General features: G+C 40.4%; 5 protein-coding genes and 1 long non-coding RNA gene across 6 annotated transcripts; 2 read left to right on the top strand and 4 right to left on the bottom strand.

Moving 5' to 3' along the window:
- Positions 1 to 2,342: 2,342 nt before the first annotated feature.
- Positions 2,343 to 47,111, bottom strand: LOC307251516 (integrin alpha-L-like). Its single transcript, XM_080028884.1, has 37 exons — positions 47,064 to 47,111; positions 32,894 to 33,011; positions 32,678 to 32,738; positions 32,438 to 32,552; positions 31,643 to 31,773; positions 31,394 to 31,536; positions 30,997 to 31,147; positions 30,506 to 30,641; positions 30,342 to 30,415; positions 29,557 to 29,674; positions 29,077 to 29,219; positions 28,196 to 28,342; positions 25,125 to 25,322; positions 24,336 to 24,466; positions 23,900 to 24,057; positions 23,634 to 23,803; positions 22,912 to 23,028; positions 16,176 to 16,246; positions 15,953 to 16,094; positions 14,742 to 14,840; positions 13,737 to 13,816; positions 11,081 to 11,156; positions 8,774 to 8,881; positions 8,648 to 8,689; positions 8,426 to 8,551; positions 8,173 to 8,286; positions 8,028 to 8,084; positions 7,664 to 7,743; positions 7,481 to 7,561; positions 6,821 to 6,896; positions 4,623 to 4,730; positions 4,497 to 4,538; positions 4,275 to 4,400; positions 3,968 to 4,081; positions 3,832 to 3,879; positions 3,613 to 3,726; positions 2,343 to 2,664 (listed from the first exon to the last, which is right to left on the bottom strand). Exons 1-37 carry the CDS (start codon positions 47,074 to 47,076, stop codon positions 2,566 to 2,568), a joined length of 3,927 nt encoding a protein of 1,308 aa, XP_079885010.1. The 5' UTR covers positions 47,077 to 47,111; the 3' UTR covers positions 2,343 to 2,565.
- Positions 47,112 to 47,507: 396 nt separating this feature from the next.
- LOC307252107 lies at positions 47,508 to 50,547 on the top strand. The gene is made up of 3 exons (XR_013844920.1): positions 47,508 to 47,608; positions 47,734 to 47,757; positions 50,091 to 50,547. It is a non-coding gene; the product is annotated as an uncharacterized lncRNA (long non-coding RNA).
- A 6,007-nt stretch (positions 50,548 to 56,554) lies between these two features.
- LOC307251515 (nicotinate-nucleotide pyrophosphorylase [carboxylating]-like) lies at positions 56,555 to 62,687 on the bottom strand (the record flags this gene model as incomplete). Its single annotated transcript, XM_080028883.1, has 5 exons — positions 62,585 to 62,687; positions 58,963 to 59,190; positions 58,024 to 58,334; positions 57,243 to 57,374; positions 56,555 to 56,764 (listed from the first exon to the last, which is right to left on the bottom strand). The coding sequence occupies exons 1-5, from the start codon at positions 62,619 to 62,621 to the stop codon at positions 56,555 to 56,557; spliced, it is 918 nt and encodes a 305-aa protein (XP_079885009.1). The 5' UTR covers positions 62,622 to 62,687.
- A 430-nt stretch (positions 62,688 to 63,117) lies between these two features.
- Positions 63,118 to 78,663, top strand: ppp1r12c (protein phosphatase 1, regulatory subunit 12C). Its single transcript, XM_080030155.1, has 20 exons — positions 63,118 to 63,473; positions 64,995 to 65,169; positions 66,062 to 66,192; positions 66,881 to 66,999; positions 67,478 to 67,637; positions 67,816 to 67,960; positions 68,235 to 68,309; positions 68,416 to 68,480; positions 68,745 to 68,857; positions 68,961 to 69,028; positions 69,772 to 69,902; positions 70,029 to 70,116; positions 71,233 to 71,320; positions 73,065 to 73,180; positions 73,476 to 73,528; positions 73,975 to 74,014; positions 74,389 to 74,493; positions 75,290 to 75,340; positions 75,664 to 75,714; positions 76,953 to 78,663. The coding sequence occupies exons 1-20, from the start codon at positions 63,268 to 63,270 to the stop codon at positions 77,037 to 77,039; spliced, it is 2,067 nt and encodes a 688-aa protein (XP_079886281.1). The 5' UTR covers positions 63,118 to 63,267; the 3' UTR covers positions 77,040 to 78,663.
- Positions 78,664 to 82,739: 4,076 nt separating this feature from the next.
- Positions 82,740 to 93,622, bottom strand: LOC307251916 (rho GDP-dissociation inhibitor 1-like). The gene is made up of 6 exons (XM_080029370.1): positions 93,555 to 93,622; positions 88,799 to 88,987; positions 86,178 to 86,261; positions 84,486 to 84,562; positions 83,795 to 83,858; positions 82,740 to 82,966 (listed from the first exon to the last, which is right to left on the bottom strand). The coding sequence occupies exons 2-6, from the start codon at positions 88,983 to 88,985 to the stop codon at positions 82,767 to 82,769; spliced, it is 612 nt and encodes a 203-aa protein (XP_079885496.1). The 5' UTR covers positions 88,986 to 88,987; positions 93,555 to 93,622; the 3' UTR covers positions 82,740 to 82,766.
- An 851-nt stretch (positions 93,623 to 94,473) lies between these two features.
- Positions 94,474 to 100,752, bottom strand: LOC307251666 (THO complex subunit 4-like). Its single transcript, XM_080029050.1, has 6 exons — positions 100,457 to 100,752; positions 99,489 to 99,662; positions 99,253 to 99,400; positions 99,070 to 99,136; positions 95,016 to 95,268; positions 94,474 to 94,904 (listed from the first exon to the last, which is right to left on the bottom strand). The coding sequence occupies exons 1-6, from the start codon at positions 100,652 to 100,654 to the stop codon at positions 94,890 to 94,892; spliced, it is 855 nt and encodes a 284-aa protein (XP_079885176.1). The 5' UTR covers positions 100,655 to 100,752; the 3' UTR covers positions 94,474 to 94,889.
- Positions 100,753 to 116,549: the final 15,797 nt, after the last annotated feature.

Below are 116,549 nucleotides of genomic sequence, written 5' to 3'. Positions count from 1 at the left end.
AATAAAGTTTGATTGATTGATTGAACCCACTGCTGTGCATTGTAAAAAAAAAAAAAATAATAATTTAAAAGGAAAGAAACAAAAACACCTCCCATTGTTTTAATGGCGGTCTGGTCAAAAAGCTGAACATTTTCGGTAGGCTAATAGAACGATCCAGCTTCACTGTAGGTTGTCCTTCCAAACAGTGCTCTCTGGTTCAGGACAGCTATTTCCACCTCAGTACTTTTTACTTTATTTAACACATTATGTATATACAGTATGTACAGCTAAATCTTTTCCACTTATTTAAGCATTGTGTTGTTTTTGGTCTTTTGGTCATAAAATAATTTTCACACTTTGTTTTTTTGTACTGATTGAACAAACGAGATATAACGTGATATAGATCTATAGAGGTGCTGGTATGGATTTCTAGGCTTTCCCAGAGAACAATTCATATTTCTATAAACTACACTCAAAAAAAATATAAACGCCACACTTTTGTTTTTGCTCCCATTTTTCATGAGATGGACTTAAAGATCTAAAATTCATTCCAGATACACAATATTACCATTTCTCTCAAACATTGTTCACAAATCTGTCTAAATGTGTGATAGTGAGCACTTCTGCTTTGCTGAGATAATCCATCCCACCTCACAGGTGTGCCACATCAAGATGCTGATCTGACATCATGATTAGTGCACAGGTGTGCCTTAGACTGTCCACAATAAAAGGCCACCCTGAAATGGGCAGTTTTGTCTCACAGCAAAATGCCACAGATGCCACAAGCGTTGAGGGAGCGTGCAATTGGCATGCTGACAGCAGGAATGTCAACCAGATCTGTTGCTCGTGCATTGAATGTTCATTTCTCCACCATAAGCCGTCTCCAAAGGCGTTTCAGAGAATATGGCAGTACATCCAACCGGCCTCACAACCGCAGACCACGTGTAACCACACCAGCCCAGGAACTCCACATCCAGCAGGTTCACCTCCAAGATCGTCTGAGACAGCTGCTGAAACAATTGGTTTGCATAACCAAACAATTTCTGCACAAACTGTTATGGGGCGGCAGTGGTGAAGTGGGTAGGGAGTTTGCCTCTGGTGTGCAGGGTCAGAGGTTCGATCCCCCGTCTCCCCGCCACATGTCGAAGTGTCCCTGGGCAAGACTCTGAACCCCGAATTGCTCCCGATAGTTAGCTTAGTTAGCTTAGCACCCTAGTGCTAAGCCTACCCTGCGTGGTAGCTGCTGCTATCGGTGTATGAATGTGTGTGTGACTGGGTGAATGTGTACAAAAACAATGTAAAGCGCTTTGGGTCTGTGATAAACGGAGATATAGCGCTATACAAGTCCATTTACCATACCATTACCAGAAACCGTCTCAGGGAAGCTCAACTGCATGCTCGTCGTCCTCATCGGGGTCTTGACCTGACTCCAGCTCGTCCCCGTAACAGTCTTGAGTGGGCAAATGCTCACATTCGATGGCGTCTGGCACGTTAGAGAGGTGTTCTCTTCACGGCTGAATCTCGGTTTACATTGTTCAGGGCAGATGGCAGACAGCGTGTGTGGCGTCGTGTGGGTGAGCGCTTTGCTGATGTCAATGTTGTGGATCGAGTGGCCCATGGTGGTGGTGGGGTTATGGGATGGGCAGGCATCTGTTATGGACGAAGAACACAGGTGCATTTTATTGATGGCATTTTGAATGCACAGAGATACTGTGATGAGATCCTGAGGCCCATTGTTGTGCCATACATCCATGAACATCACCTCACGTTTCAGCAAGATAATGCACGGCCCCATGTTGCAAGGATCTGTACACAATTCTTGGAAGCTGAAAATGTCCCAGTTCTTGCATGGCCAGCATACTCACCGGACATGTCACCCATTGAGCATGTCTGGGATGTGCTTGACCAGCGTATACGACAGCGTGCACCACTTCCCACTAATATCCAGCAACTTCGCACAGCCATTGAAGAGGAGTGGACCAACATTCCACAGGCCACAATTGACAATCTGATAAACTCTATGCGAAGAAGATGTGTTGCACTGCATGAGGCAAATGGTGGTCACACCAGATACTGACTGGTTCTGAGTCCCCAGACCCCCAATAAAGCAAAAAAATTCACATTTCAGAGTGGCCTTTTATTGTGGACAGTCTAAGGCACACCTGTGCACTAATCATGATGTCAGATCAGCATCTTGATGTGGCACACCTGTGAGGTGGGATGGATTATCTCAGCAAAGCAGAAGTGCTCACTATCACACATTTAGACAGATTTGTGAACAATGTTTGAGAGAAATGGTAATATTGTGTATCTGGAATGAATTTTAGATCTTTAAGTCCATCTCATGAAAAATGGGAGCAAAAACAAAAGTGCTGCGTTTATATTTTTGTTGAGTGTATGTTGCTCACTTATAATGGCCACCTGTGCAAGCTGCATGATTAACTTGAGTATCATATACAGTATGTCATGCCCACTAGGTTTTTGTGGTTTTAATCCAGTCCCTCCTTTGTATCAGCCGGCTCAGTGCTGCTGTTTGCACCACAGTCAAGAAGCGTTTTTTCCTCTGAAGGTTGGTCAGATTTGCCCTCAGTCTCTGGGGTTGGGTCTCCATGCGACGGCATGGAGAGCAGCTTCTTCCTCCTGTTCTTGATAATACTCAAGCGTTTTCCTCTTAAAGCAACCAGCCTGCAGACAGAAAAAAGGAATGTAAATAGACTTAACACTAATTTTACAGCAAAAAAATCATCACAACCTAAACGTTTTGATTTTCAATCACATTCAAGCAACACCCCGAATACACTGTGTAAAAATGAGAAAGTTGGTCAAACTCAAATTCAAGGCAACTGTCTGCACCAGATTTTTGAGTTTTGAGGCCAATTCAAACTCATAGGTTTTAGGTAAACTACCTACACTTCAGCCAACTATTTACATTTTGAAAGTCACTTCAAGTTTTGAGTTCCACAGATTAAGAATTCTGAAAAGTAAAAAGTTGTGCCAACTTGTTCGTTTTTCTTCAGAAAGTTTTCCAGACAGTTTTAACACGGTTTAATGTTTGAATCAACATTTTGAACAACCTGGTTTAAGTTTTTGATATGTTTTGAAATCCTAGAGTATTTAGAACTCCAAAATTCGACTTATCATTCATTACATATGAATGATAAGTTACCTCAACACAAGATTAGTTGGCTCATATGCAGGAGGTTTTCCTAAAAAAGAAAATGTAAGCCATGACATTTTTTGAGCTTTCCTTACTTTTTTATTTTTTCACAGCGAAAGACAACAGAAGTTTGTCTTTTAAATTGTGGTTCGAAATGAACTCTTCAAATATGAAAAAAACACACCTTGTGTTCCAATACCGATACTTCCATACTATCTAGTATGCCATAAATAGATTTAAGATGTCCCAATACATGCAGGTCAATTGTAGTATGCTAGAAATACCTAGATGCCCCAGTAACTCCAATAGCATGTTGGAGTATTCATCTTTATTCTTGCCATTTCTCGACCAAATGAAAAAAATATCTTCCTTATCTGATTTATTTTCTCTTCCATGGCCCTAAAACTCTTCTGTAATTTAGTATGTAGTGTTGTAAAAAGAAATATTATGTGATTTGGAACGCAGGGACAATTCACCATAATCATGATGACTACGAGTATGATCAGAAGCAAGAGTCCCATCCCAACTCCAGTTAAAATGATCAGCATTTGATCTGGAGGGATTATGAACTCAACCCGAACCTCAGACTCCTGGAAGAAAGGAAAAAAAAAAGTTTCAAAGTCACACCTCGGCTTATTGGAATGAGGAGCTCAGATTTATTATTAGATAAATGCTCATGTGGGAACTGAATTTACCCATTGCATTGTTGAATCACCCATTTCACCAGACTTCTCTTCTCTAGTCTGTGGTTAATAAGTATGATCAATTAAGCATATACTGAAAAGCAATAACTTTGAAGTATAGTATTACTGGGCACAAACTTCAACACACCTGTTTTCTGTGATGATCCAGCACATAGCGTTGATTGTCATAGCTCACACCCATGACGCTCTTAAACTTAACATCTGCACCGTCTCCAGTATATCGTTTCAGTAAAGCAATATTCTGCAAAGTAAGAGCATGTCAATTAATGATATATTCACCACTTTAAACAATATGTGCCGTGTGTGTGTGTGTGTGTGTGTGTGTGTGTGTGTGTGTGTGTGTGTGTGTGTGTGTGTGTGTGTGTGTGTGTGTGTGTGTGTGTGCGCATGCATGCGTGCGTGCGTGCATGTGTGTGTGTGCTGTTCCCACGTACCGCTGCATGCTGGTTTAGATTCCGAAATTGTACGTCTCCCGACAATATAAACTCCACGGCTGATTCTTTTTCCAAAGTGAAACTCTCACATGTTATCATTTTGCAGTTCTTTTCTGGCGAGCAGTACTGTAACACAGCAAGAGTTTTAGTGCATTAAAAATGATTTGTAGTTGCGTGACATGTCCAGTTAGAGTATGTTGATTCTAAATATGTTCTGCTTACTTCTGAGTTCTTGTCAGTGATACCTGTACATTGAGTTATGTTCTGTAGAAAGAAAATGTCATTGGTGAGCATTAAGGAAGTGTAATATCATACAGAGCAGCGTTATAACTAAGTAAAAGTAGTTACCTGTTGAACAACCACTTGGTAGTTCTTCATTTCAAAGTCGTGTTGCAGTTTAGTTGGGAAGAACAGAGACACATTGACAGGAAAGGCCTTCCATCCGGGATTGTCTATCTGCAAATAGTGAGAGAAAGTGGGTCAACTTTTAAAAAAAAAAGATAGTTAGGGGAAATACACTTTTTAATTTTCTTGTCAAGAGTAAGATGACAAGATTGATACAAATATGAAGCTGTAGTCAGACTTTACTTTGCAATAACATTTGCCCGGCCCAAGGGTAGCAGAATATGTCTACCAGCACCTAAAGCTCAGAAGGCAACAATTTATGACTCGGGGAACGCTTCAGTTTTTGTGCTGTAGGCCTAAACTACCCCACCAAACGGCAAAGGGCCAAATTAAGCGACTAAGTAGTAAACATAAAGGAGCATTTAGCATCTGAAGGCACAGTTATTTAACCCTGGAGTTGGTGAAGACCAAGAAAGAGCAAAAAGCAGAGCCACTCAGAATAGAAACACTTTCAATGCTGATGTCAATGCAGCGCCATGGGGCTAATCCTGGGCAAAGAGATTTGTTAATTATAAAAAAATGTAGTCCAAGTCTTGATATTAAAAAATACAATTATGAATTGAAAATAAGAGGACATTTTGGGGTAAGTCAAACTCAGAACCCTGAAAAACTATCTGTGAACCTGAAAAAAAACAGGATCTGAAAATTTAAACCAAAAAAATTTCATTTGAATGGGAAAAACGTCAAATCTGCAACAAAATGAGACCTCAAAAATCAAAATATATAGAGAAGCTAAAAATTAAAGCTAATCATTTATAATAATGAATTCCAGAGTTTAAATTAAATTATATTTAAACTGAATGTTCCCCCTACACCTCTTAATATTTTGATACCATTGTTGTGTTTTTCAAAGTTCAATATCAAAACTTTAACTTACAATTTTCAATTTACAGTGTTTTTCGAATGCTAAACCACAGTGGGCACAACTGTAGCTCAATGTGCAAAACTCTAACTACAGTCTGCACTACCAACAGTCATTGGAGCTGAACAGTTCACTTCACCTGCAAAACAGGTTCAGTGCAGCAAACACTATGAACCAGCCTCATTGAGATAACACACACTGTCACTCAGAACCTGCTCAGAGTACAAACACTAGCATCAAACCCCAATACACAAATTACAAACTTTTAATCTTTACAGTTTGAATAATTTGAGTTATTTCACACAAATTGCATAATATTTTCTTTGATGAAAGGGTGAAATTATTTCACATGAAATTGTTTATTTTATAACATACCAGTTTTTTTAGGAAAACAAAAAGAAATGAAAATCAGAAGTTTGCTTCAATAGATACACATTTTGTATATTTTATTGAAAACATTTCCAAATGTAGTATTTATCTGTGTAAATATTCTATAATTGTAATACAGAAATCAATTCCTGTAATGTTGTCATTTACTGTAAGGATGCAACTCTAAGCTGTTTGTTTGCTGGAAAATTCGTATTACAGATGCAACTTTAGATTTTTGCAGATTGGGTTGCACTCTCAACCCTGGCTCTCTCTATGCGAGACCATGATTCACAACAGGGTCTATCAGTGTTGCCCTTACTGTATTTCATCAGACATTACAGCTCTATGTCTTCTAGTTCTTCCTCCACACATCCACACTCTCACTGCCTCTCTTCTACCTCCAACAACCTGTCTTCCTTGGTCCATTTCCAAAAAAATATATATTTTTGAGCTTTCCCTTTATACTGTATATATGTTCACCAACAAGACTAAAACAAGACATCTTAGTGTTTTAGTTGAAATTGCGATCCGCAGTGTTTGAAAGGCATTCATTCTGTTTTGAATGTGTGGTTTACAGTTGTGGCAGCAGTGTGTTAGCATTTGAAAAAAGTGCTGGAAATCCACATTGTTGTGCAGGCTGTGGTGAAAATTGTATTTAATCAATGAAAAACGAGCTACAGTTTGGTCCGAATGAACCGCTGCTCTGCATACTGTTGTTAGAGTTGTGCACTTGTCATTCCAGTTGTGCCCACTGTGGTTTAGCAATCGTAAAAAACTGTAATTATTTTTCAAATGAACAAAACTTTTGGCCAAGAAATGTCTCCATACAGCTCTAACATTTAAGTTTTAACAGCACTTATTTGAGTGGTTGCTAAAGGCTTGCTTGGTGCATAATGATTTACTGCCTCACCTTATATACAGTAACCAATTTCTTAGGTGCAGCGTCCTCTGTTGTGAAGTCCAGGAAGGTGATGGAGTCTTCTCTCCTGGAAAGAACAGAGGATGATCACAATGTGGTTTAGGTAGCAGCAGAATATTATACCTACAGACTGGATGAGAACAAATATTTTTGAATAATTCAATTAATGCGAGAAACTGCAGGCAAAAACCTTGCTTTTTTAAGCACTGGTCAGTTTATAGATTTGAGTCCATTTTGCTTCCATAACATGTATTTTGTCCTACTAGTAGACTTCAATTACAATTTCCAAATGGAGGTGTTTATTTGACTAAACTGTCCATTTGTACATTTTTCATATACAACCATCTTTAACAGCCATTATCTTCAAGAGTTTTTTTTCAATACTCTGAAACAAATATTTCAACTTCTAAAGCACATACATAAACATTCTATAATCATTTGTAGCACTATTCTGAAGGTCATTACAGAAGGATTTGTTTATATGTCTGATTTATGATACATTTTGTTACTAAAAACATGCTGAAATGCATTTTACGACCTGGTTCAGTGATCAGTGAAACATTGAAACCTATTCACCTGCAGTGTCTCACCTTCTAAACATTTACTAGGCATAAGGACTGCAGTCACAAAATACTCTTCAGTACCACTTACACAGTTACTGCCATTTTGATTTCAAATTGTACTGGGATGGTTTTGCTGAGGGAACTGTTCCTTATGGAGTTTGCATTATCACTGAGGATGCAAAGAAGCATTTTCTTGTGAATATTAAACATGAAATAAACAAATCGTATTTGAACAATACAGCGATAGTGTTTGGCTTTTTTCAATGTGTACCTTTGTCCAGTTACGGTCATTAAAACAGTTTCATCCCACTCAAAATCAGTCATGATGTGGAAATCCATTTTAAATGTTGCCTTCACGGAAAAAAAGGAAAACAAAAAGACAATACATAAGATTTAATTCAAAGAGGAACTGAAATTGTATCCAAACGAGAGGTTTACCAAGGGTGTAGCCTACATTATCACATTATGGGCAATAGGTCACACTTAAAATTATCAGCATTTGATCTGGAGGGATTATGAACTCAACCCGAACCTCAGACTCCTGGAAGAAAGAAAAAAAACGTTTCAAAGTCACACCTCGGCTTATTGGAATGAGGAGCTCAGATTTATTATTAGATAAATGCTCATGTGGGAACTGAATTTACCCATTGCATTGTTGAATCACCCATTTCACCAGACTTCTCTTCTCTAGTCTGTGGTTAATAAGTATGATCAATTAAGCATATACTGAAAAGCAATAACTTTGAAGTATAGTATTACTGGGCACAAACTTCAACACACCTGTTTTCTGTGATGATCCAGCACATAGCGTTGATTGTCATAGCTCACACCCATGACGCTCTTAAACTTAACATCTGCACCGTCTCCAGTATATCGCTTCAGTAAAGCAATATTCTGCAAAGTAAGAGCATGTCAATTAATTATATATTCACCACTTTAAACAATATGTGCTCTGTGTGTGTGTGTGTGTGTGTGTGTGTGTGTGTGTGTGTGTGCGCGTGCGTGCATGTGTGTGTGTGCTGTTCCCACGTACCGCTGCATGCTGGTTTAGATTCCGAAATTGTACGTCTCCCGACAATATAAACTCCACGGCTGATTCTTTTTCCAAAGTGAAACTCTCACATGTTATCATCTTGCAGTTCTTTTCTGGCGAGCAGTACTGTAACACAGCAAGAGTTTTAGTGCATTAAAAATGATTTGTAGTTGCGTGACATGTCCAGTTAGAGTATGTTGATTCTAAATATGTTCTGCTTACTTCTGAGTTCTTGTCAGTGATACCTGTACATTGAGTTATGTTCTGTAGAAAGAAAATGTCATTGGTGAGCATTAAGGAAGTGTAATATCATACAGAGCAGCGTTATAACTAAGTAAAAGTAGTTACCTGTTGAACAACCACTTGGTAGTTCTTCATTTCAAAGTCGTGTTGCAGTTTAGTTGGGAAGAACAGAGACACATTGACAGGAAAGGCCTTCCATCCGGGATTGTCTATCTGCAAATAGTGAGAGAAAGTGGGTCAACTTTTTAAAAAAAAAAGATAGTTAGGGGAAATACACTTTTTAATTTTCTTGTCAAGAGTAAGATGACAAGATTGATAAAAATATGAAGCTGTAGTCAGACTTTACTTTGCAATAACATTTGCCCGGCCCAAGGGTAGCAGAATATGTCTACCAGCACCTAAAGCTCAGAAGGCAACAATTTATGACCCATTTTTATTTTGTATACAAATCCCCCATAAAAACTCGGGGAACGCTTCAGTTTTTGTGCTGTAGGCCTAAACTACCCCACCAAACGGCAAAGGGCCAAATTAAGCGACTAAGTAGTAAACATAAAGGAGCATTTAGCATCTGAAGGCACAGTTATTTAACCCTGGAGTTGGTGAAGACCAAGAAAGAGCAAAAAGCAGAGCCACTCAGAATAGAAACCCTTTCAATGCTGATGTCAATGCAGCGCCATGGGGCTAATCCTGGGCAAAGAGATTTGTTAATTATAAAAAAATGTAATCCAAGTCTTGATATTAAAAAATACAATTATGAATTGAAAATAAGAGGACATTTTGGGGTAAGTCAGACTCAGAACCCTGAAAAACTATCTGTGAACCTGAAAAAAAACAGGATCTGAAAATTTAAACCAAAAAAATTTCATCTGAATGGGAAAAACGTCAAATCTGCAACAAAATGAGACCTCAAAAATCAAAATATATAGAGAAGCTAAAAATTAAAGCTAATCATTTATAATAATGAATTCCAGAGTTTAAATTAAATTATATTTAAACTGAATGTTCCCCCTACACCTCTTAATATTTTGATACCATTGTTGTGTTTTTCAAAGTTCAATATCAAAACTTTAACTTACAATTTTCAATTTACAGTGTTTTTCGAATGCTAAACCACAGTGGGCACAACTGTAGCTCAATGTGCAAAACTCTAACTACAGTCTGCACTACCAACAGTCATTGGAGCTGAACAGTTCACTTCACCTGCAAAACAGGTTCAGTGCAGCAAACACTATGAACCAGCCTCATTGAGATAACACACACTGTCACTCAGAACCTGCTCAGAGTACAAACACTAGCATCAAACCCCAATACACAAATTACAAACTTTTAATCTTTACAGTTTGAATAATTTGAGTTATTTCACACAAATTGCATAATATTTTCTTTGATGAAAGGGTGAAATTATTTCACATGAAATTGTTTATTTTATAACATACCAGTTTTTTTAGGAAAACAAAAAGAAATTAAAATCAGAAGTTTGCTTCAATAGATACACATTTTGTATATTTTATTGAAAACATTTCCAAATGTAGTATTTATCTGTGTAAATATTCTATAATTGTAATACAGAAATCAATTCCTGTAATGTTGTCATTTACTGTAAGGATGCAACTCTAAGCTGTTTGTTTGCTGGAAAATTCGTATTACAGATGCAACTTTAGATTTTTGCAGATTGGGTTGCACTCTCAACCCTGGCTCTCTCTATGCGAGACCATGATTCACAACAGGGTCTATCAGTGTTGCCCTTACTGTATTTCATCAGACATTACTCGACGTCATTGTAAAAGAGGGTCACCCCTCAATTGATCTTTCGAGGTTAAATAAAGGTTACAAACAATTACAGCTCTATGTCTTCTAGTTCTTCCTCCACACATCCACACTCTCACTGCCACTCTTCTACCTCCAACAACCTGTCTTCCTTGGTCCATTTCCAAAAATAAATATATTTTTGAGCTTTCCCTTTATACTGTATATATGTTCACCAACAAGACTAAAACAAGACATCTTAGTGTTTTAGTTGAAATTGCGATCCGCAGTGTTTGAAAGGCATTCATTCTGTTTTGAATGTGTGGTTTACAGTTGTGGCAGCAGTGTGTTAGCATTTGAAAAAAGTGCTGGAAATCCACATTGTTGTGCAGGCTGTGGTGAAAATTGTGTTTAATCAATGAAAAACGAGCTATAGTTTGGTCCGAATGAACCGCTGCTCTGCATACTGTTGTTAGAGTTGTGCACTTGTCATTCCAGTTGTGCCCACTGTGGTTTAGCAATCGTAAAAAACTGTAATTATTTTTCAAATGAACAAAACTTTTGGCCAAGAAATGTCTCCATACAGCTCTAACATTTAAGTTTTAACAGCACTTATTTGAGTGGTTGCTAAAGGCTTGCTTGGTGCATAATGATTTACTGCCTCACCTTATATATAGTAACCAATTTCTTAGGTGCAGCGTCCTCTGTTGTGAAGTCCAGGAAGGTGATGGAGTCTTCTCTCCTGGAAAGAACAGAGGATGATCACAATGTGGTTTAGGTAGCAGCAGAATATTATACATACAGACTGGATGAGAACAAATATTTTTGAATAATTCAATTAATGCGAGAAACTGCAGGCAAAAACCTTGCTTTTTTAAGCACTGGTCAGTTTATAGATTTGAGTCCATTTTGCTTCCATAACATGTATTTTGTCCTACTAGTAGACTTCAAATACAATTTCCAAATGGAGGTGTTTATTTGACTAAACTGGCCATTTGTAAATTTTTCATATACAACCATCTTTAACAGCCATTATCTTCAAGAGTTTTTTTTCAATACTCTGAAACAAATATTTCAACTTCTAAAGCACATACATAAACATTCTATAATCATTTGTAGCACTATTCTGAAGGTCATTACAGAAGGATTTGTTTATATGTCTGATTTATGATACATTTTGTTACTAAAAACATGCTGAAAATGCATTTTACGACCTGGTTCAGTCAGGGGTGCCGCCAGAGATTGTGGGCCCCATGAAAAGATATCACTCTGGGCCCCCAACCAGGCCACGCCAAGCAAATGCAATGTTCTGTAACGGAACGTCCAGAACCCAACAGACCCATTGAAGCTTAAGATACCTAAACTACCTATAACTCTATTCATACAGAAGTCCAATACTAAAGGCCTACAATACACTGACACTGAGCTGTTAAAATACAACACTGTGCAAATGTTCAACATTCTGCAGACAATTCTCTATACGATGCAAGGCTAATATTCTGGAAAACAAATCTGCTACAGGCCATCTCTTATGGTGAAAATCACATTTTATTTTTTCAATTCTCAAATGAAAAACATCTCAACATCAATTGTGGTGTCAATGTACGTAATCTAACTCTTTAAATTAACAAATTGCGTCATCTACATGAATATCAAAAAGACATACTGTCGCCCTTTAATTCATCTATCTTTCTTTCTTTCCTCTCTTTTCGCTTTTGATATACTGACTTTTGTCGTTGAGACATGATTCAATCATCCCCCGTTAATCACTCTCAATAGTGGCACGGGATGCGGATAGGGTTGCCACCTTGGATTTAGGAAAAAAATGGACACTTGATGTTTGGGGCGGAGGGCTCGGCCATTATTAGGCTACCAGTTCAGTGTAATGACCTATAATAACCATAAACACCTACAGTGCTTTTTACAGTAGGATATATAAGGAGACTGAGGTGGGAACCCTGGACCTTGTAGGGGGTTCCGGGGGAATGATCCCCCGGAACGAAAAAATGCAACCTTTTAAAGTAAAATTCATCAATGTGGTGCACTTTGAGAAGGAAATTGCATGCAACCAGTCCCAGAAGCTCAGGGGGGCCCTATGCCAGAAATACTGATAATAACTTTAAATGTCGCATTGTCAAAGAGCTCAGTCATTCATGTCAAAAACCGGGTCTAAAAAAAGGAATCGCCTAAAATAAGGAAATAAATCATCATGGTCCCTCAACTAGTAGGTGAAAAATAGAAAAGCAAGTGCAAAACAAAAGCATTACGTATTAGCTCTGTCTTAGGGGCTTCATGAGGGGCCTTGAAGGCCCCCTCACACATGCAGCAATAAGCTTTCTATGTGTGAATTCTTTACTGTTCATAAAAAAGTAGCTATCCACCCTCTGGGCCCATTATCTCATAATCCGTCTATGAACCAAATGGTTTCCACAATATATATATATTTTTTTTTCGCGGGGAGCAAGCATTATTTATTAAAAAAAAAAAAAAAAAAGTGGGGGCCCCCCACACTGGGCCCCGAGATCGTTGAGACCGCCCCTGCCCGCTGCGCTTTCTCTCTGCCCGGCCCCGCTCGCCTCTCCATTGAGAATTAGTTGGCGCAACAAACGCCTCGGCCCGTGTGAAACGGCCTTAACTACTGAACGAAGGAAATCAAATGAGATTTTGGCATTTCCCCCCAAAAAACTGGACAAATTGTGCTGGTGAAAAAAGAGAACAATTCTGGGAAAAACGGGACGGGTGGCAACACTAGATGCGAAGCTGTTTGAAAAGCGGACCAAACCATTACTTCTAAATACAGGGGGGTGTACAGAGTTTTGAAATTGTTACTTTTTGTCAGAAAACTTTTAAATGAACCATTAATTTTATTTGTTTCACGTTAGATACAATGTTTTATTAATGGAGAGTATTGATTAAATATTAAGTATTGATTTTTTTTTTAAATCCTGAAGTTCTAATCTTTTTGGGCCCCTGCCAGTCACGGGCCCTTAGAATCGTCCTAACTTTTCACCCCATTACGGCGCCCCTGGGTTCAGTGATCAGTGAAACATTGAAACCTATTCACCTGCAGTGTCTCACCTTCTAAACATTTACTAGGCATAAGGACTGCAGTCACAAAATACTATTCAGTACCACTTACACAGTTACTGCCATTTTGATTTCAAATTGTACTGGGATGGTTTTGCTGAGGGAACTGTTCCTTGTGGAGTTTGCATTATCACTGAGGATGCAAAGAAGCATTTTCTTGTGAATATTAAACATGAAATAAACAAATCATATTTGAACAATACAGCGATAGTGTTTGGCTTTTTTCAATGTGTACCTTTGTCCAGTTACGGTCATTAAAATAGTTTCATCCCACTCAAAATCAGTCATGATGTGGAAATCCATTTTAAATGTTGCCTTCACGGAAAAAAAGGAAAACAAAAAGACAATACATAAGATTTAATTCAAAGAGGAACTGAAATTGTATCCAAACGAGAGGTTTACCAAGGGTGTACATTATCACATTATGGGCGATGGATCACACTTCTTGATTTGTGAACATTCACTTCCCATGTGTTAGGAGGGTGTGTGTGTCTGGGTGCAGTATTACTAGGGGTGGGGAAAAAAAATCGATTTTTCGATTAATATCGATTCTCTCTCGAACGATTCTGAATCGATTCAGAAAAGTTAATAATCGATTTATTTTTATTTTTATAATTTTTATTTTTTTTATAATTTTTTATTTTTTATTTTTGTAAATACTAATACTTCCTGCGCCATTGCGCATGCACACCACACATATGCGAGTTGTTTCCAAAGTGGCTTCAAAAGGGCTGAGAGCAGCAAACCCAAGACCTGCACCGGCTTTTGTATGAGACCTGAATTCCAAGCCATACTTTTTGTACAATGTGTTGAAATGACATAGAAAATAGATAATAGAATAGAAATCCTATAGAAACATGATTTACGAGATTAGAAATAAAATAAAACTGAATCGGTTTAGTTTTTACATACTTCCATAATGTGTTGAAAGCTGCATTGATTATTGCACTGTTCATAGAAAGTCATATTTGTGACAAGAAAAGCTTTTCTCTTAATACAATATTAGAGAAGGCAATTCATCTGTTGATTGTCTTTAATGATCATCAAAAGTAGGAAGTGATTAGCAAACTCTGAGTAGCAAACTCAGATGTGCATATAAATATATTTTTGAAATTCACACATGGGTATGTACATAAAAAAATGTTTGCATTGAGATGCATTGAAAATCGATTTTGAATCGAATCGTTGACCTCTGAATCGGAATCGAATCGTGAGGTTCCCACCCCTAAGTATTACTCACAGAGGATCTGCTGCGGTACACAGGAAGGCTGACACCGCAAACTGTTTTATTGAGCACTCCTTGAAGATCGTGACACGTGTGAAGCGTCGGTCTCGTGAACTGTTTCGAGAAAGAAAAGACACAAAAACATGTGCGAATAAAATCTTTTAGTTCCAATTCAGACATATATTATTGCATGAACATGACTTTACTTTGGTTCACTGCAGGTATGTTTTATTTGACACGTTCAATGTATAAAGATGAGAGATTTCAAACAATACTATTTCTCACTTACTCACATCCAAGCACATCCTGCTTGGTTTTCAAAACCAACACGGAATTTATGTTACAAAAGCTGTTAAGCCATTAAAATATATTTGGAAAATAATCTATTGTCAGTTTCCTTAATTGTAAAAAAAAGCACTACATATAATAAAAAAATCTCATCTACTGTATTTACATGCAGCTTCAATAAAAGGGGTTCAGAGACATGACATTTATTTCAGGAATTGCAGTGAGTTTAAAACACACAACAACAACAACTGTCAGGTAGTTTATTAAGCAGAAAGCTCAGGATTTTTCTTCAAATATTCTCTGATTGGATGATTTTGAGGGTATATATCTGGACAAAACACTTATATGTCCATTGTGGATCTAAAGTTAAAGAAGCTACTAGGAACTTTCAGTTTTTGTTGTTTCTAGTGCCCCCCTTTGCACAAAAGTGGTAGTGTTTTGGCGACACCAGCTCCGTCTGTCCCCCAAGATCTTGGATAGCACGTGGCAACGGCGCGTGCATTTGTTTAGGAGGCGAGTGAAAGAGAGTCAGCAGGATTAATCTGGATGAGATAATGTATTTATAGTGATATGCCAACATATTTATGGTAATATAACGATGGTGAGGCAAAGCAAAACTCTGATTTGGTATAATTCGGGAAACACAGGAAGTTCTGCTGTCACTGGTGGAAATCGTTTCGTCTGAGTTCCAGGGAAATCGTAACCATGCAAAGGCATTGATAAATAATATACCAATAATATTTAAAAATAGTGTTGTTTTCTTGTTTGCTGTTACAAGTCATTTATGATCATCAGAGGAAAAACTAGACTGTCATTTGAAAGTTCCTCGTAGGAGGTTTACAGTAACTGGGATCATATTTTACAAGCAGGTGTACGCCTGGATGAAATACATAGGCCGATGCGTGGGACATGACACAGGAACTTGATTTTATAGTCACCTCTGTCAGAATCATCCTAGAGAAGGAGAGGCCCTGGGGATAGTGCATTGTGAGGCTGGTGTTGTACGAGTCATCACCATGGTTGGACAGTTTAACAGACACGTTGAAGTAGTTATCTTCTGCCACCAATAACGTCGAGCTCCTAAGAGAAAGAGAGTTCATTCTTAAAATGTGGTCACATGATTGTTAATATTAGTTTCCTGTGCTTTTCAGATATACGTACAGGAAGTTGAGATCCACCTCAAGTTCAGCAATACAGGTGTCATTTTTTCTATATTTCTTTTCAAAGGGAATCTGTAAAAAAAAAAGAAAGAAAGAGTCATTTTATTTCATATCATGCTTGAAATAAACAGGGCAGGCCTGAAATAATTGTGTACACAAAACAGGATTCATTTCAAAATCAACTGACAAACAATATAGTGTAACCAGTAACTTCATATAGAACAGTGCTTTCAGTCAGTATGTTGGTCCCACTAGACCATGATGGTGATATCATATGACCTTAATAAATAGTCTATGGATATGACTTAAACATAAAAGCAATGATGAATGAGCTCATCTGCATTTTTCTACTTCCACCACAATAATTGTACAGCCTTTCAGCCCTGCCAGTAGCATGGCAAAGTTTAATGTTCAGTATACAGGTTAAACACCTTGGTCCAAACTAAAATATCTCAGTTAGGCCCTATATATTATTATGCCATGAACATTCAAAAAGATTTTAGAGGTAAAGAAATAAAGGGTGGGACTCATGATCACCAGCAGTTCTATTTCGTTCCTACTGACCGCCAGAGGCGGTGCTTACAGCACTGGATGTTCCATCGCGCGCATGCGCAGGTCGAGATCTTTATACCAACAAAGTCACCTGTGACACCTGGGTGACCCCGGGAATGTCTATATATTCCGGAAGTCACCAGAGGTTCTGTTCCTTCTATCTTCTCGCGGACTAGCAGGTCGCACACATTGTTGTATGATAATATACCATTAGCTTGTCGCAAGTAGCTCGTACCTAAGGGTTGGTGCTTCGATTTGACTTCGACCACCAAGGGCTGCGACTTGCAATTCGTTCGACTTGGCTGCGGCCGCTAAGGGGTGAGTAAAGTGTGAAGGCTACGCGTAGCCCGGCTACCGCGGAAGCTAATATCACCTTTCCACCTTGCTTTGATTAGATCAGGCGGCGGCTGGGTTCACAGTCGCCGTGTTATTCTTTCGTTCGCACCGTTGCTTGTGTGTTTTTCGCTAAGCCCGGTTGCTAATTGTATGCTCGAATGTATTGTCTTTCTAGCATTGTTGCACTGTTGATCGGGTGCTAAGTTCGCCTAGACTAGTTGCTTACTTTGATTTAATCGACAGCGAGTGGCTTGGGGTCCAAGCCGCCGCCACAGTATTCTGTAGCATTGTCGCACTGTGGCTCGGGTGCTGAGTTCGCCTAGAGCGGTTCTATAGGCTACTAATTTGCTCGTCAAGTGGGCGGCTTCGGGTCAGAAGTCGCTTCCACTGTTGTATTGAGCTGTGTCCCACCAGTCGTGGGCTCTCACCTAAGCCTTGCGTTGCATAGCTTACTTTATTGCTTGCCAGTGGATGAGCCGTGCCACACACTATGTGTATAGCCTACACTGTATGCTGCGCCGATGGGCGAATTAGTTTCCTAAATCACCTTCACCGTGTTATTTTAGCCGTGTCACACTGTTGCGCATGTGTAGGCTGCTGTAGTGTGTCGCCAGTTGGCAGCTTAGTTCACACCGCTGTATTTTTATAGCCGTGTTGCACCGTTGCACGGTAGCTCCCGCCTTAGCCTGACTGCATAGGCTACTTAATTTGCTCGCCAGTGAACGTTGTTGCCGTCACTGTGTTATTAAGGCGCATTATTGCTTGGGTGTGCTCTCGCCTAAGGCTCAATTGCCTATAGCCTTTGTTGATTTGCTCTCCAGTGGGCGGCTGGGGTTACCAAGAGCCGCTGACACTGCCAGGGGACTACAGATAGAGAATAGCATTTTGGCTAATTCTAGCATTTTTTAACCCATGTATGATCATGTGGTTTATTGATTTGCACTGTCCCCTGCTTAAGTAAACTGAATTCAATTGAACTGTGTTATTTAGGGGGTCGTGGGTGCGCTCTCGCAAAGCTCGATTGCCTAGCCTACTGTAACTTGCTCGCCAGTGGGCGGCATAGTTTTACACCGCCACTGTATTATTCTAGCGGTGTCGCACCGTGGTTCGGTTGCTCTCGCTTGAAGCCCGGTTGCATACCTTATTCGGATTACATATTTGAATTGGCTCGACAGGTCGCGTTGTTGCTTGGGTGTGCTCTCGCCTAGAGCTCGATTGCCTAGCCTACTGTAACTTGCTCGCCAGTGGGCGGCATGGTTACACTGCCAATGTACTATTCTAGCGGTGTCGCACCGTGGCTCGGTTGCTCTCGCCTGAGGCCCGGTTGCATGCCTTAGTCGGATGCATATTTTAGCTGGCTCGACTTTTGGCTAAATTCTAGCATGTTTTACTGTAACTTGCTCACCAGTGGGCGTAGTTTTACGCCACCACTGTATTATTATAGTGGTGTCGCCCTTCTTATATGTCCATGGGTGTCGCACCGAGGCTCGGTTGCTCTCGCCTAAAGCCCGGTTGCATACATTGGTTGCTCGCCAGGGAGCGCCTTGGGTTTCCAAGAGTCGCCTTCACTGTGTTATTTTAGCTGTCACACGGTTGTCGTGTCTGTGCAGGCTACTGTAATTTGCTCGCCAGTGGGCGCTATAGTTTTGCACCGCCGCTGTATTATTCTGGCGGTGTCGCGCCGTGGCTCGGTTGCTCTCGCCTGAAGCCCGGTTGCATACCTTAGTCAGATGCATATTTAGTTGGCTCGACAGTGGGCAGCTTACGCCTTCATGACCTCCATACAGTGGGGAATGGCCATGACAAGTGCCCTGCAGGTCTCAGGGTTGAGCACCTGAGGGAAGCGCTGTCAGATAACCCATGCATGAACTGTAGTTTCATGTCTCAGGCACTTAGGTTGCTAGGTAGAGGCTCTTCTACTAGCCTCCAACCAGCTCATGGTATCAGTGGCAGTGAGTAACCTTGCGGCTGGGCATCCTTCCTACTACAGGGGATGACATGCTGTCCACAGCTGCGTCCTGTAACCTCTTAGAGGTGGGCAGCTCGGCTAGAGGGTCAGTGTCCGTCCGTGACTCGCCAAGTATGGGGTTAGATGAAGCTCTGGTTTCATCTGCACCCACGAATGCCTTCTTTTCGGCAGGCCCTCAATCCTCCGTTTCTGTGTGCCTCCCTCTGAGCCTTATTCCGCAGAGCTCCGTAGATGCTGGCCAGATTTAAGGGCTCTCTCCCATCACACTAGTGACAGCAGAGCTCTGGCAGCCATGCACAATGCTGATAGTTAGGGCTTGGACTGGTTAGCTCCGATTGAGCCTGCTATAGCATCCCTGGTTGTCTCCCCAGACGAGGCTCTGAGAGCCGATGTGCGCTGCCCTCGGCCCCAGTGCCGGATTTCAGGCGACCTCCTTACTAGGAGTTACGACATTGCTGCCTGTGTGGGCCATCTGGGAATTTGCTTTCTCACACAGTCCTGGCTCGGTCGCAAACCATACAGGGGTCAGGTGCTGGTCACTCAGCATGGACCCTCAGTGATGCTTCACTGCAGACTTTGCATTATGACTTAGGGAGCCAGGCAGGTTGATGTCAACTGTGACGTGGCGCGCCACCAGGGTTGGCTGGCGCAGTCGTCCCAGTCGGAGGTGTGTCGACAGACCCTCCGTTCTCTTCCAGTGATCCCAGGCCAGACGTTCGGCCAGCTGCTCTTCAGGCCCGTTGCGAAGTGTTCAGGTTGACCAGGCTAGACAGTAGTTGCACGCTGCGACGTGCACCTCTGCCTGATTCCAGGCCGGGAACCTCTGTGGTACCCCGTGCCAATAGCTTCAACCACGTTCAGGTGGACAATCAAGGGGCCAGTGCTTCTCAGCACATTCTGTACAGCGCCGTAACACTGCGCTACAGCTGCATTTCAGGCGCCAGGAGGTCGGCGTCCAGCCTCTGCCCTCCCCCAGAGTCCTTGGGGGTGCTACTCGATGCTCGGTAGGTTCTACTCAACCGAAGTTCAGGTATCAGGAGGTGGGGCGGGGTCGCCCCGTTCTGGACTAAGACGGCGGAATCAGTGCCTCACGATTCTTCCTTTCCCCATGCTGCGTGTTCCAGGGGTCCTCCAGTCTATCGCTCAGGCGGACTGGGTTGTGTCATAGCCCTGAAAGATGCTACTTTCAAGTCCCTACTGTCCAATGTCACAGGTGGTCCTCCCCTTTGCATTTCTGGGCAAGGTGTACCAGTTCAGGGTTCTTCCGTTTGGGCCGTCCCTGGCTCTGCGTATATTAAACAGTGTGTGGCAGCATCCCTGCCACCATTACAGGTGCTCGACTCGGCGGCCATGCGAGCCTGCCTTTCTCCGTAGCGCGTAGCTACCGTTCAGCAGCTACTACAGCACTTCATGCAATGGAGGCTGCTGGAGTACAGCCTCTTCCTTCGACTGATAAGTATGCTGACCTCAGCATTATCTAATTATCATTATCTAAGCTGTCCAAGTTCCAGGTGTCCGGAACACAGCGATAGAAAAGGGCCACCCCCGGGGAGTGGAGACTCCATCCGGAGGTGGTGGGCATGATTGTGACAAGTATGGCAGGGCAGTGGCATATCTCTTTGCTTCCGAAGAGATGACCCACTGTCCCCCTGGGTTCTCCTAGATGGAGAGGACCAGTCCCCTAAGGCAGGAGGCTCTGGCTGATGCTTGGCCAGTCAGCCTGCTTTATGCATTTCCTCCAATTCTTTTGTTACTGGCAACACTGGACGGGGTCCAGCATTGCAGTTACAGCCTACGTTTGGTGGCTCCACATTGGCCAGAAAGGCCATGGATCCCAGCGTTACTAAACTCCTCAAGGAGAGCCTTGGTGCCTTCCAGGGAGACAGGACCTTCTGTCTCAGGTAGGCGGACACATGTGGCACCCGAACTCGGGGCGCCTGCAGCTGTGCGTGGGGCTCCTGGTAGCCAGGACCCACTGTTGACGTATTGCGACCAGTCAGAGGTCCATATCTTTTTAACTTCAGGGGCACTCTCCACTACATGGCGCTATGCAAACAGGTGGAAGTTGTTTTCACAGTGGTGCATGGCACATGGCGAAGTCCCATGGACTTTCTCAGTGATAGTGATACTACACTTTCTGCAGTCTGTGTTGGGCAGCAGGAGAGCTGCTTCCACCCTGTGCGTCTATGTGGCTGCGATATCGGCCGCACATGCAGGGATGGATAACCAGACGGTAGGGTCCCACTACCTAGTCAGGCAGTTTCTGAAGGGAGGCCAGAGGCTTCATTCAGCCACCATGACCCCTGAGGGCACCATCATGGGACTTGCAAGTAGTCCTGAGGGCCTTAGGTCTACCCCCATTTGGGCCGCTGAGTCAGGCAGACCTGACGCGGCTGTCTATGAAGACGGCATTCCTCCTTGCCATTGCGACTGCAATCGGTCGGTGAACTCCATGCCTCGTCAGTGAGCCAGGCGTGCTTGCTCTGGCATGCAGAAGGGTCAGGAGTGGTGCTCTCGCCAAATCCATCCTTCCTATCCAAACGATTGTCTCCCCACCATGTAAACCAATCGATCGAGTTGGCTGCTTTCAATCCCCTGGGCTCACCAGGGGGTGCAGAAAGAACGTCAGACCCACTGTGCCCGGTGCGGCCGCTTAGGGCATAGGTTGTGGCAACAACCAGCTTGCGTAAGACAAATACCTCTTTGTCTGCTATGGGAGCTGCAGGAAGGGGGCTGCCCTGTCCAAACAGAGACACTCCCACTGACTTGTGGATGTGGTCTTGAATGCATACAGAGCACAGGGGCTCCCCATGCCTTGGCCGTTGAGTGCCACTCTACCAGGAGTATGGCTACATCATGGGCTGCCTTGAAGCGGATTTCACGGCAGGACATTTGCGCCATGGCTACATGGTCTTCATCATGTACGTTGCGCGGCTCTACAGAGTAAATGTTGCTGCACCTCATCCGGTGGGATGACAGCTGTCTTGTTGATGGCTGCAAGCCCTTAATTGATAAGTACTCTTCGTGACCTTTTTGGTATAAGTCATCCAGTGCTGTAAGCACCGCCTCTGGCGGTCAGTAGGAACGAAATAGAACGATAGTTACGTATGTAACTACGGTTCTATGAGTTCCGGATGACCGCCAGAGTTCTCTGTCACTCAGACTTCTCAGACACCGCGAGAAGATCCAGTTGGAACAGAACCTCTGGTGACTTCCGGAATATATAGACATTCCCGGGGTCACCCAGGTGTCACAGGTGACTTTGTTGGTATAAAGATCTCGACCTGCGCATGCGCGCGATGGAACATCCAGTGCTGTAAGCACCGCCTCTGGCGGTCATCCGGAACTCATAGAACCGTAGTTACATACGTAACTATCGATTTACTGTAGGTGTTCCCAATACATGATGTCAAATGCAGAAAACTGAAAAATACCCGGATATCCTACTACTGTATATCAGTCTGCAAGCAAACTACATACTTTTTATGGACAGCTGCAGTATTAGGTCTAGTACACTAAAAATAGTATGCCTTTTGGAATGCAGGGACTATCTTATTTGTGTATTTGTATTCATTTGTGGCTATAGTCTTAAGGATACGAAAGCTTTCCGTTTTAAGTTTCTGGCTGTCCTGGTAAAAAGGTCACTGCTTCACTCATTCAGATTTTAACACATACAGGATGTCCTACATGCATATTTGCTATCAGGGTTAAAGGCAAATCCCCAGTTGGAAAGAGTGTTTTTTTCCATAAAGACTAACTAACAAAAGTCATCATCAAGTCCTTAAAACAGTGGTGTGCAGAACCATGATCCTTTTCTTTTTGTAAACACAAATGTCTTAGTGAATGAGATGACAATTCATGTTAATGCCACTGAGCATACCTCCACCACAGCCTGCCGTTGACTGTCCATGTTCAGGACGGCATTCGCGCTCTCACTGTCGTCTTGGGAGAAGGTCAACTTGATACCGATGGGTGATAGTGAGTCTTTAACACATTTCTGCATGAAAGAGGAAGAGGTATCTATTATTGATGAAGGCATTATTTTCCAAAAGAGCAGACAAAATCAGAAAGTTTTCATTTAAGAATGTGGTGTTTTATATTATGCTTAAATACTGATTATTGAAACAAATTGGGTTTACCTTTTTTCTACTAGTATTAGTATAACTGTTATTTTTTGGGTGCTGGATATACAGTCAGGAGTTTTGTTTTAAAGCTACGTTTTTGTGACTGAAGAGCAAAATCACTTTTTGTCTAAATCAGTGAATATCTCCTCATGATCCGCTTCCTGCATGTACTGTTAAAGCTCTGTAAATGGGCATGTTGCTAGCTAATGGTGTGCCCCTTTTGTTTACATACCAGTTTACAGAGCCTAGGCTGTGTATTAACACTGGATTGCTTTTCAGCGCGCACACACAGTATGGACAGGTGAGGATATATTCGCTGATTTTGACAAAGTGATTAGGAAAACAAGCATTCTAGTATAGTTATATAGTTGACCTGCTTTAAAACACTAGCTAAGGTATAGAGACAATAATATTAATAAATGTCCAGATAGGGTAAAGAGTCTGTGAGGGTATATATATTGTAATTGAATGTGCATACTGGCATGTAGATGGAGTAGTTGAAGCAGGTGTGTTTCTCAGTCAGCTCGTAGGTTGACGTAAAATTCCTCGCTTTCTTATCCGTTTGACTGAAGAAACCTCTGTGTGTTTGTCTCTTTGGGTCCACGTCTAGTGTGTACGAGATGTTTAGTCCGGGGCTCATTGTCCCTGCTAAAGGAATCCAGGAGCATTAGAATAAGGCACTGATAGAGCGTGCAGGTTCAGCAGCCGTTAATGAATCACCTCTGCTGGCTAAAGTGCCTATACCTGCTGTGCTCTTTGTGGATTCCACCATCTCAAAGCAGGCTGTCAGCGTTACCATGGGTAAACTTTCGTCTGTTTTGCCCACACAGTCTATTCTCTCAGTGCTGATCTCCTCGGGTTGAAACGACAGACGTGCCTTGACATTTAAGACGGTTCTAGACCTGGAAGACATTCATCAAACATGATTCAAATGGATTATTAGTCTATTACAAATTATTTTCCTCTGTAGAATGCAGAAAGACACCACTCAACTGTTTCACTTCCCTCTCTCATTTTGCTTCGGCAAAGCTGTGATTACATTTGTTGGAGTCAGAAGCCATTTTTGATTGGTCTGAAAGATTCTGAGGCAAGGCATTCCACTGTTTCATTATAACTGATCTAGTCTGGCTTTGTCAAGCTCTGGGTAAGTAACTGTACTTGATTTTGATGGTTTCCATACCTCAAAACAATAGCTGTGCCCTGTGATCCCACCACGATATCTGGGAGCCCGTCCTCTCCGAGGTCCATCTCCCCATCAATGGCCTGTCCAAAGAACCTGAGCCCAGGCATTAAATCCCGGGCTAGGATTCTCTAAAATGCCAGGGATTTTACAAATGAATCAGTGCATGATTGGTACACATACAGACAGACCCACACAGGGTGTCCTGATGCATTACTGATTGACAGTTTTGGGGGAAGCTACTTTGAAAGCATACCTTTGCAAACTACCAATGACTTCACAGTGAAAGAAGTTGAACTACAGTAAAGCTAGCCTATGGAGAAATCTAGTTTGGTTGACTAAAGCTTAGAAGACGTAGTTCAAAGTAGTTTGAACAAAAGTGGAAAGGAGTGTCACATTTTTGTTGGAAACTAATCTGAATTGTAATTAATCTGGGGCTTGTCAATGGGAGTTCAATGACAGAAGCAATGGTCAAATAAAACTAAGAAATTCTTTCATTTCCTTTTACGTCCTAAAAATATGTGGAGCTTGTAGTTTCACCAGTGGACGACTCAAAAAATGGCAAAAATGTACCTAACTACTTATATCAATTAACAGATATCATTCTACTAGTTACATTACATATGGTTAACTAATCACCAACCATGCTGCTTATTGATATTGACAATTATTTGTTAACCTGCTCTGTGCAAAGTGACCACTCCACCAATGTGTTGCTGTTTTTTTCATCACGTAGACGGCTAATTACCTGTTTTACCCCCTCAAAAGAAGAAGTTTTTTCTGTGTCACCTGGCTGAAAGTGCTGCGGACCCCTCTGTGTCTGTCACCGAGGTAGATGTACACGGCCCCCCTGTGATGGTCCTCAAGCGGGGCTCCGACAGCAACGTCCCGCAGTCCGTCTCCATTCAGATCTGCAACACTGGATATGGTGGAGCCAAATCTGCCCATGGACACTGCACTCACGTTCAGTACACTTTTCAGTTGCATCTGAAATGAGAACAGTTAGTTTATTGATCAAGAAAGATAAAGGCATTCATCACCTCTACCTCCATTCTTAAATATACATTATTATAGCTATTTTTTTATCATATATACTGACATGTTAATAACATAATACTAACTATCCAAGCTAAATTGATCTGTTAAAACCCTTATGCCCCGTTGGTGGAATTCTGTGTATCTGGGGTTGCATTTTTGAGATAATTTTGGCTGTGATTGTCCCCTATCCATAAAATTTGGTAAGGAGGTGTGTTTTACAATGAAGTTTTGATATTCTGAGTTTCATCCATTTCCACTTCATTTTGACTGTGTGAGATGTTTTTGTTACACTGGGACCGCTAACTACACGATTTGTACCATTGACTTCCATTATAACGACATTTTTTGACACCCCCCTTAAAATTAAAGTGAAAAATATTTTTGACTGTAATTTCCCATTTCTCTGTAGTAAACTTGATAAGGTTATGTAAAAATAAGGTCAATAAAAAAAATGCCCCGTTTTAGCCCCCCCCCCCTGACCTCTATGGTGACCCTTTACAACAAATTGGCATCCTTGTGTAATTCATGGCTGCAAACCAGTTAAAAAAATTAAAAAATACAATAAAATTGTTTTGATGTGTAGTTGGTGAACACATCTTTTAGTCAGAATGGTTGAAGTTAAAAAAAAAAATCCAGGAGTGTGTCTGTGTGTACTCAAATCAAATACACTGAAATCCTTGTCTAAAAAGATGCCATTTCGTAAACTCATAGAAAGCCATAAAACCAGTATTTTTGATTCCTTGGCCATGCCAAGATAAAATCAGAATTTATATAATGTTTTGCATTCATTTTGAAGGTAAGGCATCACATTTTAGGTTTTAACTATTATCTAGTTGATTTATGAATTTCATATGGTGTATTACTGGGGGAAAACTTGCCTCATGACACAAACCTGAAAAAAAATTGGATTTTTCATAATTTTAAAAAATTTCAGGAATACTGGCCACTGCAACAACAAATCTAAAGAAAAATGTCAAATGTGTTTGGATATGGATGGGGGGGACTGTTGTCTGCATGTCCATGACAAAATAAGATTGTGTGTGTATGTGTGTGTGTGTGGGGGGGTGTGTGTGTTTGCATGTGTCATACGATATTAGGGCTGCAAATCTGTACCCCTTGTAATTTCTCTCCTCTCATACACACACACAAGCACACTTTCACACACACACATGCACTTACACATGCACACACACACACAAACAGACACATACACACACACTCACACACTAAAAAAAAAAAAAAAAAGCTGTTATTTTGTAGTTTTAGTGAGTGGTTTTCATCATAAAAATTCATATTTTGATGATAAAAGAGGTGATAAAATGGGTAAATTTTACTATTCTCTTTCATTTTACCCAATTGCATTGTGTTTTCTGCAGTAATATGGGAAATCAGAGGCAAAAAAAATGTTTCACTTTAATTCAAAGGCGGGTTGCCAAAAAGTTTTCTTATAATGCAAGTCAATGGTAGAAATCTAACTTTTTTTATTCAATTTGACATTATTCAAAAAGTAATAATGCCCCAAATTCAATTTTCTCACCTATTGTTCAGATGGGTGAGCCGGTGATACTAATAATAATCAAAGTTAAAAAAAATATTTGAATATTGAATTTTAGTGTATTTTTCAAAAAAGCGGTTGGTGGTATATGATCGAAACTTGCATCTAAAGGGTTAATTTTTAATTGTGATTAATTAAATCATGACATAGATTGAACAACAACCCCTTCATGAAAAATATGGGAAAAAAAATGGTGAAAAAATATTGATCTTTCATCATTTTAATGCAGTTTAAAGGTCAAAATACACAAAATGTACGAAGCGGTCCCAGTGTAACTTTTTTATTAAATCTGACATTAAACAAAAAGTAATAATGCACCAAATATAATTTTCTCACCTATCATTCAGATGGGTGAGCCGGTGATACTAATAATAATCAAAGTTAAAAAAAATATTTGAATATTGAATTTTAGTGTATTTTTCAAAAAAGCGGTTGGTGGTATATGATCGAAACTGGCATCTAAAGGGTTAATTTTTAATTGTGATTAATTAAATCACAACATGAATTGAATAACAACCCCTTCATGAAAAAAATGGAAAAAAAAATTGTGAAAAAATATTGATCTTTCATCATTTTAATGCAGTTTAAAGGTCAAAATACACAAAATGTACGAAGCGGTCCCAGTGTAACTTTTTTATTCAATCTGACATTAAACAAAAAGTAATAATGCACCAAATATAATTTTCTCACCTATCATTCAGATGGGTGAGCCGGTGATACTAATAATAATCAAAGTTAAAAAAAAGATTTGAATATTGAATTTATGTGTATTTTTCAAAAAAGCGGTTAGTGGTATATGATCAAAAATGGCATCTAAAGGGTTAATTTTTATTTGTGATTTATTAAATCACAACATGAATTGAATAACAACCCCTTCATGAAAAAAATAGAAAAAAAAATTGTGAAAAAATATTGATCTTTCATCATTTTAATGCAGTTTAAAGGTCAAAATACACAAAATGTACGAAGCGGTCCCAGTGTAACTTTTTTTAACGGGGCATAAGGGTTAAGGGGTTGGACTAGATAAGTTTTTTTTACTCTCTCCTACCCCCTTCGAGCATGTAGGAAGTGTGTCTGTTGTATATTTTATTTTTGTTTTGCTTTTTTTATTTTTTATTCATCTATTAGTATTTAAACTTGTTTTTTTATTGCTTGCATGTTCGAGATAAAGACAATCAATCAATCAATCAATCAATCAATCAATCAATCAATCTATCTATCTATCTATCAATAAAACCTCCCTGTAACCTTATTAAAGCTGAATTACCTCGTTGGTGAGTGTGTAGACATAGATCTGGCCCTCTCTTTTCTCCTGAGGCTGGTAGAAGAGTGGAGCTCCCACCAGCAGAAAGTCAGTGTGGCCGTCTGAGTTGACATCTACTGAGCACAACTCTGAACCAAAGTAGGAACCAATCTGAAAAGTAAGGTTTGGATCATTCATGTAATGGTTCACTGACTCTCTTTGCCGTGTTTGAAAACTGTGCTATTCTTTGTCTTTTTGTCTTTTGGTATTTTTTCAGTTCTTCTGCAAGAAAACTGGATGCCATTGAAAGGAAGTTCTTGGTTTCCTCTCTGCAACCTCGGAAATACAGTGCCTTTGCACATTTGTATAGAGTTACAGCGAGCAGCCATTTGCTATATAAAAAAAGGTTTAAATGTATTTATGAAAGACAAATAGGCTTGATTTATTTCTTCATAAAAGCCATTATCTTAGTTTATCAGATTAACTTGCAAGTCATTTCACAGCGGATGTAAATGTGAGAGGTTCTCTCAGTTTAACTGTGCAAAGTTATCTCAAAGGTAAAAATGAACCTGCTTCTTGGACCTCTTGTTATTCAATGAGACATTTCCCCCCAAAATAATCCACACAAGCTCAACTGTTTGTATAACAATAAAGCTTCAATTAAGGGTGAAGTCAGCTATTCTGGAGAATGTTTGTTGTCAAAATTAATTATTTGTCGGAATCAGGGAATATCTCCTCACAATCAAACGGCCTACTGCGTATTTTTTCTGCCAGTCCACACAGTATTGACAGGTAGCAGATCTTTAGGAGATATTCACTGATTTTTACAAAAAGTAATTTTGACAAAAGCAATCTTGCTTCGCTGACTCCTCCTTGCAAGGGTAAATTGAGGAAGAATAACCAACCTGGTCTCCATTTAGCCTTTGAGCTACAGTCCAGTTCTTCCCAACGTGTATAAAAACGACAACCTGTCCTATGTGCTGAAATCTTGGGGCACCGGTGAAATATAGAGGGGCGTTATTCCTCTCCCCGACCGCAACAGAATATCCTGCAACAGTCAGACACAAATGACATGATCTACAATGTTCACTCACGTCAAATAGGTTATATAATGCAGTGTAGACAATTGTCATTTCATGTACAACTCCATTGTGTCCTACTAGTAGGTATTATAAATAGCCATTCTCATTTTAGTTTAAGATACTATCCAATCAGTTCGCTACAGTTACAGTTTAAAGCTATTTTAAACTGGAAACTGAAAGAGGTTATTCAGTGATGTGTTTGTTTATGTTTTTGCCCCAGAAATGAAATAGGCCATCCGCATTTCAAGCCAAATAAAATTAATTTTAACATACAGAAAATATGAATAATGTATTGTTCAGTACCGATGTAGGAATCCATCTCCATGTGTGGATCTTCAATCTGTGTTTCCATCTGTTGATTAAGCTCTTGGAGAGAACCACGCCAGCTGTTTGTTCCCACTGAACCCAGAATCAAGATGTCCTGTTGAGAGAAATGTGCAGGTCTGATCAGAGCAGAGAGAGGACTGAAGCTACCAGAAGCAGGGATAATGTTGGCAGTTGACTGTAACATGCATCAGGCACGCATGGTGACAATCAAATTATTAAGACTGTTAATGGTCTCACCCAGAAAAAGTAAACAAAACAATGACAAAATAAATGTTGTTTTGATTTTGTGGTTTTATTCCTACAGAAGTAATTGGTTTTCAACCAAACATACAGTTTTCTGATGCTAAAAGATTGTGATGTCTATAGAATAGATTTGAGATTTCTTTATCATTTTGTCATTTTTGTTCTCCACAAAAAAAGATAATTGTGTTTCACAAGTCAGCAGTCGATAAACATACTTCAGTGCAACATATAAATATTAAAAGTGACGGATTAAATAAAATAATAAAAAAGCTAAAAACCTGTCAGGAAAATCAGAATAATTTAAGGTGTAGTCACTAGTCAGTGATTCTGGAGAATGCTTGTCAAAATCACTTTTTGTCGAAATTTGTGAATATCTCCTCACAATCGGCTATCTGTCCTTACTGTGTGTGCGCTGAAAAAAAAATCCAGTGTTCATTCACAGCCTAGGCTCTGTAAAACTGGTATGTTGCCTGCTACGGTGGGCCCCCCTTTGTTTATTACCAGTTGACTTTACTCACCTTATGGAAGACGGCACTAAATCCACTCTGAGACATTTCATTGGTCATTTCCCCTGCCCGATCCACTTTGGAACCTGAATATGAGGACGTTTGCAGTTCTTGTTACATCATCATTAAAAAAACATCATAATTTAAAAAGAGAAGAGTGAAAAACTGAACATCACCTTCCATTTTAAAGATCTTTTTTTGGAAGTTTTCCAGTACTCCAGTGAGTCCGTCATAGTTCTCAATTTTGAAGGCATTTTTGTCCTTCGGCTCCGAGGCAATGGCCCTGAATTTATCCAGTCTAGCATCTTTGACCTGAAGCAGGAATGCTGCTTGAAATGATCTGATTTCAAGTCTGATTTCAGCAAGATGAACAACACACTTTTGGCCTCAAAACTAGAATAAGTTGCACTACTTTAGGCAGAATTTCTTTTTCCACAATTGATAGACTAAATATAATGTTCCTATGCTGGTAAAAACATGTTTGAATTATTGTTTTTGTCTGAGAAATGACCAGAATGATTCCAAGAATTGATCTGTGAGGAACACCACAAGTGATTACTTAAGCTGATTTAAAAAAGTGTATCATATGTATCATATATCTATCTACAGTATGTATTGGACCAATAAGACAGTATGTTAGGACATGTTACATCACATCACAGCTTACCCCGATGACAAAGCGAATGATGTTTCTGTCATCGTAACTTTTGACAACATTATATCTGTCTCTATCGCTTGGATTTCCATCTGTGATGAGCACCACCACTTTTATTGCATCAGGAGAGGCGCCTGCCTTTGGGTCCTCAAAGATGTTTTCCCTTAAAAAAACAGATTCATAAGTAACTTCTTTGAATGCTCACATTAAACAAAACTATCGATGAATAAATATGAATCAATGAATATTTACTTCAACAAATAAGATGCTCATAATCTTACGGTTGTACCATGCATGAGCTTGAGTATTTTTCCCCTAAACAACAGTAGTTACTTGAACTTCATTCGGTTTAAGAGTTTGAGATAGGTGTGTTATGTAACTGAACTTATATATAACATATATAACTTACAACACAAATTTAAGCGCTGTGTGTGTGTTGGTGAGATAATGCATATGTTCTTCTTTCTTCAGTTTATCAAGAGCACTGCCAGCTTCATAGTCATTGAAGTCAAAAACAGTTCTACCATCTGAGGAGAACTGTACTGCCGCAAACTGAAAAAAGTAGACATCATAATACAATATTAACTTAACAATATACAAAGTGTAGTAATTCAACAAAGACATGCTCTCAACACAGTGTGGAGAGTAGTGCAGTGACCTTGATTGATGTCCCGGCAAGGCTGTTCATTATTTCAATGATGAAGTCTTTACTTTTGTTGAACTCCACTTCGGTCATACTGCCAGATCCATCGAATAGGAAGACGAGGTCCACTGTCTTTTTTGTGCAGTCTAAAAACAGGGAAATTAAAATGAAAAAGAATATTTAGTCAGGACCAAAAAACAAAAATTTTAAAGCTCCCATATTATACACTTTTCGGTTCTATTATACACCATATTATATGGTCTTAGTGGTCCCTAATACGTTTTTCTTTAATTGTTTGCTGAAAAAAACTTTCAGGTAATTTATTGTACTATGCTGATGTTCAGCTAATCTCACAATGGCCTATTTTTTTAAAAGAGCTGCAGCTCCCCTCGTAAATATACAATCTTTGAGCTCCCCCCACCCCCTGTCTGGAAGCGAAGCCAGATACGCCTCGCCCTCTGTCAGGGCCGTGGACCAATAAGAAATAGGGGTGTGGGCTGCACAGTGGAAGCTTCTGGCTTTCCAGTTTTTGAGGTCAGAAACGAGGAGAATTCTGACTGGAGTATATTGGGGGGGAGGGGTGGGGGTTTCAGAAAGGGGGAGAGTGAGAAAAGGAGAGATTGTTATTTTTTAAAATATTTTGGCAGTCTCTAGGCACACCGTGGACCCATGGATATGTTAGAACACATTTAAAAAGTGCATTTAGCATAATATGTGACCTTTAAATAACATTTTAAGTGTATCTAAAAAAACAAGATGGTAAATCCTCAAAACAGAGGGAGAGGTTCCCACTCTCTAAATGCCTTTTACTTTGGAAAGCAGGTTTGAAAGAGGAGATCTGCCCCAGATGTTCTGACACTTTGAAGCACACGCTGTTCACGTAGGTGTTATCGTTGCATTCATGGACTACACTTGGACTGCAGACCTAGATCAGAACATATGAGAGAGAAGGAATTTCATTTTCAACTCATGTTCTGAAAGGAATGTCTCATACCGTGTGTTTTTTCCTCTCCATATTATTAAACTCATTCAGCTTTGTGATTGTCTTACAGTGAATTGGAACCCTGTCGCATCTTTGGCCATCGACAGTCGACAGATGTAAAAATGATCTCTGTGAAGCCACAGAAAAGATTAGTCACAGGATGTTACACCATGCAAAAAGGAAACATTGCATCACCAATGGAAACCAATTTAACTTCATAGTTAATAAGAGTTTTTACAATTGGGCTAATGCTAGATATGGCTGACTTTCAGATGCAAACTTACCCTTTATTTGTGCCCGACACGAATTGCAGCACTTTGTATCCGAAGTAATCTTTGGGATCACCACTGTAGACAACGGGTTCTGTCACATCGATGTTGAAAGCCACAGAGAAAGGGATGGCTGCAATTTGTGAAATTTTTTTTTTAAATGCTACGAGGAACTTTTAAATATATCTGAAACAGTCCAATCATTCCTCTGATGATCATAAATTACATGTAACAGAAAACGAGACCATCAGTGCAAAGAATGATATTTAAGGTAAGCTCACTTCTCACTTCTCTCTTTCCCCACACCCCACCCAACTTTGTATCATTTTGAAACCCTAGTGCTGACTCAAGTGACCCAACCTGAACTAGTTTACCAGACTCAGCTCCTTCTGTAAGCCACAACAGGCTTTATACAATGTTATATGCAGCAGTAGCCTATTCCACAACAGCTGTAAACAGACTGTGTTGAGTGAGTCGTATCAGTTCCATTTGAAAATTAAGGCAGAAAAAACTGGAATAAAAAATCTCAACTAACACTCAAAACTGTCACCTATTGAAGTTCACTTCAAGAACTGCTTAAAGATTTGCCATATTATTTTTTTTGCATGAGCAGCAGTAGTTCAGGTGACTATGTGTTATGTTAAAAAGTGTAAAGTGAGAATCCCACAGAGAGCTATATGCTGCATTACTGATACTGTCAGGTCTCTCATCGGTGTTGTTTCCTGCCACATTAGTCAGGGGGCCAAAGTCTCAAAAGCTCTTTAAAATGGGTTGGACCTGACATGGTCTGATATACTTTTTATTTGTGTTTTTTCTGTTAACTTTGGAGGGTCTGCTCTGCCGGAAATATCGCGAAAAAAAATTGTGGCTATTTTAGTGTATGTATCCGTCATTTTTTGATAGAAATATTGGGAAAATAAAAAAATTCCTCAAATCCTTAGTGGGTTGGGTAAGCTGTCAATAAATGCATTCCAGGTGTAAAAAACATATGTGGTGACAAAATATTATGAAATAATTACTTTTAAAACACATTCTTACATGATTTTGGCTCAATTTAATGCAAAGAAATTAGGCGTTTTCTCACTTTTTTCCAATATTTTCATCTTTACTTCATTGGCAATAAACTATTCCCTCAAGTTATGACATCAGTCAATATGCCATTCTCTTCCCTAATCAGTATACTCATTCCACAAAAATAAATTATAAAAATCCAACCAATATCAATGGATCTGTGATGATTTTACTTCGAGTTGGCAATCAACAGGCTCAGAACCTCAATATAATTTTTAGTCCAGCAGATAGGTGCAATATATGAAGGAATTTTGCTTTTTTCTATACAAACATGAGATTTTGCACAATGTTAGAGCATGTCCTAAGGAAGTTTTTTGGCTATAGGGCCATTGCCAATTTTTCCTATGGTTGCCATGGTGGCCATTTTAAAAAATGGCCGCCATTGGCTGTTATAGTATATGTAGCTTGGGTTCTAGAGCACCTAGGATCTTGATTATGGTGTCTAATCCTACATTTTCAAGGATGAAAAAGGCAGTGGTTCTATTTAAAACTAGGGCTGGCCCGAATACCATTTTTCAGGCTTCGAATATTCGTTGGTTTTTCCGAGCGAATATTCGAATATTCGTTCCAGAAAAACACACTATCAAAAACAACATTAAAAAAAAAAAAGAAAAATATTAAAACATTTTTTTTTTAATTTTTTTTTTTAAAAACGTTAATAATCCCTATATACTCCCTGGAACCGATTTTGACAGTATCTGCATATTTTGTTGAAGATTTACGCGCTCGGAGGTGAAGTAATGGATGCGCTATGACACTTAGTGATGTAATATCCTCCTAAATGAGCAATACTACTACTACTACTACTACTACTACTACAATATTTCTAACTTTTATATCCAAATATAAAATTATTTGATGACATTATATTGCAGTACTAGCTTCTTGCAAAAAAAAAATTTGAAAAAAAAAAAAAAAAAAAAAAAAAACGAAGCTCCGAATACTAATTTAAGCTCCGAATACTAATTTTCCGAACGAGTATTCGAATATTCGAATAATTCGGGCCAGCCCTATTTAAAACATGCTAGAAAGTACCCAACTTCATATATCTGGCATTCAGGGAACAAAATGATGGTAAAACCTTCAAATATTAGCGGTGTAATGCGTATTTTAATGAATTACATAATTAGTTCACGAGTTGTGTGCTGACCTTATATGCTTACAAGTGTAACAGGATCAATGATATACTGTGCAGGTTTTATAGACGGAGACACTCGTGTGGCTGGTCTAGTCTTGGGTACTTTATTACATGCTTGTTCACGTTACAGGTGTTCACCCCTAAACCTTCCCCAACCTCCTTACAGGTTCCTACGCATATCACTACATCTCCCCCTTTTAGTGAAGTACCAGTATTTCTTTTGTTTTCTTTGAGTATTAATAATTAACAATAAACATACTCTTCATTAACAATAAACATACTCTCCGGTATAACATTTAATTTATCTTCGACACTATAAACCTGAGACAAACCCACTTGTGTGACGTGTTATATCTTTTAACCAAAACCCAGAACACAGAACATATAATTATAATCATTCTGTCTAGGGGTCAGGGTGGACTACCTGATACCCCGGAGCCGTGCAGGGATTATTCTGCCCTGTGTAACCACGCTCTCTAACTGTATACGACTGGTGATTACAAGTCCATTCTAGTTGGGTTTCTTATGACCCGCCCTGATCTTGTCACGGTAGGAGTCTCTGGAACGACCCTGATGTGGAGTCTGTTTCTTCGTAGACTTCCAGAGGGTAGGTCAACGTTGTAAGATCTTGGTGTTGGAGCTGGGCCACTGACAGTTCCAGACTGGCTTGTGTTTTTCACCCAGACTCTTTGTCCTGGTCTGAGGTCTTGTCTTTCTTTTGTACAGTGTCTTTTATTGAACCAAAAGGCTTGTTTCTCCTTCATGTCTTGATCCTTCTTTTTGAAAGCCTGGAGGTCAGGCCACTTAGGCTGTAGTTTGTCCTGGCTGATAGGCAAAGGTGTTCTGATATGCCGACCCATCAACAGCTGTGCTGGGGATGATCCATGTGACAATGGGGTAGCCCTGTAAGCCATGAGGGCCTTGTGTGGATCCTCTCCCTTCCCCAGGAGAGATTTCACCGTCCGCACAGCTCTTTCAGCTTCCCCGTTGCTCTGCGGATAACGGGGGCTGCTGGTCACATGGCTGAAGTCATATTCTTTGGCGAAGTCCGTGAACTCAGTTGCTGAGAATTGGGGCCCGTTGTCTGTGACGACAGTCTCCGGGACTCCATGGCGTGCGAATATGGCCTTCAACTTCTCCTTTACATGGCCTGTGGTGGTGGAGGTGAGGTTGGCTACTTCAATGTAGCGTGAGAAATAGTCAATTACCACAAGGTACATTGCGCTCTTCCACTGAAAAAGATCTGCTGCAACGCGCTGCCATGGTCTAGCAGGTAATGGCGTCGTCAGCAGTGGTTCTGGTGCGTTGTGAACTTCTTTTGCACAGATCACACAGTTTTCCACTTTCTGCTTTATGTGTTTTGTCAGACCTGGCCACCATACAGACTGCTGTGCTCTTGCGATGCATTTTGTCATGCCCTGGTGACCTTCATGAATTTTGTCAAGCATCTCCTCTTGCATAGTAACTGGGATGACGAGTCTTTCGCCCTTCATTAGCAGTCCTTCTGCTACAAGCAGATCCTGGCGATACTGCCAGTACTGTTGAAGTTCTGGTGGGAGAGCCTTTCTGTTTGGCCATCCTGTCTGCACCATATTTTTGAGTCTTTTGCAGACATCATCTGTGTCTTGTGTGGCTCTGATCTGAACCAGTCTCCCCTCTGATGCAGGTAAGTGTTCCACTATGTGGTTGATGTACAACCTGACATCTGTCTCCAGCTGCTTTTCCTCCTCCGTAGGCGCGGTTTGGATTGAAGCCCTGGAAAGTGCGTCTGCTGTGACAAGATTTTTCCCCAGCACGTGTTCAATTCTGTATGTGAAGCGGAGTAGTCGCAGTCTGAATCTCAGAACGCGTGGGGGCAAATCATCAAGGCCTCTGCTGCTCAGTAGAGAGATGAGGGGTTTGTGGTCCGTCTGTATGAGAAAGTCCATCCCCACTAGATAAGACTGAAAGCGCTCACACGCCCATGTCAACGCCAGCGCCTCTTTTTCAATCTGGGCGTATCTCCGCTCTGCCTCTGTCATGCTGCGTGAGATGAAGGCAACTGGACGCCAGTCCCCTTCCGGTTGCTTCTGAGACAGAACCCCTCCGAGCCCAAATGAGGATGCATCTGCTGCAACTTTTGTGTCTCTGTTCGGGCAGTACTGTGCCAGGACAGCGGGTGAGCTCAGTTCTCGACGCAGCTCCTCGAATGCCCGCTGCTGCACGCTCCCCCAGGCCCAGTCATTGTCTGCCTTCAGCAGGTCTCTTATTGGCTGTGTGAGCTCAGCGATACGTGGTGAAAACTTCCCCACATAGTTAACCATGCCCAAAAATCTCCTGACGTCAGCAACATCTTTAGGTGTGGGCATTTCCGTAATTGCCTTGATTTTACCTGGGTCTGCTTCAATGCTCTGTGCGCTGATGACGTGACCCAGGAAAGTGACCCGATCCACAGCAAACTTGCATTTGTCGTTGTTGAGTGTCAACCCCTCCTTTTGGAGTCGCCTCAACACTTGGTGCAGCCTGTGGTCGTGTTGTTCTCGAGACGTCCCAAAGACAAGAATGTCATCTGCATGACAGACGGTCCCTTCCAGTCCTGCTAGCATCTGTGTCAGCCGCTTTTGGAAGTGCTCCGGTGCCGATGAGATTCCAAATGGCAATCTGTGGAAACAGTATCTTCCAAAAGGTGTGATGAATGTGGTCAGCGCAGCTGAGTCTGGGTGCAGGGGCACCTGCCAGAATCCTGCAGTAGCATCGAGTTTTGTGAACACTGTTGCACCTGAAAGCTTCGCCAAGGTTTCATCAACAGCAGGCAGGATGAGTCTCTCACGGCAGATGTACTCATTTAGGTGGGTTAGATCAACACAGATTCTGATTTTTTCGTTGGGCTTTGGTGCCATCACCATCCCTGCGCACCAGTCTGTGGGCTCGTTGATGGGTGCAATTACTCCCATTTTCTCCATTCTTTGGAGTTCCTTTTTAACTTTGTCCACCAACGGTAGTGGTACCCGACGTGGCAGTGACAAAGCATAAGGCTTGGCGTCCTCCTTCAGCTTAATTTTGTACTCCCCTTGCAGGCGTCCCAAGCCTGTAAAAACGTTGGGGTACTGGCTCTTGAAGTCTGCTGACAGCTCCTGAACGCAGTCAACTGGTCGCAGTAACTGCAGTGCTTTGATTGCTGGAAGGCCAAGCAGAGGTGTGGCCAACCTGTCTATTACATAAACAGGTTGAGTTGTGGTCCGGTCTTTGAATGTTATTGTGCCATTAAACTGACCTCTCACTTTAAGTGGGTTGTTGCTAGGTCCACATAGTGGCATCGCCGCTCTTGTTAGTATGCCATGCTGTTTTTCTGAGTAAACTGTAGGTGAAATGGCTGTCACTTCCGCACCAGTGTCCAGCTTAAAGGTGGTTTGTTGCCCATTTAACATCAGCGTCTTTTTCCATGATTGCTGCTCACCTGCCGACACTGCTCCCAGGAAAACAGCTTCCACATCTGGCTCATGAATTGCATCCACTCTGCCTGATCTGCATACAACTGCATAATGGCCTTTCTTATGGCATTTTCTGCACTCTGCCTCCCGTGCAGCACAGTTATTGAGGGAATGTGTAGGTGTTTTAACACACCGGCCACAGCTCTTCTCTCCTTTTTGAAACTCCTTTTGAGTCTTGCTGTATGTGCTTTTTCCTGTCTGACTTTGTCTGTGAAACTTTGATTTGAATTTCACCATGTCAACGTTTGCTTCTCTCTGGTCATTGTTAGTTGTATCACGTACCGTTGGTTGCTGTTTTTTTATTTCTTCATGTTGTCTGATTTTTAGGACAGTTTTTGCCAGTGTTAGTTCACTGTCCATCTGCAGCTTCTCTGACAGTCCATTGTGTCTCAAGCCTACCACTAATCTGTCCCGAATCATTTCTTCCTGTAGCGTGCCATATTGACAGTGTTCTGCTAGTTTATAAACTGCAGAGATGAAGGATTCGGCCGTTTCCCCCGGCTCTTGGCATCGTTTGTTAAACTGAGCCCGTTCGTATATTACATTGTGTTTGCAAATGAAGTATTTTTCAAAAGCATTTCTTACCACGATGTATTTCTTCTGGTCTGCTCCACTTAAACCCAGCGTGCACAAAATGTCATCTGCTTTCTCACCCATGGTGTAAACCAGTGAATTAACTTGATATTCTTCGTCCTTTTCATTCAGTCCTGCCGCGATCCGGAACCGTTCAAAACGCCGAATCCAGTTGGGCCAATTACCGAAGTCCGAGAAGTCAAAGTTATCCGGTGGGCTTATTGAGAACAGGGACTCCATGTTTCCGTTTGCAGGCTCGCACGACGCTGTCTCTCACCGTCTCGCTGGCTCTCCGCTCTGCTAGTTTCTAACTGCTAGCTTAGCCTAGCTTATCCCCGACGGCATTTACACTGCACAGAAGTCCGTTTTTATTTTCCAAAACCATCTTTCAGGAACTCCGACGTCGCTTGTGACGGGATTCAGCACTTCTGACACCATGTAACAGGATCAATGATATACTGTGCAGGTTTTATAGACGGAGACACTCGTGTGGCTGGTCTAGTCTTGGGTACTTTATTACATGCTTGTTCACGTTACAGGTGTTCACCCCTAAACCTTCCCCAACCTCCTTACAGGTTCCTACGCATATCACTACAACAAGTAACACCCAAAACACATATGCATATGCATCATTGGAAAATAAAAACATTGGGCATTTAAAATAAATTAGTGTTGTCAATAGTCCTTTTAGGGTGTATTCACACATGCCGTGTTTAGTTCGGTTGAAACGAACTCAGGTGCACTTCTGCCTTCGGTGCGCATCTTTCAGGCAGGTGTGAATACAGCAATCGCACTCGGGGGCGGACCAAACAAGCGGACCGAGACCCAGCTGAAGAGGTGGTCTCGATGCGCTTCAAAACGAACTCTGCTGCAGTTCGTTTGTGGTGTCAATTCGGCCGGACTCGATCCGACCCAATTGCAGGAAGTACTGCGCCTTTGATTTCTCTTGATTTTTCTTTTTTTTCTTTAATCGCCATCAGCTTCACATTATGGGAAAGTGTTGTTGTCGCTGTTGTTAGGAAGATTAGTTGTGGTTTGACCGGGAGCCCCGAGCGAATTTATTACAGTTGATAATGACGCGTACACATGCTGATATGTTCAGCGATCAGATGAAGGAGAGGGGAGCGTCTCCCGCACAGTGCCAACAGGTTCACGCTGCGCTTTGCATGAAGTGTGTGTTTTTATTTTTCTTCCCAACGTGACCGTCAATACTGTCCCTGTGTCAGTTTGGAACTGAACTGCGCCGAACTGACACCCAGCTGATACACTGCTTGAGTGTCAGCTTGAGCCTATTCTTCTCTCGAGCCGCGCGTCCAACAGCAAAAATACAGTAGGCTATACATTATGTTTCACATCGTAGGCTACAAGCCACATAACGTGGCATTGACATAGGGCTACATATTATAACCATATGAAACAACAATAATTAGATTTTCTTCTTTATTTATAGGCTAGATGTAGGCCTTTTTATTATTTTTAACCCCGTATTATATATCAATGATATATTTCGCAGTTTTTACTTCGTTCTTCCTGCTTCTCTCCACACCAGAATGTCTGTCCAATGAATGAATGACCTCAGATCACGTGTGGTTTTGCTTCGTAATGCTGGTTCACTTGCAAAAGGGGCAATATGAAAGTGGACCACACCAAACAAAAAAAATCTAAACTCTATTTGGTCTGGACCAAAGCAAGTGAACTAACGGACTTTCCATGTGTGAATACACCCTTAGTCTGTTCTGTATTCACTTCCGGATGATCAATCCACTGTCAGTGGTTCTCTGTTAAACTGTCTGTAACTGGTCCTGTGACAGTTCTTGGAAAGGATGTGTGTAGCAGTCCAATGGATGTGTATATCCTGGCGACTGGTACGGCCCTACCACATGTGGAGTATTTCATGAGTCGGTTCCTCGCCCTGGAAGGATCACACTGGGAGGCTCGCCAATCGCCATCAATGGAGAGGGATCTTCACAGTGGATCTCACTCTGTCTATAATACCTGTGGCAAAACAAATCCAGTGGACTTGGCCTTCAACTCATTGTGATGTTTGGTGGGTTCCACATTGAGATGGCAGCACTCAAAGTACTGGAGCCCTTGTGCAAGCTGGAGTTGCTACAACAGGGACAGCAGATTTCTTTCTGAAAGCCTGTCACATGACACACACCCGCCATGCTCATCAGGTCACAGCCAGCAGCCTATATCCTCTCCTACAGAGGGCTTTCACCGAGTACATAAATGACCTGGAGGAGGGAAATAATCCTATGTCCTTGGAAGACTGGTGTAGTGAAGAGCTTTGTCATGTCCCCAGTTCCACTTCTAGTCCATTTTCCTGCAGCTGGAAATAGAATTAATTAATTAATAGAATTAATGATGATATGTGCGATCAATAAGAGTCCAAATTCCCACTCTACACAGATGCCCTGACCAAGATCGTGCCTTGGTTCTTTGCTTTGGGACACACCCACTATGCCAGATGGATACCAGTCGACTTGCACAACATGATTTCACTGAAGGATACACATCCTGATGTCCATGAGCTGTTTCTGAAAGGAAACTTTGTTGTGAAGAGAACAACACGCTGCTTTTCAGCTATTGCCATTGACCAGGCCTATGAGCTGAATAATGCTTCTGTGAAAGGTGACGGTGGTGTTGTGGGACTTACAGAGAACCCTGCAGCTCTGCGACGCTTGATGGTGTCTGGCCCCGAGATGGCAAGTGTGGTTGGAGAGTTTGAGTTATCCACTGAGAAGAGAAGGGAGAATGACACCCGGCACCACGAGCAGACCAAACATGCACAATTGGCGTTTGCAAGATAAGTTAAAGCCCTAATTAGCACTAAAGAAGGGCAATCCATTCTGTGAAAAGAGCAATGTAGATCTTCTTGTACTGGATACTAGGGACGTTGCGGATGTAGCCATCATTTACACTGTCAACCAGGTTGAGAAACTTGGACGGGACCAGTAAGACACCTATATCAGTGAACGCCTGGTCAACCAGACAAAGCGAATCAAAGATCCCATCAAAAGGAACAAGCTCCCTTTATTCAGCCGGCCTCCAGTCCGAGAGATGTCCAGGACCCAACAACAGCTCTCATCCCTGAAGAGTGACTGCTCCGTGTTCTCTAGGCTCTATATTGTATCCCAGATACGTGATGGAAGTCTGGATGAGTTTTTTGAGCGCGAAATCCAGGCGTGTCCACCGGCATTGTCACAAATGGGCAAGCTAAGAACTGGAACCAAGTCAGACTTGGTGGGCTGTTTGGAGAACCTGATTCCAACACAAAAGAATGAATCCAACCCCATAGTACAGGTCAACATACTTGATGGGGCTGCTCTCATGAACATGCTACGACTTGGTGCTGCCAAAACGTTTTCTGAATATGCACAGAAGGTGTTCTCACCATACATCCTGTCTAAGCTGGAGCATGTCAGCAGAGTGGATGTTGTGTGGAATCAATATTTCCCTGACAGTCTAAAGGCCGAAACACACAGCAAGAGAGGAAGGGGAGTTTGTAGGAGAGTTGAGCCGTAAAGTGCCATTCCTGGAAACTGGCCAGAGTTTTTGCGCATTGACGACAACAAGGCTGAACTGTTCTCCTTCCTCGCATCAAGCCTAACAGCCCTCAACACTGAAAAACAAGTGATTAGCGACCATCATGCTGAGATCCTCTGCACTCGGCCTCGAGATGTAGAAGGTCTTGCACCATGCATACATGAGGAGGCTGATACCCGCATCCTACTGCACCTTGGAGATGCTGTAAAGTAAGGGTATAACAGTGTATCAATATGCACAGTTGACACAGATGTGTTAGTACTGGCAGTGACTGCAGCCCACTCTCTCAACATCAATGAGCTGTGGGTTGCCTTTGGAGCTGGAAAGAGTTTTCGGCATTTAGCAGCTCACGAGATGGCAAGACTAGAGCACTAGGTCCAGAACGATGTATCGCCTTGCCAGTGTTCCATGCCTTTAATGAATGTGACACAGTGTCATCTTTTGGTGGCAGGGGTAAAAAAAAACTGTGTGGGATACATGGAGGATCTTTGAAGATCACAAAAACCTTCTGTGCCTTGGCTGCCACACCTGACTCAATAGACAACTGGGTGGAGCCTCTGGAGCGATTTGTTGTATTGCTATATGACCGCACCAGCAGCCAGGGATCTGTCAATCAGGCATGAAGCAGCTCTTCACCCAGAAAGGTACATCAATTGAGGGACTCCCCCCAACACTAGCAGCACTGATTCAGCATACAAAGTGGGCTACCTACCAAGCTAGTCAATGCTTGAAACAGATGATGGTTGCAGCCCCTGAACTCCCATCACCAGGTGAATGGGGGTGGAAGTGGAAAGCCACAGGTGGATAGGAAGTTCACTGGACAATACTTCCAGAAGCGACCCAGGCCTGTCGCGAACTCCTCTGCTGTGGATGCAAATAGGGGTGCAGTTGACATTGCAAATGTTTCAAGGCAGTACTACAGTGCACTGCCCTTTGCCACTGTGGTGGACTGTGTTTTCAGAAATAATTATATATGTGTTGATGGTTTTATTGTGATTAGCATTCCTCATTCTTGTACAAGTAGAATTAGGCCAAATTTGTATGTTCAAATGATGTATATGCAATGCATATGTGTTTTGGGTGTTAACTACAACTTTATGTGAGTAAAAGTTACTGCTTGCAACTCACCTTGCCTGGTACTTTCCTTGTGGTAACTGTTTATATCACTTAGCTCCTTCGGAACCTAGAGCAATGTTGACTTACTCAGAGTGGGTTACACGGATAAAATAGCAATTTCACCACTCAAACAGGGTAAACCGATGTATTGGTCAGGCTTTGAAATAGATATTTACTTGTAAGCGTATAAGGTCAGCACACAACTCATGAACTAATTATGTAATTCATGAAAATACGCCGCTAATATTTGAAGGTTTTACCATCATTTTGTTCCCTGAATGCCAGATATATGAAGTTGGGTACTTTCTAGTATGTTTTAAATAGAACCATTGCCTTTTTCATCCTTGAAAATGTAGGATTAGACACCATAATCAAGATCCTAGGTGCTCTAGAACCGAAGCTGCCTATACTATAACAGCCAATGGCGGCCATTTTAGAAAATGGCCACCATGGCAACCATAGGAAAAATTGGCGATGGCCCTATAGCCAAAAATCTTCCTTAGGGCATGCTCTAACATTGTGCCAAATATCATGTTTGTATCATCAAAAGCACAATTCCTTCATATATTGCACCTATCTGCTGGACTAAAAATTCTATTGAGGTTCTGAGCCTGTTGATTGCCAACTCGTAGTAAAATCATCACAGATCCATTGATTTTGGTTGGATTTTTATAATTTCTTTTTGTGGAATGAGTATACTGATTAGGGAAGAGAATGGCATATTGACTGATGTCATAATTTGAGGGAATAGTTTATTGCCAATGAAGTAAAGATGAAAATATTGGAAAAAAGTGAGAAAACGTCTAATTTCTTTGCATTAAATTGAGCCAAAATCATGTAGGAATGAGTTTTTCACAGTATTTTGTCACCACATGTGTTCTTTACACCTGGAATGCATTTATTGACAGCTTACCCAACCCACTAAGGATTTGAGGACATTTTATATTTTCCCAATATTTCTATCAAAAGATTACGGATACATACACTAAAATAGCCACAATTTTTTTTCGCGATATTTCCGGCAGAGCAGACCCTCCAATTATTGTGTGTTAGGATCAAAGTTAACAGAAAAAACACAAATAAAAATATATCAGACCATGTCAGGTCCAACCCATTTTTGAGACTTTGGCCCCCCGACTACATCGGTTGGCGGTTTCCTCCAAACGCATACAGGACACTCTACAAAAATCTTCATCTTAACTACCATATCATCATCACACACAATGACAATTTTATATCACGTTAATTTTATTTGTAAAGCCGTGAGCTGGCTGCAGTAGGACGGAGGCAGTAGACAGAGGTGCCCTTGAGCAACGCACTGAACCCCCATATTAGCTTGGGATGCCATCCTACGAGGCAGCCCCTTTGCTCTGACATCTTTCAATACTTTCGTGCATGTGTGTAGATCCTTTCCTTACTCGTAGCAGCCCCAGTGTTCAGCTCTTTAATAAAACAAATGAATGACTGAATCACAAAAATAATTTCTCTTTTATCACTAGCTGTCTGACAGGCTGTATCTACCTCGGATTTTTTGGTAACACTTTACAATAAGGGTACACTAATTAACTGTTATTTAATGATTAGTTAGTGCTATTAATGGTTTGTTGATGCTAAGTTATGTTTATTTAACATTAAGTAACTGTTAATGCTAAGTTGTTAAGCATCGTTAGCATCGAGGCAGATGGAAGCTTTTGCTGCATGCTCAAATAAATGTAAACATTTACTGAATTTGAAGAGCTCTTAAGCAATGTGTTGCATTACAAATAAATGACCGCTTTACAGACCTTTCAGTTTCTATCGGCACAATATTTTCTGTAAAAAATAGTTTCACTGAAATCTCTGACTCTCTGATGTTCACTGTGTAAAAGTCTTAACATGAAACTGTGTCAATGATTCAAATTGTTTTCCAGCATGGATGGAACACTTGAGCTTTTACAGCAGGTTCAATATACATTCTTTCAAAGGTTTTTTTATTCATCAAAAGATTTGCAAAGCAAATACAGTACAACAATTTTTCTTCCCCCGAACACACCCCGCCCATATCCCACCCCCACACCCAACTACAAACAATCCTGCATCAAAAAAATCAGCACAAAAAAAAAAAACAATACACAATGTTAAAAAAATTACATAAACGAAATACACGCTACAAGAAACAAAAATAAACAATCGATATGAAAAAAAAACAAAAAAAACACACATAAAGAAATAAAATTAAATCAAATAAAAGAGGGGGGAGGTAGCTACTCTTCTATTGTTGTTGTTGGTTTTTTTAAATAATTTAGGAAGGGGCGCCAAATTCTGTTAAATGTATTCTTGGATCCCTGGGTAGTATAACGTATTTTCTCTAAATTCATACATGACATAATGTCTCTAATCCAATGTGAGTGGGAAGGAGGAGCAGGATCTTTCCACTTGAGTAAGATAACCCTACGAGCAAGTAAAGAGGTGAAGGCCAGTACCTTCAGCTTCACTTTAGGCAAGCCCGGATTTGGAGCAATGCCAAAAATTGCAATGAAAGGGTTCGTCTCAATTTGATGCTGAAGTCATTCAGAAATTGTTTGAAAAACTGATGTCCAGAACTCAGTCAAGGTGGGACACAACCAGTACATGTGAAAAAGTGATGCCGGTGCGCTCTTACAACTATCACAGGTCGGGTCTACATCGGGGAACATACGAGCTAATTTAGTTTTAGATATGTGGATACGATGTACTGCTTTAAATTGCACAAGAGCATGTCAGGCGCACATGGAGGTAGAGTGTATCCGATCCAGGACTGAATCCCACATGTGATCTGTGAAGGCAGAACCTAGGTCCTGCTCCCACAGGGTTCTTATAGCTGCTAAAGAGGGGCTATGCAACTTTGAAATAAGGTTGAAAAACACAGAAATTTAGCCTTTTAATGTGGGGTTTACAGAAAGAAACAAATCGACATGATTGGCTGGCGGTTTATAAGGGAATTGGGGAATTAACTTCTGCGTAAAATGCCTGATTTGCAGAAATCGGAAAAAATTAGTCTTTTCGATACCAAAATGTTTTGTCAATTGAGAAAAACTAGCAAATAGATCATTAATAAATAAATCACCGATGCATTTTAAGCCTTTTTTATGCCAGATCTTGATGTTCTATATACATTCAACTGGGGGTTGAAACCTCCAAGACAGAACATAGGATATCAAATAAAATATTCTACTACTTCTATTGATAACAATTATCCTTAACTTCCCTTTTTTTAAGATTAATAATGTATTTAAAAAAAAAGTCTTACCAACAGCCACCATGTAGGTGAGCAGGGGGATGCGACGCTGCTCATGCATCTTTCACACCATTTCTTCTCACTGCTAAACTCCAGACGTGTGTCTGTTAGCCAGACTTCCTGCACTGTAAAAAAAAATATTTTCCATTGTTGGGCTGACACATACACACTTCCATGAAGGAGAGCAAAGGAGAACATTCCACAACAGCAAAAGAGCCGGGCGGGCACGAACATCCTAAGGAAACAACACTCACTTCCTTTGCGAATTAAGCCAAGCCGACGGACAGGCTGCTGGGGATGATAACCGCCTCTGCCTGGCTGACCAGTGAGTGGCCGAGGTAGAGCACCACCTTAGTGTCCCTCTCCCCACGCCCACCACAATCAGATCTGGTCCCCCCCAAAGACCAGCCGTTATACAGCCAGACTATAGTCACAAGCCTGGTGAGCGCCAAGACAGCCAGCCACATTGGGAGCCTTCACGGTGTGTCCCCTCTCAGACAGGATGGGCCTCCTACCACCACTACCGCTACTGCTCACCTTCACACTCCTGTCCAGCTGTAAGACTGGAGGCCTTTTATATCGCCTTTTTGTAGGAACTATTTGGATTTATTTTTGTGGAAGTGCTTGATTAGATTTGTGTCTATAACATGCTGATTTATTTTCTTTTTCTTGCTCCATCCAGGGAGAGTGGTGGACGCACAGCGATGTAAGTATGATCTAAATAAAAGGTTTAAGAGACACTTAAAAGGTGGAATCAGCCATTCTGGAATAATGCTTGTAGTTTTTGTGAAATTCTGAGCCTAGGCTATGTAAACTGGTATGTTGCTAGCCATGGAGGGGGGGGGGGGGGCTCTTTGTTAACATGACCTTTGTTTACATACCAGTTAACAGAGCCTACGCTTTGCATTAACACCAGATTTCTTTTCATTTCACACACTACTGATAGCGGATTGTGAGGAGATACTCGATCATTTTGAAAAAAGTTATTTTGATAACAAGCGAATCGCCTTTAACCAGAATTTGATTTTTCTTTACATACTGAATATCCTAGAATCTTCATTGGTTGCAGCAAAAGGTGGAGTTTGAGAAAAATGGCCCGGTGTTCAGGGAGGAATAATTGCTTTACTTGGCATGTTGTTGTGGACCTTGTTCTAGAGTTATTTGGGCTCTGAGTTGGACTTTTTTAAACTAGTTTTCAGGCACTAAAAAAGACAAGGTCAATCAATGGAAACTGTCCTGTTTGTTATCGAAGTTCTCTGATCATTGGTGTGTGTTATGGTGGAAAGCTGTGGTCGTAGGCGTTAGGAACATGTTGGAGAGCCGTGTCACATGCCTCTGTCACTAGGAGTGGGTCAGGGATGGAAGGCATGAGTCAGTGTGGATGAGTATTGGTAGAGATAGAGGCATCATCTGATTGGGTTGCTTATATTTGATGTTGGGTCTTAGATGAATGAGTTATCAATTGGACCTGTGTGATGTTGTTCATGTTTTTGGGGTCCTTAAGAGGTAAACTGCCCAGTATTTTACTTAAAAACAGCGAGGATTGAAGAAAATCAGAAAAATCTACTTAATCATTCTGTAATAATATTACCACAATATACATAATTTTTAAAAGTTGAAAAGAAAAGGCCTTGTTATGGGCATTTCAAGTGTTTTTTTATTATACGGTATATAAGCTTTTATTGAGTTATTGAGAACAAAATATATTTGGTTTTGCTAAGATCCTGTAAGGCGCGAAACTGCAGTAGAATAGGGAAAGAAAATATGTTTTACTTATATCATCATGAAACTCTGCAACTTGATTACTCACAATAAAGTTATTCTTTTTTGAATTATATTTTTTTCAGAAATTTTTGAATAAATATCTAATTTATTGTGTAAATCGAGATGTTGGTTTAAGCCAAAGTTAATATCTTAATTTTAATTTTACAATAGTAAAATCCAACGTTCCAGCGTCTTTTGGATACAGGCTTTTTTTTTTTTTATAAATCAAAAAACACAAAGTACTGGTCTGCATTTTCCGCATGTTTTTATGAACAAAATGTATTAATCAGACAATTAACAACATATGAACATATCCTTCAGTAAAACCCTTCAGAATAGTGCTACAAATGGTTACAGAAGGTGAAGTTGAGGTAAGTGCTTTAGAAGTTGAGATTTTGGGGTTCAGAGAATTGAAAAAAAAAATTTGAGATAAAGGCAGTTAAATTAGTATGTACAGTAAAGTCATTCTAAAGTTGTTAATACAGATGCATGGATGGAAAAGTATCTTTCCTCTAGTGTAGCAGGTCGAGGTGGAGCTAGTTTTAATGACCTTGTAGACATTAGGTTGTGGTGTATTGTAGTTCAGTAGTTCCCAACCTATGGGTTGGGCCCCTCCCAGGGATACATCTGAGAGGCTCTGTGATGATTAATAGATGAGGAAAGTTTTAGAGGGAAAATCTCTCTTTATGGAACGGCTGTCTTATCAACACTGCTCTGTGTAAAGAGCCTCAAGCAGAAAACAAGTGATGAGATGTTTTTGAATGTGAAGTCCTAAAGGTGGAGTCAGGAACTCTGGTCAATGCTTGTTTCAATAATTAATTGTGAAAATCAGTGAATATCTCCACACGATTCGCCACCTGTCCGTACTGTGAGCTGCAAAAAAAAAGAAGGCATTTATACACATCCTATGCTCTGTAAACGACAATGTAAACGAAGAGTATGTAAACAAAGGGGGCCCACCGTAGGTAGCACCATGTCTGCTTACAGAGCCTAGGCCGTGTATTGACACAGGATATTTTTTTCAGGGCACACACAGGAGCGGAATGTAACGAATGGTGAGGTGATATTATATATATCACTGATTTTCACAAAAAAAGGATTTTAGGGATTTTGACAACAAGCATTCCCCGGAATTGCTGACTCCAAATGTAATCGGAGTAACTAATCACTGTTTCGGTCAAAGGTAAGAGGCGTTTTTTAAAGATTACAGTCATTTTTCAAAGCGTTGGACCAATCTGAGGGATTTTTCTTCACTGATTTTATTTCTCTCCTTAGAGCTTTCCATCACTCCAGTTCTAGAGATGTCCCCTCAATCCAAGATCTATGAAGGAGACCAGGGGCCTGTTTCAGGTAGCTGGTTTTACATACTCTGGGTTTAATCATACGCTCTGAGTTGGTTAACTCAGAGCGCAGGGTTGATAAGCAACTCTGGGTTTTCGGTTTCAGAACAGTGGATCAGCGTTGGGTTAATCAACTCTGAGCGTGTTCACTCTGGGTGGAGCGTGTGCATAAAAGCCATCGTCAATGGATCGCTGATAACATGATTCACCATGGAAACAGAAGAAACAAATGCGTGATCCTCCCACTTCTCCACTTCTCAAAAAAAGAAAAAAAAACTTCTCCGCTCCTCCCACTGGAGTTAGAAATATTAACGAATGAGTTTATGGTAGCCTATGGAGAAGAATTAACGGGTATATTGTCACATAACTCTGATCTAATCTCCTCGGCAATTCAGAAAAAATATATAGTACATAGGCCTAGTCCATTTTAAAAAGTTACGCATATCAGCAGTAAAGTAATAAAGCTGGCGCGGCACAGCATTTCTGACAGTGTTTTATATTCGCTGTATTTGGGAAGCTGTAGCCTAATAGCCAGTGGTGTAGTGGGGGGTATACGCAGGTATACGGCGTATACCCACTTATTTTTCAGGCGACATTGCGTATACCCACTTCTAACGGCCGCGACTGCGGGACTTGTTGCCACCCGTCCCGTTTTCCCCGAAATTGTTCTCTTTTTTTCACCAGCTGTCCCGGGAAAAGAAAAATCTCTCCCGGGACACAATTTGTCCCGTTTTTTGGGGAAAATGCCAGAACCTCATTTGATTTCCTTCGTTCAGCAGTTCAGGCCGTTTCACACGGGCCGAGGCGTTTGTTTCGCCCACTAATGCATTCTCAATAGAGAGGCGAGCGGGCAGAGAGAAGGCGGCAAGCGTGCAGGGGCGGTCTTAACGATCTCGGGGCCCGTTTCAAGACCCTGTGGGGGGCCCCCACATTTTTTTTTCTATGAATAATGCTTGTGCATGCTCCCCGCAAAAATAAAAAAGATTGTGGAAACCAGTTGGTTCATAGACGGATTATGAGATTTAAAGTAAAATGCATCAATCTGATGCACTTTCAGAGGAAAATTTAGATTTAAATCAAATCTTGAGCTGCAGAAGGAATATTATTTTTCTTAAACAGGCAGCACTCTTTACTCTGCAACTGTAAAAACATTTCAGTAGATTGGTCTGCAGATCCATGTTATATGATGGAGGGGCCCATTGCAACAGATACAGGATGGAAAGCTACTTTTTATGAACAGTATATAATTTACACGTATAAAGCTTATTCCTGTATGTGTGTGGGGGCCTTAGAGGCCCCTTATGAAGCCCATAAGACATAGCTAATAATGCTTTTGTTTTGCACTTGCTTTTCTATTTTTCACCTGCTAGGGGCCATGATGATTTATTTCCTATTCCTTTTTGGACCCTAGGCTGTTATTGACATGAGTGACTGAGCTCTTTGACAATGCGACATGTAAAGTTACTATCAGTATCTCTGGCTTAGGGCCCCCCTGAGCCCTTGGGCCCCTGGGCCTGGTTGCATGCAGTTTTCTTCTCAAAGTGCACCAGATTGATGAATTTTACTTTAAAAGGTTGCATTTTTTTCTTCCGGGGGAGCATTCCCCCGGACCCCCCTAGAAGGTCCAGGGTCCCCACCTCAGTCTCCCTATTTAGCCTACTGTGCAAACAGTGATGGTCCGGCAGACCGTAGCGGCAGTCAGCTGTCAGGACAGTGAACTCCCCCCCCCCCCCCCCCCCCACTCGCACTAATGGCTGTAAATGGAGCGGACACGGAGGCTAAACATATAGCCGTTCTGCCAGCTACGCTCTCTATATCTTATAGGCTATTCATGCATTAGGCCTGTGTTGGACCACTACTCGTGAGTGGCTGTGTGAGGCAGCGCAATTATGGGAAATATAGGACCGGCAAAAGCGGATGCGCGCGCAGTACAACTTAGAGTATACCCACTTCTCCAGGCACCACTACACCACTGCTAATAGCCCACTGTGCAGTAAACAGACTGTCGCTTCTTTTAAATGGGGAGTGAAAGACATTAACGTCTGACACATAAGGTGACAGTTTCCATTGAAGAGCCTGATTGATTTATTATCAGATCCATTTTCCTCAAGTGATCACAGTTTAAATTATTATATAATTATTTATGTAATTTTTATATTCATATTAGGCTATAATATGAATATAAAAGGGCTCGTCTGTGACTTTAGGATCGCACAAGTGAACAGTAACAATCGCGTGCAGCCGCAGCGTTACACGAATCCACCTGACATAAATCTGTTCAGTGGCACAGACGTTAAAAAGCATACAATACAAATAGGTTTATTAATCTGAATGTAGAGCATGTCACGATGTGTAAGGTGGCCGCCTATATGAACGGACCGAGGGCTGAGAACAAGGCTACTGATCAGATAAATGATCGGTCAAACGTAAAATCATCAGGAAATGATAAAAACATCCCGATGGAGATTTCTGTGGAGTGATTTTGCTTCAAACTGTACAGGGACGCGTGTGACAGTGACACTCCTTCTTCAGTCGGAGCTGCAGCGTAAAGTGAAAACAAACTCAGGGTAGGTCTAACCACCTCCCGAGCAGGTTAGTGCCACGGCATATGTTGCCGCAGTAACTGACTCTCGGTCGCGCTGAACCTGCTACCTGAAACGGGAAACCCAGAGTTTCCACTAACTCAGGGCGAACAAACTCTGGGTTGCCTCAAAACCAGCTACCTGAAACAGGCCCCAGCTGGTCATCTGGTGTACCATCGAAAACAATGTGCACACATCTGAAACAATGCACCTCTACCTGAGCCAAGGGGACAAGCTCCTCAGTGGAAGCACTAAAGTCAACCACACCATGGTGGCACTGGCACAGGACCCTGGGGAGTTTGAGTGCAGATTAGACATGAGAATGGGTAATATCGTCAAAGTCGCCACGAAGGCCGTTTCAGTAACTGGTAAGTGGACAGAGAAAAAGTATAACCTGCGTGTGCCCATTGTGTGTATATAAACCTGGCAGTTTTTCATTTATAAAATGTTGATGATTGTAGGCATTAACTATATTTGTATGGAGGCCCAAAATTGACGAAATATAAGAAGAGGTCGGAGCAGATATATGTCAAATATATAGCTGGAAAAAAAACCTATAAGGAATAGTGTTGGTTCAATAACTAAAATTGAGTGTAAAGAAGTGTAAACATTACATTTTGCGTCAACATTTACGAAGGCTTACAATGTGTTTTCAATCTATCCACAGAGCTGTTTTCAGTCCCCACTCTCACCATGACTCCAGACGAAGTCTTTCAAAGGGAAGACATGAGACTTACCTGCAAAAGTGACAGCTACGCCTCTGAAAGAATCAGAAGAGAAGAGATAACTTACACCCTTGAGCCGCTGACCCCCAGGGACACTGGAGTATTTCTTGGCAAGGCCCTGCCGTATGAATTCAACTATACCGGCGTAGCCCAAGCCAAAGGCATCGAGAAACACAGTAAAACCCTGACTGTACGTCCTAAAGGTAAACTTACTCAATGCCTCACTTCTGCCTCACTAGAATGTGTGGTGTTGTGTTTACCTGCACAGTTGGCACAGTGCTAATGCTATGATGAGCATACAGACATGGGCAGTATTGATTTTGTTTATGTAAATAGGATTGTTACCCTCCATGTTTTTTTTAAAAATCTCAAGTCAAAGTGGCTTAAAGTATTCATGTATAAGTGATGGATCACATGTCTGTGTAATGTGACAGGGGTCAGCCAGCTTCTCAACGTAACCAACTATGTTTAGTTAGTGGAGACCAAAGAAACAGAGCTTAAAGGCCTACTTCACCGGTTTGAATATGAAGGTGTATTGAATTCTGAGATCCTATGTAGTATAATTGTGCAAAAAAAATTAAAATCGGTTCATCCTAGCCTGAGAAAAGGCAGAAAGAGTGTTTTTTTAACCCTATATTTCTCTTTCTCGTGACATCACAGAAAGAGAAATATAGGGTTAAAAAAAACGTACTTTGTAAATATTACTGTGATGTCACAGTAAAAGACATCACAGTAATATTTACAAAGTAAGTTTTTTTTTAACCCTATATTTCTCTTTCTGTGATGTCACGAGAAAGAGGGTTAAAAAAAACACTCTTTCTGCCTTTTCTCAGGCTAGGATGAACCGATTTAAAAAAAAATCGCACATTTATACTACATAGGATCTCAGAATTCAATACACCTTCATATTCAAACCGGTGAAGTAGGCCTTTAAGTATGAGGGAACATTGGACTTTTCAGGTGCCCAAAAACCTCCAGTATTTAGTTTTTTCTTCCAGAACATCTTATATCAGAATATGCGCTAATATTTCACTAACATAAGCACCATGGCCTTGTGGTAAACTTGATTTTGCTGTCCATAGGGATTCAGTGTCTTCTTTTCTTTCTCTTTCTCTATAGTTTCTGTGTCCATTCCAAAGATCTCTGTGGTTGGCAGGGCAGTCCTGGGGCGTCCCTTCAAGATCCTCTGTCAGTCGGATACTGGCACCTTCCCCATACAGTACACCCTGTGGAAGGATTACCAATCTCAAAACACAACCCTGGTCAGACAATACAATCAACAAGCTCTCTTCACGGTCTCCATCAGCAACCCATCGGACATCAACAAGTTCATGTGCGAGGCAAACAATAGCAAGAGGGAAGTCCCACTCGGTAGGAAACTCAACGCTTCTGTCATAGGTAAATATCCAAACAAGTCTGTTCTACACTGTTAGTACGTTTTTTTAAAGGTATAGAGTCAGTGATTCCTAGCTATGGTGGGCCGGTCCGAGCCTAATGGTTTACATACAGGTTTATAGAGCCTAAACTATGTATTAACACCAGATTATTTTCAATGCACACACAGTAAAGACTGGAAGCAAGTTGTGAGGAAATATTCACTGATTTTGGCAAAAAGGGATTTTGACAATTTGCCTTTTTTCTGAATGGCTGACTCCACCTTAAATGTGCCTCATCAATACTGTTATCACTGTTGTCAATGGATCACCACATTCAAACTGTTTCTCCTTTGAGACCGTGGCTTCGATGTTGTACACACCAGAAACATGGGTTGAACTGCAATTCAAAACAATTAGTAGTAGTATTTAATTTCTTGGAACTAGCCAGGGACACCAAACCACAAACATTCTGGTTAACCCCCACATCATGTGATAATAAGAAGGATTTACACTTATCTATAAACTGGTAATGCACACATCAAGGTGTTGTTGTTAGAAAGTGAGAAACTTGTGAGAAACATGCGAGGACCCTAGTGCCTTGATGAGTACAATTAGAATTTATGCAATTTAGAATTAACGTTTATGCAAGTACTGAACTAGTTTTGCTTGAGTAAAAATAGCAATACCAAAATATACAAATAGTCCAATGAGTAGAAATCCTGCCTTTTTGCTTAAAGTAAAGTACATACTGGAAGTTAGCTATTAGCAGTGAAAGTACACATATAAGCCAAAATTAATAATCATTACAGATGCATTGACATGTGAGCAGAATTGTATTTTTGTCAAAGTGGAGCTACTTTCAACTCTCTAAATACAAAGTTATATAATATGTTACAATACATGATAATTCTAATATGGAGAAGTGTTTCTGATAAACTTGTTTCAATGTACCTCCTTTGAGATATTTTCTCAGCCAAATACCCCTTGAACGGGGTTATTCCGTTTATTTCTACATTACTGATAGAAATAAAAAAGCCTAAATAAATAATAACAATACAGTGATGTTCTATAAGTATCAGATTTAATAAAACAACATTGTAACTGAAAAAAATTGCAATAATGATCAATAAACTATGTTAAAACACTGCTAGGACACTATGAAGGCATTGCAGTTGCATTTAATTGCATAAATTAAAAAAACTAAACTTCCACTTCAGTAACCATACATACATAGACTTGTGCTTCACTGGCACAGTGACGTGCCATCAGTGTCTAATTGACAAAATTATAAGTGTAAAAACCCTTTTAATAATACAAATAGTAAACTATAATTATAGTTGCACTTTTTATTGAGTGCAATTTTTATTTAACTAATTCAAGTACGATGATATTAGTAACTATGCATGACACACACACACACACACACACACACACACACACACACACACACACACACACACACACACACACACACACACACACACACATTATAACAGAAGGTCACTTCAATTATATCGGCCCACTTTGTCTTCTATATAATTTTATTCTGTGTCTGTAAATAGTCTTTTAGCTTTGCACAACCGCTAAATAAAATTTGTTGAATTTCTATTCCCTTTCTCTCCTCATCAAATTGTTGAGGTCTCAATCTTACAGCTTTAACCTGTGTTCTGGGGAAATGGATAGTGTGTCATTCGTGAATACTATTTGTGCTGATTATTATTGGTTATGGCTTGAGTGAACGGCAGGTTTCTGAACCTTGAGAGAAAAGTCTACGACTGGGCAGCCCTGTGTTATGCAGCCCAGGGAAATGATGTCTACATGTGGGGAGAAATACAAGGCTAAGTTCTCTGGAGTCACTCCTCCACTGGCTTCTATCAGCAGGGTGGGGAACTCCTCCTTCAGTGCACCAGCTGCAACATGGAGCTCCTATAGGGGAGAGACAGGGGGGGGGGGGGGGTTAAGGCCAGACACTGAATAGGGTAAAATGTTTAATCATGAAACTTTGACAGTTGATTACTTTACAATAATGTGTTTGTAATACAGTTTTGATCATGTTTGAAAATATGTAACTAATCATGTGTAAGTTTGCATCTCTTTAAAAACCCAAAATCTAGATGTTGGATAAAGCCAGAGTTAAAATCTCTATTCAATTTTAACAACCAACATAAGTGTTGAAAGCTTTTACGGAACAGATTTTGGATTCAGACTTTTTTTCATTTTATATATAAAAAATGACAATGTAATGTACACTTTTGACCTTTGATTTATACTAGTGTAAAAGGAGACATGTTTTGGAAGCAAACTAGAGAAAAATCTCAAAATTGACCAGTGCTTAAAAGAACAATGTTTTTGCCTGCTATGTCTCAGTGAAAAATGAGAAATGACGTGGGCTTGAGTTCCCCACCTGAGTTTTAAAGTTGTCCAGCATAACGATGTCTGCTCCTGCTCTGGCTGCCTCTCTGCCCTCCTCTGCAGAGCGGCACTCCACCTCAATCTTACTGCTGAAGCCACACACTGAGCGCGCAGCTTTCACGGCCTATAGGGAATAGATAGGGGGTCTTTCTTATGTTTTAGGTTGAACGTGTTGTAAGCACACCTGAGCCTACCACAGTCACTCAGTCTCAGTCTCAGCTGTCAGACTTTGTTCAAGTCCTTCAGTAAAATTTCCTGCCTCTGTAGTTTGTCTGTTTTCAATATGTTTGCTGTCAAAATCTCTTTTTGTCAAAATTTGTGAATATCTACTCACAATCGGCTGCCTGTCCATACTGTGTGTTAAAAGAAAGCCTGGACTTTGTAAACTGGTACGTTGATAGCTACAGTCAGATAGGTGGTTTTCAAAGTAAGATACTCCAATGTTATAAATGATGTAATATGCTGGTGAACCTACAGAAGGAAAGAATGGACATACTAATTTGAATTCTATGAATGATTGAATATCTTATTGTTGAAATGTAAACTTGCTGTCGTTCATTGTGGCTCTAGGGATGGCAAGTGGTTGGATGGATTCTCATTTAGGTAAGGACATGCTTGGTACTGAATTTCTCATCAAATAGTGGATGGACCACCAGGAAATGTAGTATATATTTTTTTAATATATTTAAAAAATAAAAAGGGACTGCTAATGCATACATGGCCCATGCTTTATTTATTTTTTACTGGATTCGTGGTATATTGTTGCTGCCCACCTGTGTGATACTTCCTGATGCCCATACATGGTTGTCCTTGAGCATCACCATTCCACTCAGGTCCTGTCTGTGCATGGACACGCCTCCAACCAGCATGGCATACTTCTCCACCAGACGGAAGCCCGGGGTGGTCTTACGTGTGCCGGCCACTTCTCCGTGCCAGCCCCCCTCTGTGGCCATGGCCTGGAGCTGAGAGCAGCGGGTGGCGATACCAGAGGCCCGGGCCAGGCAGTTGAGAGCAGGCCTTTCCCCCAGAAGGAGGCTCCTCGCTGGGCCCCTCACTACGGCAGTCAGCGTGATGGCCCCCGGACCTGTACAAGTGAGCAAGATTACATTGGAGGATGGACATCAAATGGATCAAAATGGCCAGTGATCATAAAAAATTAATGCTTTTAAATAAGAAAGCCCAGTGAAAAGGAAGTATGGTTTGTGCTTCTATGGTGCGCTGTGGTTTTTTGTGGTTTGACTGGGAGGCCGCTCAAAATGTAAAAAGCTAAGTAGATTACCTTTCTATGGATGAAGATAAGGGCCACCTGTGCAAAGCTTACTTGAGTTCTGACTTCATGCTCAAAATTCTGAATTCTGACTATATTTTCACACAATTGGCCATAATCTTCTTCCATTATAGGCGACATAACAGCCCTATTACCACCAAATGTTTGAAAAATTAATGATGCATCGATTTACATATTTCATATCTCATATCCATTTGGAAACAGATGGTAACTCTGTCCTGATTGTGTGTTTGAACGTATGAAGTGAATGTATATTGAGAACATCAATCCTCATATTCTTGTATTCAGAAGCATGACTTTCTCACCCATTTTTTCTTTAATGCCTCAATGGACTCCTTTCACATGGTATAGCCTATTAGACCACTCTATCCAATCTAATATCTTGGTGTTATACAGTATAGAAGAATGTGTGCAATGTGTATACCGATGTCTGCTCCCTCCTGGTAGACCCAGTCCACTGTGCAGCCCACCTCAGAGAACACAGCAGTGAAGAAGGGTCTCCCTGCCAGGACGCTGTGTGGAGTTTTACACAGTAGCCTGGCCTCCACCTCCACTGAGCCCACACACACTCCAGCTGGGTCAAAGTTGGGTGTGTCCTCTGACAGCCACTCTCGGGCCAGCCGGGTCAGAGCGTGAGCCGGGAGGGAGTGGGCTGTTTGGAGCGAGGGAGGGGACATTCTGAAACGGGGGTCAAATAGAGGAAACAAGAGCGTGGTAGCTGACAATGTTAGGGGTGAACTTCTCTCACAATAACATTGCGATGCAGAAAATATAGTGGGCCATGATTTTGTGACGTAGTATATGGCAATTAAAATAAATGATTTAAAATAGATTCCCATTGTTCCTTTGCTAGTAGAGAGAGGGAGGAGCTGTAGCAAAGCAAAGGCTTCAAGATCACAAAAGCATATTACCAGGTGAAATACTTTATGCTTGAATGGCAGATACAAACACATCAAAAAGGGTTATATATTATAGAGCCTCACTACCATGATTCTTAAAGAAATCACAAGAGGACATAAAATCAATGAATAGAAAAAACGTAAAGGTGGAGTCAGCAATTCTGTAGAATGCTTGTTGTCAAAATCAGTGAGTATCTCTTCACAACCTGCTACCTGTACGGAACAGAAATTTGGTGATAATACAAGGCCTAGGCTCTGTAAATTGACATGGTAAGTTAACAATGGCTGTGTAAACAAAGGGGGCCCACGTTGCTAGCAACATTACCATGTATAAAAGCCTAGGCTTTGTATCAACCCTGTATTTTGTTCAGTGCACACACAGTACGGACAGGTAGCAGATAGAAGACGTAGCTCTCCACCACCATGATCAAATCAACTAATGAGGGAATATCTTTAGAAAGAATTATATTTATCCCTCCCACACTGACTTATATGATCTGTGACCAGGAACATTAAAGCTGTTCTCCTCAACACAACACATCAGGTCTTCCTTGATTTAATTTGACATCTATCTACTGTCTGTGTATGCTTCACTTTGATCATTCCTTCAGTCAAACCTGCACATAACAAAACACAAATGGGTTCATACTTGTCTAGTACAAGATGGGAACAGCACAAATAAATCATACTAAGAAATTCACTTACTTTCAAAAGTCTCTCCTTTTTTTCTGGCGTTCACCAGACGACAGAGTTTAGTAATGAGCACAGAGAGCCCCAGGAAAAATGTGGTGTGGAATTTGACCCTGTGTCCATGTTGTAATGTTGACATGCTACCTCAGAGTTGGCACCATAGGCCTAACATTGATTGTTTGAACCAAGGCTGATTCTCAGACCAGAGCAACAACCAATTGCTAACATACCTGACTTGCTGTAGACCTGCAAACCCACAGGCTGTGCATTAAAAACTACATTTTAGATCTCGCATTTGCGTTACAATTTTGCAATAAATGAGGTATGTTATGTGTAATAGTTTTAATCTGTGGCACGGTGCATACAAGCCTATACCTGCCTGCTTCCTAAAATTGGCCTTACACCAGTGATGCAGACACTTTTCATGGCCAGCAGCAGTGTGATAACTATGCACAGATGAAAGAAAATTGCAACACCCAACTATGGGGAAAAGACCAACTCATCGTGAAGCAAACGAGATAAACATCAGCAATTGCTTTAAATAACTTATTGGACATCCGTAGTGAATACTGGTTATCTCAGCATCAGGCTAGAAGCCATTGCAACATCCCATCAAGATCAGCAGTGCTAGCAGATGGAGACATGCCGAGAAAAGTGTAGGTTTGCGCCCCGCTTTCTAAAGGCCAAAAAGTTGCATATATGTCACCTTTTGAAATAAATCAATACAGTATTTGCTGCACATTTTTATCTCTGGCTGTTCTTGGCTGTCTCCATATGGGGAGGAGGAACACTTGCACATACATGCCTGGCTGCGCTTAATATATTAGAGCTTAAGGCTTCAAATTCGACAATCACACCCTTTTAATAGTAGGCCTAGTCCCTGTCTCCAATAGGGCACCATTTATAAACACTACACGCTGTAACTAATGGCTTGACTAATGCATGGGCTTTGTTAATTAATCATTAACTGCTCTGTAAATCAGCTTGAAAAAAGTCTGGGTTGCCAGGTTTTAAAAAGTCCCAAACTGGCTGATATTCATCCTTCTTCAGTAAAGACCCTCCAATGGATTGTTTGAGCTCTGACATTGAAACTATAGCTGCAGAGAATTTGGAATGACACCTCTTAATATTTACAACTACAGGCTTATGTGCTTTATTTAGAGTAAGCTTTAAGTTGTTACTTAACTTGTTAACTTTTGACTTATTAGATAGTGAGAAGCCTGGAGTCCCAAGACTTACTAGAAAGTGAACTTGTGGTCATTAATAACTTGACTTAACCCTTTCACGCATAGTGGTCACTACAGTGGACAGCTATTCAAAAGCTGTTTTCTTGAATATGCATGGGTGTAGATCACCTAGTTGCATATCAGCCACTACAGTGGACTCTTGTGTGTCATCCAATGCATTGCCAACCAGTGGCCAACCATTGTAAGAGCAGCCACAATTAGTCAAAACCAAGATGGCCGACAGGGAGCAGAAAAGTTGAGCAGCTCAGGAATATCCTGTAAATACTTCAAAAATAGCAGACTCTGGCAGGTAAAAAAAAATGTGGCAACATCAAGTAACATCTTAGGAGTCATATAGTTGTTAAAATGTCCAATTATTGATTTTACATTGGGAGGAAATTATGTTTAATCACCTGTCCACTAAATTGGACATCATGCATCATGGACTCCAATAAATGCTATGACTGCAGATGTGTTGTGCATGAAAAAGCTTACTTTGCTGTAACTTTTTGGTTTTAAATCAATTGATTTATGTTGATTTATTTTTTCCAGACTATTCCATTATGTGTAAAACAGTTGGTGTCACTATGATACCAATTTTCATATTAAAATACTTTGATGAAGTGATGTACAAGTCAGTAGAAAAAAAAGAAAAAGAGAAATTGGAAAACCAAGAAAAAAGTTATCTGTTATTTTTATAGAAAATTTTGATTGAAAAAATTATTCCACGCTTTTCCATTAGATTGAGGGATTGGAATATGTTAATATATGTGAACAGGCATTGAAAATATATATTATTTTATAGTTTTCAGATAATATATACTTTTTTTTACTGTTTTGTTAAATAAATAAGTGCAAAGTTGAGAAGTCAAAACCCGAGTGGACATGTGTAAAACTCTCTGAAAAATGTGTATTTTAAAAAAAATGAAGTTATATTTTTTCTTTTCATGCCTACAGAAGAATAAAATCACTTGAGAAAAAAATCCAGACTAAGGATATCATAATTCATGCATGAAAGGGTTAAAATAAATAAAGGCTTTTGACTTTATCATTTAAGTCAACAGCCAAAAAGGTTTTTCACAAGCTGGGAACCAAACAGTTTTTCTTTTCAATTACCTATTACTGATCAAAATATGTATTAATAAATGTTGTACTAAACATTAAAGGGTCTTTCCATAAATGTACAGACAAATGTGAGCCACACAGTTGCATTAAATAATCACCATCTTACCAAATAAGCAGCTGGCAATAGTCCCCAAGAAATCCATAATCCACAGTGCTCATCTATTTTAGGAAATTAAAGGTGCTGTCAGCGATTCTGGAGAACGCTTGTTGTCAAAATTAGGAAATATCTCCACACGATTCACTACCTGTCCGTACTGTGTGTGTGTGTGTGTGTGTGTGTGTGTGTGTGTGTGTGTGCTGTAAGAATCTTGTGTCAATACACAGCCTAGGCTCTGTAAACTGGCATGTTGGCAGCTAGGTGCTATAAAAGGTGCCAGAAAATGTTTCCAACCGTCCTAGTGGTCCTATAAATTTCTGAATAAGTATTGGAAGATATATTTGACTTGATTGTGGTCCATATTTAAACACAAAGCTTGCCATAGACTCAGAAGAAGCACAATAACAGGAAGTGTGTGTGAACAAAAGCCAGGCGTTGGGCCAGTGGAGTGTTTCCCCTCTGGGCTCTACTACTGAACAGCGCCACACCGCTGACGTCACACAAACAAGCCTGAGCAGCTTTGCGCGCGCGCCCGTCGCCAACACGAACACAGGCTGAGGGCTTCCTCCTCCACATCCAAGAGCCACAGCAAAGAACCAGGAAGTGAAAGTGTACACATGGAGGGTGTGTCTTTCCCTGCCTGCCCCATTGAATTTTCCATTTTTAAAAACACAGTCCACCTCGGATAAAGAATGGGGGACTCGGCGAGGACCAGGCGGCGGGAGCAGTTGAAGCGCTGGGCCGAGTCCTGCACCAACAAAGCGTCGGCCGTGCCCCGGCGGAGGTGGCGGGGCGACGCCGAAAACGGAGCGAGGAAGCCGGAGGCCGAGCACTGCGACCCGCCGAGCGAGCAGCTAAGCTCTGAAGGAAGATATGAAAGCCCTCTATTCAAACGACGGTAAGGAGACGTCTCCAGTCATACGGGTTTGTACAATAAACAAGCTAACAGCTACAGCTCAGCCTCAACATCTGAAGGTATGCCAAAAGAGGAATGTAGTGCGTGGGCTTGAACAGAGGGGTGGACAACATCTCAGAAACATCTTCGCATAATACATTACACTGACCTTCGAGCTGTTGAATAACGTTTACCTTTGAATGAAGTTCAAACGGTTCCGTTTTTGGCTGAAACTGTCATTAGTCAATTGTCATTTCTTAGGCCACAACTTTGTTATGTTTGTGTTAGCTAGCTAGCACACCTACTATCAGTCTTGGTGAGGGTCTACTTGTCCACTAGCCCTGAGACTGTATTTGTATCTGGTTCTATTTGCTAATTCACTGTCCACCTATTGTCATCATATCATGGTTCTTCTGGGACTGACATAGTACAACGTGTTGCAGTGACCATATTTGTTCCATATTTGTACCCACAGTAGGTGCTATCAATTGCAGGTCTTCTTAACACAAATGCTATGCTAATGTTAATAGTATAAATGCTGGTGGAAAAAACATCCAACATTACACACATTAGCAAAGATTTGTCACGAGTAGACCCTCACTGACACTGAGGAACATTAGTGTGACAACATAAAAGGCTTCAGTTTGGCTTCAGAAAATACCATGTTAGAAAACTTACAAGAGTTTGTTATTTGCAATAAATCAATCACGAAGACCAAAAATAAAAAAAACACATCCATGAACTGATCCTACAGCAAGTAGAGCCTGTGAATTCAAAGCCTGGTCCACCTGACTGTATGTCTTTCCGTAGATGTACAAACACATCAGAGAGCCACACTGTTGCTCTTGGTGACATGTTTCTTTAGTAACATGACCAGTGAGGTTTATTTTGAGTTGCTCCCACATACACTGTCCTGCTGCGTTAAACAATCACCAGCATACCAAATCCGCTTCTGGCGTTAGTTCCCAAGAGATACATCATTCATACCTGTGTGGGTATTATTTGCAAAAATCCACAGTGCCCACTGCTATTTGAGGAAATTAAAGGTGGAGTCAGTGATTCTGGAGAACGCTTGTTGTAACAATCAGGGAATATCGTCTCCTCACGTTCCAATACCTGTCCATACTGTGTGTTCTCTAAAAATCTAGTGTAAATAAATACACAGCCTAGGCACTGTATACTGGTATATAAACAAAGGGTTTGTAAGCAAAGGGAGGGACCCACCGTAGCTAGCAACATGCCTGTTTACGGAGCCAAGGCTGTGTATTAACACTACACCATATTATTTTTCAGAGCACACACACAGTACGGACAGGCAGGAGATATTCACTGATTTTGACAAAAAGTAGCCTTACTGGCTAACAACCTCTGTGTGGTAAAGATGTTTTATTTTTTTTTATTTTTTGGGATTGAAACAAACTAGTGATACAAGGCAGTGGCACGTTCTATCTTTTTAAATTGTCAAAGCAACTGTACCAGCTAAGCAGTGAAGTCATCCAGCTGCCTGTATTTGTCTGTCTTAAGGAAGCGGGTGAGGTTTGACCGAGCCGCAGAGTTCCTGGCGGCCTGTGCCAGCGGGGACACGGAGGAGGCCAGGATGATGCTGAAGGAGGCCAGAGAACTCAAGATGAGCAAAGGGGACGACGTGGAAGAGATAGTCAACTGTTCCAATGCAGACGGGATCACTGCTCTCCACCAGGTGAGGCACTTCTCCTTCATACACTTTGAATTAAGTTAGCAGTTGATGCCAAGTAAGTAGGGCTGGGTATCGTTATAAAATGTCCAATATAGACAAAAATACGGATACCTTGACTTAGATACCAGTTCCTGAACGCTACCTTTTTGGTCTTATGCTTGAGCTCCTTTGCATTTTACATAATATCTATAAATTAAACTTTAAATAAGGTGAAATTGAACTAACAGCCTTCAGATTGCCACAAATGCCTGAACTCCCGAGCCACTGTCTGCAGCTCTAACAAAATATACCAGCATAAAGTAAACATGACTATGAATCAATGTAAATAGTTTGCTGTGCAAAATGAAAAGGTCTAAGTCGTAATGAATTATTATTATGAATTGTTTATTTGTGTGTCAAAATGGTACAAATATACAAGTAACAAATCAACACAAGTGAGGCTCACTAATACTGTGTAACCCAGGTTGTGACCTAATGTACATTTTTCCTGGATGCTCCGGCAGAGCCAATCAACAGCACTTTTACATCCTGGGACATCGAGCATGCTGCATGCCTATTGGCTCACTGACGTTTATGAGATATATTATATAACCTCTAAGGTATTGACGTTTGGTATTATACTAGAAGGCATTTTGGTCAGTGCCAAAAACATATCGAAAGCTGATACCCAACCCTAGTGCCAAGTTGAATGAGGAACATTGCATGTGCTAAATGACTTGTGTATTCTTCTATACGTTCAACGTTATTGGGCCCCCTCCCTTCATTTGGGGTTCGCCATTTCACGAATCCTGCATTGACATTAAGTGTATCATAAAATGATTCCTCAATGATAAGATGATGACGTGTGAATGAAGCTAAACTAAAACATTATTTTGTTTTCCTTTGTTCTTCCCAGGCCTGCATAGACGGCAGCATGGAGATGGTGTCCTTCCTGGTGGAGCACGGCACCGACGTCAACCAGGTGGACAGTGAGGGATGGACGCCGCTGCACGTGGCCGCCTCCTGTGGCTACCCTGACATAGCAGAGTGGGTAGAATATAGATGTCTCTACGGTTAACAGAATAAAGCAGTGTAACAGCTGTGTTGTACAGTACTCTTTTGCCACTGTGGAGACTTCAGAATGCATGCCTGCCAGAGTATTTCTGAATTTCGACAATACTAACATTGTTGTCGTGGTTGGCAGGACAACAAGTCGGCCAAAGCACGAGTGGGCTTGCTGGCACTCAAACGATTTAACAATTGATGCTTTTTTTCCCCTTGTCTAAGAATAGTGGCATTTTTGTTTGTGCATTAAACATTGACTGTATTGGCATCCCAAACACGGAAAAATATGTTAAGATTAATTTTGCTCTGTCCTAGTGTAGACTTAAAAGGTGCACTTTGCAGTTTCAAGGGACGTGGATTTGTTTACATTTGCAGAGCCCACAGTTATTCAACAAAACATATTTACTCTACATGTAATTCTTAGTATTCAATAATCTATCATTATAAATCAAAATTCATTATTTTGAGGTACCTGGAACCTCAAACCGTAGGGCTAGAATATGTTCATAAACATAACTGTGGTCCCTGCTGCTCTAAACGATGTCATGAGAATATAACTTAGAAAAAATCTTCACTTCCCTGACACAAAGTTACAGAGTGCGCCTTTAATAAACCTTTTCTGCATTTAAATCTATTCTCACTCCAGTCCATGTGTTTTTTTTTTCTTCAGTTTCCTTTTGCAGCAAGGCGCGTCTCTCTCTGCTGTGAACTGTGATGGGGACGTTCCCCTGGACATTGCTCTAGATGAAACCACTGAGTCTCTTCTTCTGGAATACACTGTGAGACTGGGTGAGTGCTGTTCTTTCACTAAACAGCCCTTTCAGTAGGGAATTGCATCATTTTTTTGGGCTAAATGATGGGCAAATGTGTGTGAGTTTATTTCCAGAGCATGTACTGTTTGCCCCCTAAAGTCTAGTTGGTTTGACCAGTGTGAATGCTCCGTTCTGTACTCAAACACGGTACATTTCCTCTGCTCCGACACAGTTGGTAGAGGTGTGCCTGGGCACGGGACAGATGCTAATGAGCCGACACAAGCATGTGCATAGACGGCTATTCTGACGTCAAATTATATGAGACTGTTCCCCAGTGATCCAGTACGTCCATACAGACATTTAAAAAAACAAATCGGGGGCAGTCGTGCTCAGGCATGGTATGGGGCAACTTGGCTTATGTTAGTGCGAGTGTGCCCTGACTGGCTTTAGTGGAATGGACCCTGGATGTGTGTGCCTTATGTGTGCATGGATTTCACATATTTATTTGTGTCCAGGCGTGGACTTGGAAGCAGCAAAGTCACTGGAGGAGGAGCAGATGATGACAGACGCCCGGAGCTGGCTCAATGAGGGTCCACCTCCTGATGTACGACACCCCAGGACCGGGGCCAGCCCACTGCATGTGGCTGCTGCCAAGGGTTACCTAGAGGCCCTCAAGTAAGCCTTGCTTGATTGTATACTTTTTTTTTCTATTTTCTTATTCAAGATTCTCTATAATTAGTCTTATGCATGTCTGATGCAGTTGTGCTGTTGTCACCTTGCTGTTGCGGTCTGAGTGAGAGAAGAGCGCTATATAAATAAAATGTATTATTATTATTATTATTGTGTTGTTCAGGATACTGTGTCAGTGTGGACTGGATGTGTCGGCTATAGACTTTGATGGCTGGACGCCTCTCCACGCAGCAGCACACTGGGGTCAGGGGGAGGCCTGTCGCATTTTGGCCGATCAGCTGTGCAATATGGAGCTCCGAAGCAACGCGGTGAGGCTCACAAACACTCCCTTCTTATTACATCATACTTCTGACAATTAGATATACTATTATGATTAACATGTTCTTTCATTTAAAGGATAAACAATTTATTCTTGCGGTTCTGGGTTTTGTACCTTTATGGTTGAATGCACGCATTGGAAGTCGCTTTGGATAAATTATGTAATTTAAGATTTAGACAGAATATGTTTTGTAAACACCCTGTTTTGAATCTTAGTTTTCAATTTTCATACTTAATTGTAGTCTTGTTGTGTCCTCTTGGTAGGGTCAGACCCCGTTTGATGTCGCTGATGAAAGTGTTGAGGAGCTCCTGGAGGAGTTAGCACAGAAGCAGAAAAATGTAAGAACTGGTTTGGGTTTACCTGCTACTGTAGTCATTTACTTTATGTGATTTAGAGGATGACTGATTGCTCTCCTTCTCTCCCCCGTGGTGTTATGATGAACAGTCAATATTGGACAAGCAAAACCAACCAGGCGTCATCGCTGCAACGGCACAAAGCAAAAAGCGGAGGTTAGTATCCATCTCCAACTAACCCTGAATTACACATTACATTCTTCCAATAAAATGTGTATTATTCCTTCCAGGTTTCTCTGAAATTGGAAGATACCTTACTCCAATTAACACCTCTATATACAGTTTAACCGAAAAAGAACCGATTCTGGACAGATTTTCATACTACCTTCTTTCATTGTGACAAATAGCAAGAAGAGAGGTGCCATGTCATCAGGTTTAAAATGTTACAAACGTCCGTCTCTTTTTTTCCATGTCTTCCAGGACCTCAGTGTGCAGGATGAGCAGCAAAGAAAAGATGAACGTCCAGGACCAGTCTAAAGAGAGAGGGGTTTCAGGAGGCCTGGACCTGAGTGAAGAGAAAGAGAGTAGTCCCGGTAAACGCCTCAGTGTTGACAGTTTGACTGGAACTACTACATACTATTCAAATCTGTGTCATTGTGCTAATCCAAAAGATGCCGGTTCTTTTTTTCCCCACAGAAAGCTCCACTGTGTCCAGTCCAGACGCTGACAGTGGGACCACGCCCTCAGTTAGCCCAGCAGACAAGGTATATATGGATGGAAAAATCTAAATTTGATAAAACATCTTTGACATTAAACCAAAAAAAGCATTAATGCTCACCTGATATACACGAGTCAATGTGACTAATGAAAGCTAACTTGATAATTAAGGCAATCATTTATCTTTTGCTAATTGTAGAAAATTGCAAATATTGAATTGATGTTCATCATAACAGTGCATTACTGGCTCTGAACATTTACGACATTGTACATGACCTGATCTGATTTGCTCCAGCAAAGATGATGTCCTTACAACTCAATTAAAGTGGTAAAGACATTTTTTTAAAGAATAAATCATTCATTGCTGTTGCGTATGTACTCAGTTGTTGTTTGGGATGAGATTAAGAGTTTTCTTTATAATTTATTTTTTTAATTTACATATTTTCTTTAAATCCAATAGTTTTCTTACACATATGATTCTAAGAATGATCAAGAACAACACTATACATATCAGGAATTATGGAAAAAAAATGCCAGAATGACTAGTGTGAGTGCAATTCCAAAACCAACAATTACAAACAATTCGGAAGTCTGTGTATGTATTTCTATTGGAATGCTCTCATCAGTTTACACATGCACACACAACCTGCATTTAAATTGACATGTAAGACACACCACTGACATATGTTGAAACTCCAGGTGCAAAGGCCTTTGGAACGGATTAAAGCATGTCAACTAAAAAGCCTTATGTCTATACTTCTAAATGACATATTCCCCCCACATGGTTCAGACACCGGAGGAGAAAGATGAGGAGGAAAAGGAGCAGGACAAGGCCAACCGCACAGCCAGAGTCCAACCCACTCCACAGACCAGGGAGGCCACCGCCGAGAGCCCCAACACTCCTAATGCTGACCGCCGCAAGTAAGACACAAACGCTGGTTTAAAACAGGAGCGCAACAAGTATTTGAATTCAGCACCAGTTCATGTTTGAGTCTTTGCTGTATGTGTTATACCGTATTTAGTTTGTGTGGATGTCGATGTGTTCAGGTTCCAGGCTCCAGTCAGAGACGAAGAGTCTGAGTCTCAGAGGAAAGCTCGCTCTCGGCTGATGAGACAGTCCCGCCGCTCCACACAGGTACTGCTGATGGGGATGGTTTTTTTTTCATTTTACAATACTACTGGTCCTATCCATTCCCTTATTGCCTTTTTTTATTACTGTAAACAAAACGAAAGTAGAACCGGAGTTTTGTTTCTACAGCAGCAATGTTTATGTTGTATACACAGCATTCCTCTGAAGAAAATCTAAAAAGAATGTATACCAAAACATTGTGTCAATTGTAGTTGCTGCAGCCTCTCGGCTTTTGCCCCCACCCCATTGAGTTTTTGAGATTGAGAGAGTGTATCTATTACTTATTTATTATTTAGTTGCGTTTCCACGGTTAAATGTTGGAAAGGGTACCAAAATATGTGAACCATGTTGTACCTATTTGTGTCACCCTTTCGTTGTGGTACCAAGCCGTCCCAAAAAGATGGAGCTACACACTGCAGTCCGTTGATTGGTCGACAGAATAGAGATAAACCTCCGTGTGTAATCGCCTTGGCACGAGTGAATCTTTGGTTGAGAGAAAAATATGGGCGTGCAGCTATTTGTTCAATCTCTGGTGTTCTTCCTCTTCATTGTATTTATTGGCAGGCCTTGAAAAAACAATGCACCCAAAGTAAGATACGATATTTTGTATTTTTTTGGTTTCCCCTTTTGCATTTAATCAACATAAAAAATCGTTCCCTGTATCAAAATTCACACCATGAGACCACAACATTACGATGCCTGACCAGTCATTTACATAGATATTCAAACATATGACTTCTTAAAAAAAAAAGAAAAAAAAAACATGTCACCTTTTCTTGACTGGTTTGACAAGCTCTCTAATGTGTGTTAGCACTGCAGGCGCTGTTTTTTTTCCCCCCCAAACATTTGAGCAAACAGATTAGCATGTGATAATACAGGAGGACCGCTTACCTGCCTGAACACAGTTAGGAATGGAGTGAATCATTTTCTTTGAGTAACGATGTTGTTAACCGGATTTAAATTCTGCACCCAGACTTAAGGAACAGATCAAGTGCTTCATCAATTGCATTGTTCACTCACAATGGAGAAGTGGCACATTTTCACCCAGAAACTGTTGTTCTGAATGCATGGTAACGAAAGACTCTGATTGGTTCTTGTGTTTCCCCCTCTTTGCTGATACAGGGTGTCACTCTGACCGACCTGAAAGAAGCAGAGAATCGAAACATCCAGCCCGTCAGCCCCATTGTAACTGTGACGCCTGCTGAAAGGGGTGAGTGAGCGGGGGAGGAAGGGCTACAAAAGTCACCACTCTTTCCTCTGTTGATGGAGCGGCTGTATAGGACAAGTGTCTAAACAATTCCTTGTAATAAGTTTAGGTGGAAAACAAAACCATGTTTCCTTACGAAGCATTGTCACTGTGCTATTCATACTACTAATTTTTTTTTTTTTTATGTTTCGCTTAGTACATACCTGACTTAGAATTCTTGGTTGCCACATGTAAGGGATCCTTATCAAAAATGATAAAAAAAAAAGATTACAGGGGCCTGTTTTCCAGTCACACCATGTAGGTGGAGTCTCACTTCTGTTTACTGTAATACAAGATCTACAAATAAGAAAATGATGTAGATATTGGGTGGCGTGCTCTTCAGGAAATGAGGTTTTTTCACACTTGGGCTACTTCTGCATGTGCTCGTTTTGTGGTGGGGTTTTATACGTCTTGAAAGGACACAACTCCCTCACTCCACCCTTGTTTTCTGTGCTGGTAAACATATCTGACTGACACCATCATGTTTAGATAAATCGGCCTGTTGAACCCAATAATTCCATCAGGCCAGTTATTAAACTGGAACAAGCTGAAAAAAGGTAAATGCCCAAAACAGCTTTTTGTTAGTGTTAAAAGGTGGAGTCAGCAATTCTGGAGAATGCTTGTTGTCACACTCACCTTCTGTGAGAATCAGTGAATATCTCCTCACGATCCGCTACCTGTCAATCCTGTGAGTAAGCTGAAAACAAAATACTTAGCCGAGGCTCTGTAAACTGTTATGTAAACAAAGGCTATGTAACCATCGGACCCACCATAGCCAGCAACATGCCCGTTTACAGGCTGTGTATTATCGCTGGATTTTTTTTCTTCAGTGCCCACACAGTACGCACAGGAGCTGGATCGTGAGGAGATATTCACAGATTTTTACGAAAATAAATAAATAAAATAGCTGACTGAATCGTTGATGCTGCAACTTACACTAGAGGACTTTTAAAAGACTTTGAAAAGACTGAAGACTAAAACCCTCTTACATCTAAAGACAATCAACTCACACCTGAAGACAACTAGTCATTAGTTTTCAGTCACAAACTGAGATTTTGAAAAGAAAGGGGGTCTCATATTGCAAGACTACAACTAGATTCCTTTTGAGATTAATATTATTTCCACAAACGCGATAGTGATTATTTAATTAAAAAAAGGTTCATTCAATATTCTGAGCGGGGGACTTCCTTTAGTTATTTGACCATCTTTATTTGCTGATCTCGTCCCCCAATAACTTTAACTCCTAACCCTGTATTTGACGGTAAAGTGTTAAGGTTGATCGGCTGTCAGCCTGGTTCTCCAGCCGAGGCTTCAAGGAAAAAGTGTCCGAAATAAGTCCCTGCACAGGCGGACACAGGTTGCGACTAATGCCGCTCCTCCTGCGTCGTGCTTGGTGCATGCGAGAGTGTGACAGTGTTTACGTCATTTCGCTTGAGCCAACCCCTTAAGACTAACGATAATATCAAACATGTTTGATAATGTCGGAACGTCAAGACGGGGAGAAGACTGGCTGAAATCGGGTCGGAAGACCACCTTACAGATTATGTGCGTGCGCCACAACTCCAGCACGACTTCTGTGATTTCAGTCCGACATTTGAAGATGGTCTGCGACTGTCAAATCGCGTGAAAAGTCGTGTAGTGTAAGCCCAGCATTAGATGTTTTTCTCAATCCAAAGCCCTTCAGACGTGTTTTTCCTGTGTGTTGTAGATACAGACCCGGTGAAGTTGGTGGAGGTGGATGGAGAGAAGCGTCTGGGAGTGAAGGAGAGGAGGAGAGGGAGGAAGGAGAGACGCTCCACTGGGATCGTTCAGCCCGGTGCAGAGGTAAAAAACATTGGCCCTGAATTGAACTACCGGGTTGAATCTAACTGCCAGTTGGATTCAGGGGGATCTGGGGTTGTGCTTATCACAGGTGGAGGTAGTGCTAAGTTAATGGTAATGAGGGGGCATGGTTAAGAAATCTGACTAGTTTTTGAATACAGGTTTTCAGAAAGAACATGACTCGTATTGAAAAAACAGAGAAATCGCATTTTGGGCACACCGCCAAGTTTTTCAAAAGACGATCATTTTGCGGACTGGAAGCTGTGATGACAACTGACCATGCTCTTCTGTGTTTCAGAATGAAGACGAGGATGCGGATTTGGACGACTCGTACAGTAACAGCACATCCAGGTGTGTTTGGTTTCAAGCCTTCACTTTTTTTCTTCAGTTTTTTTTCTGTAATTTTACACATTGCACGACGAGCAGCCACATCCAAACAGTATCTCTTGGTTTTGAACTTGTTTTGGATGTGAATGTGTTTCTATCTTTCTGTTCTGTCCTTTCAAAAAAAAAGAGAAATTAATTTGGATTTAATGGGTATGGATATGTTGAGACTTGTTATTTTTTCGAGGGCTAATATAATGGCTGCAGGGTGAGAAAATATTTTTTTCTCTGTGTGTGTGTGTGTGTGTGTGTGTGTGTGTGTGTGTGCACCTGCTGCTTTGTCCGTTGTAGGCACCATAATGTTAGTTTTATTTACATGACCAAAATGTACCTTTCCCGCTTTGTAAATGTATAGCACTGTGTTGGTGTGGAGGATTGTCTTTTAACTCTCTCTCCCTCTTGTGTCTCTACAGTGAGAGTCCACATGAAGATTCATCAGCTGATTACAGAACGGTACGTGTCCAAACCTCATTGAAGTCATTGACGATTTAAAAGCTCTCGCATTCGTGAAAAACCCGCCTGAGGTCTGAAAGATAGTTTTATGTAATATCTAGAATCTAGACCAGACAAACCAGGACAGGAATGACACCCAACGGGCTAGAGAGAAAAGGAACAAAACCTGTAGCAGCAACCCAACTATTTCCACCCACACATATGAAGCTATTGTCTTCAGGGTTTTGTATTCTGAAGCTCGTTTGTGTCTGTGTGTGTGTGTCTGTGTGTGTGTGTGTGTGTGTGTGTGTGTGTGTGTGTGTGTGTGTGTGTGTGTGTGTGTGTGTGTGTGTGTGTGTGTGTGTGTGTGTGTGTGTGTGTGTGTGTTCATCTAGCTGTACTTCAAGGAGCTGCAGGACAACATGTCTCTGAAGGAGAAGCTGCAGGAGATGGAGCTGATGCTCAGTCAAAACAAAGTGGAGCTGGAGCGGCTCAAACAGGTTGGGCAGGTTTTACTCCTTTGTTTGTGTGTGTGTACGTGTTTGTGTGTTACATGATCAACAGACGGATGCTGTGTGGGTGCTGACGTTTCTCTGACTCAGACATAAATACTATAGAAGACCGTGTGAAACTAGAACATCCCAAAGCAACTTTTGATGAACTTTTAAATGTTTATAAAACAGTCTCATTATCCTCTGATGAGTGATTATAAGCAAGACCATTAGAAAAAGCAATGCTATTTGTATATAGTTATTATTAATACCTTTGGAAGGGTCCGGTCTCCTAGGAACTTTTATAAATGGTTTCACAGCAGGCAGACAGGATCCTCCTGTGTTTATGAACTGTACTAAATCAACCTTTACTTTTCTTCCCCATCATGATATTACCATCATTAATCTGACATAGTCACATATAAATAAATGTTCTCATTATGATGCATCATGCCGTCTCTTTCACTCGCTTCAAAAACAAATGCACACGAAGCCGGCGCACGCTAGCAAAAATCTTTAGAACAGAAGGCGCTGGTGTTGTAAAAACCCTACCATGTTTGGCCACAAGGGGGTGCTAGAATGAACAAAAACTGAAAGTTCCTCAGCCACTTAAACAAACACTGCAAGTTTGTAAACCAGAGCATCCAAAGGAAATATGATTACTCTATGTTTTTTAGCAGAGTGTGGTGGATATGTTAGTTTTCAAATAACAACAATAACTTCTGTTTCAGTTGTCCTTCACTGCAGCAGTTCAGCTCTTCTGTATGCAATGTGTCAATCAAAAACTGTGTTGTCTCTTTGGCAGAGTCAGGAGAGCAGCATACTCAGGCCGGCCCTGCTGGAACTGGAGAGATTTGTGAGTCTGCTTTTGATCTGTGTCTGTTCTTCCAGAAGCATATTTCCTCTTCTGCCTACAACAACACTAATATATACAGTACACATTATTCTGTGACAGACAAATGAAACACAACATTTATTTTCCATCCAAGAACACAAGATGTTTGTTTGAAAACTGATTAAGTGTGAAGAATGATGTTTCCGCTACATATACTTTCCATTTTCTAAGGCGTGATAAGATGTAAGACTTCAGAAGGACTACATGTAAACAGCTCTACTGTGTAGTCCAGTATGAATCCAAGGTGTCTGAAACATTCAAATATCTTCAACCTTCATTCACAGGAGAAGTTGTCCCTCCAGAGGAAAGCAGCTGAACTGGAGGATGAGCTGAAGGTACACATGTTCACTTCAACACTGATGACTTATTGTCCTGGTTTAACTTTACTGTAAACATGTGACGCTCTATTCACAAAGGTTATTGTGAGTGTAACAGTTGCACACAAAATGCTGCTTTGAGGTGGAGAAATAATTCGTATTGGATTTAATAGTATCAACTTACTGTCTATAAGGAAATATGAGCAAACAATTGATATTTAGTTCGAAAGCAGATTTTGATACACACCTGGAGCCAAAGCTATTGCTGACTCCGACACTGTTCAATAGTTCCATCACCTCCCCAAAATGTACTGTGGCCTATCTATGTTCGCCACCTTGATTATACATGTACACTTCAGCTAATACCTAATACCTTAAACAGGTTTTTAGCCTGATAAGTGCTCAGGTTTAATGTAGCCTACAGGGCGTTGCTGGTAATTTGCCTAGCTGTGGTTTAGAGGTTAAGATGGATTTAAACCTGTGTTGTTGTCTGGAGAAAAATTGTTACATGTTTCTCAACCCTACAACCTTCTTCAGGCTTATATTTAGCCTGTGGTTTACCCTAAACCTGTTTCCTGTGCCCGACGGCAATCACAATAATGCCACTAAAGGTCATTGTATGAAAGAGCTGCAGACGCTGCTGTACCAGGTTTTCACACAATTCAGACAAATACAATAATAATCTCCCATATTTCACCATGTGTGGTCAGACAAAGGCAACATTGACACATCTAATGTCATGGTATTACATCTAAAATGTTTCATAATAGACTGATTATGACAAACATCTTAATAATGCCTTCCTCTGTTCTTCTGAATCACCATAGTGAGGCAAACCTTTAAGATAACTTCATCATGTATCACACCTGTTCAGTGCTGCAGTCATTGAAGCCATTCTAAAAAAAAAAAGCTACCAAGCTAGTGAGATGCTAAGTGCAACAGCCCATTGAGTTTGGATAAATAGATGAGCTGCAGAGGACTGTAACTGTGTTGAAGGTGGAGTATGTGATTTGTGAGAGCGCGTGTTGTCAAAATCACTTTCTGTGAAAATAAATGAATATCCCTTAACGATCCACTACCTGTCCGTACTGTTCGGCTGAAAAGAAAATCCAATGCTCTGTAAACTCCGGTAGGCCCTCTTCGTTTACATACCTGTTTACAGAGCCTGTTATTAACACTGTACGTTTTTTTTAAGCGGAATGGCTGACTCCACTTTTAAAGCTACATACTCAAATATTTCCTGATTTTCTTCGTAGGTTCTTGGGGACCTCAGATCTGACAACCAGAGGCTGAAGGATGAGAACGCCGCCCTCATTCGAGTCATCAGCAAACTGTCTAGATGAACCTTCATAAAAACCTCCACGGGATCATACAAAAGTATTACATTCTTCATTTGCCCAACTCAGACGCCACAAACCAGGAGGGGAGACGACAGCATCCACAACCTGCACAGCACATTCAGCGCTAACTGGACCAGTGTATAGATTTCAGGGTTATAAGCCTGTGTTTGGGGCCTTTTTATGTTTTGGCAGATCTACTGTATAACAAGCTGAACTGCACCTCCTGTGGACTGTGCGGGACATTCCTGTTCACATCCACTTTTATATTGAGTTTTTATTGTATTTTTTGAACTGGAATATTTTAAAATGTGCTTTGCTCCTCGGATACTTTGTATACAATCTGTATCGGGAGACTTAAAGCCATGCACAGTGTGAGCTCACAGTAACGTTTTAGATATAGCTTTGTTGATCTCTGAAGAGGTCGACATAAGAAAAATGCCAGTCAGGTGTAGGGGATGGTTACTAGATAAAAGCATTTAAAAAAAAAAAGATTTCAATGTGCCAAAAACCAACCCTTCAATTTTTGCATGTTCTTTTGTGGTCAGTGTTGTTTCTCAGGACGAGTCTTGGGTCGATGCTTTCTGTTCTGGCTGACCGCTGTAAAAGGTGGACCAAAATGTGCATGCTCGCTTCTCCCTGCTCCTCTGAATGTATATTTAATATGTATATTTATGTACAGGGGCCGTCTGATGTTAAGGTGTAGCCGTGGTGCACCGTCTGCTGTAAAGAAAACAAGATGGAGAGTTGTGGGTGCTAATCATGGATGTTGGGTGCAGACCATGTTCAGAGGGATTTTTACAGAAAAAAAGTTTGTTACAAACGCCAGATCTTTCAAGAGGTTTAGGAGAACGCATGCTCTAGCCTTAGTACTGTGTTAGTCAGTAGCAATTTGACTCTGCCATTGTGATTGGACGCTCCTGAAAGCAACGACCCCCTAAGCTTAAGTATTTCACCCTGTGACGGACAGCTGTTCTTTTTAAAACAGACAGGCCAGATGGGTCAGCTCTTGAATGTTTACTCCAATTTTAAAGAAATAAATGTGCATGTCAAAATGTATTTTGATGATGTGCCTTTCGATATACATTTCTAAGTCCTATTTCTATTTTGCTTTGGTAAACATCCACTGTTAAGAATAAAATACAGTACGGGCATAAAGTATAAAGGCTCTGTTTGTATGTTTTACTGAATACTTTTTTATACATTATCTTTTGAGTTGCAAAACTGTATTTTTAACAGTACAACTATTATAGAAATTATTACAGCTACTATTATAGCTTATTATACATATGGGTGGATGACATACAGTGGAGGAATTAAGTATTTTATCCCTCACTGATTTTGTAAGTTTGCCCACTTACAGAGAAATGAACGGTCTATGATTCTAAAGTTAGGTTTATTTTAACACAGAATATCAAAAAGAAAATCCAGAAAATCACATAAAAAAAAATATATATATTTTGCATTTCATTGAGTGAAAAAAGTATTTGATCCCCTACAATTATAAAGAATTCTGGCTGCCACAGATTAGTCCTTGTGCTTTAAAAAAGTATTCTAATCTCAACTAGTTTCCTCTATAAAACACACCTGTCTCAACTTGTTACCTGTATAAAAGACACCTGTCCACAGAATCAATAAATAAAACTCCAACTCCATCATGGGCAAGACCAAAAAGCTGTCTTAGGACATCAGGGACAAGATTGTAGATCAAATATGCTGGTTTAATCACAATTCTTCATCTTATCTTTATTGAGATTCAGCATTTCCTTGTACAAAAACATTACATTTTGCATTATTTTTCTTAATCATCGCCCAATGTAAGACATTTGTCATACATTTTTGGTGTAATTTAGATTATTCCAATTCCATTATATCCTGTTATAAATCTAACAAAACTACTCGTCAGTATAGCTTATAGTATTTTCTATGTGTTCCAGTGAGATTTTATAATTAATCACTGAATAAATAAATTATAAAGCCTTTTTATCTTCATCATTTCTCAAAGTCACACCAAATGATATAGTCCCATCATTGAATGAACCACACCACATTTCAATAGATTTTCTATTAATAATTTGATATTTTGACACCATTCAAGTAGGTAGGTATTGGGGTTGAGTGAGTATCCAGTACTCAGAAGAACAACAGTAGTAATGTACAAGTAGTCGCCTTTTTTCATGTGATTATGGACCAAAAAAGTTAAAAAAAAATAAAAAGCATACATTTATATGAGTTGTAAGCTATAACATACAAGAATAACGTGTTAACTCAGGTGAATAATCATTGTACGTGTAAGAAAATACACTTTATATCATATAGTGTGACAAATGGAGCATATGGTGTGAGAGGAAAAGCCTGTCACAGTATATGATTTAGCGTCACACTATGATTTAGCGTCACACCAGATATGGAGTCACACCATATGCGGTTTCATGCATTTTCAGACCATTTTTTGCTATGTCATTTTATGATAGCATGCTATCAGCATTCCAACTGTAATCTGACAACATAGGCCTAGATATAAATGTAGTAATGACAAAAAAGGTATTTATCTTTGTCATTTATATGTAAAAAGTGTCACACTAAAAGACACTGAGAATTGGTACGGAATTGGGATTGCAGAAAATATTTGATTAATGCAAAAAATTACAACAGCCAGCATGCCTTGGGACCCTTCCTTGGTCCTTCTGAGATGTTTTCTGTACTTCCTGATCAAACAGGGAACTCTCCACCCAAAGATGTCCGAGCAATTACACATTTAAATATCACAATTTGGTGTCACACCATATGACATTGATTTCTCAGACAAAATCTAATTTATCATCATGGCTAATTCAAAATATTGTACCTGGACTTTGAAAAGAACTACCTCTCAAATAGACATCTGTAAGATCATTCTGTACTTTTGAGAAGATTTGCATTTGTTTTTCTTAGTTTTATTCAAGTTTAAAATGTGTGAAATGTGGTAGGGACAGTCACACCATATGAGCTTTTTCTAGTTTGGTTGAAAACTGTGAAAATGTGAGTGATGTAGCCTATAACATTAATGTTCAGTGTGTCTATGTAAAGCAACATGGTCTGAACCACGTAAGAATTTTTTTTGATACATTTTATTTTTTTAAATGTGTTGGACGCTTGGACACAAACAATGCCACATCACGTCATCCACCCATATCTCTTTATAGTCCGACAAGTAACGCAAAACGTAATTCAGCAAGGACACACACTGCCCACTAGAGGGCTCTGTAGTGCCGCTGTGTATGTTTAAACTGTAATGGTCCCACTCATTACATATCTGGGTTACAATTTAAGCTATTCGATAGCATTACACGTTTAAACAAAGTTAAGCAGAGTGATATCCTCACTTTCAGTCTAATGAGTCAAGCTCCCAACACTTCATTTCCCGTACCACAAGAGCATCTTTTTCACACAACTCCATCGTTAAGAGTAAATATTTTGATTTTTAATTTTTTTAAGGAAAGGGGTAGGATTAAATAAGTGTATACTTCTTCCTGCTCCTTTTCAGGCATATCTCAACAACACAGATCATTTTTTTTTTTTTGGTTTTTTTGTGAAAACATAATTTTTGTTTATTGTATTTCCATGCTTTTCATTTTGTTTTGTATGTGGATATGTCTGAAATAAACTAAATCAAATCAAGTCCCAAGTTGAGCAAAACCCTTTATTGACTGAGAAGAGCAATCACAAATGATGATAGAATATACAACCCCACCAGCATGCCAGCGTTTTCATAGAAACTGTACAATGTGAAGGGAGGAATGTATGGAGCGGGGGAAATACATGGTTATCATCAGATGAAACAAAACAAAACAAAACAAAGCTTTACATCCATTATGTTCTTGTACAGTACGAGTTGATTTCAGTTGTGTGGAAGTGGTGAGTTTTGTTACGAATCCTTCCCTCTGTCTCATGTAAATACTGAGCATGTTAGTGTCACTTGAGCCTCTGCTTTCACTGCTTTGAGTCGTAGTGAGTCAGTGAATGAATAGGCTTAAAGGCATGGTCAGTTAGCTCTGTCCACTACTAGCGTCTGTCTGTGTGTGTGTGTGTGTGTGTGTGAGACCAGACACCGTCGAGGTCTCCATCGGCAGCAGCAGCAGACTGTGCCTGGCCCAGCCCCCTCCTGTGCTTTCCATGGTTAATTCTCCTGACTGCAGGCTACGAGTTATGAAGCAGTCTGAATGAGCGAGGGGCGTGTGTGTGTGTGTGTAGGTGTGTGTGTGTGTGTGTGTGTGTAGGGGGGAATGATGTACATTAAGGCAGAAGGGGAAACAACACATGGAAACAAAACAGAGAAAAAAAAGGCTGAATTAGATTTTTTTTTCTCCACATAATCATAGATATAGGTGCTAAGGCCTCATGGCTAAGGGGATCAATAAGTGCCAAGATTCATCAATAGGGATTTTAACTGCGTTTGGTTATCATTTCTCAAATTCTTAACATTCAGTGGGACGACAGCGCATTAGGTCCACGTCGCGGCAATTTACGAACACTTTTTTTATGATTTTCCAAAAGATTAAACTTGTCCTTATTGGGGAAAGAAGTGGCCTAGAACTTCACAAGATGCTCCATGTTCCTCATTTGTATGCCGGGGAAAAGACTACATTACTTTTCTTAAATAACAGCCTTAAAACTACCACTTCATTCTCATAATATGGCTCTTTTCTCGTTTCTTATATATTTATTTTTCCCTCAAAGTGGCCCTAACACTCTGTCGGACATTTCTCTTCAATTACAAGGTAGTGGGCGTGTGCAGAGCTGCATCTGAGTAACCAGTGTATAAACTGTCTCTACTACGACAGGGCTACAGACAGTTATGAGTTGGTAGCGAGAGGAAGCCCTTGATTAGCCCTACTGATATAAAGCACTGCCTGTGAACACAAAGGCATGTTAAATAAGACATTAATAAGTTTAGACATGAGTCGATAAATAAGGCGGCGTCTTTTTTTTTACCCTTGTACTTTTTTTGTTGACTTTGGCCACAGTCCCTATTTGGAGGGGAGTGGGTGAAGGGAGGGGGCAGATCTGAATGAATTGTTTTATCCAAAAGGCAGTTATTGGTAATTATATCAAAAGACAGCAAGCAAAGGAATGATGTAGCAGGGGGGTTTGGGGGGCGCACGTGGATGTGGTGGGGGCCCGCTATGAACACAACAGTGATAGGAATACAGTCACATTAACCATAACCATTGATACAATTATATATATATATAAAAAAGGCAAACTAAAAAGTTGATTGTACAGTTGCTTTTCCACATGTACTTCATACAGAGAGAAGGAAGACACCATTCTGGAGAGGTGGGCGCGGGGGGGGGCGTTTAATCTCTTCAAGCAGCAAAAGTCAGTAATAAAATCAAATAAAGGAAGGTGCTACATGACACAGGTCAGTGTGGGGGTGGAGTGACAGGAGATATCAGGTTGGTGAGCGGAAGGATGCAACGTTGGGCAGGTGATTGATGGATGGATGGATGGATGGATGGATGGATGGATGGATGGGACACTGCTACTGCTGCTGCTGACAGCGTTATGAAGGATGCCAGGGTGTTAAGACAGAGGCGTGAACTAAGGCATGATGAGAGCATGAGAAAAAAATGCACGTCAAATTCAAAAGCAAAGAAAGGCAGAGATGGTGGACACAGGGCTGGGGGGAGATGGGGAGCACGTGGCCCCTGAACACAAAGGCCCCTTTTCTTTTCTTTTCTTTTCTTTTCTTCAGTCTTTCCAGTCTTTCTTGATGTTGAGGTTCCACTCCCAGGACAAGTGGTCGTGCTGGTCGTCGTCGGTGAACTTGGACTTCATGACGTAGTTGCCGCGGGTGATCAAGCCTTTGGGAGCCTCCTCCACCGTGGTGAGGAAGTCAAACTCAGCCAGACGAGGCCCGTAGCTGCCCACCATGTAGTCCGATTTATCAACTGTTCACAAAGGGAGAGAGAGAGAGGATGTTAGGGACTGTTTGAGTGTGGACAGCAGCAAGGTAACAGGGATTGCGGGGAGAGTTTGAGGAATGAATGAATCCTGGTTCAAGATGCTCGCACACATTCTTTTTCTTCAAATTTTTTTGTACAACAGCATTTTTTTTTTTTTTACAAAGTCGGCTTAGCACAAGCTGTTTTGAGAACTTTTCCAGTAGCCTACTTTAAAGCATTTCCACTGTCCCCTGTGAAGTCAGACACCTCTGGTCTATTCATTGGGATCCAGATAAGATGTCTGGCAGCAGAGCTAACATTAGCATCCTCGTCCGCAATTCACAAAACGGAGCAGAGGAGAGAGCAGCAAAGCAACGCAGTAGTAGACACTAAGTTTACATTAATTAGCCTACATAAATAACAAAAGTGTTTATTTTTATTTAATAAAATAGCACCTGATATATATGAAAAGAGACTGTGGATAGATGACGCCTGTTGTTATTTCGCGCAAAAAATTCAGAGGGGGCAGGAGGTGCCATTGAAGACAATGGTAGGGGAACCACTGGACATATAATTTACATTTTTTGACTGCCTAAACATTCCTTACAAAGAAAGCACAGGACATACATTGTTGACAAAAAGCAGATGTGTTTGCTGAATCAATCAATCTCATTTCAGTTGGACTTTTGCGTTATTTGCAGATGGTTGAACCGTCACTCCACATTTAATTGTCCATCGCCAAAAATGAAGGTAATTACTTTATAAACAGTGAGTGCTTGGAGGCAGAACTGGTGTGTTTGTGGACATCAGTTCAAACAGAAAATGCTCACTCACTCTTTATTCCTTTCCTGTATGTCTGCTGCACGTACTTCAGCCCCGAAACAATCTCCTTGTTCACCTGAGGAGAGACACACAAATCTGGATGAAGACAACACATGAGTTCTGCCTGGCTCACAATCACCAGGCGCTGACATCACTTGTTGATAATGAGAACACACACACACACACAGACACACACACACACGTACGCAGTAACACTTACCCCTCTTTTATAACATAGTAGTACAAGTTTTTTTATAGAAGAAGAACTTCAATTAATATCTATTCTTGTATAAAATATAGAAATGGCAGCACTGCCAATGACCATGTATATATATATATATATATATATATATATATATATATATATATATATCCATGTGTATATATATATACACACATGGATTTCAAGGACAACACAGTGTCATTCAAAGGTCCAAAGTTTGTTAAAAAAAATGCCCAACATTTTTGGTTAGTTTTTTCAAATTAGTTTGTTTAGTTTAGTTTTATGCCGGCCTAGAAATCTTGAAAATTGTTGAAGTTGTCCTTGAAATCAGAATGAATATGGGACATCTTTTCATTTAACCAAATATCAAAGTTTGGAAAATGTTAGCAGTTTTCCATCATATCATTTACTTTGATAGATGTGCAGGAGCACTATGGCTATGTGTGTTGGTTGTAGTGGGAAGTATAGCAGCTCTCTCACCTTAAAACTGATCTTTATTTTGTATTCGACTCCCTCCTTCAGAACAAAGGCCTGCTTCTTAAAGGCTTCCAGGTCTCCTGTTTAGAAAACAGAGAGAGAAAACAGCACAATGTTATGTTCATTATGGTCACAGTCACCATGAGGGGACTTTAGGACCAAAACAAACTACGTAGAGTCAATAATCCTTATGAAGTATGACATCATATCTTTACTAGACATTCAAAAGGTTACACTTCATTTTCCCTTGGTTTTTCACAGAAAGAAGAAGCCCCACCATCACTACTGCTGTTCAATCATGCATTAACAATGTATGATGTGACAGCTACTGATAGAGAAACGTTGACTTGTCACTGCTTTTAGTTATATGCTTTTATTCAGACTACTTTTTTTTTTTTTAGATAATTTTTTTGGCATTTTAAAGCTTTATTTGGTAGTACAAAGTTGAGATGGGGAGACAGAGAGATAGGGGGGATGACCTGCAGTAAAGGTCCACGGGTCAGATTCGAACCCGCGACCACTGCAACGAAGGCCGGAGACAATATGGTACGGGCTCTATCCAATACGCCACCGGAGCGCCCCAAGACTACATCTTTTGTTGGGTTTGTTGTGATGTAATACATTTCCTCCTTTGTCTGTGTTGTCTGGAGATGTGTAACAGTTGCTGCTGCCCGTCTGTCTTGGTCAGGTCTCCCTTGAAGAAGAGATTCTTAATCTCAATGGGACTTAAAACCCTGATAAATAAAGGTTATATAAACAAAAAATAAATAAAAATACTGGCTGACAAATTGAGGCGGGGCTGGATCACCATAGAGACCGTGACAAATCTGGATCTCTTCAACTTTATGGCACAGATAGAAGAGTGTGCTTAGAATCAACGCTTCTGTAATATTAAACCTTCAATTGACACAAACTGTGTCAATCTGTTAAGGGATCCATTTGTTTCCAGTTTGTAACATCTGCTATATTAATTACAGCCTTGGTACCGGACGTGCCTATACCGCCATCTTCAGGCCGAACTGGTGTAGTTTAGTCACTACCTAACTCATATCCCTTTCTTCTTTTGGGAACTTTCAAAAAAAATTGCATCACATTAAGATGTAAACCCAGTTACAGTATGAAACCCTATGCGTTTACTGGTAGTGAACTAATACACCGACTAAGTGTGTATGAGTCATCAGGTGTCAGCAGGTGTCAATGGTGAGGCTATAATGTTTGACAGAGACTAAAGGCCTTTGCACACCGGGCGCGTTTTATTTGTGCGATTAATCCGTTAATTAACGAACGTATACAGAGTCAATACGAACTTCCACACCGCTGTCATTTCGCACTGCAAATTTGCGTTTTTGAATTTTTCCGAACTGAGTTCGATTTTTCTAGGACGTCGCTTCTGAAAGTGAGACGCGACAAAATTCACATTTCAAAACATTCGCTTTTACGTTGCGTTCATTCGCGTCGCGCCCGGTGTGCAAAGGCCTTTATACTGTATAGTTACTAGGACAAATAGAAAGCAAGTCTGTGTTGAGAATGTGGTAGGGTAGGAATTCGAAATGTAGATTTGACTCATTTAAAATGTTCGGATCAACAAGAGCTCCATATGACCGCTATTGAATTTGACCTACAAGGAAAAACTTCAGGTTAACCACTGAGTGTTGTCCATTTCTTCTTGATGAAGCAGCTGGACCAGAGACTCACCTGTCAGGTCCAGGACCAGCGGTTCTGGGGCGCTTTCACACATCAGGGACATCCGGGTGACTTGGACATTGGGAACAGTGGAATCTGTGATAGAGACAAGAGGGCTCAGTCAAGACACCACACACCTTTTTTTAACTGGACTTTTCCCCAGATGTGAAATTTGAGACACTGTGTATTTAACAGCTCCTTATTTAAAACACCTTTGACTGTGTAGTATTATTCATCAGCCACAAGATACAGTATAGGTCCCAGGGTGCTATGAAAGCATGCATAGTGAACACACACCACTCCCTCCGACAGTCGGATTTAGCTCACAGGGTGTGAACATCTGGAAAGACAACCAATATTTCACCTTAGGCCTCCGTCATTCTACATTTCAGTTCATATTCAAAAACTTCTGACCTCTAAGTCTTATCAAAGTATACCATCAAACTTTGCTCTCTGTTATTTCTAACCCTAGTTATGTTATGTCACTAACAAATTCCATGACACAAGTAAGCTTGACCTGTTTTACCTCACAAACTTCACCTAAAACTCGACAAACTATCCATTGTTTTCATATCAGATTGCAGCTTGAAAGAGAAGAGGCAAACTTTGCTACTGTGAATTCACGTATGACTTCCATGTTTAACAATATAGCAACAGAAAGTGTAGAAAGTGAAAGGTTAAGATGGTAACCCGTTGACGTAGTTGTAGCTAATTAATGTTTATTCTTTTACAATTAAGAAAATCTGGGCGGGTAGTTTTTGAATAGGAAACAGCACAAAAATAAGGATTGGGAAGTCTTTTTGCTATGCAGAAAAAAATCAACGTAGAGGGCGGGTCTGTCTTCATCTACATACATGATTTAAATGATGGCGGCACGTCAACTTTGCAGTTGTTGTATGAGTAAATAACGGACAGCTGGGATCTTGCAGTTAAAGCACATCAGTTCTAAGCACATGATTGGGTTTTCACTGTTTTTCTTATACTTTTATAGGCGTTTCACAGGCTGAGGAACGCCTTACAAAAAACACACAAAAAACGTACAATAACCTGCATATTTTCTGGCTTTAATTCTATTTTCCTACAGTTTAACGTACGTAACTAAAAATCACATTGATAGCGTTTTGGGCTCTCAACGCTGCCAAAGCACATTTGACCTACACTACACTACTGTGCCTGGACTAGGGCTGGGCACCAAGCTTTAACGAGTACCAACTCAACTATACGTAGCGATTACAAACTCATGTAAAGTCAATCAGTGTAAAATGTCAGTACCTGGGAGCGCATCTGGGTCAGAGAGAGAGAGAGAGACAGAGGGAGAGAGAAAGAAAGAGAGAGAGAGAGAGTACAGCTTGTTTAATTAAACAGTCAGTTAATCAGTCCCAAGTGATGTTATACACCTCGTAGAAATAACATATTAAGCTGCTATTTTGTTTAAAGAGGACCTATGATGCTTTTTGACTTTTATGACCTATAAACGTTGTTATGATGATTCATAGTCATGCTTAACCATAACCAATCAAATAATGACTTACATGCATTTCGACGTATTCCCTGCTGACCGTCTGGGGTGTCTGTGCCGAGCACTAAACACTATTCTAGCCAGTCGAGAAGTCACGTGTTCAAAGCGGTCTACCCTTTGTAACTTTGTGACGTCGCATGTAACTTTGTGAAGTCACCACGCGGATGTTTCCATGTATGGTAATGCTGTCACTTCCCTGTTCGCGTCTGCCTCGCGCCCTTATAGGTCCATGCTCGCGCTTCCCGCCACTGAAAGTGTTCCGGAAGGAAGGTAACCAATCACAACGGAGTGGGGTTTGCAGGAGGGGGGAGGGTAGCGGAGATGGCCGATGCACAGGCGGAGGGAGCGGAGATTGCCGAAGCACACACACTCAAGTGTTGACAGGACGTGCTGGATCGCCAAAATAAGAGAAAGAGCTTCCCAAAAATCTACATAGTTTTTTGTGATGTGATTCGTGTCAGGTTGCTCTATAGCAGTGTAAAACAAGAAATTAAGACCAGAAAAGTAGTATAATAGGTCCTCTTTAATGTAAATAAATAATCATGCATCAGGCCCCCAGACTAACGTTTTCATTGGTTGTACCGGCATCTATTTGGTGTGAACCCAATTAGAGCTGCACGATTTGGAGAAATTGTGCGATTGCGATTATAGTGGCCAATATTGCCATTTGAAATAAATAGTATTATGATTCCTGATGGATACCTGCTCGATTTTAGCAATGCAGCTCAGGGTTCACAAACTTTTGCACAAACAAAAGTTGGCAAATCATTTGTTTTATCTGTTTTAACAATTGATTTCCGGAAAATAATTTTTTTAAATTGATAAACAAACTGTTTAAACTGCTGTTATTTCATATAAAAATACTGGTATTGATAAAAATGTATGATTAATGGTAAAACTGAATACAATTCCAAAATGCTCAAGGGGTTCACTTACTTTCAAGCAGCACTGTATTTAACCTATTTAGTTGACTCTGAACAAATTGTACTGCATATGAAACAGTTTTATGTGGGTTGTCCTTAAAAACACATTTCTAAATCGGAATATAAGTGTCCATGTACATGCAGCTAATGATCAGTTCTGTAGAAAACAAGTCATGAAGACAGTGCATTACCAGCCTCTACAGCCCCGCTGCCCAGCAGGGTTTCCTTGTATTTGCGTAGGCTCTCATCGTCCTTGTCCAGCTCCTGGATCTCTTTGACTGACTTGTGGGCCGGTGGCTTGTAGTTGACCGGCTCTGGCTGCTCGTTCTCTGCTGCGATGGCTGCTAGCTGCTCGGCAGTCACCTCATCCTCAGCCATGTCTGCACACAGGGGGGGAGGGGGGAGGGGGGAGGGGAGGAAGTAAGTTACACCTTTATCCCTGGACCTACATGCAGGTTTGAGTTTTTCACTGATTGAGGCAGATGTTAATTCCTCTATTTAAACTTCACAAGAAGTAGTACTAGGATGATTTACTAATTAATAAAGTTGAATCTATAACTGTGAAATACAAACACCGGTTCAACTGTTCTCAGTCTGATTGCACAGAAATAAAGTATTTGTATCAGTAACTGTGTAGACAGTAGACACTAGAGAGTTTTTCTAAAAATAGGCTATTTAATATAACGCAATATATTGCCTTGCTCGTAGGTTGCAATATATCGCATTGTCAACCCTGTATTGTCAAAACACACAGTCCTATTGTGTATAAAGGTGGTAAAGTTTCAGCAGAACTGATAGAATGAGGGAGATGGTTCCACAGAGTTTGGGCTAAAACGGCAAAGGCTCGATCACCTTTGGTTTTGTAATTGGAGCAAGGAACGGATAAAAGACCAAGATTTGAAGATCTTAGTGGGCGAGAAGTGGAGTGAGAATCAAAGAGCTTCGATAATTAAACAGGGGGAAAGGGCATGTAATGCTTTGTATGCAATCTTGTAGGGAATTCTGAATTTCACTGGAAGCCTATGGAGAGATGCAAGGACTGGTGTCATACGAGACCCAGGACTTGTGTTTGGTGTTGTAGACGACAGAGCAGCTTGACTGCAGCATGTGTACAGGAGTTACAGTAATCAATACGGGAGGAGAAACAGTGGGCCATCAATGGCACCAGAGGAGGAAAATAAAGCGCATAGGCAAGCAAGACTCTTACCTCTAAAGGTAGGAGGTTGTAAATTGTTGGACAAACAGATGACCAAACCAATAATGCCAGTGGGAATGCTGTAGCTGCTCTGGCTGATAAGGCAGCTTTACACTACTGCTCATGACATCATCTTCATCCAAACACACTTCTGTGAAATACCGTCGTCACTACTGAGACTCATGAATGAGGCGGAATATTGCATCACATGATACAGAGCCTCTCCCTGCAGGCCTGTGGGTATTTACAAGTCCACACATTATTTACAGAACAGGAAAAGGACTGGTTTCCTTTGGTAGGATAATATCAACTTCCATGGATGTTTAGGGAAAAATGGCCGAACAAGCCAACAGGGGCTCTCACTGCTTATGCTCTTTCCATGAAGTAATCGCAGCAATGAACAACAAATAGCCTTTAAAAAGTATTTAGCCTCATCTAGTGGTGAGATTCTAGATGTCAACGAACTCTTCGCTTTTGGAGAATTTACAGGAGCTACGGTGGCCTTCAAGGACAAGAAGCTATAGTTACTCAATATGGCATCATCATACACTACTGCCTCAAGTGGTAATGCCTTAACAGGGTAAGTCAGCGATTCTGGAGAACGCTTGTGGTCAAAATCACTTTGTGACAATCAATGAATATCTCCTCATGGTCCGCTAACCGTCTGTACTGTGTGTGTGCACTGAAGAAAAATCTGTTGCCAATAAAAGCCAAGGCTCTGTAAACAATGTATTTCAACAAAGGGGGCTAAGACCGACCGCTCCACCTTTAAGTTTGTCCCTTTTTTGCTAAAACCTCTAAAAAAGGTTATACTTTTTTTCCCCAGGGGATTATACACAAATTAAAACATACCTGTGAAATATTATTTTCCATATTCTACCAAGTCTGTTCTAAAAAATGACAATAAATCCTACACAATGTACCTTTAAAGCAGTCACAGTGTATCCCTTTCCTTTTCTGTGTTTTTTTTACAGCTACATGGCTGACTTCATTTCTGCAATGACAACACCTTTTTGTGAGGAACGATTTGAAGTACAAGCACAGCATTACTGCTGGGCACATGAAGCACTGGGTGACCACAACATACAATTTGAGCCTGGAAATTTAGAAGTAAACTGATTGATGCTAAGCTAATGCGCTTAAGTTTCATTTTGACAGGATATAGCCTTGTTTGTTCATATGTCCCTATGGCAGGGTTATCCCTTGCTAAGGAGGTTAAGGCTGTTGAAATCCCACTTCTCAAACATAATGGGAAACAATAGTAGGAAGAGATTTGTTTATGGCAAAAGACTTGACATGCACAGTAAGGCCCTCTTAACTGCAGCACTAGGCACAACAGGCCCTGAAACCCTTTCTCAAGACTCCAGCAATGCAGTGTAGACGTTTGAATCATTAAAAGGTGCACGTCATTCTCCTGCACCAACTTTAGTGTTGCTCGTTTCCTTAATGACATAAAGTGCTACAAATATAATACTGTAAATAGTTATAGCAACATTTTATAATATACATTTAATAAAGACAACAAGTTTTTTTCTGTACACAACATTAATTTGCAGTAAAAAAAAAATTAATAAATGAGGTAATCTATTTTAGGCCATTTTCAATGACGCTCATCCTTCACTGGAGCTTTTCAGATGGCCCGCCCAAATGGCAGTGTTGTAGAACTGTGTCAGACCTGCAGAGAGCCATTGCACCAGAGACATTTCACATTCAGCAGGAGCGGAAGCCATTAGCTGATTAATGGATTTTTCAATCAGCAGCAGAACATCCAGCAGCAACCATCATGAAAAATACATGAATTACTATTTTGTTGTGCTTGCAGCTTCTGATTCTTTTTTTTTTTTAAATAAATCGTACACTTAATATCATTCTTACAAAAAACAAGCCAATTGGGGTAAAACTGAGGAAACTAATCTGCAGTTTATATATAGTGCATATTATTGTTATGTACAACTATTTTGATAATTGGACTTTATTATTATTATGAGTTTATTTTTCAGAATCAAATTTGGAATTAAGAAGGAACAGAAACCGCTGCATTTTGAATCTGGATGTTCCATAACTAACACACACACACACACACACACAATAAACCTGTCAACACGTGGAGAGGCTGTTATTATCACCCATCGCAGGTCTGTCCTCTGACCTGCCTGTACTAGCAGCCCTCTAGCAGGAATGTATGGAAGCAGGTTTCATTAGATAACCCAAGCTTTATTACAGGAGTGGGAGGGTAGCGACAGAGGAGCAGGCTGTAGTGTTAAACATGCCTAAGCAGGACTGGGTCTGAAAAAAATGCTCTAAATTTTCATTTGTCTTCCTTTTCTATCACAGGGGCGATTCTAGGATCAGAGCAGACCCCCCCCTTTTTTTCAAGAACAAAAATGCATTTTAACGTCATTTTGAACCATCATGCTACATCAAAAAGTCTGGAAACAAACAGTCTCCAATATTGAAAGTTTGTGCAATTGTGTCTAATAGATGGCAAGCACGATTTCCTGAAAATGTCTCAGAATTTTTATTTCTGAATGGTCTTGGTGTCTAGATTATGGGTGTACAGTTTTAAAAGGCTGCGGTTCAGATAGAGCGGAGCTCTTTAGCTCACAACATATTTCACTATAAAGTAATGGTCAAAAAACTAAAATGACAGGTTTCTGAGAGGTGTATGAGGGATCATCAGAGGGAAGGCATTATATAACGTCTGCCATTAAACTCATTAGCCTACAATCATTAAGTTGCTCAATCTTCAGGGAAGGCTTCCTGTACATGGCAGCAGTAGCATGAGGCTGCTCTACATTCGTCAATCAGTTCAAATGGGCTCAAAAGGGAACAAAACACACGCAGTTGGTCCAATAGTAACACGAAAGGCCTCAAGTGTTGTCATGCCAAACATCAACATTATAAACGTCATGATTGTCTTGGAACCCTGTGTGCCAGCCAGCCAGCCAGGCCCACCCCACCCAGCCAGCAACAGGACAAGCAGGCAGACTACAATACACAACTGATCATCACCAACTGTGTCTGAACTGGGATTCTTCTGAATAAATAATACATCTATTACAAATCACAACAGCACTATTCAGTCTAATCGAGTCCCTGCAAGCCTGACATAAATGATTAACATCGAGTAAGGCAGTAAACAAAGGAAATATATGTTTCGATTATGATAAATGTCAAACCTTAGTTTTTGCCGGCACATATGTGCAACAAAACACATCTTTCAGAAATCAGTGGGATTGAATAAACTGCTCTCATTACACAAGATTGTAGCAAAGGCTACATAATTGTCTTATATCCAACACGTGTGTCAAGACAAGATTGATGTTAAGAGGCTAACCGAGGCTACAATAGCGACATAACGGGAGCTGACATGTAATGACTGTGGGACCTAGCTAACAGTAGCTAACAGTACCCCTGTACAACTGCCACCCTTTCACAAAACCAACATACCGGTCTTGACAGCTGCAAGCCAGGGGTAGCGGCAGCACGCTACGAAAAGTGAACCGGAGTGATGAAGACGGTTTAAGCTCAACAATAGGGGCGCAACTTTTACTTGGCGCAGACCCTCTCATACAGGGTGGGACTGAAGAGAGAAAGAGACAAGTGGCTAGCTGTGAACAATTCAGCCAAGCTAACATTAGCCACACAAGTTATCATGAGTTTAAGGAGAGGAGCGAAATTAAAACTGCTCCAGCGATGTGCTCCTGTTAGACTGTCTCCAGAAATTGTTGTATTGAACACGGCAAACATACCTGTATAGTATATGCAGTAGTGATTCCAGGTGCCTTTGCAGTAAAAATGTGTCCGCTGCTCTGCGCTCCCGAGCAAGTATGGCGAGCATGGAAGTATAGGTAAATTAGAAAGGGAAAGGCGCCGCCCAGTGCGTCGCACGCGCACGCATTTGACGTGGACCTATTATTTACTATCTATGCGTGGACCCACACAAATATAGCTTTGTTTTAATAATTGCATTTCGTGCATCAACTGCGTGGATCCTGTTATAGGGTACATGGTTGACAGGTTATGGTAACAAACAAAGGGATTAGTGGTTCATCATAAGAATATCAGTTTTCCGCTATTTAAATTAAAAACGTAAAGTTCTATATATATTCTAGATTCAATAGACAGTGAAGTTTCAGGCATGTTCCGTTTTAATTTAGTGTGTGGGGTATTGTGAAGAGGAAAATGAGTCACTAGACCCAACAATACAGAAGAGCACAAGGACGCTATCAATGCAACCTGGGCGTCCATAACACCTCAGCAGTGCCACAGGGTAATCACCGCCATGTTGCATTTATGCAATAATTTGAGCAAAAGCAGCCTTAAACAAGTATTAATTGCATAAATTAATACTTTTTCAGAAGGTTTACAATTCTGTAGTATAAATCCTTTTGTTTGTCTCATGCAACATGCAAATTATGTAAACAAAATCCACCTCAGCGAATGAAAATGCTACAGCCACCTGCTCTGGTATTACCAGCAGCTTACGGTGGGGGACGTCTGGGTAGATGATGGGCTAAAACTGTTCCCTACTCATGCCACATTGTGTTTTAGTATCAAAAACTACCAGATCATTTACCAGAGGAACACCATGGCACAATTCAATTCACGTAGCTACTGTCACAGAAGAGCGCAATGGCAATAGCTCTCAGAGAAACACCAAGAGGACGATTCAATATAATTATTTATGTACAAAAATCTTTATCCATCTGTCAATGTACAGTACCAATTGATAGATCTATAACTAACATATTTAACATTACATTAAACAGCAAGTCAAACCATAATCATATTTACGTGATTTGGAAAAAACAGCAACAAAACGAACCTGTTGCAGGTTCAAATAAATTGTCCATACATTTGGAAAAATGTCCAAGCGCTGGTGGTTTAGGAGAAAAAAAAAATCCTCAGAACATAAGACCCAAAAAAACATGGCTACAAAAATACAGAAAAATATTAAAAACAGAATATAACAGTCCATACAGTAAAATGTCATCAAAACAAGTGAATAAACTGAGAAGGTCTGATCCATCATATTCAATAAACCAGATTAAAAAAAGGGGGGGCATCATCTTCTCTGAGATCATTTAACTGGTGTCCATCTGAAAAAAACAAAAAAAAAAAAAAACATGATTATCAAATGATCACAATGTTCTCAGTATTGCCAAAATATGAAGAACACAGAAGTAAACACATTATGCAACCTTACAAACCTTGGCATTGTAAGCATCCAGCTGTGCGTCCAGCTCCTCGGCAGAGAGCTGAGGTCTGTCTCCGTTTCCTCTTCCTCTTCCCCTTCCTCTCCCCCGGCCTCTGAAACCCCCACCTCCACCTCCACCCCCACCTTGTCTCCTCTCACTCCGGTCGCTTCTCTCACTCCTGTCATTTCTTTCGCTCCTTTCATTCGCGTCGCTTCTTTCAAACGTTGGCTTTCCCAGCCTGCTGCGGTCGAACCCGCTGTTTGAACTGCAAAAAAAAAAAATACCCAGAGACCATGTTTACAGTTTATAAACCTCAGCTCATCGCTACATACATATTGAGACTGCTAATCAAGCAAGTTTAGGGCCAATCCGAATAGTCCAATCTCCTAACCTATAAGCCTCCTTTCCTATACCTTAACCCCTAAACGTCATCGGGGTTAAAGAGGACCTATGATGCTTTTTGACTTTTATGACCTATAAACGTTGTTATGATGATTCATAGTCATGCTTAACCATACTAAATTATCAAATAATGACTTGCATGCATTTCGACGTATTCCCTGCTGACCGTCTGGGGTGTCTGTGCCGAGCACTAAACACTATTCTAGCCAGTCGAGAAGTCACGTGTTCAAAGCGGTCTACCCTTTGTAACTTTGTGACGTCGCATGTAACTTTGTGAAGTCACCACGCGGATGTTTCCATGTATGGTAATGCTGTCACTTCCCTGTTCGCGTCTGCCTCGCGCCCTTATAGGTCCATGCTCGCGCTTCCCGCCACTGAAAGTGTTCCGGAAGGAAGGTAACCAATCACAACGGAGTGGGGTTTGCAGGAGGGGGGAGGGTAGCGGAGATGGCCGATGCACAAGCGGAGGGAGCAGAGATTGCCGAAGCACACACACTCAAGTGTTGACAGGACGTGCTGGATCGCCAAAATAAGAGAAAGAGCTTCCCGAAAATCTACATAGTTTTTTGTGATGTGATTCGTGTCAGGTTGCTCTATAGCAGTGTAAAACAAGAAATTAAGACCAGAAAAGTAGTATAATAGGTCTTTAAGGAGAGATGAAATAACTTTGTAGTATTTATTATTGTATTTATTGTTTTTTTATCTTTTTTTTTTAAAGTATTTTAGCTATGAGGGAATGTGTGTTTGTTATGTCTGTCCATACGCTGTTTGTGACACTGTAATTTCCTGTAAAGGATTATTAAAGGATCTATCTAAGGTGCTTCCTATCGAACATAGGAAAAGACTGCACTGTTTCAAATGAATTCGACTCCACTTTTCCTAACCGACGTCATTGCACGATGGCGAGTATTGCTGACGTGAGTCACTAGCGTGAAACTACACTATAGCCTATTCTCCGAAAATTGACTACAACAAGCGCTCGTTTGATCCATGCGTTCTTTTCATATTGATTTTAATCAGGTTGTCGCCAACAGAGTGAGAATCACTCCCATATATCCCAATTCACATGTGGAATAAAAAGAGGCTACACTTATGTTGATGTTGAAATGAACTGCCCCCAGTAACTTCATTAAATGTGAAGTTGGTATTTTATTATGGTGTAAATTATGTGCTACGAAAATAACTATTATGATGTTGGTCTTTTATGAGTTCTTTATTATCTTTATGGGGGAGGGGGTATTTTGTTTTAGCCGAGTTAAATTTTCCCCTCTTCTGTTTTACCTCACGTTCGTATTCGTGTAGAGTCGGTAAACTCCGGCAGTGGCCTGTCGCTTTAAATCTTGCCGCCGTAAAGGATTATGGGATACCACTATCTCCTTTCCTTTCGCATAGGTTGGTCCGGAGTAACCTATGCTAAAGGAGGGTTAAAGGATGAATCGAGGCTCCTTTCCTAAGCATTTTGAGAATTCGAATCGCCTATCCGCCGAGTACTTCCGGTTCATCTCGATAGGAAAGGAAATTTCCTATGCAAAAAAGACTATTCGGATTGGCCCCGGGTGTAGATTGGTATCCATCGTCTCCCTATAATTCATCCCCCTAAAATCAAGCTAGTTTCTCAAGGTTCCTACTAGACATCGACCGGTACGGGTTTTTCAATGGCAGATGCCGATAATTAGGGAACAGGTCAGCTGATGGGTCGCTAGGCAATGGCAGTGTATATAGACAATGGGGCTAAAAGCAGTATGCATTTCAGACGCATGTCTGCTTCGAAAAATACTAAAAACAAGAAGAAAAACTTGTAAGTGGCACAGGCATCGTCGCTGGACTTTCTCTTTGCCATGTTAACATTAGTGCGCTGTAGGGTTGCCGCGGTGTGGACATTTTCATACCGAGTAATACACGTGCGTCAACACCGGTGTTACCGGTAACACCACCAGACAGGGTCTTAAAAAAATAAAAAAATAATTATTAGGCTTCACTGCAGATTTCAAGAGAAGACGGTCCGTCGGCTCTGTAGGCGCTTACTTTGATCTTAAACATTAGATCGTGCAATTTATTCTTGAACAAAACAAATGCTTAGTGTTTGTAGATCATTTGGTTAAATTATTATGCAATTTGTTCAATATGAGCCACCAGAGCCACCGTACTGTGTTGCCTCATCGAATCAGAATGACTGGTGGGCTACTTCACTTTTACCTGTCTGTAGGCTATCAGAGCCATGATCGGAGCGCAGTTTATTGAATGCTTGGGTTAAATTCACTCGTTTAAACTCGGTGTGATCCTTGACTCATACCAACCCATATGAACTTTCTACAGTCAGTGTTGTCAATAACTGTTGTCGTGCACTTTGAGGTGTGTCGGTGACGCAACGTCATTTTACAGGGGCTTCAGCTCCAAATGTTTTGAGTGAAGCTAGCACGGATAGGCCTATATTTGCGGCGTGATTTCCACTGGGGACTTAACATGTTCTCTCCCCCCCCCCCACACTTTACAATTTATAATTTTTTCACCGCAAGCTGTCATCGACACGGAGCAGCAGCACACAGACAGCCTGCCGCTGTGTAGGCGCGGGTGTGTGAGTGTGTGTGTTACCTCCCGTTGCTGAATCTTCAACAGTTTGCAGACTACCTAGTTTAGCCTACGTTTTCAGGTTCCCTAGTATTGGGGTTTCATCAAAAATATTGCCAAATAGGCACGTTTGCTTTGGGCTTTGAAGCCAAGTCCTCCACCATCGTCTTATAAACTCTCTACGGGAGACTCCGCTGCTGTGACGCGGCTCTGCGCTGCACGGAGCGGAGCAGACACTTTCAGTTTCATTGTTTTCTGAGTAGCCTTATTATAACTTAGAATTTAGAGTAGCCTTAGACATACTAGTTTTTTATTTAGCCGAATGAACTGCCGCCGTCACGCAAAATTGAACCAATTGGCTTTTATGTCTATATTTTTCTTTAATAGGCATATGCCTAGACTATCCGGTGTTGCGGCTCCTACCGGTGTGAGCCTCAACACCGAGTAACACCGGTAACACCTACTACCGCGGCAACCCTAGTGCGCTGCCTCGTCTCCTCCGGCAAAGCGATATCTGTTGTGTTCTAATTGGTCAACATTATGGACGCAACACAAGCCCAGTGTGAAATGACAGGCAGAGGAGCGCAGTTCTGACTTTTCAACTGTCGCGTGGGGAAAAAGGTGAACAGTTTTTTTTTTTATTCTAACCGCTCACACGGGCAACGACAGTTCCAAAGGAGTGCGCCCGATTGTGGCTCCACATGACAGAACGCTACGTCTCCCTCTTTGCCCTGGTAATGCATTCTCCATTGAGAATGCATTACCAGGCGCGACAAAAAAGCCTCCTGTGTAAAACAGCCATAAGAATGCCAAATTGGGCATGAGTCAAATGTTTTTTAAATAAACCCCTTTTTTTTGGGTCCACTGAAAGGGGAGGATCTGCTTAAATAATGATAAATCAATAAACACAACTTAATAGCCAACAATAATAAGTCACTTAAATGACTCAACACAAACATATCAAATTTTATAATTATTAATACCAATTATGCCTTCTTTTTTGGAATAAATCAATTCAATGCCTTTGAAGACTAAAGGATCTGTAAGAACCTTGATTTCTGCACACAATGTTAATGGACATGTTTACACGACTTACCTTTGTGTGGGCTGTCTACTTTGTGTGTCATCATCCGAAGTCACCTGCTGGACTTTCATGGGACGGCCTACAGATCAAAACAAAGAGAATGTTTTGTTTTATTTTATGCAGCACTTTTCTGAAATGCTTCTGAAGGAGCCACTGCACAACAATGTGAGTGTAGCGTCAGAGCGGAACCCTCACCATCAAGTGGGACGCCGTTATAGTGCTTCATGGCTTTGGATGCATCGGCTTTGTTTTCAAAGTGAACATCTGCCGCTCCTTTACTGCGTCCAGACCTGTCGTAGTGCACTGATGCCTTCTTTAACGTCCCAAACTCTTCAAACAATTCCTGTGGGGGGTGGAATGAGAAGACGTGAGCAAATAGTTCACGTCACATTAATGCTAGCACGGCAGATTAACTGGGCTCTGTACATTACCTTGATATCCGAGTCTGAGACACCAAAGTCCAGATTGGAAACCAGCAGCTTGCCACTGCTTTCTACACTTCTGTCTCCACCTCTCTCTGCCCCAGCACCCTGTCCTCTTCGCCCACCACCGCCAGCGTGCTCCTCAAACATGTCATGCTGCCATTTGTCTGGCAACTCTCTTGGCTGAGAAGAGGGGCAAACAAAACAATACTGTTAGATAGGTACCACATGTGATGACAAACAAGGACCTTCTGCTGATAAGGTAAATATTACTTGACCATGAACACAGACAATTTTTCAATTAAGATGATCTTACCAGGATAGTTCCAAACATGAGCCCAGTAAATGTTTAGCCGACTAACCCAGTGTGTAGAGTTCGGTAATTGTGGAGTGTGAGTATTAAAATAACTTTATAGAACAAAGTCATTTGTTAAATTGGGAATAAGTCCACCAAAAAAGGCATAGTTGAAGTCTTGATGAAGCAACTACATCTTCACTTTAACTTGAGATTAATTTTTTTTAACTAATTTAAATTGGAAGTTTATTTTGAAAATGTAATCTAAATTGTTAAAAGATTGACATGTTACAACGATGGGGGCGAGAAGTTGGTCCTCCTCACCTGCTTATTCAAAAGGAAACCTCAAAAAGACATCATTAGAAAGAAAGCAGCCATCTTGAGTTTTTTTTATCAAAGCAAGTCGCACATGGTGACATATATTTATGGCGCCGACTATTAGTAGCCTGCTGTTAATACGGTCCACGACTGTGTGACCAGCACGTGAAGAGAATCAGGCAGGTCAAAGCACATGTATTTCAGTTCAATTCAGGACTTCTAGCGGAGCCGAACCACTATTACCGACACTGCCATGACAGTCCAGGGGAAATCCTTTATGCAAGTACGGGCGATAAGCCACTGATATCACTCGTGAGAAACACCCGCCGCCACGTTACTTTAATTGCCATTGTGTCATTCTTACCCTGGTGTACGGCGTGGCTCTGTTGTTTCTCTCGCGGTTGAAGTTATTCTGTCGGCTCCGCGGCGGCCTCGACGACCCGCCGGCCCGACCAGAACTTCCCCCCGACCTGGACGAACCTCCTGAGCGCCCGCCGCCGCCTCCTCCTTTCTTATTCAAACTGATAATGTCATCCAGCGACATATTCATCTTATCAGACATTGCGGGGCTTTCGCTTGTAGCTGACGGTGGACACGAACAAAGAACTTTCGGCGTAGAGACTCGACGGTTTTTCAGCTACTGCTCTCTCCGGCGGCGCGGTGTTGAAATAGCGGAAAGTGCGTCGTCGTTTTGCAGAAGTGACGAACTAATCCGAAGTCCCGCCCCTTCCGCGTTCTTCTTCTTCTTTGGTTAGGCAGACTAGACGCAGCTATGGCCTATTACTGCCCCCAACTGTTTGTTATTTAGACCTAAATCATTTAGCATAATCCAGTTTTGTGACCCCTATTTCTTTGTTTCCCCATCTGCTCCAAGTTTCCTGAAAAGAGTCCTCCTTTGCACTGGAGTATAGGCCTACATGTTTGACGGTCTCACTATCTCCACACTCACATTTGCCATCAGGATGTTTACCAATCAGAGCCAGCCAACCCACTCCTCAGCCCACAGTGACCAAGCCTCAGTCTTGAGATTACTGGTGTATTTTCTTATACACCTAAAGTGCACTTGTCTTTGCTTATAGTTTCATGCACTGAAAAGTAGGCATACGCCCTTCCTTTCCTCTCCCAAGATTTTTGCTCCTTCTCTTTTAGATACCTGTGTATTCTTTCTGTGTACTCTGGTGCCCCATATTGCAAATTAATTTGCACTCTATCCTCCTTTGCCACCGGACCGCCTCCTCATTCCCTTTCACACCCATATGTGCCGGAATCCAGGGAAACCCCACCTCTTACCCTGCCTTGTGAATTCTGAACAAAGACTGAAACATTCTACAATCAAATAAGGTGTGGACTTGGATTTGGTTTCTTTTATTGTAGTTAAAGTTGCTGCTGAATCACTGCATATGATTGCATTTCCCTCAACCCATCTTAATGCCCACAGAACTGCCACCATCTCTGCTGTGAAGACTGAAATATGATCTGAATTCTGTATCCTTTTTTACAACTGATTTCAGGTATGCTAATACCAACTGACTCCCATGATCATTTGACCCATCAGTATAAATGTGTAGGTGCATGGTCTCCCCATATTTGTTGGGGAGAAAAAAAATAAACTACTTTATTCATTTAATAAAAACCCTGCTTGCTTGAAGTATTTTATAATGTGATTAAGCATTCCCCTTGCTGCATCTCCAAATAACCAAAACACCTCAGACCCTTTGCAAAATGAAACACTCTTTTCAAAACTATACACTATTTTATAAAAAACATATTTTGTCACCATATGAAACACACATGCTTCATATTACTTAATTCTGTCTGAACCAGTTACACACTACTGTTGCTAACCTTAAACACTTTTAGTAATTCTACTTCTCAGTGATTTGAGTAATGTATAAAAAGTACACAGAGAAAAGTGCAAATATACAACAAGTTCAACAAACACTTGACAAGACCAATGCTGCAGACTGAGGAAAATATAATTTATTTCTCTCCATACACCCAAATCAGTCAACATGGAAAATCACAACAAAACATGTCTGCAGTAGTCTGCATAACACTGCTATCCCAGCAAACAACAACACACATAGAATACTGTATCTAGTACAGGTTACAAATTACAGATAATACTGTAAATACATTTAAAAAATCTGATACAGTTTTTTATGGTCGCTCAAACACTAAAATCAAAAGTATTACACAATTATCAAAACCTTAAACTCAAGAAGCAACCATTGGCCCATATGTGCACCACTAAGCTATATACTATATACTTATATACTATGGGCCGGTTTCGCAGACATGGATTAAGCCTAGTTCTGGACTAAATTGTACTTTCAATGGACAATCTCCATTCAAAATTCCATTTAGTCCAGGACTAGGCTTAATCCATGTCTGTGAAACTGGCCCTATAAGCACAAAGTCAGCCTCACACTTTTTGCAAAACAATACACACAGTGATTTGCAAAACACTAAACACACTTAAATACATTAGACACAGAAGTATATCATGATGTCACCTCATTGCAATTCCAAAGCACTGACTGTCAAACTACCAAACACATGAGCCAGTCAGTAAACACAGCCCCCAAATGCGCAAACACATGATCGCTTTATTGTAGACACTCCAATCAGGTTCAAGCACTATACAAATGCAGCAGGTAAGTTCACCTGCCTTTACAGTAACCAAAATGGAAGGAGTCAGAATAACAGTGAGAGTGAGGGGGTTGAATCCACAGAGGAGATGGGGTCCTCCTCTGTCATGCCAATATTAGCCCTTACAACACACCTCACATACTCACATTTTTAGACTGATTGTACAACATAGTCACAGCAAGTAAACAAATGCACCAGACGCAATACATTGTCATTTCAGACAATGTGTCATTCCACCATGCTGCTCTGGTCCAGAACTGGTTTCAACACCATCCACAGTCCACAGTTCTATACCTTTCACCATATTCTCCTTATCCAGTTTTTCTCTGCATGGCGGTGGAAGGATGTGGATGAAATTCTCTGGACAGATCCAGCTAGGCGAAGAGATAATGTCTAGTATTTTCTATATTATTTTAGCATGTATTTTGATGGTTCTTATTAAGATTTATATATATATGAATATATTATAATATTAGATGCCTCTTTCCCATTTCCCCCTCTAATTGTGTGTGTTAGCTGGTCCAGGTTGCATTGTAACCTATATGTTTCACTAGCAAGTGCACACATGTTCTAAAATTACTTGACAATGTTCTTCATGAATTCATGTTATTTGCCTTGAATTATTTTAATGTTGTTTAAATGTAATGTTATATAGTGTTATGTTAGTTTTGAAAAAGGCCTAACATTTATTTTGATTATTTAATGAGAAATTACTCAATTTTACTTGGCAGCTGGCTCATATACCTCAACATGGCTCATCTTTGAAAAAAAATGTGTGACAGCTGATGTTTCAAAAGCTCTGGGGCCTGACAACTAATTCAAAACGAAAATATTTAAAACAGTCCTAATTAACCATAGAAACACAATTCGATGTCATGCATTATTTTATTCTAGTTTCCCATGGGATGTACCTAAAAGTGGTCCAATTTAGCTGATGTAATCCTAGCTGTTTTCTGCTTTTACATTCTATCTACACAAAACTATAAAAATCTGATTTAGTTATATGTCCCCAACACTCCTGCAAAAATGGCCTTTGTAGGGTAACATACGTATTTAGTGCAATTTACTTATACAGTATACAGTGGCCCCAGATTCCTCTTACCACAAACACTTTATTGAAAAAATGTTGTTGATAAAAAGAAAATGTTGTAGGCTATAACTTTCTCTGCTTTTGTAGCTGCTGGTAGCCTATATTATAACGCTTTTAGGCCTCCATCTATCTATCTATCTATCTATCTATCTATCTATCTATCTATCTATCTATCTATCTATCTATCTATCTATCTATCTATCTATCTATCTATCTATCTATCTATCTATCTATCTATCTATCTATCTATCTATCTATCTATCTATCTATCTATCTATCTATCTATCCATCCATCCATCCATCCATCCATCCATCCATCCATCCATCCATCCATCCATCCATCCATCCATCCATCCATCCATCCATCCATCCATCCATCCATCCATCCATCCATCCATCCATCCATCCATCCATCCATCCATCCATCCATCCATCCATCCATCCATCCATCCATCCATCCATCCATCTATCTATCTATCTATCTATCTATCTATCTATCTATCTATCTATCTATCTATCTATCTATCTATCTATCTATCTATCTATCTATCTATCTATCTATCTATCTATCTATCTATCTAGTTTTGTTCCGTTCCCGGTCAAAAGCGATGGGTAGTTTTATTATAGCCTCGTAAAATGAAAAACAAAATGACTTCTGCCCAAAGACTTCAAACTTCATCATGTAAAATATATTGTCTGAACACAGGGCAAATGTAAAAAAAATAGGCTATTACTTAGACTACATCAACAAAAACATAAAAATGTGCACACAAAAGATAGATAAAAGAATATATAAAACAATTCAAGATTCCACTTAACATTATTGCAATATCAGAGACTTGGATCAGCACTGAGAAAGGTGTGGACTTTGGGATTGATGGCTATGAACTGAATTATACTAACAGAGGCAAAAAAGTGGAGGAGGTGTGGCTATCTATGTGGACAAAAGACTGAAATACAAGGTGGTGGAAAACATGACAACAGCGGTTGATGATTTATTGGAATGTGTTACAGTAGAAATATGTATGGAAAAGACCAAGAATGTTATTGTCAGTTGTATATAGAGAGCTCCCGGATCGAACATTGAAATATTTAAAGATTGGATGGAAAACATGTTCACAATATCATTGCAAAAGAATATGTTCATATGTGGGGATTATAATATTGACCCTTTGAATCCAAAAAAACATAAAATGACAGAGGAATTTATCAATACTATGTACAGTATGGGTCTATATCCTACAATAACAAGACCTAGTAGAATTACTTCTCATTCGGCGACATTAATAGACAATATATTCACAAATATTATGGATAACAATACAGTAAGCGGACTGCTATACAGTGACATCAGTGACCATTTGCCTGTTTTTGTTGTTTATCGCTGTAATTATACGAAACCAAAGAACACCAGTCATTTTAAATACAAAAGACTGAGAACCGAAGAAAACATAAATGCATTAAGGAATGACTTACTGAAACAGAATTGGAAGGTAATATATGAGGTAGAAGATACTGACAAAGCATATAATGGATTTCTTAACTTTATGACTTTATGACAAACACTGTCCTGTGAAACAATACAGTGATGGACATAAACAGACGACTAGTCCGTGGATCAATAAGGGTTTGAAAAATGCCTGCAAAAAGAAAAATACACTGTATAGAAAATTTATGAAAAATCCAACTGCAGAAGCAGAAAATAAGTATAAAAAGTATAGAAATAAATTAACCAATATAATGAGGATATGTAAGAAAGAATACTATAATAAAATACTAGATAATAACAAAAGCAACATGAAAGGTTTATGGAATATGGCTAAATAGTATTATTAGAAATGGATCAAAAAATACAGGTTACCCTGAGTATTTTATGGAGAAAGAAAAGACAATAGATAATATGGATGATGTGGTTGATGGTTTTAACAAATTCTTCGTAAATGTGGGACCAAATTTGGAAGAAAAAATGAATGACCCAGGATCTGTGAGATCTGAAGACAATCATTTTGATTTAATAGACATTAATCCAAAATCAATGTTTCTAAAAGCAGTGGAAGAGAGTGAAATTATAGAGATTGTTCATAATTGTAAAAACAAGACTTCTACCGACTATAATGACATTGACATGAGAATAGTTAAACATGTCATTGAAGGAATTGCAAAACCACTTACGCACATCTGTAACTTATCATTTCAAACTGGTAAATTCCCCAAAAAATGAAAATTGCAAAAGTCTTACCGCTGTACAAAACTGGAGACAAACACCACTTCACAAACTACAGGCCTGTTTCACTGCTTCCTCAATTTTCAAAAATTTTAGAAAAACTATTTGCTGCCAGATTTAACAAATTCATCAATAAACACAATTTACTAACTGACAGCCAATACGGCTTCAGACCCAACCGATCCACTTCATTAGCAGTCATTGAGCTAATTGAAAAGATAACAAATTCCCTGGACCAAAAGAATTATGCAGCCGGTGTTTTTATTGATCTCAAAAAAGCATTTGATACCATAAATCATGACAGAATAATCAATAAATTAGAACGGTATGGTATCAGGGGGTTGTATTACAGTTTTTCTCTATTGCTTAAACACATCTCACGATACTGCCCTCACTTTTCACAAAACCCTAAACACAAAACACTTTTCTAAAGCTACGTACACACAGCCTCACAGTCTCTTTTCAAAACCAACCCATCACACCAAAACAGTTGCTCATATGCTCAAAAGCAAACTCTGACACCACGATACAAGGCCTGCAAAAATGTTAACACTACTGAGCATCATTAACCACATTACCAAAAAAATTGAAAACACAATTTTCAGAGTGTGAGACTGTTCTTTTTACAGTTTCACAACTGCCAGGATGCATTTGAGCAACCCTTATTTATTCTCAAATATGTATTGGGCATTTACTATAGATTTGTGCGTTTCATGGGAATAGTTACATAATGTAGAAAATGCAGTTATATCACAACTCAATGCAAAAATGAGTCGGCCTCTCCTCCTCCTTTTTGTGAGGTTGAAGCCAGGCTCATCCACAAAAATAAATTCATGGGGTCTGGCCATGGACTCCAACTCGAAGATCCTCCTGAAAATGCGTTGTCTTGCTCGCCCTCCTTCTCCTCTCCTCTCCCTCCTTGGCCTGCTCCTCTTTGGACTGCTTCTCGCCCTCTTTGGCCCACTCCTCTCCCTCCTTGACCTGCTCCTCTCCCTCCTCTGACACAAACTCCTTTTCTTCTGCCTTGATCATCCATTTTTGTTTGGAACCTTCAGCAAACTGCACTGACTTATATAGGTGTGGTCACATCATTTGCAACAAGTGTTTTCAATTACGAGTCGTTGTGTTTACTGAATGACACCAGGGGCCTGTTTCAGGTAGCTGGTTTTGAGGCAACCCGGAGTTTGTTCGCTCTGAGTTGGTGGAAACTCTGGGTTTTCCGTTTCAGGTAGCAGGTTCAATGCAACCGAGAGTCAGTTACTGCGGCAACATACGCCGTGGGTCTAACCTGCTGGATAGGTGGTTAGACCTACCCTGAGTTTGTTTTCACTTTACGCTGCAGCTCCGACTGAAGAAGGAGTGTCACTGTCACACGCGTCCCTGTACAGTTTGAAGCAAAATCACTCCACAGAAATCTCCATCGGGATGTTTTTATCATTTCCTGATGATTTTACGTTTGACCGATCATTTATCTGATCAGTAGCCTTGTTCTCAGCCCTCGGTCCGTTCATATAGGCGGCCACCTTACACATCGTGACATGCTCTACATTCAGATTAATAAACATATTTGTATTGTATGCTTTTTAACGTCTGTGCCACTGAACAGATTTATGTCAGGTGGATTCATGTAACGCTGCGGCTGCACGCGATTGTTACTGTTCACTTGTGCGATCCTAAAGTCACAGACGAGCCCTTTTATATTCATATTATAGCCTAATATGAATATAAAAATTATATAAATAATTATATAATAATTTAAACTGTGATCACTTGAGGAAAATGGATCTGATAATAAATCAATCAGGCTCTTCAATGGAAACTGTCACCTTATGTGTCAGACGTTAATGTCTTTCACTCCCCATTTAAAAGAAGCGACAGTCTGTTTACTGCACAGTGGGCTATTAGGCTACAGCTTCCCAAATACAGCGAATATAAAACACTGTCAGAAATGCTGTGCCGCGCCAGCTTTATTACTTTACTGCTGATATGCGTAACTTTTTAAAATAGACTATGGCTTCTCATACGGAAGCGAAATGATTGCTCTGTTTTTTTCTGAATTGCCGAGGAGATTAGATCAGAGTTATGTGACAATATACCCGTTAATTATTCTCCATAGGCTACCATAAACTCATTCGTTAATATTTCTAACTCCAGTGGGAGGAGCGGAGAAGTTTTTTTTTCTTTTTTTGAGAAGTGGAGAAGTGGGAGGATCACGCATTTGTTTCTTCTGTTTCCATGGTGAATCATGTTATCAGCGATCCATTGACGATGGCTTTTATGCACACGCTCCACCCAGAGTGAACACGCTCAGAGTTGATTAACCCAACGCTGATCCACTGTTCTGTAACCGAAAACCCAGAGTTGCTTATCAACCCTGCGCTCTGAGTTAACCAACTCAGAGCGTATGATTAAACCCAGAGTATGTAAAACCAGCTACCTGAAACAGGCCCCAGGTACGTTCATGGTGTTCAAGTTTTGCTGACAGTGGGTGGCATTTTGCATCACATGAGCTTCACAATGCATATTGGAGCAGAGATATATGCAAAATGTGTTTTAGCAAGGCAAAATGTGTTTAGAGTTTTGAGAAAAAGGGGATGGTTTAGGAAAATGTGTTTAGGCAACTGGTCATTTGGTTTAGAGTACTGGGTTTTGTGTTTTAGAAATAGAGAAAAACTGTAAACTGGCTGAGGAGCTATTTACAGAACAGGCAACAGTTTGTGAAGATGGGTGAACATATGTCATCTTGTTTGGACATTGCCTGTGGGGTCCCCCAGGGGTCAGTATTAGGGACAATTCTTTTTATTCTCTACATTGATGATATATGCAAAACATCAAAGATTTTACAATTTGTGTTATTTGCAGACGACACTAATATTTTTTGTACGGAAGAGGACTTGCAGCAGGTTCTGGAGTTAATTACAACTGAAATGAGCAAATTAAAAAAGTGGTTTGACAATAATAAATTGTCATTGAATCTAAGTAAAACAAAAATCATGTTGTTTGGAAATTGTAATTTAAATAATGACGTAAATGTTAAGATTGACGGTGTTAATATTGAAAGAGTGTATGTAAATAAATTCCTTGGTGTGACAAAAGACCATAAGCTCAGCTGGAAACCTCACATAAAACATGTTAAATCTAAACTGTCACGAAGCATCTTAGTCCTGTGTAAAGCAAAGCATTTATTGGATAAAAAATCATTGCATATTCTTTACTGCTCAATGATCTTACCTTATTTAAATTACTGTGTGGAGGTCTGGGGGACCACTTACAAAAGCTCACTGCTACCATTAGTCACAATACAAAAACGAGCCATAAGAATAATCAATAAAGCTGGATACTATGATCACACCAACCTCCTCTTTTTACATTCCCGTATCATAAAGTTCAATGACCTGGTTGAATATCAAGTTGCACAAATCATGTTCAATGCTAGAAATAAACTGCTACCAGGTAACATTCAAAAACTTTTTTTTGACCGAGAGGGGGGTTACAATTTGAGGGAACAGTTAAACTTTAAGACACTGGCTGTACGCATGACTTTAGAATGTCATTGCATCTCAATTGGGGGTGTGAAACTGTGGAATGGGATGAGCACGGAGCTAAAGCAATGTCCAAACATGAACCAGATTCCAGTTTAAAAAAAGGTTCAAAGCAATGATTTTCAAAAGGTACAGGGATGAGGGTGAGAAGTAAGAAGGAAATTATAAATAAATAATAATAATAATAATAATAATAATAATATATATAATATATATATTTATATATATATATATATATATATATATATATATATATAAATATCAGTAATCAGTATATATATCCATATATATCAATACAACCCATATATATATATATATACATATATATATATATATATATATATATATATATATATATATATATATATATATATATATATATATATATATATATATATATATATATATATATATATATATATATATATATATATATATACAGTCATATAAAAAAGTTTGGGAACCCCTCTCAGCCGGCATTATAATTGACTCTGCTTTCACAAAAAAAATATAAAAGTGGTATGTCTTTAATTTACCAGGAACAGCTAAGTACTGGGATGTTTTCCAAACAAAGATTTTTTGAAAAGCAGTATTTGGTTGTATGAAATAAAATAAAATGTGAAAAACTGTCTGTGTAAAAATATAGGAACCCTTGTGGTTTTGTTGATTTTAATGCCTGTAACAGCATGTAAAACTGATGACTTTAAACACAAAGTTGGTTGGATTATGTTGTTAAGCCTTGAACCTCATAGAAATCTCTGTTTAATCATGAGAAAATGTATTTTAGGTGCCTAAATGCAAGTTGCACTTCTCTTTGACTCTCTGCTGAAGTGAGACAGAATGGGATCATCAAAACAGCTCCCAAAAGATCTGAAAAACAAAGATTGTTCATTTTCATGGTTTAGGGGAAGGCTACAAGAAGCTTTCCCAAAGGTTTCAATTGTCAATTTCGACTGTAGGGAACGTTGTCAGGAAATGGAAGGACACAGGCATAGTGGCAGTTAAACCCAGGCATGGCAAACCAAGAAAAAAACAGGAGCGGCATAGGTGGAGGACTGTGAGAATGGTTGCACACAACCCACAGAACATCTCCAAAGACCTGCAAGAACATCTGGCTGCAGATTGTGTATCTGTACATCGTTCAACAATTCAGCGCAATTTGCACCAAAACATCTGCTTTTTATAAAGACCAAATAACTTAATTTTTGTCTCATCAGTCCAAAGCATTTTCTTCCAATATGAAGCTGGCTTGTCTAAATGAGCTTTTGCATACTCCATGCAACTGTATCTGTGGCGTGGGCGCAGAAAGGGCTTCCTTCTCATCACCCGGCCATACAGATGTTTTGGTGCAAATTGCACTGAATTGTAGAACCATGTACAGATACACAATCTGCAGCCAGATGTTCTTGCAGGTCTTTGGAGGTGATCTTTGGGTTGTGTGCAACCATTCTCACAATCCGCCGCATATGCCGCTCTTGTACTTTTCTTGGTCTGCTAGACCTGGGTTTAACTGCAACTGTGCCTGTGTCCTTCCATTCCCTGACAACGTTCCTTACAGTAGAAATTGAAAATTGAAACCTTTGGGAAAGCTTCTTGTAGCCTTCCCCTAAACCATGACAATGAATAATCTTTGTTTTTAAGATCTTTTGGGAGCTGTTTTGATGATCGCATTCTGTCTCACTTCTGCAGAGAGTCAAAGGGAAGTGGAACTTGCATTTAGGCACCTAAAATACCTTTTATCATGATTAAACAGACCTTTATATGAGGTTCAAGGCTTTACAACATAATCCAACCGATTTTGTGTTTAAAGTCCTCAGTTTTACATGCTGTTACATGCATTACAATCAGCAAGACCACAAGGGTTCCCATATTTTTGCACAGCCAGTTTTTCACATTTTATTTAATTTCATAAAACTAAATACTGCTTTTCAAAAAATCTTTGTTTGGAAAACATCCCAGTACTTAGCTGTTCCTGGTAAATGAAAGACATACCACTTTTATCTTTTTTGTGTGAAAGCAGAGTCAATTATAATGCTGGCTGAGAGGGGTTCCCAAACTTTTTCATATGATTGTATTGTATATATATATGGGTTGTATTGATATATATGGATATTGATTGTATAGATATGTATGTAGATATGGATATATTGATTGTATATAAATATAGATATATGCATTGTATAAATAATATAAAAAATCATAGTATATTAAAGGTGCAGTGTGTAATATGACATCATCAAGAAAGTTCTAGAATGCAACACTCCCTGGGTAACCCCAACCCTTTCGAATAATAACAGAAGCTACAGTGGCCTTCAAGGACAAGAACAATTCTAAATTTTAAACAATGCACCTGATGACATTCCAACTATGACACTTTCAAGATGGCGGCACTAGGCCTTGGTCCAAAATATGCAGAAATATGGACATATATGAGACCCTTTCTAAGGGAAAAAATAATAATAAAAAAAAAATTTCAGCTATTATGCACTAAATTAAATGTACTTATGGATATTATAATTACTTTCTACAAAAACTGCTAGGAAATAAAACCCAAAATTCTACACACTGCAGGTTTAAGTTGTATGTATGTATGTATAGATCGTAAATGTCAAATATAGTATCGCCAATTGTATAGATAGATTGTATAGAGATTATATGGATTACAAGAAGCGAATATAATAAATATTTTTATTTTTTTTACTATGGAAAAGGGGTAGGATTAAATAAGTGTATACTTCTTCCTGCTCCTTTTCAGGCATATCACATCAATACAGATACTTTGTTTTCTTTTTGTGAAGTCATTTAAACATAAATTTTGTTTATTGTATTTTTATGCTTTTCATTTAGTTTTGTATTGTTTGTGATATGTCTGAAAAAAAAATAGAATAAATAAATATATATATATATATATATATATATATATAGCCTATATATTGATACATAGATAGGTGAGAGTCAACGGTGTGGGAGCCTGACCTTTTTTCATTGTGTGATTCTCATCCTATTTGTCATAGAGTTCCATGGGTCTAACCGGGGTTTGAACCAAAACACCAAAATAGCTGACACAACTGAGCTCTCTTTAGTAAATACCTTCTGGTGAGTACTCTTTTAGTTGAAAAATACATGTCTAATAAAGTTATATTATTATAATAATAATGCGATAACGCTGTTAAACTGATTTTGTGCTAACTAGGCTACTTGGAAAATGAACAACTTGGTTGGGAAAGTATTTGACAGCGCCGAAGGCCTTCCCAAAAGACTATGGCAACTCACGAAGCAAAATGAATTCCTGGCTAAAAGTCTGGCATCTGTTGCCCTGGGTAAGTGATAACTAGCTTCAAGTTCACGTGAGTTCACATAGGCTACTTTGCTTGGACAAAGATGAAACGTTAGCTTAACAGTGTAAGCCAGTGGTGCTGACTTTTTTTTTTCTAACTAGCGATGACGATTTTTAAGTGACTTACTGGAATTAAATCTTAATTGAAAAACAAAGTAAAGTCCAAACAATTACAAAACATGTAATGACAACTGAGATAACTCAAAGCTATTTTTTTTTGGAAACGTCAAAGTTGAAAACAAGCTCACTCTTAATGTATATTTCCCAGGATGCAACTGCATAATGTAGTCTAATCATTGTGTTTTAACTAGAGCTACACCACGCATTCAACGCAACTCTCAGTCACACTATTGACTGGTAATATTATCGCACATTTATATTACTTACTAGAGATACATTTTGATCTGAGGAAGAGTTTCGTATGAATTTAATAAGAATGCCATATTGTGTTACCTGGACAACCACAAGTGATTTGAATATGGCGCAACAAATTATATGACCACAACAGAATATTTGTCAACATAATTTTCTAGAATGATAATACCCAGGGGGCAAAGGGATTTTATGGACATGGAGCGTTGTAAAAGGTTGTTCCCCAAAAATGACATCTAGGACCTTCCACGGTCACAACCTGGGTGGACAACCTTGTCAACAAGCTGCTGGAAAGCTACAGCGGGCCGACATAGAGCAAATCAGAACCACTGTTATGAACAGTAGTGAATTGTTGAACTCTAATAGGAATGATGTTGAATATTTAAAAAATTCTAGATAAAATTATAATTGAAAGACATGAAAAAAAATGTATGTATGAAATAGGCCTTCAAAGAGCAGAGTGTTTACCCCATTTCAACTCTGTCTCACCAAACTGCCTAATAAAGCGGAAAAAATAAAAAAATAATCAAGAAAAAAAAGTGAAATTGCCCTTTAATGGGCAGAGTGAGTCACCCAGCTGAGTGTATGTCTTATTGAGGGTCTGTGATCAGGCAGAAATCCCACCTTTTAGAGGCCTCAGAGAGGTCATTTCATCCAAAACGTCACCTCAAACCACTGCCTCTAACTAACAGACCATGAGTCTAACTGACAAAATTATTTTATTGTTAGAACCAGAAGAATCTGATGAAGACACAGTGTGAAGATTGTTTCTGTAATTTGAAGAATATGAGAACCAGAACATTTTAAAAGTGTGGTACAGTCTGCCTTTCTCCAGAAATTTCCTGTCTCAGTTATCAAGGCGGCAGTTGGTTGGACACCATTTAGCTTGGAAGCCCAAAACTCCCATTAAAACTCCGATCGCTTCAGTAGTCACATCTATGCGACCGGCAGAATATGTCCTACATTTTGATGTCAAAATTATCCATGTAGGGTTTAATTTGTATGAGTGAGAGACAGTTATATCATAGGTTTTGGTGTATGTAGGAGGTATGAAGGTCCAAAAAACGTAGAAGAAAAAAGAAGTAAAAATAATAATGATAAAGATTTGAATAACAATAGTGTGAATGCTGGAAGCTCCAGCATTCACACTAATTAGACTGGAGTAAATTCAATGTGCCGCTACCATACAGTCTTTGACCGCTGACAGCAGGGCTCTACGCTTATTTTTTTAGGTGGTAGCACTGGTGCTAGCAAGCAAAAAAATTCAGTAGCACAAAAATAAATTTGGTAGCACACAAAGTATGTTCGAAAACTTGCATAAGCTTAACCCTTGCATTTCACTGTAATTACCTTTGAGCCTGTCAACTTGGTCTCCTTTGAGATTCTCAATTAATATTATATCCTAGTGTGTGAGGTAATAATTGTAGAAGAATGAATAGGGGTGCACTGATTGCAATTTAGACTAAAGAATCTAACCTGCCAATTGCAATTGTTTGCTGATTCAGAATTATTTTTCCCCATAAAAATATAAAAATAATATCTATATCTATATATGTTTTGTATATACATATAATTATTATATTAATAATAATAAACATTTCTAGAAAATGTCCTTCTGTTAATTAAAACCAAACTTTAAAACATTAAACATAGCCTATTAAATAAGTATACATATTGGTACAATTTAGGATAAATTAAATAGGTTGTTGTGAATGTGTTGGAAGTTGTTCTTCAGTGGCTTATTTCAAACTTTGTTTTTAGACTACTGTTGACTTTTCTCTGCAGCTGAATGAGTTGCCTTTCTAGCTAGAGCACTGCAGGGCTGTGAAGCGCTAACTTCCTGTTCTTACCGGCTTCAAAATAAAAGTCAACTCACGTTTGGCTAGTAACAGGCTTTTAACGTGAAGGCGCACAAGAAATGTTCTGTTTGCACACGCGCTAACTTAACTGCGATAATCTCCTTTCGGTTATTACCGTTGGTGAAGTTTTTATACGGTAGAATCGCTGCACGAGCACAGATCCCGAGGACACATATCTTTCACCAGCCAAAGTGAAGGGTGGACTCAATAACTTACTTGCCTAAGGGCCCGTGTCCACCTAACGCCTTTTTCCAGCGTTAAACGCTGGCTGTGCGCTCGGGAGTGTGTCTACTGAGCGTTTTTTTCGACCGCTTTTTTCAAGCGTTTTATGAGCTGGGAGAGAGAGTGCTGTGATCGGGGGAGAAAAAATGCTGATCGTAACCTGTCAGTCAGACCTATCAACACTGGTTTAACTCTTTAGGCTTGCTGTTTTCTATTTAAATCGTTACATTTTAATATGAGTAGTCTTATGAAACAGAGAATACTTTCCACCATCCTCTGTTTGGATGAGGAGTTATCGCGGCTCCTGCAAACGTACACGGAGCAAGTTGTAGGCTGACGTGTGCGCATGAAACGGTCCGTAGGAGATAAAAAATACAGCGAATCAAGTGTTCGCCTAATCTGCTCCCACAAACGGGCTCTCCTCCCTCTGTTCTGGTCATTTTAAGTCACTATTTTCGTACAGTTTCGGGTAAACAGAGACGGAAAAAGCAGTTTCTCTTCCGTCTTCTTTGTTGCCAAGGAAAGTATTCTCTGTTTCATAAGACTACTCATATTAAAATGTAACGATTTAAATAGAAAACAGCAAGCCTAAAGAGTTAAACCAGTGTTGATAGGTCTGACTGACAGGTGCCGATCAGCATTTTTTCTCCCCCGATCACAGCACTCTCTCTCCCAGCTCATAAAACGCTTGAAAAAAGCGGTCGAAAAAAAAACGCTCAGTAGACACACTCCCGAGCGCACAGCCAGCGTTTAACGCTGGAAAAAGGCGTTAGGTGGACACGGGCCCTTAATGTAGAGCCCTCTAAGCAGTGTGAACAAATATAATCTATTTTCAGTTTTAAATGTCCTGAGGCATCTTCTATTTCTGTTATGATGCCGATGGATGATGTGCCTTCCTTTTCCACCCAGCCACACTGTAGTTACAGCAGTAAGCCAGAGAGTGTCAGTGCCTCCTCAGAGACGACAGGATCAGGTCCTCCCCAAGTCTGCTTTCTGGCATGCTTTTGTGTAGTGCAGTACACTACCAGTATTCAACTAAGTGTTAAAACTGGGCAACAACTGGTATCTTACTCTCACCTACGGGAAAAAATCCATGCTAATCTTTTTGTTTTCTGCAAGTACGATATTAAATGTTTATCGCTAAGCAGTGTTGTGCATC

This window comes from Ammodytes marinus, assembly GCF_949987685.1.
Source record: "Ammodytes marinus genome assembly, chromosome: 6".
NCBI lineage: Eukaryota > Metazoa > Chordata > Actinopteri > Uranoscopiformes > Ammodytidae > Ammodytes > Ammodytes marinus.
Note: the sequence above shows the minus strand (reverse complement) of the source record. Positions and strands in the feature narration are given on the sequence as shown.

Excerpts from the sequence above, each read along its gene's own strand:
- LOC307251516 (XM_080028884.1), bottom strand. Across the intron at positions 32,553-32,677 it reads CGACAGGGTTCCAATTCACT|GTCTGCAGTCCAAGTGTAGT; the intron begins GTAAGACAATCA and ends GTTCTGATCTAG. Across the intron at positions 3,880-3,967 it reads TGGATCATCACAGAAAACAG|ACTAGAGAAGAGAAGTCTGG; the intron begins GTGTGTTGAAGT and ends TATTAACCACAG.
- ppp1r12c (XM_080030155.1), top strand. The coding sequence starts at position 63,268 with ATGGGGGACTCGGCGAGGACCAGGCGGCGGGAGCAGTTGAAGCGCTGG. Across the intron at positions 69,903-70,028 it reads CCTAATGCTGACCGCCGCAA|GTTCCAGGCTCCAGTCAGAG; the intron begins GTAAGACACAAA and ends CGATGTGTTCAG. Across the intron at positions 73,181-73,475 it reads TCGTTCAGCCCGGTGCAGAG|AATGAAGACGAGGATGCGGA; the intron begins GTAAAAAACATT and ends TCTGTGTTTCAG.
- LOC307251916 (XM_080029370.1), bottom strand. The coding sequence starts at position 88,985 with ATGGCTGAGGATGAGGTGACTGCCGAGCAGCTAGCAGCCATCGCAGCA. Across the intron at positions 83,859-84,485 it reads AAATAAAGATCAGTTTTAAG|GTGAACAAGGAGATTGTTTC; the intron begins GTGAGAGAGCTG and ends GTCTCTCCTCAG. Across the intron at positions 82,967-83,794 it reads ATACAGGAAAGGAATAAAGA|TTGATAAATCGGACTACATG; the intron begins GTGAGTGAGCAT and ends CTTTGTGAACAG.
- LOC307251666 (XM_080029050.1), bottom strand. The coding sequence starts at position 100,654 with ATGTCTGATAAGATGAATATGTCGCTGGATGACATTATCAGTTTGAAT. Across the intron at positions 99,663-100,456 it reads GAGCCACGCCGTACACCAGG|CCAAGAGAGTTGCCAGACAA; the intron begins GTAAGAATGACA and ends CCCTCTTCTCAG. Across the intron at positions 99,137-99,252 it reads TAACGGCGTCCCACTTGATG|GCCGTCCCATGAAAGTCCAG; the intron begins GTGAGGGTTCCG and ends TTTGATCTGTAG.